Source organism: Vulpes lagopus, chromosome 8, assembly GCF_018345385.1.
Source record: "Vulpes lagopus strain Blue_001 chromosome 8, ASM1834538v1, whole genome shotgun sequence".
Taxonomy (NCBI): domain Eukaryota; kingdom Metazoa; phylum Chordata; class Mammalia; order Carnivora; family Canidae; genus Vulpes; species Vulpes lagopus.
The window spans coordinates 120,961,728-121,068,140 of NC_054831.1; the positions used below are offsets into that span (position 1 = coordinate 120,961,728).

Genomic DNA, 106,413 nt, shown 5'->3' on the forward strand with positions numbered 1-106,413 from the left:
TAGGACTGGGTCTTACATGCCTATCACCTGACATAGGGTTAAAAATAAAATTATCCCAAAGCGTTTGCTAGAAAAACCAAAACCATCAGTTCAGTGGTTACATACACGACAGAATCGGGCTTTACAGCGAGACTTCTGAGTTCAGGTTGAGACTGTACAGCTAGAACCTTAATCTCTCACGGGTTTTCTTTTTTTTTTTTTTTTCTCACGGGTTTTCTTTAAAAGATTAAATGATAGATACATCGGAAGAAGCCCTTCTTTTAGCAAAATTCCTGGATGACAGCAAACACTCCATTGATATTATGAGTCGCCAATCCACAGGTACAAACGGTGTCTCGTCTCTAGGTTGTTGCGTTGCCAATTCCCTTGTTAGGGTGCAACAGGATTACGTACGGGGTGATGCGGTCCCAGGTGGCATCTCTGTCCCGAAATCAAGATAAAGGCACCAACTAAAAATGGCGACCTCTCAACCCTCGGAAGGCGTCAATTACCGGTAGTGCTTGCGATAATACGACAGGCAGAGACGGAAAGAAGCAGCCAGAGCACGGTTCGTAACACCTGGCTAGAGGGCGAAGGGCTCGCCCACGCTGCCAGTCAACCACCAGCAGGAAAAAGCACCGCGGCCGGAGCGCAGTAACTGCCCAGGACCGCGACCACGTGTCAGAGGGCAGTCTGCGCCTGCGCAAGCCAGGCGCGCGCCCGCCGGCCGGAAGAGCCGCGCGTTTCCGGGTTGGAGGCGGGGAGCGGTGCCGGAAGTACTCGGGGAGGGCCGAGCAGTCGGACCGGCTGCTGAGACGAACGCTTCACTGGGGCAGTCTCCGCATATCATGGGGAGATAGACGCTGCTGCCTGTGAGTCTTGGGCCCTGGCAGTTGAGGAAGAAGAGCGGGAGGAGGGAGTCAGGACCCAGACCCACAGTGGGTCAGTGTTTGAAGAACCAGGTTGTGGAGGAGACCGGGTTGTGCGAGGAATCAGGCTGTTGGGACGGGACTAAGGGGCTCGGGGCTCGGAGAAGACGCGGCTGTGGGGACCCGGGCTGGAGACGGGACTTAGGGAACGGGGATGGATGTGAGTTCCCCGGCACCTGATGGAAAGCGGGGTGCGAGGGACAGGATTGTGAGGACCCGTGCTCCTCGAGAGGAGAGGGTCGGAACGGAAAGGGGCGTGAAGACACGGGCTTCCGAAGGGTAAGAGCGGAGCCGCGAGGACTTGGGCTTCTAAGAGACAGAAGCGGGACAGTGAAGATCCACGCTCCTAAGGATTCAGAAACAGGGCAGCGAGGACTCAGAGAACACTTGGGTTTGGAAGGAACCGCAGCGGGCAGTGAAGATGGGCTTCTCTGGGGACGGGATCAGGGCTTGGAGACTCCGAAGTACCTGAGGGAACCGGGCAGTGAGGACCCGAGCTCCCCCAAAGCGGGGAGTGTGAGGGGTCATGGCTGCGAGGAGATCAGCCTCCAAGGGAAAGGGAGAGAGTTTGGAAAAGATCTAGGGATACGTTTTTTTCTTTTTTCTTTTTTTTTCTTTCCCCATCACATTCTCTGAATCCTGAGTGGTAAAGGATGTATTCAGGGGAAGAAGACCCTTCCTTCGCGCTGCCTGCTCGGCGTTTGGCAGGCTTTTCTTGTGTCAGATACTTTATCTAGGAAAGCCCACATGCAAGCATCTCCGTTTTCTGCTTCATTCTTAACGAAGCTCTGATGTGAAGTCGAAGCCGTTTGAACTCAGTTCTATGCTCGATAAGTGCTTTAAATACCATTCCACTCGACCCTGATGGAGCACAGATCTCTGCATATCAAACCAAAGAATGTTAGACGGGAGGACAGGATGGCCCAGAAAGATAATCTTTTTTAAACTCCTGTTTTATATGTAAGGAGGCTAAGGTCCAAAGAAGGCACAGGATGGAGGTGAGGCAATGATTGATTAGATCATAATTTTGATAATAGTACCCTGCTGTGCCCAGGAAGTAGGAGAACCTTGGCTAATATCCTTGAAAACATGCTTCTGGAATCTTTGCTTTAACGTCAGACTCAAGAGGGAAATTTTTACAAATTGAGTACTTTATTTTGAGGCTTGTCACTGTATTGACCTCGATACAGTGAATCTCACTTAACCAGTTGAGAGAACCTTTAAACCCGTCCACCCAAAGAAATACAGTAAGCTCTTTGGAAAGTTGAAGTCAAGTAAGTTGTATCCTGTATTTTTAGTATAAGCATTTACTGGAGGTGGCTGCTTTTAGATAAGAATGTCAGGGATGCTTGGGCCAGTCACTTCCCTTCAATAATATCTCTTACTGAAACCTACTCAGACTAATTAGGCACCATCATAAGCACTTCCAAATGTTGTATCATTTAATTATCACAGCCCCACAGGTTAGATGTTGGGAGTCCCATCATATAGATATTGATTGATTCCGAGAGATTGATTCCGAGAGATTAAGTCACCCTGCCTGAAAACACATGGTACTAAGTGACCCAGCCCCAGTCAAACCCAGTTATGTGTTTTGACTAACTTTTTTCTACTTTTCTAAGTGAATTCTTCTCCATATATCAGTTTGCCCATCAACAAAATAGAAATAAGAGTTATACAGAACATATCATTGAATGAAAGCACTCTCCTCCTCTTTAAGATGTTTCTTAATGTCAAGTACTATAACTTGTTAGGGTCCTTATCTTGTGTAGTATTTGAGGAGAACTAAATTTCTGTGTTTTTAAATAAGCATAAGGCAGTCAAGATAGAAAAATGGGACCTGAATAGAGCTTTTCTTCACAATAGAGTAAGATATATTTAATTTTAAATTTAAGAGGCCAAGAAAGACCAAATTGATAGACAAGAACTTAAATTGGATTAACATTACAATTAATTGTAACATGAAGTAGATGATCAGGGAAATTGGGCTAACTTAGCTGAAACTACTGTTTTTTTTCCCAAAGGGTTAGACTATTTGCAAATGCCTCTACTGTATGCAAGTGATCAAAACTTACACCAAATTATGAAGTAAAGCATGCCCATGCCACCATTTCAAAGTACTTGATGGTTTAATTAATGGTAACTTATTCCTGAGTTAATATCCTCATTTACATTTGCAAAATGTACTTATTTCACTCATTTGTGGCTCTAGCATTGAGTTATTATAATAGTATTTCAAAGGACCTGATCAGAAAATCATTGTTAGAGCAGATATGAATATAGAACATATTACTTTTGACCTGCAGTCTTCATGGAAAGCCCCCAGATACTTTGGAGATGAGATTCCAGCAGCGTTTAGATTGTACTGTGCATGCAGTACAGGTGCGCTGGGTGCAGAAGATAAACTGAAATTGGTACATATGAACTTAATCTGAAAATCTTACATTAATTCTTAAAGCCAGAAGGGATTTTAAAATTTGTCTGATCCTACTCAATTATACATGTAGAAACTCTGGTCAAAGGAAGCTTACATAACTCAGTGGCAGAAGTAGGATGATACCTAACCCTCTTAACTTCAGTCTTCCCTATGCCATAGTACCCCTCATCAGCCTCTTGTTGACTATTTACCACTACCATTTTATTTTTTAGTCACTGTTGTTTTTTTTAATGTCTATCGTCAAAAAAGTGGTTATAGGAGGCCACATCACATACTACAATGGGAAAACCTTTTAGTTTTAATATGCTGATTTTTAGAACTAAGATCTAGAAAAGAAGAGCATATATATTTTATAATATTAGCAAACATTTATTTGTACTTTCCATGTGCCGGGCACTCTTCAAGGTGCTTTATATACAGAAACTCAATATATTGTCACAATAATCCCATGAGATATACTTTATGACTAAATTTTTCAAATGAGGAAATTATTTAGGCGTAAAGAGATTAGATAACTTGCTCAGGGACATAAAGCTAATTAATAAGTGGCAGAGTTGGTACTTGAACCCAGACACTGCCACCAGAGTCCATGCCCTTGATCACTCTACTGCCTTTCTGTTAAATCAAAACTACCTAAATGGGACCAAAGTAGTCAAAGAACTAGTGGGAAAAAAATTCCATGTTTCTGTTGCTCTCAAGTCTTACAGAATGCAATTAGTTGATTTTTTTTTTTTTTTTTTAGGCTGGGAATTAGGAGTTCATTTAGATACATCTAGAAGCAGTGAGGAGAGAAACAGGTAGAAAACCCAGTCATTAAGTTAAGTCATTCACCACAATGATAGGGCTTTTATGCTATCAGCCTGGTAGTCTCCTTCACTCCAGCATTTGTTTAAATAACTCCTAAACATTTCAGAAGTTAAAGGGTTTTAAAGACAATCTGGTCTTCTACTCCCTTACTCTCTTCACTTAAAAAATATATATATATTAGAGGGAGGGAATCTGTAGCGTGCTTGGCTGTCTCAGATGGAGGAGCATGCAATTTTTGATCTCAAGATTTTAAGTTCAAGCCCCCAACATTGGGTGTAAACTTAGAAATAAAATCTTAAAAAAAATCTGTTAATGGAACAGATGTCTCTAAAAGGCTATGGTCTTATAACTAATACAAGCCATCCCCACATCTCTTACCCTCTGAAAAATCAGATCCTCTTTATACAGTAATAGGGTTACAACTCGGTTTCTGTTTGAGGTACAAGCTGTTAGAAGGAAAAGCAGTTAGGGCTTGTTGTCCTGAGCCTGTCAACCATAGTTTAAATGCAGCTGGTAAGGGGGAGGGTGGATAGACCCAGTATTTAATTGAACTCCCAGCCACATAATCTTGTTTTGATAAAATTACTAAATAATTTTTACTCTAGATAACTGGGGCATGGACTTTCTGGACTTATTTTGTAAATCCCATAGCATGTGATTTCCACATAGTAAATGCTAGTTTACTATTATAATTGTTAACTGTCCCACAGTTAGTGTCTCTGTTTTTACATTGTACTACTTCCCTATTTCTTAGCATTCCAAGTAAGTGAGCATTAGAAATTTGAGTAGCCCAAAGGCAACCATGATATATTACATAATAGAATTCAGGTACAGTCACTTCATTCCATTGTGCTTGGTCAGCATCATCCATAATTTGACTTGATGAAAGTTGTCAGTAAACAGGTAATCTGGAAGTGGAGGCATTGACCATTTCAGAATGGTTGTGATGTTTTATTTTTAAATTTCTGTACCAAAAATCCACCCTTTTGAGGGTACAGTTCTATGAGTTGTGACAAATCCATACTGTCACATAAGCACCATAACACTCTTACCTAAAAGTTCCACCACCCCCAAAATTTCCTTTATGCTGCTCCTTTGTAGTCCAATCCTAGCCTACCCCAAGCCACTGGCAACCACTAATCTGTTCTCTCCATCCATATAGTTTTGCCTTTTCCAGAGTATCAAATAAATGGAATCATACAGTCAGTAGCCTTTTTTTTTTTTTTTTATGATAGTCACAGAGAGAGAGAGAGAGAGAGAGGCAGAGACACAGGCGGAGGAAGAAGCAGGCTCCATGCACCGGGAGCCCGATGTGGGATTCGATCCCGGGTCTCCAGGATCGCGCCCTGGGCCAAAGGCAGGCACCAAACCGCTGCGCCACCCAGGGATCCCAGTCAGTAGCCTTTTGAGTCTTGCCTCTTCCACTTAGCATATGCATTTGAGATTATCCATGTTGTTGCACATATCAGTAGTTCTTACTGTTGCTAAGTAGTATTCCATTGTATGGATATATAGTCATAGTTCACCCATTGAAGGATACTGGATTGTTTCCAGCTTTTGACAGTTATAAATAATGTTGCTATAAACATTCACATACCAATTTTTGTTGAATATAAGTTTTTATTTCTTTAGGGTAAATACCAAAGAGTGGGATTACTGGGTCATATAAGTATATATTTAACATTTTTTAAAAGATTTTATTTATTTGACAGAGCACAAGGAGGGGGAGCGGCAGGCAGAAGGGGAGGAAGAAGCAGGCTCCCCACTGAGCAAGGAGCCCGATGTGGGGCTTAATCCCCAAGGTTCTGGGATCATGACCTGAGCTGAAGGCAGGACGCTTAAGCCACCCAGGCAACCCTATATATTTATCTTTATAAGAAACTGCCGGATGCCTGGGTGGCTCAGTGTGGTTGAGCGTCTGCCTTCGGCCCAGGGCTTGGTCCTGGAGTCCCGGGATCGAGTCCCGCATTGGGCTCCCTGCGTGGAGCCTGCTTCTCCCTCTCCCTCTGCCTATGTCTCTGTCTGAATAAAATCTTAAAAAAAAAAGAAAAGAAAAAAGAAAAACTGCCAAACCGGGGTGCTTAGATGGCTCAGTTGGTCAGGCATCTGCCTTCCACTCAGGTCATGATCCCCGGGTCCTAAGATCCAGCCCTGAGTCAGGCTCTCTGCTTGTCAGGGAGTCAGCTTCTCCTTTTGCCCCTCTACCCCACTTGTGGTATGTCATTCTCTCTCCCTGTCTCTCAGATAAATACATAAGATCTTGGAAAAAAAAAAATGCCAAAGTTTTCCAAAGAGATTGTACCATTTTACATTCACACAGAAATGTATGATGTTTTCAGTTATTCAATTACCTCTCCAGAACTTGTCTATTTAAAAAAAATTTATTATTCTAATAGTATTTAGTGGTTACTCATTTGCCTAATTGCATTTCCCAGATGACTAATGATATTAAATATCTTTTCATGTGTTTATTTGCCATCTGTATATCTTCTTAGGTGAGGGATCTGTTCAGAATTTTTGCCCATTTTTTAATTGTGCTGTTTGTTTTCTTAATTTTGAGAGTTCTTTATATATCCTGGATACAAGTTGTTTGTCAGATATGTAATTTGTAAATATTTTCTTTTAGTCTATGACTAAAGTCATAAGTCATAAAGTCATTTGACATATGACTAAGTCAAAAGACTTAGTCTTTTGTCTTTTTAAAAGATTTTATTCATTTATTCATGAGAGAGAGAGAGTGAGAGAGAGAGAGACAGGCAGAGGGAGAAGCAGGCTCCATGCAAGGAACCTGATGTGGGACTCGATCCTGAGACTCTGGGACCACACCCTGAGCCAAAGGCAGACACTCAACCGCTGAGCCACCCAGGCATCCCTTCCCTGTGCTTTCTTGTAAAAGTTTTATAGTTTTCTATTTTTAAGTCTGTGATCACTTTTGAGTTTGTTTTTGTATAAGGTGTGAGATATAGATCAACGTTCATTTTGTTGTTACTGATATATTTTTTTGTTATTTTTAAGATTTTTTTTTAAAATCTTAGACATGTGCAACATAGGGGAAAGGCAGAGGGATGGGAGAGAGAATCTCAAACAGACTCCCTGCTGAGCACAGAGCCCAACAGAGTATGATCCCTTGACCCTGAAATCATAACCTGAGCTGAAATCAAGAGTCAATCACTCGACTAACTGAGCCATCCAGGCACCCCGATTTTTTGTTATATTTTTAAGAACAGTTGTCAGAATTACCTATTTTTTCAGAGGAAACATCCAGTAGTATGCTAATTCTTTTTTCATAGATAACATATGCAGAATTTGGGGTGTACAATGAAAAGTAAATATTCCTCTTTGGTCCCGTAGGCCACCCAGATACTACCGTTCCCCTCCCCACCAAGGTAATTGCTGTTATCAGTTTATGTATCTTTCCAGGAATAATTTATGCATTTACAATTATATGTCTTTTAATAAATGACAAATTATACTCTTCCATACCTTGCATTTTCAATGAACAGTGTATCTTAAAGGTCACTTCGTGAGCTTCCTTGTTTTTCCAAAGCAGTTTTATTGAGATGCTATTCACATATCATACAATTCACCATTATCAGATGTACGGTTCAGTGGCATTTTTGGATGTTCAGGGTTGTGCAGTTATCATAATCTAATTTCAGTTTATTTTTATCCCCCCTAAAAATAAATCCTCTATCATCAGCAGTCAATCCCTATCCCTCTCCTACCCCCCTCCGCCCTGGCAACCACTAATCTACTTTCTGTGTGTCTAGATTTGTCTATTCTGGACATTTCATATAAATGGAATCATACATGTGGTCTTTTTGACTGAATTCTTTCATTTATTATTTTTTAATTTTTAAAATTTTATTTAAGTAACTCTACACCCAACATGGGGCTTGAACTCACAACCGAGATCAAGAGTCGTGTGCTCTTCTGACTGAGCCAGCCAGGCAGTCCTGGATTCTTTCATTCAGCTTAATATTTCCATGAGTCTTACGCTTTTCAATATATTTCACTATGTGGTCATGCCCTAATTTATTTAACTATATCAGTTTTTTTTTAAGATTTTATTTATTTATTTGAGAGAGTGTGAATGAGTGAGCCTGAGAACACGAATGGGGAGAGGGGCAGAGGGAAAGGTAGAATCAGAGTTCCCTCTGAGCCCAGAACTCCAGGATCATGACCTAAGCCAAAGGCAGACGCTTAAGTGACTGAGCCACGCAGGCACCCCCATTTAGCTACATCACTTTTGATGGACATTTAGGTTGATATTCCTCACATGTATAGTATTCTGTTTACATAGAAGTCCAAGCTTTGCACAGTGGAAGTATCATAGCCAATGACATTTATCGGAGGCCGATTATTGCTAATTGAAACCTTTACATAGAAGCCCAACTATAGGACAGCCCCGGGTGGCTCAGCGGTTTAGCTGCCTTCAGTCCAAGTCGTGATCTTGGAGACCCAGGATCGAGTCCCACGTCAGGCTCCCTGCATGGAGCCTGCTTCTCCCTCTCTCTGCCTGTGTCTCTGCCGCTGTGTGTGTGTGTGTGTGTGTGTGTGTGTGTGTGTTATTCTCTCATGAATAAATAAAATATTTTTTAAAAAGTCCAACTATAATATAAATTGCTAAAGATGGAACTATGGGGGCAGCCCGGGTGGCTCAGTGGTTTAGCGCCTGCCTTCAGCCCAGGGTGTGATCCTGGAGACCCAAGATCGAGTCCCACATCAGGCTCTCTGCGTGGAGCCTGCTTCTCCCTCTGCCTGTGTCTCTGCCTCTCTCTCTGTGTGTGTGTGTGTGTGTGTGTGTGTCTCATGAATAAATAAATAAAATCTTTAAAAATAAAGATGGAACTATGGGATCAAAACGATGTTTTTCTTTTCTTTTCTTTTCTTTTTTAAGAGAGAACACATGTGTGAGCAGGGTGGGGGAATGCCAGAGGGAGAGAATCTTAAGCAGGCTCCATGCCCAGCATGGAGCCCAACTTGGGGCTTGATCTCATGACTTTGAATCATGACATGAGCCAAATCAAGAATCAGACACTCAACTGACTGAGCCACCTAGATACCGTAATACATCTTTTCTAATTATGGTAGTACTGCCAAGTAGCTGTTTGTAGAGACCAACAAATTTAATATCCTCTCCCTCCTGTCCAACAATGTGTGAAATGACTATTTCCTTATAAAACTTTCAAACAATATATATACAACTTTTTCATCATTACCAAAGGAAGATTTTTTTTTTAAAGATTTTATTTATTTATTCATGAGAGACACAGAAAGAGAGAGAGAAGCAGAGACACAGGCAGAGGGATAAGCAGGCTCTATGCAGGGAGCCCAATGCAGGACTCGATCCTGGGTCTCCAGTATCAGGCCCTGGGCTGAAGGCAGCGCTAAACCGCTGAGCCACCATGGCTGCCTGGAAGAATGGTTTTAATTTGTATTTTTATTATGAATGAGAATAAGGATTATTTCATACCTTTAAGAACTATTTTAATTTATTGTACTGTCGGGGGGGGGTTTGTTTTTTTGGTTTGTTTTTGCAATTTTTCTTTGGGTGTTTGGGTGCTTATTGAAGTATAGGTATTTTTTATATGTAACAGAAATTAGTCCTTTGTCTTTGATACATTCCATATATTTTTGCTAGTTTGTCTTTTGTCCTTTAACTTTATTATGTTTGTTGCCATGCAGACATTTTAATTTTTATTTAAAATTTGTTTTTCTTTCTTTTCATTTTTCTTTTTTTAAAAGATTTATTTATTTATTAAGGGAGGGGGGTGGCAAAGACATAGGCAGAGGGAGAAGCAGGCTCCATGCAGGGAGCCCGATGTGGCACTCAATCTGGGGACTCCGGGATCACGGCCCATGCCGAAGGGAGATGCACAACCACTGAGCCACCCAGGCATCCCTATTTATTTATTTTTCAAGCATTTTTTTAATATGATTGAACATGTCAGTCTTTTATGGTTCCTGGGCTTTGCATCATCTTTAGGAGGGCTTCTCTCTCTCTGTCTCTCTCTCTCTTTTTAAAGATTTGATTTATTTAGAGAGAGAAAGAGGCCAAGTGAGTGGGAACACGAGCAGGGGTCAGGGCCTGCAAGAAGGAGAAAGAGAATCCCAAACGGACTCCACGAGCCTGATGCAGGACATGATCCCACAACCCCGAGCTCATGACCTGGGCCAAACTCAAGAGTTGGCAGCTTAACTGACACACCCACGCGCCTGTGAGAAGTGCTTTTCATTTACTGCTGAGAATATTTTTTCCTGTTTTTAAAAGTTGAGATAATTGTAGATCTATGCACAGTCAATAAGAAATAATACAGAGAATTCCCTTGTGAACTTTGCTCAGTTTTCCCCAATGGTAACGTTTTGAAAGACTGTTGTCTACTGTGACAATCAGGATATCAACATTGATATAATCCACCAGTCTTACTCAGATTTACCTAGTTTTACTTGTATTCATTTGTGGGTGTATATGCATTAAGTCTATACAATTTAGTCATTTTTGTAGATTATTATTATTTTTTAGCAAAAGGTGAAAGATTTATTCGATCTGAAGAGAAACCAGAGTATTTTGTTTTTTTGTAGATTCTTTAATCCATTATCACAGATGATGATTCCATCACAAAGGTCCTCCTCTTGCCCTTTTATAACCACATCTGGTTCCCTGCCACCCAGTCCCTGACAGCCTCACTAATCTGTCCTCCATTCCTAACATTTTGTCATTTCAAAAATTTTATATAAATGTAACCCTTTTAAAAAAGATTTTATTTATTTAAAAGAAAGAGTGAGTGAGAGAGAGTGAGCACAAGCAGGGCGGAGGTAGAGGCAGAGGGACAAGCAGACTCCTCACTGAGCAGGGAGCCCGATGCAGGACTTGATCCCAGAACCCTGCGATCATGAGTTCAGGGCAGACACTTAACCGACTGAGCCACCTCAGTGCCCCAGATGTACTCTTTTTGTATTGACTTTTGTTCAGCATAATTCTCTGGAAGTTTGTCCAACTTATGTTTATGAAGGTTTTTTTTTTTTTTTTTTAAGATTTCTATTTATGAGAGTGAAAGCACGTGTGCAAACAGTGAAGGGGCAGAGGGAGAAGCAGACTCCCCACTGGGCAGGGAACCTGTTGTGGGCTGCATCCCAAGGCCCCAGACCTGAGCCGAAGGCAAACATTTAACTGAGTCACTCTGGTACCCCAAGTTTTTTTCTTTTTATTGATATGTAATTTTCCATGGTATGGTTTACCACATTCACTTCTTGAGAGACACCTGAACTGATTACAGTTGACTATTACAAATAAGGCTACTATGAATATTCATGTATAGGTTTTAGTGTGAATGTTAGTTTTCATTTCTCTAAGATAAATGCCTAGGACTTGAATTGTTGGGTCATATAATAGTTGCGTGTTGAGATTTTCTTTTTCTGAGTCAACTTTATTGAGGTATAATTTGCCTACAATAAAATGAGCACATTGTAAGTAATTTGATGAGTTTTGATAAATGTATGCAGTTGTGTAAACAACACCCCATTTAAGATGTAGAGTGTTTAATCCACCCTGCAAACTGCCCCCATGTCCCTGTGCAGTCTCTGCCCCATCTATTGCTAGAGATCAGTTTTTAAATCATTAGAGATTAGAATTTCATATAAATGGAATCATACAATATATGTTCTTTTGAGACTGGCTTTTTTTTTTTTCTTAAATATTTTAAGTTATCTCTGTTGTTTTGTGTTTTAGTGATTTGTTCTCCCCCGTCCCTTTTTTTTTAAGTAGGCTCCACTACTAACATGGGGCTTGAACTCACAGCCCTGAGATTAAGAGTTACATGCTCTTTGGGATACCTATGTGGCTCAGTTGGTTAAGCATCTTGATTAAGACTGCTTGATTTTGGCTTATATCATGATCTTGGGAGGTGGGATCGAGCCCTGGGTCCGGCTACACACACTAAGTGCAGAGTCTGCTTGTCCCTCTCCCTTTGCTCTTCTCCCCACTTTGCACACATGCATTTGTACTCACTCTCTCTAAAATAAATCTTTAAAAAAAAGAGTTGCATGTCCTACTGACTAAGCCAGCCAGATGCTCCTCCCTTTTTCATTTATTGATTGATTGATTGATTTATTTATTTATTTATTTATTTATTTATTTATTTTTAAGATTTTATTTATTTATTCATGAGAGACACAGGGAGAGAGAGGCAGAGACACAGGCAGAGGGAGAAGCGGGCTCCATGCAGGGAGCCCGAAATGGGACTCCATCCCAGGTCTCCAGGATCACACCCCAGGCTGAAGGCGGTGCTAAACCGCTGAGCCACTGGGGCTCCCCTCCCTTTTTCTTTTTAAAATGAACTATTTCTGGGATCCCTGGGTGGCGCAGCGGTTTGGCGCTGGTTTGGATCCTGGAGACCCGGGATCGAATCCCATGTTGGGCTCCCGGTGCATGGAGCCTGCTTCTCTCTCTGCCTTTGTCTCTGCCCCCCCCCCCTCTCTCTCTCTCTCTCTCTCTCTTTCTGTGACTATCATAAATAAAAAAAAAAAAAACAATTAAAAATAAATAAATAAAATGAACTATTTCTTAGAACAGTTTTAGCTTTATAGAAAAATTGGAAAGATAATACAGTTTCCGTACACTCTGCACCGAGTTTCTCCATAATAACATCTTACATTATTAGTATGGCACATTTGTTCCAACTAATGAACCAATATTGATGTATTGGTTCAGTATTATTGGTTCAGTATCATCGGTTCGGTATTATTAACTGAAGTCCATGATTTATTCAGATCTTAGTTTCTCCATTTGTCTTCATGTCTCTTTTGGCTCCTCTGTGATAGTAATACTTAAATTTTTTAAGAAACTGCAAACTATTTTTACAGAGTGGCTATACTGTTTCCATTCCCACTGGCAATGTATCAGTGATCCAGTTTCTCTTCATCCTTGTCAACATTGGTGCAATCACTATTTTTTATTTTAGTCATTCTGATAGATGTGTGGTTTTATCTCATTGCAGATCTTTTTTTTTTTAAGATTTTATTTATTCATTTATTAGAGAGAGAGAGAGCACAAGCAGAGGGAGGAGGAGAAGCAGGCAGGGAGCCCCATGTTGGGCCTGATCCCAGAACCCTGGGATCATGACCACAGCCTAATGCAGACACTTAGCCGGCTGAGCCACCCAGGTGTAACCTCATTGCGGGGTTAATTTGCCTTTCTTAAGTAACTGAAGATGTTGAACATCTTTTCATGTGCTTCATTTGCCATCTGTGTATCTTTGGTGAAATGTCTGGTAGTATCTTCTCTCCATTTTGTGACTGAATTACTTAAAAAAAAACTGTTGAGTTTTGAGAGTTCTTTACTCATTCTGGTTACGAGTCTTTTGTTTGATATGTAGTTTGTAAATATTTTCTCATAGTCTATAGCTTGTCTTTTTATCCTTTCCACATGGGGCTTTCACAGAAGAAACTTTTATTTTGATGAGGGCCAATTTTTCAGCATTTCCTTTTATTGATTGTGCATTTGGTGTCAAGTCCAAGAACTCTGCCTAGCTAGAGCCCAAAGATTTTTTCCTGTTTTTTTCTAAAAGTTTTATTAGTTGTACATTTTACTTTAAAGTTTATGATCCAGGGTGCCTTGATGGCTCAGTTGATTAAGTGTCTGCTTTTGGCTCAGGTTGTGGTCTCAGGGTCCTGGAATCGAGCCCCACATCAGGTTCCCGGCTCAGCAGGGAACTTGCTTCTCTCTCTCCCCCATGCTTGTGCTCTCTCTATCTCTCTTTCTCTCCCTCTCTCTCAAATAAACAGAATCTTAAAAAAATAATAATAATAAAGTCTATGATCCATTTTGAATTAGTTTTTGTACAAAATGAGAGGTTTAGATTTCAGAATTTTTAAAAATCTCCTATATTCTAGCATATTATTTTATATTTAAGGTTTAAGTATTTGATCCAACTGAAATAGAGAAGTGTATGAAGGGAGGAATATATAGTCCCCTCTCATTCCAGGTGGATCAAATATTTAAATTTTAAACATGAACCAGATGTTTTCCAGATGTACTCATATACCATAATTTATTCAATGATCTATATTTTCCCTCTGCTAAATGGAATGAACATTAGTATATAGGTTTGTGTGGGAGCACAAGTATTCATTTTTCTGGGATAATTACCTGAGAGTATAATCCTTTACTTATTTCGGTGAGGGACGGGAGATTTGATTTATCGTCCTTAATTGTAGTATGATTTATATACAGTAAAATGCACGGATCTTAAATATTCAGTGCGATGTATTTGACATAAGCCCATGTAATCATCACCCATCTGAATGTAGTATTTTAGGGGATCCCTGGGTGGCCCAGCGGTTTAGCGCCTGCCTTTGGCCCAGGGCGCGATCCTGGAGTCCTGGGGATCGAGTCCCACGTCGGGCTCCTGGCATGGAACCTGCTTCTCTCTCCTCCTGTGTCTCTGCCTCTCTCTCTGTCTCTCTCTCTCTATGTCTATCATGAATGAATAAATAAATCTTTAAAAAAAATGAATGTAGTATTTTAAATCCAACCCAATAAAGGAATAGTCTAGGAAACTAAGGGCAGTGTCAGTCTGATAATGAGTGTCTGGTTATTATCTGTTTCGTTTTGTTTTGTTTTAATGAAAGAAGCTCGCTTACACAGAATTACTGAAATGCAGAAGTATTGTTGTTTGCTCTTCAGCAAAAACAGTGTAGTAAAGTGCTAGTTTCTGAGGGAGAAACTCAGATTTTTCTTATATTGCACGGATTCCCTGTATTTCCTTAATAGCCAGCCATTGGAGCGATTCTTTAAGGTTAATTCCTAATTTTTTTATTTTTATTTTTTAAAAGATTTTATTTATTCATGAGAGAGTGAGAGAGAGGCAGAGACACAGGCAGAGGGAGAAGCAGGCTTCCCACAGGTAGCCTGATGTGGAACTCGATCCCAGGGTCTTAGGATCAGGCCCTGAGCCGAGGGTAGACACTCATACACTGAGACACCCAGGCATCTCAGGTTAATTCCTAGTTTAATAAATGATTATTCATATTTGGTGCTGAGAAGATAGGCTATTTTTTGTCTACAGGTCTTAGTATAGAAACTCTATTATATGGAAATCCCTGTTTAAAAAAAAAGTCTTATTTTGAGCAATACTCAGTTCTATTTAGGAAGCCCCTTAAAGGTTGTGGGACTGTTATTTGAAAGGTATAATAAGTTCAATATGGTAAACATACTGATAATCTTTTTTTTTTTAATTTTTATTTATTTATGATAGTCACAGAGAGAGAGAGAGAGAGGCAGAGACACAGGCAGAGGGAGAAGCGGGCTCCATGCACCGGGAGCCCGATGTGGGATTCGATCCCAGGTCTCCAGGATCGCGCCCTGGTCCAAAGGCAGGCGCCAAACTGCTGTGCCACCCAGGGATCCCCATACTGATAATCTTTAATAAAGCTCTTTCATAGCTTGCTGTGGGGAAATAGTTTGGCTTTATAGCATTACAGAATTATTACCATGTTAACAATATTTCCCTATCCTGATTCTTCCGTTAATAACATTTATGGGTAAGGAAAAAGAAAGCATATGGTTAAAAAACAAACAGGTGACCCAATGTTCTGCTGTCCCCCTCAGCTGACTCTTGGACAAGTTTCTCTTGATCACTTAACCAGTGCGTAGTTAGTTGCTTTTATTAAGGGCAAACCAGAAAAGGTGATTTCTCAGAAAGTTAGTTTGCTGGGGAGGAACTCAGCAATAGGGGGCAAGAGTTGACAGGTATAGATATTCGTTCAGGTTGCTAAGCTTCAACAAGTTCTGAAAACCACTGCCATGATTCCTGCAGGTTCGTTTCACCATTTTGGCAAGTTTTCATATGCTGCTAGCTTATTCCTAACAGTAGAACATTGTTTTATTGGAAGAGAATCTATATCACTATAATCATCATTAATTTCAAAAGTTGTGTGTGAAAGAGACGGAGATGTTTTCCTCACTGTCCAGTATGAATAGGAGACAAGAACAAGGACGTGTTTTGCCACATCCAGTTTGCTAGGATCCTGGTCAGTGAAGTTGTGCCAGGCCACGCAACTGAAATAGTCCTGTGGCAAGGGTGGTGGTTGATGCCAGTTGTTCATTTACAGGTAGCTTTTGAAAATGGCTGCCTCTCATTTCACCGGGCTCACAGCCGTTGCTGATGTAATTAAAGATCTAGACACTCAGATAGCTGTAAGTAAGCTCGTTGAGGCCACTGTTGGCAGAACTCAGTAAATGTGCTTCTGATCTTGATGACACCAAAGCTGCTGTCCACAGAGTCCACCTCATGGCTTTAAAATTTAGGAGTATTGGCTACTCCAGGCTAGGGACTCTGCATGTACTTAAAAGAGTGCTAACACTCAGAGAAAATTTGCTCTTGATGACAAAGAACAGCTTACTTTTAACGGTTGCTAAAAATTGTGTTTATTAGACATAGACCTGACATAGATTTAAGCATGTTTTGAAGTGCCAAAATGAACTAATCTGTTTTCTTAAGTTTTGTGACTGGGTTTTAAGTATGTTATTGTGCCATGATTTATTTGAATTTAACATTATTTGCTGTTCAAAAATAATGCATGTAGTACCTAACCAAGTATTCTATTTTTACAAAGTCTTCAAAAATGTCTTACTCATTCTAGTTTATTTTTGTACATAGATTTATCGTTTCATTTACTTTCTTCCTTATTTAATTTTGTGGACTATTTCATTTCACTTTTGGAGGAGAGATGGTTTCTAAATATGAGGTGAGAGCAATGAACATTCTTCATTCCCTCCATTTTTAATGTACAGGTACCAAATGGTGACTGTCCCAGCTATCCTGAAGACCCTTCAAGTCTGACAGACCTTCTATAATTTTACTTTCACACCTTATCCTTTATTAAAGGTGTTTCTGGAGCTAGTTCTCTTGTTTTCCTTCTACAGTTGATTGGCCTTGGTCCTCACAGCTCCAAAAAGAAACAGGATCTCGATAAGCTCTATGAGCTGAAGTCCAAAGCTCGGCAGATTATGAACCAGTTTGGCCCCTCAGCCCTAATCAACCTCTCCAATTTCTCATCCATAAAACCGGAACCAGCCAGCACCCCTCCACAAGGCTCCATGGCCAATAGCACTACAGTGGTAAAGATACCAGGCACTCCTGGGACAGGAGGGCGTCTCAGCCCTGAGAACAATCAGGTATCATCTCTTACTTTTTGCTCTCCTAGGCGTCTCTTATCTGTGATTTGAACCAGTAATGCTTTGAGAGTTGTTGAGCTCAGATGCTACCTCTTCCTCTCAGCTGGAAAAGAAAGCTTTTCTTTCCTTTGGACTTCTAAAGTTCTTTGTCAAATGATCATGTACAACATTGATCAGTGTTTACTCTGCAGTGTTTATGTGTGCGTATGTATATGTACATACAGTTACACACAAACAACGTATTGCCTATGACAGGTTTTTATATATGTATATAGAAAAAATATATATGCTTCTTATATGCTATATAATTCTTAAATAAAATAGTAAAATAACTAATGGATTCATTATTCATTATCCTTGTAATAAAAATACCATTGCCTCTAGTCTTTTCTCCTTCTAGTTCGTCCAGCTGCTGCCATTATTAACTTTCTACACTGGTTCTAAAATCAGCACCCCCCCACCCCTTTCTGCCCATGATTCTGATTCTGCCCTCCAGAGCCACAAGAGGCAAGAAATAAGTATAGTCTCTTGTCTTGGGCCTTGTAGGCGGGATAGAATAGGAGGGAGAGACATTTCAAGAGAATGGTGGGAGAGACTAGCAAAGATAAGTAGGGAAGGTTGGGCAGATAGGAAGCCAACGTGTGTTAAATGTGGAGTCTGTTGGAACAGGAGGGAGGTAAAATAGGAAGGTCATGGGAGAATATACTGGGCAGATACTAGTCAGTCTCCTTTGAAACTTTTGATCATTAGACAGTCTTTGCAAATATTTAATAGAGGAATAAGAGTAACAATAAAAAAAAGTCATGTCTTAGGAGGACTAACTTGGCAGTATGTGGACAAGAAATGTAGGAACCATGGCAGACTGAGAGAAGACAAATCTAAAACTTTCACAGTAAATCAAAACATAGAATGAAGACTTGCACTAAGGGGTAATACTAGAATGGATAAATCTGACACATATTAACAAATATTCATCTAAAAATATTGTTCTTTATTTCCAAGATAATACATGCTTATCACAGAAACTTATACAGAAGAATAAAGAGCCCATAATTCTACTGCCAAGCCAAAATAACTATGATTAGCATTTTGGTGTATATTGTTTAATGGCAAGTGTATGTGACATGACATTTCCTTTATGAAAGAGAGATCATAGTTGTACACACACAAATATTAGACAGAGATGAACACATGTTCCCTGCCCTCAGGGAGCTTTCAGCCTATTGAGTCAGAAACAGGCAAGCTTATAAATATAGGCAGTGACAGAAGGGTGCACTGGGTACAGTGGAGGCCAAAGAAGTGATTCCTTTTACCTGGGTGGGCTAGGAAAAGCAGAAAGAAGGCACCATGGACTGAGCAAATAGGAGGAAGGATGGAAGAGCATGTCCAAAGGCAACAGAGGCACAACGGTACAAGTTGTGGTCAGAATATTGCAAATAGAAGGTAAGGCACAGTGAGCAAAAGAGGCAGAAATAAACTGACAGTTGTTGGCCTCTCTTGCACACTGCTCTTTCAGCCTTTCCCTGGGCTACTTCTGTCATGAGAGTATAGTCTTGTAGCATTGTACTGGGTCAGCCACACTGTTCACTTCTGGAAAGTAGAAACTAAACCCAACACATAGACAGCATTTCTTCATTAGAGGGTAACACGGTGTTCTGTTTCCTTAATACTTGGCTGAACAATCTTCTCCCAATTAACTGTAGGTATTGACCAAGAAGAAATTACAAGACTTAGTAAGAGAAGTGGATCCTAATGAGCAATTGGATGAAGATGTGGAGGAGGTAAGGTGGGGTTGGGCACCCCATAGTCCATGTCCCTGAGAGCCAAAACAGGACAGTGGTTAAGAGCACAGACTTTACAGGCAGACAGATCTGAATTTGGATCTTGGATCTGCCACTTCCCAGCTTTGTAGCTGTGGACGAGTCATTTAAGCTTTCTGAGACTCTACTTCCTTTTGTGTTGGTGGAGTGTGGTACTATTTACCGATAGGGTTATCCTGAGAGTCCCGTGAAATCACTGTAAAGCAGTCATCTAGGAGAATGCCTAGCACTTGATACCTAGTAGCTGCCGCTACTTTTGCTTGGCAAAAAGGATTTAGTTTGCTGCTCATAGGCATTCACTTTCAACAATTTTGGTTGTTTCTATAATATTCCTCCATATTCCTAAGTAATATGCTGAAACAGATACTCTTTGATTTCTGTCTACTGACTTCTGGTAGATGAGAATTTTGTTAAGCCACTCGCACATGTCCATCCATGCTTTCCTTTCCCTCATTTTTCCAATATAGTTTGATCTCAGCTTTTGGATAACTCAGAAATCAGTATTTAAATTATTCTGACCAAGTACATATTGTTCACCACTGAACCAAGTCCTGCTTTGTACTACATATTAAAGTTGATAATTGACTTTTTAAAATGTAAAGATATTATTTTTTTATTTTTAAATTTTTTATTAAAGATTTTTATTTAGGGCAGCCCCAGTGGCACAGCAGTTTAGTGCCGCCTGCAGCCCGGGGTGTGATCCTGGAGACCTGGGATCAAGTCCCACATCGGGCTCCTTGCATGGAGCCTGCTTCTTCTCCCTCTGCCTGTGTCTCTGCCTTTCTCTCTCTCTGTATGTGTGTGTCTCATGAATAAATAAATAAAATATTTTTAAAAAATAAAGATTTTTATTTATTTGAGAGAGAGAGAAAAAAGAGTGAGAGAACGCATGAGGGAGAGGGAGAGAGAGAGAAGCAGACTCCTCGCCAAGCAAGAAGCCCGATGCAGGGCTCGAGCCCAGGACCCTGGGATCGTGACCTGAGCCAAAGGCAGACTCTTAACCAACTGAACCACCCAGGAGTCCCATATTTTATTTTTTTAAGTAATCTCTGTACCCAATATGGGGCTCAAACCCTGAGATCAAGAGTAGCACACTATACAGACTGAACTAGTCAGGCCACCCCCTTGACTGACTTATTTTTATTTAGTTTCTGCCATTTTTGTTCTCCTTTGCTATCAGCTCCAGTGTACACCTATCAACGTTGTTTTCCACATGGAAAAATAATCACAGATTTGGGTCCTCCCCTCCCTTAGATTTCACTCTCAGAAACCTCCAATGTTCTGGTCTGATTAATTTTAGGCCACTTGAACAAACCCCTCCTGCGTCTTCCTTTTGCTCTTTTTTTTTCTCTTTGGCTCTCTTATTTCCTAGATCCCACATCCTCTCCTTTACTCCCTTTTTTTGTTAGAGCACTTTTTTGTTGTTGCTGTCGTTACTGCCTACAAAAGGATGGATGAGAGGCAAATGTTTGAAAATATCTACATTTTTACCTCACACTTAATTTTTAGCTTGAATGGATTTAAAATTAGATTATGAAAATATTTTTTTCCTTTCAATCGTGAAGGCATAACTCCATTGTTTTCAAAAATCTATTAAGAAATCATGCAGAGTGCCTGGCTGACTCACTCCATAGAGCATGCGACTCTTGACCTTAGGGTCATGAGTTCAGCAAGGAGTAAATATTTTCAGAAATCTTTTTTTAACTTTAAAAAAAAATATTCTGTTTATTTATTCATGAGAGACACAGAGAGAGAAGTAGAGACAGAGAGGGAGAAGAGTAGGCTTCTCTCAGGGAGCCCAATGTGGGACTCGATTCTGGGACCCAGATCACGCTCTGAGCCAAAGGCAGATAGGTGCTTAACTGCTGAGCCACCCAGGCATCCCAAAAGAAAGAAATCTTATGTTATTCTTTTTTTTTTTTTAATTATTTATTTATTTATTCATGAAAGACACAGAGAGATAGAGGCAGAGACACAAGCAGAGGGAGATCCCGGGGCTACCCCAATACTCTTCCATTGTATGGACATATGTATTTTGTTTATCCCAGTCATCAGTTGATAGATTGTGCCCACTTTTTGGTTACTATGAATAATGTTGCATAAACATTCATGTGCAGATTTAATTTTTATTTTATTTTTTTTTAAGATTTTATTTATTTATTCATGAGAGGGCAGCCCCAGTGGCACAGCAGTTTAGCACTGCCTGCAGCCCAGGGCATGATCCTGGAGACCCTGGATTGAGTCCTACGTCAGGCTCCCTGCATGGAGCCTGCTTCTCCCTCTGCCTCTGCCTCTGCCTCTCTCTCTCTCTCTCTGTCTCTCTCTCTCTGAATAAATAAATAAAATCTTTAAAACAATTTTTTTTTATTTATTCATGAGAGACATATATAGAGAGAAGCAGAGACATAGGCAGAAGGAGAAGCAGGCTCCATGCAGGGAGCCCAGTGTGGGACTCAATCCTGGGACTCCGGGATCACACCCTGAGCCAAAGGCAGATGCTCAAGAGCTGAACTACCCTGGTGTCCCTCATGTGCAGATTTTAAACAAATTTTTGTTTTATCTTTTTTTTTTCTATATTAATATATAGGCTTTGTGTAGAAATATGTTTTCATTTTTCTTGGTAATATACTGCAGAGTGGAATCATGGAGTCATGTGATAATTATGTTTTTATAACCTGTTTCTCAAAAATGCTGCATCCTTTTAGATTCCCACCAGTAGTGTGTGAGATTTCTATTTTCTTACATTAGTTTTTTTTTTTAATTTTTTTATTTATTTATGATAGTCACAGAGAGATAGAGAGAGAGGCAGAGACACAGGCAGAGGGAGAAGCAGGTTCCATGCACCGGGAGCCCGACGTGGGATTCGATCCCGGGTCTCCAGGATCGCGCCCTGGGCCAAAGGCAGGCACCAAACCGCTGCGCCACCCAGGGATCCCTACATTAGTTTTTTGATAATTTCTTCTCTGCTTTTGCTTTTTCATTTTTTTTTTTTTTTAGATTTATTTACTTATTTGAGAGAGAGAGAGTGAGGGAGAGAATATCTAAGCAGACTCCCACTGAGCATGGAGCTTGAGGCAGAGCTTGATCTCCTGAGCCATGAAATCAAGACCTGAGCTGAATCCAAGAGTAGGATGCTTAACTGACTGAGCCACCCAGGCACCCCATCTCTTTCTTCCATAGTGACGGTTGTATATTGAATCTTCGGCATTAATTCTCAGGGATTTTTTGTCTTTGCTCTCTTATTTTTCATTTCTTTAAAATTCTGAGTTCTACTTGATAGGAAGATTTCCCTTAGTTTATCTTTTAAAACTTTTTAAGTTTTTTTGTTTTGGGGGGGGTTGTTTGTGGGGTTTTTTGGAAAGATTTTATTTATTCACGAGAGTCAGAGAGGCAGAGACAGACAGAGGGAGAAGTAGGCTCCTCTCAGGGAGCTCAGTGCAGGACTCTATCCCCGTGCCAGGATCACACCCTGAGCCGAAGGCAGATGCTCAACTGTTGAGCCACCCAGACGTCTGGGGTTTTTTTGACATAAAAATTTTAATTCCCATGAGGTATTCTTATTGACTAATTGGTCTTTTTTTTTTTTTTTTTTTAAGATTCTGTTTTATAAGTAATCTCTATACCCAAAATGGGGCTTGAACTCACAACCCCGAGATCAAGGGTTGCACGCTCTATTGACTGACCCAGCCAGGTGCACCTAATTGATCTTTTTTATCCCCAAGCCACTTTGTTCTTATTTTATGATTGTAATATCTTCTCTTACCCTTCTCTCTGAGGAATTAGATTTTTTGACATTTTCTTCTTTTCCCTGTATTATCTTAGTGTCCTCTGTGTCTGTTTTTTTGTCCTTTGGTTTATTTTCTTTTTAGTGTTGGACATTTTCTTCACATGTTTGGTATTCTTAACTATCTGTTTTTAATGACTAAGCCACTAAAAAACTGATTCTCTACATGTTGGTATCTGTAAGTCTTTTCTCTGGAGTCATTTAGCATCTCCAGAGAAAAGTCCTCTAGGCTCCTATCTGGAGGGTTTGTCTCTAGCTTCTGATATTCTGGGAGCAAGGCAAGAGAGAAAGGCTGTGTCTGTCCCCTACGTCTGCTGTGTCTGGTTGTTCTAATCCAGAGCCATGCCTATTCAGTTCTCTAGAGAATAAACCTACTGTGTTCTAGGTCAGATGTGTGTGAGGAGGAGTAACGTGTTTGTTTTTGGAGAATGGGGGCATGGGGTCCAGTCTGTATATAGACCTATAATTTCCCAGTTTTTAGTTCCATGCCTCAGCCCAATTTTCCTTGATAGATGGCATTTCCAGATCCTGGATCTTTTAGGGATGTCAGGGGGCAAATCAGTTCAATTCTCACTGGGGTCCCCTCTGTGGGCACTTATGTTGTACCTTCTGTGTGCTAAGTCAGATCCCAATTTTCCTGTTACCTCTTTGGCAAAAATTTACTTTGAAAGTTTATTGGGATCGGGTGTCTGGATGGCTCAGTGGTTGAGGTCTGCCTTTGGCTCAAGGTATGATCCCAGAGTCCTAGGATTGAGTCCCACATTGGGCTCCCTGCAGGGAGCCTGCTTCTCCCTCTGCCTATGTCTCTGCCTCTCTCTCTCTCTCTCTCTGTGTCTATCATAAATAAATAAAAAAAAAAAAAAAAAAAAAAAAAAAATTAAAAAAAAAAAAAAAGTTTATTGTGATCTCTTAAGTTTTTCTCTTCTGTTCTTATTATCTTTGTGGATTTATATGTCTTTTTTTTTCCTTTACTGTTATTTTAGTGCATTTAGGGAAAGAGAGGAGGTTATTTTTGAAATTGGTCTGCCATGTTTAATCATAAATCTCTCCGTGGGGGGTACTTGGATGACTAGGTCAGTATAGCATGTGACTCTTGGTCTTGGGGTGGTGAATTCAAGCCCCATGTTGGGCATAGAGCTAACTTGAAAAAAAAAAAAAAGCGAAAGGAAGGAAGGAAGGAATCTCTCCATTAGATGGCATCCATTTGGTTTCATAGGAAGATGACAATGTGATAGTGGCCTAGCAAAATAAGGAATGTCTTCTGTGGTTTTAATTTTATTTTTGGTCCGTAGAGGAAGCCATGGGGATTGTATTAACTGATGAAAATTCCAGTTTTTTCACATAGATTTTTAGCTTCGCAATTCTGACTTTACTCTTCACATAGTCCAGGATAATTGATAATAAAGTGGAAAGAACCCAAGTTTTGGATATGGAACCTCGAAGTCAAATCGTGATTCCACTCTTTAACAGTTGCATGTCCATGAGTTAGCACCCTACTGTATAGAAGGAAGATAAAAATCCATGCCCCATTTTTTCCCACAGGATTAGTATAAGGACTTTAGAAACTAAGAGTGAGGAAGTATAATGATTCACTTTTGTTTTCCCACATAATTCTGAAGAAAACATGAGAGTGAGGGTGAGGACTGGTTGAAGCCTCTAGGTAGAAAGTATGAGAGTCCTCAGAATGGTGTGAGTTGCAGTCAACCTGCTTAATGAGTTGATGTGTTTCTAGTGTTGTCCTCACTCCTCTTCATCCTCACCTTAGCCCAAATGCTGATTCCAGGCCTTCTAATATAAAGCCTAACAAAATTAGTGATTCAAGCAGACAGTTGTCTCAGCAACAGGAGCTTACTCTGCCAATGTCATGGTTACTCTCCCCCACTTTTGTCTTCCCCAGATGCTGCTGCAGATTGCTGATGATTTTATTGAGAGTGTGGTGACAGCAGCCTGCCAGCTTGCTCGGCATCGCAAGTCCAGCACCCTGGAGGTGAAAGATGTCCAGCTGCATCTAGGTATGGGGTCTTGTTTCTCCCTAAGGCATCCACACCCTTCCTCCTTCAGGACTACCAGGAAAGTGTAGTCAGAGGAACTTTCCTTTCAGGATTAGACTTTGGGGCTCTGGGGTAGATGTATTCATTCAGTAGTGGCATTACACAGAGAAGAGAAATCCATCGATGGTCTGGAGAATGAGCCTGTACGCATTGGGTTTGCCACTTTCTGTCTGTTATCACCTTGTCTTTCCTACTTACTTTCTCTTAGAGCCTCTTTCCTCATTTGTAAAGCAGAGATCATAATATCCTTATAGAGTGATAGTGAAAATTATGGGTTATGTTTTAGGTGACCAGCTTGGGGCCTGGCACAAAGTAAGAGTTTTGTAAATGTAGCTATTATGTCTCCACCATTTAAATAATGGTATTTCTTTTCTAGTTTTTAGCCTATTTATGCATTCCCCTTCCCCAAATTATAAGCATAATATACGTATAATTAATTCAAGCTTGGGTTTTTCTGATAGATGCTTGTCAAACATTGATAACCATAACCACTTGGGAAATGAATAAGCTCCTCTCTGCATTGATTACAATGTGCTCAAAAGAAAGTGAACAATCTTGTGAGTACAAAGATAATCAGGTCAAAAAACAAAACAAAACCAAACCAAAGGTAATCAGGTCAACTGAATGAGGCAGAAGATAATAAGAGATTCAGTATAGATCAGCTCATGAGTAATTACTGAAAGGCTTTCTTCCCAGTGTCAGGAAAATGTGGCTTGGGGAGGAGCTGGTACTCTTGGTAGAATAACACATTTCTGGTTAGCATTGCTGCAGGCATTAGTAACAGATGACAGACATTTCAATTATCTATTATTAGGTAACAATCTTAAAACGGTAACAGTGGCTTAATACAGTAGCAATTGTTTATTCTGTTCATATGTCTGAGGGTTGACTGGCTTAGCTAGGCAGTTTTGCTGAGGGTCTCTCATATAATTAAAGTCAAGTGGTAGCTGGGGCTGAGATTGTTTTGAAAGAAGATGTATTAGTCTCCTAGGGCTGCTGTAACAAAGTGCCACAAACTAGGTATCTTCAAACAACAAAATGTAGGGACGCCTGGGTGGCTGAGCCGTGGACATCTGCCTTTGGCTTAGGGTGTGATCCTGTAGTCCTGGGATCCAGTCCCACGTCGGGCTTCCTGCATGGAGCCTGCTTCTCCCTCTGCCTGTGCCTCTTCCTCTCTTTCTGTGAGTCTTTCATGAATAATTAAATAACATCTTAAAAAAAAGTATTCTCACATTTCTGGAGGCCAAAAATCTAAAATCGAGTTATCAGCAGAGCCATGATCTGTCCAACGCTTCTACAAAGAATCCTTCCTTGCCTTTTCCTAGCTGCTGGAGGTGGCTAGCAGTCCTTGGCATTCTCTGTGTATAGCTGCATCACTCCATCTATGGCCTTCTCCCCTGTGTGTGTCCCTCTCTCTGTCTCTTCTCCTCTTGTAGGATGCCAGCCATACTGGATTAAGGGCCCACCCTACACCCGTACAACTTTGTCTTAATTAATTGTATCTGCAATAACCTTATTTCCAGTATATTCTAAGGTACTGGGGATTAGGACTTAAACATGTTTTTTTGAAGGACACAGTTCAACCCATAACAGTTTCATCATGTCCAAGTCTGATACCGGCGCTAGAAACTCTCAAAAATCTGGGACACCGGGGGCAGCTGGGTGGTGCAGTATGTTAAGCATATGATTCTTTGTTCCTGCTAAGGTTATGATCTCATGGTTGTGAGATCAAGCCCCAAGTCAGGCTCAATGAGGAGACCACTTGGGATTCTCTCTCACTCTCCATTTCCTTCTGCCCCTCTCACTCATGCTCGCTCATTTTCTCTCTCTCTCTCTCTCTCTATAAAATAAGTAAATCCGTAAAACAACAACAAACCTGGGACTCCAAAGGTCTCCCTCTCTATGTAGTCTCTTGACTGTGCAGTCTGAGGAGACCTGGACTTCTTACCTAGTAACCAAAGGCTCCCAAAATGAGTGTCCCATAACCACCTTGACAGAAACTACACAGCCTTTACTAACCCAGTATCTGAAGTCACACAGCATTATTCCTACTGAATTCCATTCTTTTTTTACCCCTAAAGATTGATTGATTGATTGATTGATTGGGAGGGGGCACAGAACCAGGGGGAGGGGCAGAGGAAGAAGGAGAGAAGCAGACTCTCCAATGATTCAGGGCTCGATCTCACAACCCTGAGATCAGGTGACCCCTGAATTCTGTTCTTTGAGGCTATCAAAAAGATTTGTCCAGGTTCAAGGGGAGGGAACATAAGCTCCACTTCATGATGGGAGGCACGTAAAGGAATTTGCAGACATGTTTTAAAACCATCACAATGCAAATTGACAGAGACAGAAAGTAGAATGGTGGCAACAAGGGGTTGCAGGAGGGGAAATGGGGGCTTATTTAATGCGTACAGAGTTTCAGTTTAAGATGATGAAAGCACTTTGGAGGTGGATAGTGGTAATGGTTGCACAACAGTGTGAATATGCAGAATGCCACTAAACTGTATACTTGAAAATGGTTAAAATGGTAAATTTTATGTATATTTTGCCACAAAATCCCACATACAACAGATTATATTACTTTGAGAGTTTAGCATTCCTATTTTTAAAATTTTTGTATTTTAATTATTGAAAATAAAATTGGAATGTTGTTTGTTCTTTAAGGATGAGAAGTACTTACCACAGTGACAAGAATACTAACAAATCTGCATGGCCAGAGGAGCTTCTGTAGCAGGCCTAATAGAGACTGAATCATAATTAGAAGATTGCTTAGTGGGGCATGGGATTGTAGTGTGGGGAATTAGCGAACCACCTAGATCTGCTGAACACCCCCCCACACACACAACAAAGATAGGCTTGCCAGTGGGGCTGTAAATTCTGGACACCACCTCTCTCGTAACAGACTGGGATGGGTATAACCGGGTTTGCTTCTAACCTGATTTCCTATGCTTGTGTAACTAATATTCCCTTCTGATGTACAGTCTTAAGAAGTTTAGAAGTTCAATGACATAATGTACATAGAATGCTTTGTATAATGCTGCTATATGCCACACATTTTACTATACCTTTTAATCACTAAATGATTGTTATTGCTATTACATTAATATTACATAAAATATAAATACATACATATTTAAATATTTTGCCACACACACATAATGTGTGTACATTCTTGCCTGGTAGCTACTTTTTTATTTTTTTAAGATTTAAATGTTTTTGATTTATCTTTATTTTTTTAAAGATTTATATATATATATATATTTAAATTTTTTTAAAGATTTTATTTATTCATGAGAGACACAGAGAGAAAGAGAGGCAGAGACACAGGCAGAGGGAGGAGCAGGCTCCATGCAGGAAACCCAATGTGGGACTCAATCCCAGGACTCCAGGATCACACGCTGGGCCAAAGGCAGGCACTAAACCGCTGAGCCACCCAGGGATCCCCTTATTTTAATTTTTTAAAAAATATTTTATTTATTTTGGAGAGAGAATGAATGGGAAGAGGAAGAGGGAAAGAGAATCTCAAGCAGACTTGCACTGAGTGAGGAGCTGGATGCAGACTTGATTCCACAACCCTGAGATCATGACCTGAGCTGAAACCAGGAATTGGATGCCTAACCACCTGAGCCACCCAGGCACCTGGATTTATTTATGGGAGAGAACGTCTTAAGCATACTCCTCACTGAGTGTAGAATCCAAAGTGGGGCTCAGTCCCACGACCTCAAGATCATGACCTGAGCTAAAACCAAGAGTCAGTCACTCAACCGACTGTGACATTCAGGTTCCCCTAAGATTTTATATTTTTTATGGAATCTCTATACCCAATGTGGAGCTCAGACTCACAACCCTGAGATCGAGTCACATGCTCCACCAACTTAGCCAGCCAGGCACCCTTCTACTCTCTTCCTTTAAAGAGACTTTGCAGATCCATATCCTGATCCACTGAGTGTTGATTGTAGTTTAATTCCCAAAGAATATCTCAGTGTCACTGTCTTTTTTTTTTTCTTTATTAGAGAGAGAGCGCACGCACAAGCAGGGGAAGTGGCAGAGGGAAAGGGAGAAGCGTCCTCCTTGCCTAGCAGGGAACCCAATTGGGAGGTCAACCCTGTGATCATGACCTGAGTTGAAGGCAGACGATTAACTGACTGAACCACCCCGGCACCCCTTTCAGTGTCACTTTCAAGTACTGACAACAGATGACATTAGCAGAAAGCTTCAGACATTTTTATTTTCAAGAAATATTTGAGGAGAGCTGTATGTAAAATTATTCTAGAACCAAACATGAATCACTCATTCACCCAATAGTTACTGTACATTAGACACAAAGTATTACCATAAAACCACTAATATTCAATTCGATTTAAGTAAGTGCTGTGCCTGGGGCAAAACAGATTTGCAAAGCAAATGTTTTCAGTGCTTTTGGGGAGTATGATAAAGTAGACTTAATCCCTAAATAATCTTGTGTAAGTCTAATTTTTTATATTGGGTATACTTAAAGTGCAGTACACTTAGTAGCTATGCCAATTACTGACATAGTCAAGTAAATAAAAATCTCTGCCCTCTTGGGACTTCTGGTGACACTCTGACAAGGATGATCATATCCAGTGGCACCAGGACACAGGGCTGTGGCATGGACATACCTATGTCTATATCCATATCTCCGTGAATATATCCCAGGCTCTGAGATTGCCTTATGCCCTTGAATGCCCTCAACCCTCCTGTGAGGCTGTTATTACAGTTGTTACTACCATGTAAAAGATAAAGAAACTGAGAAACTGAGACCCGGCGCCATCCAGCTCCACAGTGAAACAGCAAAGTTGGGACTCAGCTCTTAACTCCCGAATGCTAGGAATGCCTTTCTGCTCCTCATCTTCCTTTGGGTTTGAGAGAATTGACTTTGAACATAGGAGTAAGGCAACTGAAGGGGCGTCTGGCTGATTCAGGTAGAGTATGCGACTCTTGATCTTGGTGTCCTGAGTTCAAGCCCCACGTTGGGCGTGGAGCCTACTTTAAAAAAAAAAAAAAAAGAAGAAGGAACAAAGGACTTTCCTCTTTTATGGAGCTGCATGGAAACCGTAGGGCCCAGCGCTTACAGCCTGGACTATTCCTTTGTCTTTGCAAGAAGGTCAAATGATGTCATTTAAAACCTTGGAGGCACCACATGTGATTCACCCATTTGTATTCCACAGAACCTGTCTGCAGGGCTACTGTTAATTACTGTAGTTGGTCACTCATATTAGTCCTCCCTGACCGTTGTCTGAGGGTCACACTGCACCTGGATACTGTCTTCCCTGGTCTCTCATCTCTGTGCTGGCCTCTTCCTTGCAGAACGCCAGTGGAACATGTGGATCCCAGGATTTGGCTCTGAAGAAATCCGACCCTACAAAAAGGCTTGCACCACAGAGGCCCACAAACAGGTGAGGAGTTGTCAGAACTGCAGGTCAGCCCCAGCTGATCCTTTGAGCTGTGTCTCTGAGAGAGTGCACATAGCTCCTGTCCCTGCAGTTGTCATATCCTCCACACAGTAAGCTCCGCTCCCTGGACCAAAGATCAGAGAGGGCAAGAGGCAGTAGGACTCATGGGAAGAGTAGTCAGTTATTTCTCTGGTACTCTGCTGTTCCTACATGAGGTCTCACTCAGGTTTTTTTTTCAACCCTGATGGATGTCACTTAAAGCTACTGATTGTAGGTTCTTCTAATATGGCCAGAACTTGCCCCTTCTACATCTTGTCCCTAATGAAATCTTCCTGCATTATGGCTGATTTGAATGTTGTAAGTGGCCCTCTGACAATAGGGCAGTTTAAAGGAAGGAGAGCTATGCCGTCCTTGTGCTGGAGGGTAGCAGCTAAACTGCTGTGCCAGGCGTTTTAGCCTCTGTCCCTCTGACTACAGACCCAACGGGTCAGTAAGAGAACCTAACTCCACTTCTGCTGTGGAACAGGTTGCCCCTGCCATTGGTCAGTCTGATGGCAATGATGACTTCCTTTTGATAAAGTCTTATTTTAACTGGCTGCTCTGATTTGAAAAATGAGCTATTTTTCCAAGTGTGATGGGCACATTTGGGTGGTTCTGGCTGAGTGTCTCTTGCTTGTCCATAGCCTGGGATCTCTGGGGTGTGTATGTTTACAAACCTCACAGAGGAAGCCCTACAGGAAAGCCACCAATAGCCTGAATCAAAGGGAACCACAGTATTCTTCAGAAGGGAGTACCTCCAGACAACGGATGGCTCTGTTTTCCAATTATCCACTTTGCAGCTCTATCTATATATCTATTTGTCTATCTCTCTATCTCTGTCTCAGCAAGTATCATAATATTAGGACAAGCTCTTGGTCAAAAGAGTATAAGCAGAGCAGTCAAAAGAGTATAGCAGAGCAAATTAGTAATTTGGCCAGTAGCTGGTATTAGTAAAATTTGAAACCCATGACCTGAATATTTCCCTGATGGGTCGTGGTGGAAATTGTCAGTGTACATTTCCTTCATTGTAGGTCACCAAGTGTGAAATATCAGCTCTCTTTATGTGTGGCAGCAGGTTTGAAACAGACCCCTTCCCTGTTTTCTTCATCCTCAGAGAGATTAGGGTGGGGGAGCCTAGAAAACATGTTTTGATGGCCTGTCCCTAAGTCCCCAAAAGGCAAGAACTGTCATCTTCTGTTTTTAACTTTTTTGCTATCCTGCTAACCTATGGCAATTTGGGTCTTTTGGTCAACAAAATGGATCTCCTGGCCTGTCTAAATATCCCTTGGGGCCCTGAAGACTGTTCTCAGGCTCAGAGGAGCCTGCCGGGCTTCTCTGTGCATGTAGGTTCCTGAGAGCTCCAGTCTGTGGTATAGACCGCACCCTACATGGGTGACTAGGTGCAAGTTCCTGATTCTAAGCTATGTAATTGGTTATTTTGCTCTCCTTTCAGAGAATGGCATTGATCCGGAAAACAACCAAGAAATAACACACGGAAAGGTCAGGGGATGGACAACAGTGTATTTGGAGATACTTGAGCTGAGACCTCAGCCATCTCATCCTTGGATTTTTTTTTTAATGCTTTACAGAGAAGCATATATTTTTTATTAACAGTGCAGCAATATCTATAATGACTGAGAGGATCTGCCAAAAGAATAAAGCCTCCTACCCCAACTTCCAGTCCCTTTTCCCTGACGTCTCAAAGAAGAGCAATGTATCTTCCAGAGAAGATTTTATTTGTGGTTTATTATATAAGTGATTGAATACTGGACGAAGCATTATGGTCTTGTTTGGTGAGACAGTATTAGCAGGATTTGTAGAGGTTTGTGTTTCCTTCTCCCTTCCTCTTTTCCCTGTACTTTGTAATGTCAGTGTTTATATGAATATGACTTTCATTTGCTTTTCCAGAATAAAGAAGTTATTAATCGAAAGACAGGGTACATGGTCCAGCCTTTGAAAGGCCAGAGGGAGTTGAGGACAAGCAAGGCTGGATGTAGCTGTCAGCAGGTGGCAGCACCATTACTCATTTCTGTGAGGCTGAAAACCCAGGAATTTTTCTGTTATTTTACTCCAAGGAAGGCCACACCATCAGTAGGAGTTTGAGTCCGGTCTCTCTGCCATAAGAATGGGGCAGAGTGACCTGTCCTCGTGAACGCCAAGCTGAAGAGGCATCCTGGTTTTGGCAAAGCCTTTTCTGACCCTCTCTTCTGGATCTCCTGGCATTCATCGTTGGCCCTAAGAAAGGACGGCAGTGACCTGGGGAAGAGCCAGTCTGCGCAGGTGCATTGTCTGTTCTAGTTGTTGATACCCCTGATCTCGGTATTTTCACCATCCTGCAGAGGAAGCCAGGCCCCTAAGGCCTCCTGACCTTCTGCAACACCCGGCATCATCCTGTCCTGAGCCCAGCATAGCCCTTGTGAATTGTCAGGGCTCCTTGGGCTTCAGAGGGCATGGCTGTTTTATCCAGGGGTTACCAGCACAGGCACATCCTCCTTGCCCTGCTTTTCACTCCCTCCCACTCAGAATTTGACCCCAGAACCCCTCTCTTCAAGCCCAGTAGATCTCTTGAGGCTGTGCTGATGGTCCTGTTGCTCTTGGTCATGGTCTCAACATAGCATGCAGAGAGGCAGCCAGCTTCTCCCCTTCCTCCAGCATCACCTGTTGCCCAGGCACCAGGTCTCTTTTGTGGCCTCCAACCGGGAAGTGGATGTTGAAGGGTTTCACTTTTTCCTGAACCTCCCAGTGCCACTGAGCGACACTCTCAAAGGATGTTCTGTTGGTGATCTCAAACAGCAAAAGGCCTCCTGCTGAGTTCCCAGATCAGGAGCAAGTCACTGATCTTGACAGCCAAGAAGGAATCAAGAGTTAGTTTTGAATCCTCCATTGAGGACAGAAAGGGACAAAGGAATTGGGGCAGTTTAATGAAGAAAGCTGAGGTAGAGTCCAAAGTTCTCAATTCTTGATCAGCTGTGTGACAGGTAAGTGGCTTCATCTATCATGAGTTGTCCTACTTGTATGTAGAGGGGTTTATGCATTCAGCAAATATTTATAAGCTGGGCCTGGGCTTAGGCCTGTGCTGGGCAATGGGCTACACTGATGAATAAAAGCACAGGGAGCAGTCCTGCGATAGGGTGAGTGTAAAACTGGACTTGCCTGGGGCGCTTGGGGAGCTCAGTCAGTTAAGTATCTGATTTGATTTTTGGCTCAGCTTGTGATCTCAGGCTCCTGAGATCGACCCTGCATGGGGCTTGGGCTCAGCATGAAGTCCGCTTGAGATTTCTCTTTTCCTCTGTCCCTGTGTGCTCTCTCTTTCTCTCTCTGGAATAAATGGATACATCTTAAAAACAAAAACAAAAATAAAGCAAAAAACCTGCCTCTGTGTGCCAGGGTGGCTCGTCAGTTAGGTGTCTGCCTGCATCTCAGGTCATGATCTCGAAGTTCCAGGATCAACCTCTGAATCAGGCTCCCTGCTCAGCGGGGAGTCAGCTTCTCCCTCTGTGCCTTCCTCCGTTCCTGCACTCTCTCTGTCTCTCTTGCTCACTCGCTCTCAAATAAATAAAATCTTTAAAAGCAAAAACAAAAGAACCTACCTCTGTGCCTAGGGCTACAAAGGAGAGGTCGACAGGGTGAGAGAGGGAGTCTGACCAGCTGAGTTGAGTGACTCAGGTGAAGGCTTGGAGATCTCTGAGGGAGAGAGACCTGCCTGGAAGCCATCTCAAGCAGTGCTGTGAGGTGGATCAGGTCGTGCAGGGCCTTGCAGGCCCCAGCAAGAGTGGGCTTTACCCAGAAGGTAGCAGGAGCAACTGTAGGCTCTTAATCAGATTTGTGTGTGGAGAAAAGGTCACTCTGGCCAGCCAGTGGAGAACAAATAGCTGGGAGGGGAAGAAGACAAGTGTGGAAGCGACAGATCCTTGAGAAGCCTGCTGCCTGATAGAGGTGGTGGTAGTGAAGTGGAGGGCAGGGGAAATCTGAAAGATGGTTGTGTGGTTCATGATCTTTGGTGGCTGTGTGTAGGGATACAGGACAGGGCATCACCATGTGATCTGTAAGGCCTCCTCTGACTTGGTGTGCCCATCCCTGCTGCAGCTCAGCCCCACCCTGGGCACGAGGCTAAGTAACCACACTCACTTGACTGAGTCCCAGAGCCCAGCATGATGTGGAAGATAGGGCATTAGGGCCAGTGGACTCCTGTGCTCCAGTGTCCTTGCAGAGGGTCCTTGTAGAATGCCTCCAGGTGCCATGTGCTCTGCTAAACACCTTCCATGGATAAGCACATTGTGTTTTTCCCACAAGTCTGAAATAAGAATGTGCTTGGTATATGTCACTCACTTTAATTGTAGTATCATGTAATCCCAGGTTTCTGGGTGGAGGGTGGGGGCAAGATTTAAGGAGTTTAAGGAACTTACTCAGGTCACACAGCTTGCTTTGGTGCCAAGGCTTTAGCCAAGTCCATCTGACTCCGGAGCCTGCACTCTTAACTCTCCCTTAACTCCCCCTTAGTCCTATGGAGACAAAATGGGGGTGACCAAGAACAGCATATGCAAAGAACCAGAGGCGTAAAGGTCAGTGCATCAAGATGGCTCAAGCACAAGGTCTAACACTGGGAGAGGACGGCCAGAGATGAACAGGAAGTAAGCTCAAGAGGCGAGCAGCTTGCAGGTATAGTGGCAAGGTCCAGCACTCGGGCTTCAGAGGCTTGCGTGTGCATGTGCATGTGTGTATGTGTGGTGTGTGTACAGTGTGTCTGTCTGTCTTGCAGGGGTGGGTGTAGTGTAGGCAGCCCAGCTGACTGGCTTTGGGCTTCCCATCCCTCTTCTGCCTGAGTAATACCTTTTATTTTTTTTTTTTTTTAAGATTTTATTTATTTATTCATGAGAGACACAGACATAGGCAGAGGGAGAAGCAGGCTCCCTGTGGAGAGTCTGATGCGGGACTCGATCCCAGGACTCTGAGGTCACGACCTGAGCCAAAGGTCCGGTCAGTGAGCCACCCAGGTCACAACCTGAGCCAAAGACTCAACCAGTGAGCCACCCAGGCGTCCCTTTTTTTTTTTCTTTTTTTCTTTTTTTTAAAGATTTATTTATTTCTTTATTTGAGAGAGAGGAGAGAGTGAGGGCAGGGAGCAGAAGGAGAGAGAGGAAACTCAGTACAGAGCCCAATGCGGGATTTGATCTCTGAAATCATGACCTGAGCCGAAATCAAGAGTCAGACACTCAACTGACTGACCCACCCAGGTGACCCTGAGCAATACCTTTCATAATTGTTGGACATTTTAGGCCGAATAGAAAGACTCCCATCTGATAAGAGGATTCTGATGCTAAAAACAGGCATATAAACAGGTTGAAAGCCATGCAGGTGCTAGGGACCGGTGGGGTTTTTGGTGGAGGACTAATGTCATTGTGTTGACATGTTAAAAGCCTTGCTCTGGCTGCCAGTGTACAGAATGGAGTAGGAAGCAGGTGGGAGAGGGACCAGCCAGGAAGTTGCTGGAGTTATTTGGGGCTAAGAGTAAAAGAATATGGCGTGCGAGGTTTTCCTGAGAAAGTATTAACCAAAAGATAGAGGTAGAGGCTGGTTGCAACAATACAGGTGAGTTTTGAGGACACAGAAGTTGCCATTGGGACCAGAAAGCTATCCTGGAAAGTCCCCTGTGCTTGCATGAGGTGAAGCGGGGAGGAGGCAGCTGAACTGGACTGAACCCTTACAATTGCCTGTAGTTAGGAAAGAAATTAGGCCCTGGTGTCACCCACTGCAGCCCCGCATTTTACAGGTAAAAACATGAAGGTCTGGAGAGGTCATTATGACCTGTCTGAGGTCCCTGAGCAGGCTCCAACCCAGACCTATGCTCTTGGTCCGTTGTCCATCCTTCTCATGGGAGCCCTGGCCTTGAAACACTACTGTCTAGTGGAGCAAAATAAGAGATAACAGAGCCTGAAATCTCCAGTTGTCCTGAAGACTCAGAGAAGGTATTGATACATTAGGCCAAGCCTTGAAGGATGAACCAGAGTTTTGACAGAGATGGAATAAGGACATTCCAGTGCAGGGACTGACACGAGAAAGACCCAAAGGGAGTTTATTAGCAGAAGGAACTTAACATTATTGGGCACTTCACATACGTTGTCCTATTTAGTCCTCCAATAAAGCTTCGAGGTTGGAATTGTTCTTGTTTTACCATGAAGACCAAGGCTCAGAGGTAGAGGACAGAGGCTGGGTTCCCACCCAGACATCTTCAGTTCCAGCCTATGTGTGGAGGGCAGAATGTGTCTTCACTCTCCACCCGCTAGGTTTCAGTGGCTCCCAGTATGGGTAGGGTCTTTGGAAAGGGTCCCATGGGTGGCCGACTGTCTCTTCAAAAGGGCAGAAGGCATGGACCCAGGCCTGAGAGCCTGACCTTGTCCAAGTCGCTGTGGCTGGAGGGTTTAGTCAGGGTGCAGCTTTGGAGACTGAGTTTTGCTTGCTCAGACTACTAGGGATAGACCCACAGGGAATGATTCTGGAACTTCATCCTTAGTATGGAAGCAGAGCCCAGTTCACATCTCCAGAGGGGGGTCACGATCTTTAAGAACTTCGTTAGAGCATGGAGCCCTTGTTATTTCCCCACAGTGTTTTTACTCTGTTCCGTTACAGTGATCAATAAAACCCTGAGGGGAAGAAGAGGACTTCCATTTTGTGGATTCCTACTGTGTGACCAGCACTACCTTTCATTTCTCACCTAAACCTTTCTAAAACCCTGTTAGTTAGGTATTGCCAGACTCATTTTCCAGAGAAGTCCACTGAGGCTTGCAGAGATGAAGTGAGTTCCCCAGGGTCCCACAGTTACACATAGTGGAGCTGGGAGTTAGACCAGGCTTGACTGCAAAGCCCACCCTAGTTCAGGCAGCTGGGATGCTGTGGTTAAGAAGTGATACTTATCTGAGGCTAATCCCATCACCCAGGTAGAGGGGAGAGGGCTGGGGGGCCATCCAGTGGAAGGGAACCGCGCAAAGCCCAGGGCTGCAGGTGGTTGGGAATTTGTCAGGGCAAAGTGGAGGGTTGAGGTGGTGTGGGGAGGCAGCACCCACCAGGTCTGGGAGGGCCAGGACTATGGGGAGAGGATTTGAGTATACTCTGCGGTGATACGGAGCCAGGGAAGGAAACTGGGAAGGGGAGCACCCATGTCAAATGTACTTTAAAAACTTCCCTCTGGGGCACTGTGGGTGCTGAATCAACAGGGACTACCCTACAGGCCGCGAGGGAGGTGGCCCAGCCTACACCAGAGACTGCAGGGCCTGACCTGTGACAGCAGTAGCACCCAGCGTGGAGGCTGCTTCTGAGCTGCACTGGGAGGAGAGGCAGGGCTACCAGGTGGGTCTGCCCCGCCACTGCTCTTCTCTGCTCTTCCTCTAGCCACTGGGCTGGGCAGGGCTGCTTCCTTCTGCTGCCAGAATTCTACCCATCGAAGCCACTTGCAGTCTCCAGAGGTTTTGCGACACTGAGAGGGGTTTGTAAGGTTGGGACCAGGGCCCTGAGACACAAGGTAGGACCTTCTGGGCCTGGCCTGAGGCAGTGGACAAGGCTGTTGGAACACTCAGTTGGCCTGGTTTTAGCAGCTGAGCCACATCAGTTTGCTATCATGGACTTTAAGGTCCCTGTCTATGAAATGGACAGCTCAGCCCCACCTCACAGGGGTTAATAAGCCATAGAAAGAGCCCACAATGCATGAGCTCATGTGTGTAGTAGGAATTCACATAATGCCTCATTTAATCTTCACAACACCCCTGTGTGATCGAAACTACTGTTCTCCCCATTTAACAGATGGGAAACTGAGGCTGAGGAGCCTTAGAGATGTGACTGCAGCCTGCTGAACAGTCTTCCAGGGGAGGCAGCTGGGGACAGTGGGCAACATCTTCTTGGAGAGGGACCCAGCCTTGGGTGGGCCTGGGCTTCAGGCTTGTCCTCCCGTGGCCAGATGGGATTTGGACAGGGGAAAAGTCAGTTTTTTCTTCCTCTCTTTAGGGATTTGGGTCGGTTCTGAACATCCGACAGCAAACTCCTGACCTCCATCCTCAGGACCAGCTGCTCATCTCCCAAACAAGCTCTGGTTTACACTGTACTCCTGTCAGGGAAGCTCGGAGATGAGAAACCACAGACCAAGCTGAAGGTCACTCCCTGCTTGTTCACTTAAAGTAGCTGCTCAGATCTCCAGTAAATTACTAGAAAGAGCCCAGCTCTTTACCTGTGCCTTGCCTTGGGACTTTTCCCTCTGCTTACTGGCTTCAGTTAACCTCTCTGGGCCTTAGTCTGCACATCAGTAAAATTGAATAGTAGTACCTACCTCACATGGACATAAGTCCTCAATGTTGGCCACTGCTCCTCATGCCCAGCCCTGCCTCTTAGCTTGGCCCCTCTCTTCCCTCTCCCAGCTCTCAGCTCCGGGAGGCCCTCCTGTCCCATCTCTCTCACACCTGTCTCCCAGATCTGTGGGCTTCTGGCACTTTTACAACTGGAATTTAGTTCACTTATTTACTCATTTTTTTTCTCTCTCCCACTAAAATGTCAACCCCAGGGGAGCTTTTCTTTTCTTTTTTCTTTTATATATATATATATTTTTTGAGATTTATTTATTTATTCAGAGAGAGAGAGAGAGGCAGAGACACAGGCAGAGGGAGAAGCAGGCTCCATGCAGGAAGCCAGACATGGGACTCAATGCCGGGTCTCCAGGATCACACCCTGGGCTGAAGGCAGGCACCAAACCACTGAGCCACCCAGGGATCCTCCAGGAGAGCTTTTCTGTCATGTTCGCTGCTGCATCCTCAGAGCCCAGAAAAGAGTAGATGCTTATTAAAACAAAACAAAACAAAACAAAACAAAAAAAACAAGCCATACCCCTCTCCCTCTCCAAGCTGTGAAATGAGGGTAACTGCCAACCTTGCAAGACTATCTTAAGGATGAGTGATGTTTTAAAAGAGGAGGCAGTGCATGGGGAGACCCACCCTGGCCCAGCCCCTTGGAGAGGAAGCTAAGAAACCCACCCTGACTGGAAATCTCCCAAGAACCCTTGAAGAAGGGATTATCAATCATATGATACTGAGGAGGAATCTGGGACCGATTAGCTCCCCAGGTCACAAAGTGAGTGTGCTTGTGCTCTTTATTGTGCCCACTGGCACAATGGCCTCTCCTCTACACTTGCTCATATTACCAACATAAACCCCATCTCCAGGAAGCCTTCCCTGATTGCCCTAGGACATTCTCTGCCTAGCGGCTCCTGTTCCCCTGGAGGCAATTTCTGAGATGAGGATTAGTGGGCTGACATTGATTAGAGGATTGTTGAGATCAACACCTGTTTTGGGGAGGAACTGTAGGAAGTGGGAGCAGAGGGAGCAGAGGGAGAATTTCGCTGTGACTAAGAACAATGGGCTCAATCAGCCCCCTGAAGAGTGATGATGCTGGGTTTGACCTTCAGAGCTGGGGCAAGAGAGCCAGGCCTCTATCCCTCAGTAGATCAACAGATCAACACTGGATGCAGTCAGCCCTGAGGGGTAGGCAGTTCCTGGAGGGTGCTGTGAGCACAGCATCATCACTGTCATCACCGTTAAGAGCAGCACTCCTAGCAGCTGGGGGAGGGGGGGTACTGGAAGTGGGAGGAGGAGGCTGTGGGTGTCCACTATTTCCTAGCGTCCTCTATTGTCTGACCTAGGATGCTCGCTTGCCTTCATCCCTGCCTCCCAGATCCAGATCCAGCGCCCGGCCTTGGAGACGGGGCACTGGGCAGCAACCCTGAGTTCCAAGGCACACTTTAAGACTCATCCAAGTCTGAGGACCTAAGGAGGCTCCCAGGTAGGCTTGCCCTGAAATTCCTCGCCCGTATGGCAGCGTCCAGACTCAGTGCGTCTCAGCGTCCAAGCTCAGGAGCACTGCCAGAAATGTCAGAGGAGAAAGGGTGGTGAGGACAGTTCTTGTCATTCAGTTCTTATGGTATGGCTGGCTCTGGCTGAGCATGTCCCCCCATCCATTGTCTCATTTTCACACACCCTCCCAACCCCCGCTGTAGCAAGAGCCCCACTGACAACTGAGGAAACATGCTGAAGGACGCTGAAGGACATGAAGCTGCACACCTGGCTTCTTAGAGCTTTCTAGCAGAAAGGAGCTGAGCTCTGAAACCCCAGAATCCAGGAGGTGTGACTGCAAGGATAGTTTATATTAACCCTTTGGATACATCCTGCCATTTGCTCTCAAGAAAGATATTGATACTCCCCATCCCAGGAGCACTTTTGAGGTTGGCACTGCTACAACCCTTTCCCTCCCACAGTCAACACTGGCAAGGACCTGGGGGCTGCTGTCTTGGGGGGGCCCTGGGGACTTGGGTCTTGTGGATGAGCCGGACACCCCCCCAATCCTCCTCCATCTTGATGTCCCCCTGCTCCAGGGCCTGCTGGATGGAGTCAGCAATGGTGTTGAAGGCCAGGTCCACATTGCAGTTATTTTTAGCAGAGGTCTCCATGAAGGCCATGCCAAGGGAGGCAGCCAGCTCCTCTGCCTCCTGAGCGGAGACACAGCGGGTGCTCCGCAGGTCACTCTTGTGGCCAATCAGTAAGAAGATCACTTTGTCGGGGCCCTGAGTGGCTATGACCTCCTGATGCCAGTCGAAGATATGTTCAAAAGACTTCCTGTTTGTCACATCGAAGACCAGTAGGACACCCACCACATTTCGGTAGAAGGACCTGGTGATGCACCTGAAGGAGAGGGAGTGAGCTGGGAGACGTCTATACCTTCAAGGCCCCCCCAAAAGGCAGGGCTTTCCCTGCGCCCAAGCTCCTCATAGTTCCCTACACATTGCCAGGTACTGCTCTGGTGTCTGTCTCTCACAATATAGTGCCTGTGTCTCAGCCATGGAACAAGCTCGAGTCACATCCTCTCTGGACCATTCCTTCATTTCTGGAGGAAAAGGGATGTTTTCCTGGAGCTTTTTTTTTTTTTTTCTTTGATAGTCACACAGAGAGAGAGAGGCAGAGACACAGGCTCCATGCACCGGGAGCCCGACGTGGAATTCGATCCCGGGTCTCCAGGATCGCGCCCTGGGCCAGAGGCAGGCGCCAAACCGCTGCACCACCCAGGGATCCCTTTCCTGGAGCTTTTTACAGCTTTTTGCTTCCAGTTCTCTGCCTGACCAACTCCTAAGGCATCCTTCCAGGCTACCCCAACCCTCTCCTCCTTTCCCGTGTTTCTGATCCTTCTCGCTCTGCTCTAGTGGGCTCTCTCAGCAGCCAGGTCACCCATCCCTCGGGTCTCCGTGGCAGGGCCCTTGCGCCCTCCCAGCGCCAGGGTGTCAGGCCTCTGGGTGAGGGGCTTAGCCCACCGGCTGCATCTGTGGGACGAACGACTCCACGTGGAGGGCCAGAGACCAGGGCAGGGGCCCCCAGGTCTGTACCTGGACCACTGAGGCCGAGCCCTCTGGGGGGACTGCCTCCCCACCAGGTCCCTCATCCCGCCCCGCCCGCACCTGAAGCGCTCGTGGCCCGCCGTGTCCCAGAGCTGCAGCTTGACGCGCGGCCCGGCCCGCAGCTGCAGCAGGCGGCTGTAGAACTCGACGCCCACCGTGGGCGCCGGCTCGGGCTCGGGCTCGGGCTCCGGGGTCCCGGGCGCGCCTGCCACGTAGCGCCGCAGCAGCGACGTCTTGCCCACCGCCGCGTCCCCCAGCAGCGCGATCCGGAACTGGTAGCGGCAGCCCCCCGCGGCCATGGCCTGGGTCCCGCCGCCCCGCCGCCCAGCAGCCCAGCCTTAGGTGGCCAGCTGCCCCGCCCCGCCCCGCCGTCGGAGGCCCGCAGCCAGACCCCGCCCCCTCGCCGCCCCGCCCCGCCGTCGGAGGCCAGCTCCTTGCCCCGCCCCTCAGCCCCGGGCGGCAAGACCCTGGGCCTGTTCCTGTCTTCTCTGGGGGCCCCAGTTTCGTCCTCTAGTAACCCCTACTACGCGGGATGGGAGATTAACGAAGGCAATGTGGGGAGGAGGACGAGCGAGGCCCGAGAACCAGACAGGCCCTGGCCCGAGCTTAAAACCCCGAGCGTCCAACTCCTTCAGTCGCCGGCTTCTCTCAGCCCCACTCTCCGGGCAGTTCCCTGGTTGGGCCCCTGCGGACGGAGCTGGAGACACTAGCCTAGAAAGTTGGTGCCTTACAGGTGCCCCTTCCCCACCCAGGTGATCCTTTCCCGGAGCCCCACTGGCCCTGGCGCAGGGCCTCCCAGGGCTTTCCGTTCAATGGTCAGGTTCAATGTTCAACAGCCCCCCCACTGCGTCCTCAGCACCTGCCCGGGCTGGGCCTCAGGGCTCAGGGAGAGATGCCAACAGGGCTGGTGAGCAGGCAGACATAGGCGAAAGCCATTCCAGAGGGAGTGCAACTGGCCTGTGGGGCGGACAACTTACATTTATGAAGCCAGAGGGTCAGTTCTGCACGCTCAGCGGGCAACAACTTTGAGAGGGCCATAGTGTGCCCATTTTAGAGCCAAGGAGACTGAGGCTTGTCTCAGGTCACAGAGCAGAGCTGAGACTCACATATGAGTTTGTCTCACTCTTCATTACCCCTTGAGCCCACAAAGGGGACTGCAAACCAAGTACCTAGAGGACGGAACACAGTGATCAGGTCCCACTTGGGTTAGTGGCAAGAATAAGCCATCTCCAAGAGCCAGTCTACCCTCTCCAGTCAGGGCCAAGGTTGGGTTTCTGGCTGGTCCCAAAACAGTTCCTCTGTTGGTTTACTTTATTTTTTTAAAGATTTTATTTATTCATGAGAGAGAGGCAGAGAGACCCAGGCAGAGGGAGAAGCAGGCTCCATGCAGGGAGCCTGATGTGGGACTCCAGGATCGCGCCCTGACCCGAAGGCAGACGCTCAACTGCTGAGCCACCCAGGGGTCCCTCCTCTGTTTAATCTCACTGTGCACTGTGGGTGGACTTTACCAGTTTCACTTGTTTTGGCAAATTTGTGGCGAGAGAAAATCCTCAGTATTGCAAACTATCAAATCATCATGTTTCCTTCTCACAGAACCTTGCAAGATGTTGCTATTCTGGTCATATTTACAGATGAAGAAATTGAGACTCAGAGAGTGACCCTGAGGCTCCATGGTCACTAAGGAAGACTAGCTGCCAACTTTTCTCAAGGTCAAAGCCTTTTTTGCTATTTCTGTGTCTGTCTGGACAGGTTGAGGATCTGGGAAGGCCCAGGTTTTCTTCTAGCTATTTTTTAAAATGTATGTATGTATGTAAATAAGTAAGTGATGTCTACACCCAAAGTGGGGCTTGAATTCATGACCCTTAGATCAAGAGTCACATGCTCTACCAACTGAGCCAGCCAGGTGCCCTTCTTCTGTTTAACTCCTAACAAATCAATAACAAGCCATTTTGACAGGTCTCCACGTAATCACCTGCACGGTAGAGCCGCCGAGAGCGCCCCCTATCTCTGCTCATCCCCCACCTCTAGGAGTAGTAAAGAGGAGCCTGAGAATCCAGGAACCCTGAGGAGCCTCAGGAAAAGTGTGTTCTGGGAAGAATCCTTCCTGCCAGCTTTGCCCAAATCAGCCTGCCCCACTGATTCCTCGATCGAGATATTTTCTCCGTCTCACTCTGTTTAGCTGGAAAAATATATTTCTTTAAGATTTTATTTATTTATTCATGAGAGACACACAGAAGCAGAGACACAGGCAGAGGGAGAAGCAGGCTCCATCCTGGGGATCTCAGGACGCCGGGATCACAACCTGAGCTGAAGGCAAGATGCTCAAACACTGAGCCACCCAGATGCTCCTGGAAAAATATTTTGTGTCAAGTCCCTAGGATGCCTCTGGCCCCTTCTTTACCCACCACTGGTACTCTGAGCTCCAGCCATGCTGAACATCTTTCCTCCTCTCAGCCCACTGCTCAGACTCTTCTCCTCTACAAAGGGCTAACTCCTACTTCAGACCTTAGGTTAGATCCCTGTCCCTCAGGAAGCCTCTCACTGGCCAATGAGGTCACATGCTCTTCTGTCCACTGCGATAGCTGTCTCCTTCCTAGGTTACTTGAGGGCAGACATGAATGGTTGTATCCTCAGTGTGTAGCACAAAGGAGGAACTCAGCAAATAGTTATGCTTGAAAGGATGAATGAAAGTGGGTAAGTGCTATTGAGTCATTAATTAATTCAGTCAAATCCCACAAAAGGGCTGGACTGAGGGAGCTACAGGGTCAGCATTGCCTCCTGCAGGATGCTGGGTCTCCCAGGAAAAGTAAGAGCTAGGGAGTTCCAGGAGGAAGTGCGCTCCAGGCAGGAGCAGCTGGAGCAGAGGCAGAGGGGCCTGAAACAGCTTGAAATGCAGTTTGAACCCAGCATTCCCAGAAGCCTTTGTGTTGTGATCTGCACGTGGGCAGCGCACTGTCAGCATTCAACTCTTTGAACTTCCTCTCTCAGACACTCCGGCTGTGGGCCAGGGTCAGGTGCCTGTCCCCTCCTCCCCCCCCAGCATCTAGCCCCAGAATCCAGATGTCAGCAGACCTTGCCAGAGACTCACTATGTGACTAGGGGTGGGGCGAGTGACGTTTCCTCCCTACCCTGCTTCCCCTTCTGCTAAGTAAGCAAGTCATAGAGCCCCCCTCACACAGTAGTTCTGGAGAACATGCAACACGGCAGGCGAGTTGCACACATTTGTATGAGATCTAGGTGGTCTTGGCCAAATTTTATTCAGTAATTAATTCATTTATTTGTTTTGTTTTAAAATATTTTATTTATTTAGTCAACAGAGAGAGAGAGCACAAGCAGGGGGAGTGGTGGGCAGAGGCAGAGGGAGAAGCAGGCTCTCCACCAAGTACACAGCCAAGTAGAGATGGATGCAGGGCTTGATCCCAGGACCCTGGGATCATGACCTGAGCGGAAGGCAGATGCCCAACCGACTGAGGCACCCAGGTGTCCCTAATTAACTAATTTACATAGTAATTGTTTGAGAAGTGCTAACTATCTTTTATATACCAGGCACTTACACAGCAATGAAAATTAAAAAAAAAAACCCACAATTCCTGTTTGGGGGAGCTCACATTGTAATGGGGAAGACAAAATAAATCCATATATAATATGATAGCAAAAAGCCACAAGTGCTATATAAATAACAACCAAGGGCAGCCCGGGTGGCTCAGCGGTTTAGCGCCACCTTCAGCCCAGGACGTGATCCTGACCACCCGGGATTGAGTCCCGCCTCAGGCTTCCCGCATGAAGCCTGTGTCTCCCTCAGCCTGTTTCTCCCTCTGCCTTATCTCTGCCTCTCTCTCTCATTAATAAATAAAAATTTTTTAAAAATCTTAAAAAAATAAATAACAAGCAAGCAGGACAATGGCTTGAAGGGTGACAGGGTGCTGTTTCAAAACAGGGTATTCTGAGGAGATGACTAGAACAGAAAACCAGGGGCTGTGAGGAAGCGAGTAGTGTGGTTGTCTGTGATATCCAGAGGATAGTTCCAGGCAGGAAGAACAGCAAGAGCAAAGGCCCTGAGCTGGGACCAGGCAAGCGCAGAGAATAAATGAGGAAGCAAGTGGTGAGTGATGAGGGTAGAGAGGAGGAGGAGTCAAATTATCTGTGGCTTCAGAGGCCATCATGGGACTTCACCTTTTATTCCAACTGTCTTGCAAAGTCAGTGGTGATTTCGGAGCAGGTGAATAATTTAGTGTAAATTTTTTATTGGTTATGTTTTCTATTTTTATATCTTAATGGAGGTATAAATGACACACAGTAAACTGTACATATTATAGAGTACAATGTAATCAGTTTTGATGCAACTGTGCATCCATGAAACCATTACCACCATCAAGATAATGAACATATATCACCTCATACCCTTTTTATTTTTATATATTTATGTATTTGTTTTAAGTAACCTCCATGCCCAGTGTGGAGCCCAACACAAGGCTGAACTCATGATCCTGAGATGAGGACCTGAGCTCACATCAAGAGTCAGACACTTGGGATGCCCGGGTGGCTCAGTGGTTGGGCATCTGCCTTCAGCCCAGGGCGTGATCCTGGAGTCCAGGGATCCAGTCCCACAGCGGGCTCCCTGCATGGAGCCTGTGTCTCCCTCTGCCTATGTCTCTGCCTCTCTCTGTGTATCTCATGAATAAATAAAATATGAAAAAAAATTAGAACACAAAAAGCACAAAGCATAAATAAATGGACATACTGGACTTCATGAAAATTAAAAACTTGGGACGCCTGGGTGGTTCAGTGTTGAGCATCTGCCTTTGGCTCTGGGCATGATTCTGGGATCCGGGATAGAGTCCTGGATGGGGCTCCCTGCGGGGAGCCTGCTTCTCCCTCTGCCTATGTCTCTGCGTCTCTCTCCCTCTCTCTGTTTCTCATGAATGAATGAATGAATGAATGAATGAATGAATAAATAAGAAAATTAAAAACTTTTGGTCTTTAAACACGGTAGCTGGTGTGTTGAGACCAGACTATGGGGGAGACCGGCAGGGAGACTAATTAGGAGGCCAATTAGGAGGTCAATTAGGAGTTGTGAGTCCACAATGGGAGCGTCAGTGGAGTGGTAAGGAACGGGCTTACCATTTTTTTTTTTTTTTTTTTTTAAATTATGATAGTCACAGAGAGAGAGAGAGAGAGGCAGAGACATAGGCAGAGGGAGAAGCAGGCTCCATGCAGGGAGCCTGATGGACTCGATCCTGGGTCTCCAGGATCACGCCCCGGGCTGCAGGCGGCACCAAACCACTGCACCACCAGGGCTGCCTTGTGTTTTGATGTCTCTCGAATTGCTGGATATTCCAGACCATTAGTGTCCATCTTTCCATAAAAATAGGTTGACCTCTCAGGACAATATGATCAATTCCATAACTGCCATCGTGTATAATTTCTCCTTTAATAGGCCTGAAAATTCAGGCAGAGCCTAAGACATGTCCCCTAAAACATCTGAAGACTACTTCTGACTTAAGCTATTTATCTTAAGTTGCCCTTGTTGTGGCCCCTCCCCAATATACAATTTCCTGTTGCACAGAAGTAGAGAAGTTCTGATTTTCCACATGGGTACTGGAGAAATAACTGGAGAAATTCATACCCATCAAATTAAGGTCAAGAAACCGGTAAGCCAGGTACACAGAGGTCAGTTTAAGACCCTCCACATGGGTTTGTCTGAGTTGCTCTGGGAGCACGCCCCCAAGTCTAAAGCCTTCTAATCTAGATTTAGCTGGTTCCATCCCATCCTACCACACATTAGGCCATGCAACTTCCTTTCCAGCTGGAAATCTAGCCTGCAAACTTGGTGGGGGGCCTCTGGGCTAAAAAAAAACAAACCCTGATCCACTTTCATTAATAACCCCAAACTCTTAACTCCAAGAGTATAGATAACTCAACCTGGGAAAGTTGTTTAAATACAATTAGAACCTTGGTCAACAGTGCACCCTGGTTTTCAAACTGGGAAGGCTGATGGGCAAATGAAGGCAGCGGTGTTGCAGGAATGTCAATCTCAGAAGAGTTGATTACTAAAATCTTACAAAACATTTCCAGAAAGGTAAAAGTTCTTCCAATATTACTGTTAAAAAGGAGTCTCTCATCTCCTTCACAGTCCATCCATTTCAGCTTGTCCTCTGTCCTGACTACATCATGGCAGGGATTTCTGAAGATACGCTGTCGAGGGGCTGCCAGTGACAGTCCATAAGGGCATCATATAGCTCCTCACTCTGCTCCATGAACTCCTTGTTGGCCTCTGTCACATCCAACTGTGGCATGGGATCTGCAAGAGAAGTCAGGGTAGGTTCAGGGCACCCGGAGAAGCACTCCAAGGCTTGGACTCCATTCCCTCCTCCCACGGCTTCCTGTTCCCCACACTCAATTTAAGGATCAAAGTAGAATCTACTTAGAGAATGCAACAGTAGTACTCAAATAATGGTGGCTGTAGTCCATCTTGTATCTCTGGACTTTACAGGAAAAGGCTCGTATCTCTGGACTTTACAGGAAAAAGCCCTGGCTTTCCTGGTGTGGGCCTTACTTCAATTTTGGGTTATGGAAATCTGATCAAAACTACTAAGTCCAGAGCACTATTCTTCAAAGGGAACATTATAGAGCAATGAAAATGAGCCTCGGCTGCATTCAACTTGGTGGATCTCACAAATGGTGTTAGTAATTTACCAGGATGCGCACCGAGTAATGTATAGAATTGTCAAATCACTATACTGTACACTTGGAGCTAATATACCTATATGTTAACTATAGCAGAATTTTACTGAAAAATGTTGAATGAAAAAAGGACAGTACATACAGTACAACTGCACTGTATGAAGTTAAAACAGGCAAAACTAAATCATGTTACTTAAGGATGCATGTCTAGGTAGATAAATGGTTATCACAAAAGTCAACAGTTTTCCCTAGCAGGGTTGTGACTGGGAAGGATAGCTTCTGGAGGCTGGCAATGTTCTCGATCCAAATAAAGGTTTCACAAGCAATTGCTTTATAATTACAGAACTGTATACTTGTTTTACATACTTTTCTGTATACATTATTTTTCACAAAGAAGTTTTAAAACTCAATCACTATGACATAAGTCTTTATAGACTTTTACTTGTAGTCTTGTGTTGGTTTAAAATGCACACACACACAGGGCAGGGCGCCTGGGTGGTTCAGTCAGCTAAGTGTCTGCCTTTGGCTCAGGTCATGATCTCGGGATCCTGGGATCAAGCCCTATGTGGGGTTTCCTGCTCACCAGGGAGTCTGCTGCTCCTTTTCCCTCTGCTGCTCCCTACTACTTGTGTTCTCTCAAATAAATACGTAAAGTCTTTTAAAAATAAAATGTACAAACATACCCATTCATTAAAACACTTATTTTACAATTAGAGATATTAAAGAGGCCTAACAAAATAGACATCCTGTGTACAATGGAATATGTTGCTTAAGATAGCAATACGCCCCAAATTGATCTACAGATTCAATGTAATCCCTTGTCACAGCTGCTTTGTTTAACAAATGGAGAAGCTAATTGTAAAACTTAGATGGAAATGCAAAGGATTCAGAATAGCAAAAACAATTTTGAAAAAGAACAAAGTGGGCAGCCTGGGTGGCTCAGCAGTTTAGTGCTGCCTTCAGCTCGGGGCATGATCCTGGAGACCCTGGATCGAGTCCCTTGTGAGGCTCCCTACCTGGAGCCTGTTTCTACCTCTGCCTGTGTCTCTGCCTTTCTCTCTGTCTCTCATGAATGAATGAATGAGTGAATAAATCTTAAAAAAAAAAATAAAAATAAAAATAAAACAAAGTTCAAGGACTCCTCCATTTCAAAAACTATTACAAAGCAACAGTAATAAAAACTGGCAGTGGCCTAAGGATAGACATGCAGATAAATGGACTAAGTTTTAAGAGTCCAAACCCACGGTATAGATTTATAGTAAGTTGGTTTTCAACAAGGATACCAGACAACTCAATGGTAAAGAACGGTTTTTCAACAAATGGTGCTGGAACAACTGGAAAAGCACAAAGAATAAAGCTAGACTCTCCATACTTTACACAAGAATGAACTAAAAATGATTTAAAGAACTAAATGTAATAGCTAAAACTCTAAACTTTGAGAAGGACACAGGCGTAAACAAGCAGTACCTTTTAGATATGACACCATTTAAGCACAAACAAAAGAAAAAATAGGATTTCACAGAAATGAATGTGCTTCAAAGGACATTATCTAGAAAAGGGAGAAATACCTCATGGAATGGGATAATTTGTAAAACATATGTCTGATAAGGAACTAGTATCCAGAACAGAATATAAGGAAATCTTATAATGCAACAAAAAGACAACCCAATTTAAAAATGGACAAAGGAAAAAATAAATAAATAAATAAAATAAATAAATAAAAATAAAAATGGACAAAGGGCTTGAATAGACATTTCTCCAAAGATCTACATAAGCATACGAAGATGTTCAATATCATTAGCTATTGGGCAGCCCAGGTGGCTCATCAGTTTAGTGCCGCCTTCATTCAGCCCAGGGCCGGATCCTGGAGACCCAGGATCGAGTCCCACACCAGACTCCCTGCATGGAGCCTGCTTCTTCCTTTGTGTCTCTGCCTCTCTTTCTGTCTCTCATGAATAAATAAATAAAATATTTTTAAAAAGTTTTTTTTTAGGGCACCTGGGTGGCTCAGTGGTTGAGCATTTGCCTTTGGCTCAGTTCATGATCCCGAGGTCCTGGGATTGAGTCCTGCATCAGGCTCCCTGTAGGGAACCTGCTTCTCCCTCTTCCTGCGTCTCTGCCTCTATCTCTCATGAATAAATAAAAGCCTAAAAAAATATATTAAAAAAAAAAAAAAAAAACTTGCCCAGAATAGGTACATCCAGAGACAGAAAGTAGCTGAGCAGTTGCCGGGGACAGGAGGGGCTGCATGTGGAGAGGGACTGCCACTGGTCTGGCCACTGGTCACAGGAATTAGTGGTAATGGGTACACAGCTTTGTGACCCTTCTAAAAACTACTGGAGGGCAGCCCCAGTGGCACAGCGGTTTAGTGCCACCTGCAGGCCAGGGTGTGATCCTGGAGACCTGGGATGGAGTCCCACGTCAGGCTCCTGGCATGGAGCCTGCTTCTCCCTCTGCCTATGTCTCTGCCTCTCTCTCTCTCTCTCTGAATAAATAAATCAATCTTAAAAAAAAAATAAAAATAAAAATAAAAACTACTGGACTGTATGTGTACTTTAAAAGGTGAAATCTGAAAATAAATAAAAAGGGTAAATAAAAAGGGTAAAGTCTGTTACTACATCTGTTTAAGAAATCCTCTATACATATTCATCTGGACCATTGATTATCATTTGGGGTAAGATCTTTCAAGGTAAGGGATACTTGGGTGGCTCAGCGGTTGGGTGCCTGCCTTTGGCTCAGGTCATGATCCTGGGATCCAGGATCGAGTCCTGCATCAGGCTCCCTGTGAGGAGCCTGCTTCTCCCTCTGCCTATGTCTCTGCCTCTCTCTCTCAGTCTGTGTCTCTCATGAATAAATAAATGAATCTTAAACAAACAAAAAGATCTTTTGAGTAAAATTACTGATGCAAAGGATATAAACATCATAAAAACTGTAATATAAAATAAAAAACTGGGGCAGCCCAGGTGGCTCAGTGGTTTAGTGCCACCTTCAGTCCAGGGCATGATCCTGGAGACCCATATCGGGCTCCCTGCATGGAGCCTACTTCTCCCTCTGCCTGCGTCTCTGCCTCTCTCTCTGTGTGTCTCTCATGAATAAATAAATAAAATATTAAAATAAATAAAATAAAATACTAACTTTTTAAGAAACACTGTGTATTTTATATATATATAAATTCTTAAAAAATATATATGTATTTTTTAAGATTTTAAAGCAATCTCTACACCCAAGTTGGGGCTCAAACTCACAACTCTGAGATCAAGAGCCAGCCAGGCACCCTAAGAAACAAAGTATATTTGAATTTAAAATTGCCTATTAATAGTGTGATGGTTAAATTTTTATGAGTCAACTTGGCTAGGTTCTAGTGCCCTGTTTGGTCAATACCAGTTTAGGTATTGTTGTGAAGGTATTTTATATATGTGATTCACATCTGCAATGAGCTGATTTTAAGATTATCCTTCCGGTGCCCAGATGGCTCCGTGGTGGGTATGGAGCCTGTTTAGGATTTTCTCCCTCTGCCCCACTTCCCCATGCAAGTGCTCTCTCAATAAATAATCCTCAATAATATGGGTGGGATGGGACGCCTGGGTGGCTCGGCAGTTGAGCATCTTCCTTTGGCTCAGGGCATGATCCTGGGGTCCAGGATCAAGTCATGTCGGGTTCCTGGCGGGGAGCCTGCTTCTCCCTCTGCCTGTGTGCATCTCTGCCTGTCTCTCACATGAATAAATAAAGTCCTTAAAAAAAAAGATATATATATATATATATATATATATATATATATATATATATATATATATAGGTGGGTCTCATTATCATTTGAAAAAAAAATTTTTTTCATTTGAAAATTTTAAGGCCTTAATTTTGGTGAGGTTTCCCAAAGAAGGAATTCTGCCTCAAGACCATAACATAGAAATCCTGCCTGTGTTTCTTTATTTTTTTTATTTTTTTTTTTTTTTCTGCCTGTGTTTCAAGCTTGCTGGCCTGCCTTACAGATTTACACATCCTATATCCTACTGGTGATATAGTACAGATCGCCTCTGATACAAACAGCATGTTTAAACTTTTTTTTTCTTGTGGTTTACAGGCATGTGTGTTTCTTTCGCAAATTATTTCCAGCTTTCTCAGTACTCTTAAGAATCTGTTTCCTCTTCCAAACCAGTGCCGAATCTTTTCATGTAAATCCTATGCCTATTTCTGCACCCAGAAGGATCTTTTCTCTTGGAATTTTAATCTAATTATACGAAGGTTTGAGCATTTACAGAAGCTCCCTAGGGAAACTGTAAGAGAGCCTGACCAGTCTGGTTTCTCCACTAAGCATAGGTAACAACTTACAGGAACAGTTTAGGAAAGAGCTCGATCAAGGGCAAGCATTCAGCACACACATACAATAGAGCATCCTTCCTCAGTCTGAAGACAGGGCCTGATGAACCATGGCTCACGGAAGCCAAGGAAGGGACAAAGAAGAGCAATGCTCCCTGCTGTGGCCCCGCTGGGTGGTTATTAGGTTGAACTGGGCGGGAGGCTGTAGGACTCAGTGGTAAAAGCACTCCAACTGAGGCAAGACAGCAGGGGTTCCAAGAGTGACTCCTATCAACCTTTAACAAGTAATTTGAATCCTTTACCTCATTTTTTTTTATTCAATAAAACCAGAATAAATTGTACTTATCTCAAAATAGTTGTGAAGTTTAAATGCATTAATAGATGTAAAACAGGAAAAAAAAAAATAGATGTAAAACAGGGCCTGCAAATAGTAAAACCTCCATGACTTAGCTATTATTAACTCCCCAAACCCCAGTTTTCTTTTCTGTAGATTGGGGATTATAATGGTACCAAGCCACCATCATAATATTGAAAGGTAGCAGGGCCTGGCACAAAATACGTTTGGTATTAATATATTATATTAATAGATGAGAAAGAAACTGGAAAATTCTAAGGAGTTGGGATCCCTGGGTGGCGCAGCGGTTTGGCACCTGCCTTTGGCCCAGGGCGCGATCCTGGGGACCCGGGATCGAATCCCACGTCAGGCTCCCGGTGCATGGAGCCTGCTTCTCCCTCTGCCTGTGTCTCTGCCTGTGTCTCTGGCTCTGTCTCTCCTTCTATCTCTCAAGAATAAAAAAAAAAAAAAAAAAAAAAAAAAAAAAAATTCTAAGGAGTTATACAAAAATATTATAATCAGGTTAAGATTAACCTGCTCCTGGAGGGAGCAGTCAGAGACTGAGCATAGAAAGTCAGGGACTAAAAAAAAAAAAAAAAAAAAAAAAAAGTCAGGGACTCCTGGCCTGATTCAGCATCTAACTCACAGGGTGCGCTTGAGCAGAGCACTTGGGTGGCCAGTTCTCCATGTGTCAACTAGAGCTCCTGTGTTTTGCTGGCCCACCTCCAAGGACACTGCTGTTAGAGACAGATGACAGCATGTGTATACAAGTGCTTTATTACTATTTTTTAACTTTTACTTTATATTTATTTTTTTTAAAGAGAGAGTATGCGTGTGAGAGCAGGGGAGGGGGTAGGAGGAGGAGTAGAGGGAGAATCTTAAGCAGGCTCCGTGCCCAGTGTGGAGCCCAACGGGACATGGGGCTCAATCTCATGACCTAAGCCGAAATCAAGAGTCAGATGCTTAGCTGACTCAGCCACCCAGGTGCCCTAAGATTTTATTTTATTTTTAGTAATCTCTGCACCCAACATGGGGCTTGAACTCACAACCCCAAGATCAAGAGTCACATGCTCCACTGTTGAGTCAGCCAGGTGTCCCTAAATTTTTACTTCTTTAAAATTTAACATCTATTCAGAAACATATTAAAATTATTTTTCATAGTTTTTTTTTTAAGATTTTATTTATTTATTCATGAGAGACACAGAGAGAGGCAGAGACATAGGCAGAGGGAGAAGCAGGCTCCATGCAGGGAGTCCGATGTGGGACTTGACCCCTGGACTCCAGGATCATGCCCTAAGCCGAAGGCAGACGCTCAACCAGTGAGCCACCTAGGCGTCCCAAACCTTAGAAATCCTTTAAGTATTAATTACCTCATTTGAAAAGTCATTTGTTTAAAGATTAGCAATTCCTTCAGTTTTACTTTCCTTTTTCTTCTGTTAAATTTAGTAAAAATGACAATAAATGCTTTTAATTAAAAAAAATATATGTCTATTATATGTAGCAGGATCGGGGTGATTTTCAGTTTCTTCTTAAGATGTTACCATATTTTCCAAATTTTCAATCATAACTATTACTTGAGAATGAGGGAAAAAAAGTAATATAAAATATATAGAAAAAAATTAAAAGGAGATAAAAAAATGAATTTTATAAACTATCAAACAAACATAAAGCAAGACACCTTACAAGTGGGGATTGAATGTCCCACATCTAGGAAGTGACCAGCTCGGTCCCCTGTCGAGCTGCTTCCTCGAGGCTCCCTGGGACTGCACACACATCTCTGGAGGACACACTCACTTCTTACTATAATTATGCACGTGCTAGTTCTCATTCCTCTGCATCTAGCTAAAGGCACAGTGGCAGCCACAGAGCAATCACCTGACAAAGGAAAGAGGAGTGAGAAAACAAACTTCCTTCTTACCTTCCAACGCATCATCCCCAACTTCTTCGTATGTCTGCCAAGAGACCAAAAAGAGGATAAGAAGCAGCATAAATTCCTGGCCCAAGACAAGGAGGCCTTATTTTTGACAAATAGGTCACTTCATCTTTCCTCATTTCTTCTGAAGCCCAAGCTCCCATCCTCACTAATCCCGAGCTGGAGGAAGACATGACCCAAGAGGACCAGATCTGCCAAACCGTGGTTACCTGCATGGTGCTCTGGGTGTAGCCATACTGGGGGTAGCTGTAGCTGTAGCTGCCTGTGTTCTGGTCATAACCCCACTGGGCATAGTAATTCTGGTACTGCTGGTAATACTGGTTGTAGCTGTAACTGTACATCTGACTATACTCCACTGGCTTCACACGGCTCCTGAAACAAAGAAAGAAGCAAAAAATAAATGAACACAGGCAAACATTGCCATCACATGGCACATCTACATGGCCAGTGGCTGTCCGGAGTGCTTCCTGCAGATTAATCCATTTAATCCCCACAACAACCCGATTCAATAAGAATATACTTATTCCTATTTTTACAGATGAGGAAACTAAGGTCCAAATAGGTCACAATTTGTCCAAAGTCACAGAGATCCAAACTTAGGCAGTTTGGCTCCAGAGCCTAGGTTTCAGAGTCAGGGGTTTTTAACTGTCTCTTATCAAATCTTGTCAGTACTAAAAAAATATATATATATAATCATCATCATCATCATCATCATCTCGTCAGTACTGACTTGTCTTCTTCTCAAGATCTGGGTTAGGGGATGGGGGAGATGACTGTTTTTCTGCCAGCCACAAAGGCTCAGGTGAACATGGCCTGAAAAATTTGGGTATAGGATGATCCAGGAAACATTTCAAACTACAAAATGTCTAATCACCTCTTTCCCCCAAAGATGAAGTATTCCAGTAGCCTTATCATCACCACTATAGTCACAGCTATTGTTTATGGATTAGGTAACCAGGATTTGGGTCCACTGTTTTTCATATACAGGCTCCTATTTTAAGTCCTGAACAACCCTATGACAGAGCTATTATTATTCCCGTTATACAGATGAGAATACTGAGCCTCTAAAAAGGTTAAGTGACTCACCCAAGGCCACCCAGGACTGGAGCCAAAACCCTAAGACTCATTTCTGAACACCACATCATTACATACAGCACCTGTCCTGACAGATACAAGACATCTTGCCAGGCTCCTATACACGTGCTGCTGAAGTGAGCACTTGCCAGGCTCCTATATCCTGAGCTGACCAATCAGGGCTGAGGCCCAGGTTCAGTGGATAGCTTTTTTCTTGCTAACCACTTGCTACCCCAACCACTGCCAACCAAAGACAGAATGTCAAGCTTGCAAAGGATGCATTGCTTTCAAAAATACACAAAACCATGTATGAGTAGGCTTATGAGACAGGCCTGGGGTCTGAGCAGAAGTCCTAGACGAGAGAATCAGAACATGGCAATGCGCTTCCAGTCATCATACTCCAAAAAGCCAGATTCGTAAGTGCAACCCAACGTGCAGGAGGCAGAAGCTCAGACCACCATGCCAGGTGGTTTATAAAGAGAATTGTAACTGTCACATGGTGTGGAATGCGCCTGCGTCGTCATGACTGGTGTATTCTATTTCCATGGTGAAGCCAGAGAGGAAACCAAGTCATAAGCAGGAGTTGAACCACCACAGCAAACCCTGTCACAGGAACCACAAATTCTCAATGTCTGAACGAGCTCTTCACAAGCTCCTTTTGAGTTCAATGTCTACATGGTGAGCAGGACTTGGCCAGAACAGTTAGATAATTCCACGTCTGACTGCCTTAGTACCACTTCCTGATGGGGAGGCTAGGCCCTCTCCCTGCCCAGTGCGAGGCTGGAAACTACTAATGTTCCCCTCTGTGACTACCCCCACCATGTTTCCAAGGAGTCTGCTACCCTCCTGATATGTTCACGTAACTGAAGGGGGTCTCCCTGGCCTGGGTTTGCACATTTCTATTCTTTCTCCACACTGAGCTCTCACAGATGAACTCTCAAAGGAACCTCTCACTGCCCTCAATTCCTAGTGCTTGATGGCACCTCCCTAGACACAGGCACCAAATTCTGACAATAATGATCAACCAAGAAATGGAACAGAAGTAACCTCCTTGCAGAAGGGACTTTGTTTCTCTTGTTTATAGCTACAAATCCAAAGTCTAGGTCAGAGCCTAAGAGTTGTAGGGAATCAGTCACTGTTGATCAAATAAATGGTAACACATCAGAAACCAACACCATCAATTATCAGAGGAACTGCGAGGCAGGATATACATTCAAAATACCCTGCAACTGTTAAAAAATGTATTATGAGGATTGTGCAGCTATGTGGGAAAGGGAAAGTATATATAAAGAAAACCAGGGGGAAAAAGAATGAGCACTAATATAATTAAAAATGAATAAATAAATCTACCACATGTAAATTGATCCACACGGAGTGTGTGTCTACATCTATATATTACAGATGTTTATGGAGAAGCCTGGAAGTCAGAAATCCTAACAGTCATTTTAGAGTAATGAGGAAATTTTTCTTTTAAATATTTTCTTTAATGGTTTTATAGAGTGGAGTTTATTGCTATTTTTTAAAATATTTTTTAAAATATTAATTTATTTGAGAGAGAGAGAGAAAGAGAGCACGAGCAGGGGGAGGGACAGGAGAGGGAGAAGCAGTCTTCCTCACTAAGCAGGGAGCCTGATGTGGGGCTTAATCCTAGGGCCCCGGGATCATGACCTGAGCCAAAGGCTCAGGCTTAAGCAAGTGAGCCACCCATGCTAGTGGTTTAGAACAAATAACTTATATAGTACTATGAGTTTAGAACAAATAACATTTTGAGGGGAAAATCACGCAGGCTGACCTCCATGTATTAAATCCAGCCAAGCAGCAAAGAACCTCCAAATCTTTCGCTGCTTTGAACAACCTAGCTATATGAAAGTTCTGTCCTAAGAATGTACTCTTCCAACCCTGGCATGGAATTTCTCAGCCTTGGCATTACTGACCTGGGGGCAGAACAAATAAGTCTGTTGTGGGAGCCATCCTGTACAGTCTAGGATGCTTAGTAGCATCACTGGTCTCCACTCATTAGATGCCTCTAGCACCTCCCCACCCAAGTTGTGACAACCAAAATTATCCCCAGGTGTTGCCAATATCTCCTGCGGGATAAAATTGTCCCCAGTTGAGAACCACTGCTTCAAGCCAAAGGACAGAAGATTCTACGCAGAGAATAGCTGTCTTCTACTGAGTGAGAAACTTGCTTGGAACTGTAAGAGAAGAAGGGCTTTCCACCTGGCAACACAGGTAGGATAGTGATGTATGTAATATTCTGTAATGTTTGGATCATTACCTCTTAGCCATTCTCATAGCTAAAATTGGATATAATTTTCTTTCCTTCTCAATTCTTATTAATTCTGTGGATAAATTTCTAACAGTGACACTGCTGGCAAAGAGCAGGAACATTAAGTATGCAGAGACCAAATGCCTGCTCAATACTGCTACCAGCAATGTCTGAACATGTTTGCCTTTGCTGGTCACAGCTCTGCCCCAACCATAAACTTCCAGAGGGGCAGGGTTATGCTCGCTCGTCTTTAACGAAAGCCTGGCAAATAACAGGCCTCCCTGCAGTCTCCCATCTGGGATGTGGAAGCTCCAACAATCAAGTGGATGAGGAGCGTCCAGGCGGGCATCAGTCCAGAGGCCCTCTACCTTCCCGCCAGCGCAGCACTCACGCTTTGGGGATTGCCACGCTCAGCCGCACTGGTTTAGACCCCAGGCCGACCGCTCCCTGGCATTCAGTCAGAGCTCGCTTCTGTTCCAGTTCATCTGTGAATTTCACAAAACCATAGCCCCTGCAGGAAACAAAAGCACACACCCTATTTAGATCACAAATGTGATGTAGGTGAAGTCTAAGAACGGAGGAGCGGGGGAGTCTATCAAACTCTGCAGGAAGGGATGAGAGTCCCATCAATAGAAATCCGCCGCCGAGCAATGCAAATACTCCAGCACTGCAGGATCCTGAGACTGGAGGAACCCCCACTTTAATTCACCATTCCCCTCCACACCTTCACTGATGGGATCCTTCCCGAACAGTGGCTTCCCTCCCAATCCACCGGAAATACTGTCACCATCATCATGGTAGCAGTGGTGGTAGTACCAGCTGTAGTTCACTGAGCAAAATTTTACCACATCCGCCCTGTAGAACAGGTATCACGTTAGGCAATGGGGCTCAGCAATCACAAGCAGACAAGCTTCTTGCTCTGCTGGACTCATATTCTCTAAGATTTTATTTATTAGACAGGGAGAGAACACCCATGCGCACGAGTGGGGGGAGGGGCAGAAGGGAAAGGACAGGAAGAGGGAAAGAATCCCAGCAAACTCCACGCTGAACCCAGATCCTCGCCTGGAGCTGGATCTCCCGACCCTGAGGTCATGACCTGAGTTGAAACCAAGAGTAGGTCGGAACCAAGAGTCAGACACTTAACCAACTGAGCCGGCCCAGTACCCCTGGACTCCTATGTTACTTGGGGGATCAACAAATGATTGCTAACATTTCATGCATACTTATTTCCTAGGGGCTCTGCTGAGCATTTCCCCAGGCTTATCTCTTCAAACTGCCCAAAGATTAGATAAAGAGTAGTCCGCATTTTACTGAGAAAAAAACCAAGTTCAGAGGGATTTAATCACCTGCCCAATATCATTGTAGAAGCAGGATTCAATCCAGGTTGTGAGTTTTTAACTCAAGCTTGTGCTTATAGCTATTACTCTGATCAAGAATAAGCCTTTCTTGCGGTTTCTCCACTTTTGAAGTAACAGTAATAAATAAAATGGCAAACACCTCTCAAGCATACCCTATCTGCTTTATTTACATCACATCATATAATCATTAGGTCAGCCCTGTGAGCAGGCACGATTAATCTGCATCTGTTGTACGGATGAGGAAATCGGGTCAGGGGTTGGGTAACTTGTTTACTGTAGTATCCCTAGCCAGTATTGGAGTCAGGATGCACGCCACAGTCTGGCTCCAGAGCCTGTGCTCTTAACCACCGTGCTACATGGCCTCACTCTAACACCTCCATCTATGACACAAATGCTGGAACAAGGTGGGCATCAGTAACAGGTAAGGCCTTACTTAGACACGCCTGTCTGGTCCAAAACCACCTTGCCTCCTCGACAGGAGGGGTAGACTTTGACGAAGAATTCATACAGCATGCCATCATCCACATCTGGGGTCAGGTCCCCCACAAAGAGGGAGTACTCAGGGCTGAGAGGAGAGAACAAGATTCAGAGACAGACACCAAAACCTCTGTTCTAACAAGCTCTTCTGGCTCACTTTAAGTAAACCTCTCCTGGGCCTTCTCAGGGAACAGCACATCTGATGGGTCCTTAATTTGTTGCATTTGGCAGTCCTGGCAGAAGTGTTATGGAAGCAGCCCCCGTCCCAAGTGCTTAACCCACTGAACAAAGCCTGTCTGGCTTTAAATATTATATGAGTGCAGGTGGGGGGCCCTGATCAGAGGTCCTCCAGAGAGAAAACTAGACACTCTGTATCTGCTGCAAATGTTTTAAGTAATCTCTATGCCCAATGCGGGGCTCGAACTCATGACCCTAAGATCAAGAGTTGTGTGCCCTACCAACTGAGCCAACCAGGAGCCCATCACTGCATGTTTTTAATTCAAACAGTAAAAGATAGAGAATGAGAACTGGACCTTATCTCCTAAGAATGAAAGCATAGCTAAAATGAAATATGTCAACTTTTAGAACATAGGTCAGCAAACTTTTTCTGCGAAAGGCCGGATAGTAAAAATTTTAGGCTTGGTGGGACACCTATGGTCTCTGTTTTTGTTTCCACATCCTTTAAAAGCATAAAAACTATTTTTAGCTCATGGGTGATACAAGTCAGGTCACATTTTGTCAACCTCTGTTCTAGAAAAATTATTAAAAAAAAAAACAAGTAAACTCATTATTCTTAGTTCAAGTATGATACACATCCCTTGTTTAAATCAGAATACACAAAAAGACAAAGAAAAATATAATTACCAATTACCCAACAACTCAAAAGTAATCACTACGAACACTCTGTTTTATATTTTTGTCTTTGGCTTCTTTTTTTCTTTTTTAAGGTAGACTCTACACCTCAGCATGCAGCCAAATGCAAGGGCCTGACCTCACAACCTTGAGATCATGACCTGAGCTGAGATCAAGAGCTGAACACTTAACCGACTGACCCATCCAGGCGCCCCGGCTTCTCTTTTAGAATTTACAAAACTCAGGTATGACTCACTTGTTTTGTTTTTAGCATTTTTTCATTTTCAACTTATCACTAACTTGTTAATGTGTCTTTATTTGCTACAAAATGATGTACTAATGGATATATAGTATTCCAATTAATGAACATACTGTCATTTAAGCCACTTCTCTATCATTAAATTATTTGGTTTCCCAATTTCTCCCATTATATGTAATATTTCAATGAATACTTGAGGCCAATCTTACACACATCTACATATAAATTCTGAAGTAGAATTAGGGGTCAGTGGGCACAAATCCTTTTAAAGCTCTTATACATTGTTTTAAAGCTTTTGAAGAGCACCCTGAAAGAATCGATTTATGTTGCTACAACAGGTCAATTCTTATTGAATGAAAAAACATCAATACTGTGGTAGTAACAGGCGGAAGGCAGGACCAAATATAGAGAAGACATGGAACCTGACAAGAAGTACACAGGGCAGGTCCACTAGATGAAGAGGATAGAGAGTCATCCTTCAGGAGGAAGGCAAAGCAGACTAACCTCGGCCCCCCAACCTCCTTTTTGGTAGTGACCAGCATAGTGATGCATCCTGTCTCTATCCAGACATTTCCTGGGGCTTGGAGCTACCTTGGGACTATCCCGTACTTACCTGTTATCTGGTTGTTTCCCATAAGTGGCATAGTTCAGCTTAAAACGTTTTGCCTAGAAATTTAAAAACAAACAAACTAAAACAGAGAAAGGTGTTTCAAAAGTCTAACAATATTTGAAAAAAACTGAAATAAATTACCTTGGCCAAAACATCTCCCCCTCTCTAAGCCTCAGCTTTTTCTCCTGTATAAAATGAGGGGGTGGCACGGATGACCGCTAAGGGCATTGCCAGCTCCATGGTTCTATGAGCCCAGGTGTGCCAGCGTGATGCAGCTGTAAGCTAAGTAACTGTGGGAAGAGCAGAATGTAACTCTCTTGAAATGTGTCCTCACTGCTGCCAGCCTGTTCTATATTCTCAATCAGGCAAGAGGTCTAGAGTTTCAAGTCTTCTGTTAAGGGAGGCAGCGGGGCAGGGTGCAAAAAGCACGGATTTTAGAGGCAACCAATCTTCAGTTTGTGTCCTGCCTCTGCCACTTACTATTTGTGCTGCCTCAGACATGTTACTCCACTTCCCTGACCTTCAGCTTCCTGGACTGTCAAAGATAACGATGCCTACTGTGCAGGGTTGTTACAGGATTAAATAAAGTGAGGATACAGCAGGGATTCAAAAAATGAGTTATCGATGACAATAAAAATGGGAACATCATCATTATCCAAGTGTCCTTACAGGTGTGGCTCCCGGAAGGGGTTTCCCATTAATTTTATGCAAACACTTCTCAGCTGTGGCCAAATCTGCAAATTCTACAAAACAGTAGCCAGCTGGGATTCTGGAAAGAAAGCAAACAAGAGGAAAAGAATGGTTAAAGATGGGATTCCCAGGTGAGACTCAGCCCTGGCCTGAGGAGAGGGAAAAATATTTTTCTAATCAGAGCCTATACTGTTTGTGTTCCCAGCCCTATTCCAGTTCAGAACTAACATACAAACCTAAATATAAGGATGTCCATCTGGGTCAGTCCCAGACTCAGCTTATTTATGTACTGTATCATCTATGAAGTACTTTTTTTTTTAAAGATTTTATTTATCAAAAAAAAAAAGATTTTATTTATTTATTCATGAGATACACAGAGAGGCAGAGACACAGGCAGAAGAAGAAGCAGGCTCCATGCAGGGAGACTGATGTGGGACTCGATCCCGGGACTCCAGAACCACGCCCTGGGCCGAAGGCAGGCGCTAAACTGCTGAGCCACCCAGGAATCCCATCTATGAAGTACTTTTGCCAAAAATATTTAAAACTTATTTGAGAAAGAGAGCACATGCATGCACAAGCAGGGGGAGGGGCACAGACTTGGAGAGCAGGAGACTCCTTGCTGAGCGCGGAGCCTCATGATGACCCTGAGATGATGACCTGAGCCAAAACCAAGAGTCAGATGCTTAACCTATTGAGCCACCCAGGCACCCCTAGAAATCAAACCCTTAGATCTAATGTCCTGTTTATAGGAAACATTAGGGACAGAACAAGTAAAACACCACCATAAGGAAGCAAATAAAGGCAGATCCCAGGGGCACCTGGGTGGTTCAGCGGTTGAGCATCTGTTTTTGGCTCAGGGTGTGATCCTGGGGTCCTAGAATGAGTCCCACGTCAGGCTCCCTATAGGGAGCCTGCTTCTCCCTCTGCCTATGTCTCTGCCTGTCTTTCATGAATAAATAAAATCTTTAAAAAACAAACAAAAACAGATTCCAGAATGTAGGCCCTTATGTAAGACAATTAGTCTTACCTCTCTAAAAATCCAGGGTTATGAGACAAGGGGTGTGAGCTTTCCTACACTTAGACAGGAAGTGATCCTTTTGTAGTTCATAAGTGTGATGACTCAGTGTTTATACTGCTGTGACATGTACCTCTCTCAAACTCTTACAACCATGGCACACGACCTGCCTGACATGAAAAAAAAAAAAAAAAAGATTAAAAACCACTATAAAACATATTCTGAGGCATCTGGGTGGCTCAGTCAATTAAGCCTCCGACTCTTGGTTTCAGCTCAGGTCATGATCTTAAGGTCCTGAAATCCAGCCCCGGGTAGGGCTCTCTGCTCAGCAGGGAGTCTGCTTCTCCCTCCCTCTCACTGTACTCCCACTCTCTCTATCAAATAAATAAAATCTTAAAAAAAAAAAGAACTGTATGGTAAACACCTATATATCCACAATCTACAATTGTTTTATTATACTTATTTTGTCACATAATTGTCCATCTATCCATCCCTCTACTTACTTATCCTTATTTACTGATATATTTCAAAGTTGTAGATATTGATATACTTCCCTCAATTACTTCAACAGGCATTTTATTCAATTATTGTTTACAATTCTTTCTCTCTTTTGGTTTACAAGCAATGAAATATACATGCAATGAACTACACAAATCTCCTAGACACTGAGTTATTTTTACTACACATAAATTTTGTACATTCTATAATTTTAAATAAATGGAATCATACAGTAAAAGGCTTCTTCATTTAGCATAATGCTTTTTTTAAAAAAGTAGGCTCCACACCCAACACAGGGTTTGAACTCTGGACCCTGAGATCCAGAGTCACGTGCTCCACCAACTGAGCCAGCCAGGTGCCCCTTCATTTAGCATAATGCTTGAGAGTCATTCATTTGTTGTTATATTACTAGTTTGTTCTTTTTATCGCTGAGTGGTATTCACCAATATTTATCTATTTATCTATCTGCGGATACCTGGGCTGCCTGCAATTTTTGGCCATTGTCATAAAGCTGCTATGAACACTCTTTTCAAGTCCTATTTTTAGTGGATAGAAGTTTTCATTTCTCTTAAGTAAATACCTAGGACTAGACTTGCTGACTCATAGGGCAGATGTATATAAGGAACTGCCAGACACTTGCCCCCAGCAGCTATACCATTTTTCAGTCTCATCAGTGATGAATGAAAGATGTGGGTGCTTCACATCTGACTGCCTTCTTTTTTTCTCTTTGAATTTAAAAAATTGTAGTTAAATATATGTAACTTTGGGGTGCCTGGCTGGCTCAGTTAGTAGAGCATATGACTCTTGATCTCCAGGTTGTGGGTTTAAGCCCCATGCTGGGTGTAGATATCACTTAGAAATAGAATCTTCAGGGCATGTGGGTGGCTCAGTGGTTGAGCATCTGCCTTTGGCTCAGGTTGTAATCTCAGCATCCGGGGATTGAGTCCTGCATTAAGTTCCTACAGGGAGCCTGCTTCTCCCTCTGCCTGTGTCTCTGCCTCTCTCTCTCTTTCTCTGTGTCTCTCATGAATAAATAAATAAAATCTTAAAAAAAAAAAAAAAGTTCTAAATTTTATTTCAATAAAGTAGAAAGTGTTACAGAATGTGTTTTCAGGGGCACCTGGGTGGCTCAGTGGTTGAACATCTGCCTTTGGCTTCAGTCGTGATCTGGGGTCCTGGGATTGAGTCCTGCATCAGGCTCCCAGCAGGGAGCCTGTTTCTCCCTCTGCCTATGTCTCTGCCTCTCATGAATAAATAGATAAAATCTTTTTATTTTTTTTAATTTTTATTTATTTATGATAGTCACACAGAGAGAGAGAGAGAGGCAGAGACACAGGCAGAGGGAGAAACAGGCTCCATGCACCGGGAGCCTGACGTGGGATTCGATCCCAGGTCTTCAGGATCGCGTCCTGGGCCAAAGGCAGGCGCCAAACCGCTGCGCCACCCAGGGATCCCATAGATAAAATCTTTAAAAAAGAAAAAGAGAATGTGTTTTCGTACAGTAGCTAATTATCTGGGTTTTCTGTCTACAAGAGCAAAAATAAGAAATATTTAGGCTAGCATGATCTACCAGTCAGAAAATCTGTTCCTAGAATGTGCAAATAAAAAGCCAGTGGAGACAGTATGTAGAGAACTAGGGGGATGGAGGTACCAACTCTAAAGAGGAGGGAGCAGCAGAGCCCTGGCTTCTCAGGGAAAGGATAGCACACTCTTGGCTCTCCCTGAGAGAAGCTCTTCATCCCTGCCCTGGGCTGCAGCCCCTCAAACCTCAGGATGAGGGATCCCTGGGTGGCGCAGCGGTTTAGAGCCTGTCTTTGGCCCAGGGCCCGATCCTGGAGACCCGGGATCGAATCCCATGTCGGGCTCCCGGTGCATGGAGCCTGCTTCTCCCTCTGCCTGTGTCTCTGCTTCTCTCTCTCTCTCTGTGTGACTGTAATAAATAAAAAAAAAAAAATTAAAAAAAAAAAAAAAACCTCAGGATGAAAACTGGGGGCCCGGTGGACTAGGGCAGCTCTACCTGAGACATTCCATGGATGGGCACAGGGTTCTGAGACTGCTGATCAGACCTGAAGGCTCAGAGTCAAGGTGTGTTAGTGGCCTCATGCAGCAGGGGGAAGCCATTCCATGGCTCACTCTCACCATATTTTCTTCCATACAGCATGGGTGCTTCTCCCTTTCCATCTGTCCTGTCACATCCTGGCATCCCACGATCCAGACAGGGACAGGTAATGAGTTCTCTATGCCTGTCTTGGAGTCACTGAAAACTTCCACTGCATTTCATACAGAAAAACTTACAGAGACAGGCCAGTGGAAATGTGTGTCTTTGACGATTTCAGAGAACAGGCATGGATCTATATAAATAGGCTCCTGTCTTGGGTGTTCTGCTGCTAGGAGCTTTGAGGAAGTTGGTTAGCAGTTACTACCTGGTGTGGTGCTGGTTTTTCCTCTGTCCCTCCACACTGTATATATGTATGTGAATGGCTTCATGGCTTCCCTGTTTTTTTCTCATTTCATAAAATGGTTGAAAGACGAAAGAAAGAAAAGAAAGAAAAAAGAAAAGAAAAGAAAAGAAAAAAAAGAAAAGAAAGGAAAGGAAAGGAAAGAAAAGAAAAAAAAAGAAAGAAAAAGAAAGAGAAAGGAAGGAAGGAGGGAGGGAGGAGAGAAGAGAAGAGAAGAGAAGAGAAGAGAAGAGAAGAGAAGAGAAATAAAGAAAAGAAAATCGTTTCTTAGGTAGGAAGCTGCTTTTGGCCCCTCTGACCAAGGTAATAGTCTTGAAGCATTCTTAGCCCACGTGACTGATTAACTAAACCTTTGACATTTAAAGATCATGCATTCTTTCCTAGAAAAAACAGAAAACTTCTACGTGTCACCATCCTCTCCTACATCACTCTGGGCATCAAGGACGCAAATCCTCTTGCACAACATCTCCCCATCCCTGAACCAAAGCCCAATGCAATACCTCCAAGCACCATGATAACATCTGTTGCTGGCACCACTGAGACTGCACGTAGTCAAGAGTTGTCATACACCACTGCATTCCCTTATTAACTACCTTAAATCACTTTAAAAATCTCTGGGCCAGGAAAAAATTTGGAATTAGCTTTTGGACAAGAATCTGCCTTCTTCCCAGGCCTCCTGAATAAAGCTCATCTTCTTTTTCAATCAAAACGGGTCTCTGGGCGGGGGTGGAGCAGAATCAGGAGGAAAAAAAAAAACAAAACTCATCTCTAGAATATTGGCCTTTCCAGCTACAGGCAGCCAAGCTTGAGTTTCAGTAATAAGTACTGCGATTCTGAATACACGAAGGTTTACCTGTCAACCAAACAGCCAGAACTGACCACACTTCATCTCTCTCATCTATATTTTTCAACCATTTGATGTTTTAGCAAGCTGCTTTAGTAGAGTTCCTGGCAGAGTAGCTGCTCAGTAAACACTGTCAAATTGATTTTAAAAATTCTTTTTTTTTTTAAGATTTTATTTATTTATTCATGATAGTCACACATACAGAGAGAGAGAGGCAGAGACATAGGCAGAGGGAGAAGCAGGCTCCATGCACCGGGAGCCCGACGTGGGATTCGATCCTGGGTCTCCAGGATCACGCCCTGGGCCAAAGGCAGGCACTAAACCGCTGCACCACCCAGGGATCCCTAAAAATTTTTTTTCTAACTAAAACCCTAAGGAAAACTAAAAACCCTTCAAGAGAATGAAGAATGTGGAGGCAATATAGCACCACTATCTCAAAATATTCTCTGCATTTTGTTTTGCTTACATATTTACTGTGTCCTCATTAGAATGTAATATATATAAACTCCATGAGAAGAGGGACTGTGTGTGTCTGGTTTGTTTCAGCCATGTATCCAGGGAACCTAGAACAATAGCACATAGTACTGTTTCTAAAAATAACGTTTTAAGTGAATGACATAAGAGTTAAGGGCACTCATGATTTTAAGTCTTGGCTTGTCATTTATAGCTCTGTAAACTTGAAGACAGTTAAGAAGCTTCTCTAATAATAGTATTTAGCTCAGATGTTTTTGTCATTAAAAAATACAATTTACAGGGATCCCTGGGTGGCGCAGTGGTTTAGCGCCTGCCTTTGGCCCAGGGCGCGATCCTGGAGACCCAGGATCGAATCTCACGTCGGGCTCCCGGTGCATTGGCCTGCTTCTCCCTCTGCCTATGTCTCTGCCTCTCTCTCTCTCTCTCTCTGTGTGTGACTATCATAAAAGAAAAAAAAAAAATACAATTTACAAATTAAAAAATGGGGATCCCTGGGTGGCTCAGTGGTTTAGTGCCTGTCTTTGGCCCAGGCCATGATCCTAGACTCCCAGGATCAAGTCCCACATCAGGCTCCCTGCATGGAGCCTGCTTCTCCCTCTGACTGTGTCTCTGCCTCTCTCTCTCTCTCTGTGTCTCTGATGAATAAATAAATTAAAAATGTTTAAAAAATAAATTAAAATTAAAAAATGATTTTAGGGGCACCTGGCTGGCTCAGTTCATGAAGCAGGTGACTCCTGATCTTGGGGTTGTGAGTTTGAGCCCACATTGGGTGTAGAGATTGCTTAAAAGTAATTTTTTTTTCTTAAGATTTATTTATTGGAAAAAAAAAAAGATTTATTTATTGGGGCACCGGGGTAGCGTCTGACTTAATTTCGGTTCAGGTCATGATCTCAGGACTGTATGATTGAGTTCTGCATAGGGCTCCACACTCAGCAGAGAGTTTGAGACTCTCTCCCTCTGTCTGCTGTCCCTCCTCAGTTCGTGCTCTCTCTCTCTCTAAAATAAGTAAACCAATATATCTATAAATAAATAAATAAATAAATAAATAAATAAATAATTAAGTAAATCAATAAATCTACAAAAAACCAGTATCTTAAAAAACTTATTTTTTTGAGAGAGCACATGCAAGGTGGTTGGACAGGGGAGACAGAGACAATCTTTTTTTTTTTTTTTTTTTTAAGATTTTATCTATTTGGGATCGCTGGATGGCTCAGCTGTTTAGCGCAGCCTTCCGCCCAGGGCATGGTCCTGGAGTCCTGAGATTGAGTCCCACATCGGGCTCCCTGCATGGAGCCTGCTTCTCCCTCTGCCTGTGTCTCTGCCTCTCTCTCCCTGTGTCTCTCATGAATAAATAAATACTATCTTTAAAAACAATTTTAAAAAAAAAATCTATTTGACAGAGCACGAGCAAAGGGAGGGGAGGAGGGAGAAGCTGACTCCCACTGACCAGGGAGCAAAGCACAGGGTTCAATCCCAAGACCCTGAGATCATGACCTGAGCAGAAGGCAGACATTTAACTAAGTCACCCATTTGCCCCAGAAAAAGATAATCTTTTTTTCTTATTTTTTAGGAAAAGATAATCTTAAGCAGGATCCACAGCCAGCCAATAGCCCCACTGCAGGCTTGACCTCAGGGCCCTGAAATCATGACGCTAGCCAAAAATCAAGAGTCCAGGCTTAACGAAAGCCACCCAGGCACCCCCACCAAAACATGATTTTAAAGTGCCTACTGCCTAGCAGATCACGATCTGTTTATATTTATAGAGAATTTGCCATATGCCAGACACTGCTTTAAATGCTGAATGCGGGGACGCCTGGGTGGCTCAGTGGTTGAGCATCTGCTTTTGGCTCAGGTCGTGATCCTGGGGTTCTGGGATAGAGTCCCGCATCAGGCTCCCCGCACGGAGCCTGCTTCTCCCTCAGCCTGTATTTTGCCTCTGCCTCTCTCTCTCTCTCTCTCTGTCTCTCATGAATAAATAAATAAAATCTTAAAAAAAAAAATAAATGCTGAATGCGAATTAACTCATTTAATCCTCACCATAACTCCATGAGGTCTATAGATGGTGTTATGATTTCCATTTTCATAGTCACAGTGAAATGGAAATGGAGAGATTTAGTAATTTGCCCAAGGTAGCACAGTAGACATAACTTTCACTCTGGCTCTAGGGTCCAGTCCTTAAGCAATGGGCAGCCTGGGTGGCCCAGCGGTTTAGCGCCACCTTCAGCCCAGGGCGTGATCCTGGAGACCCGGGATCGAGTCCCGCGTCTGGCTCCCTGCTTGGAGCTTGCTTCTCCCTCTGCCTGTGTCTCTGCCTTTCTCTCTCTCTCTCTCTCATGAATTAAAAAAAAAAAAAAAAGTGAGCATCTCTAACAGTTTATTAACTATTATGAGGGGTTGGAAGCCCCGAGTGGTCCACGTTTACATTCTCGAGAATGACCGCAGCACGGTCTATAAAGGGACAACCGAGAAGATCGAAGGAGAAAAATGTACCCAGTAAGGCGGTTTCGGATAATTTTGACGCTCATCACCGTCTCCCCCATGGTGGCAAAGGCTCTGGAGATGAAATTCTCATCCATGTAGGGCTCCAGCTGCGTAAACACAAGAGCAAAGCAGTCAGGGTAGCGTCCCGGCGCCGCGCGGCGGTCCCGGCCGGGCTGCGCGCGGCTGGGGGGGCGGGGTGAGGGGAGCGGGGCTCTTCATCCACTCAGCGGCCCGAGTCCCACCTCCCACGTTCCAATCCTTTGCCTCCCTTCCCGTCACACTTGCTCCCTGTGGGGATCTAGGACCCCTAACCCTCCAGTCCACGAGCCACAGCAGCCTTCGGCCCGTGGGATTCTTGCCGTTCCATCCCCCCGGGGCGCCTCCCGTTCGCTTCCATGAACGCAGGCGAGAGGCCAGAAGGCGCCCTCCTCAGACTCCGTCCCTTCGCCTAGATTTTGGGACGCGCCTGTGTCACCCAAAGGACCGTCCTCCCCGTGCACTTCCACCCTTCTGGGATTCGAGGACCCTGCCCCTTCACTCTTCCTCCCCCGGGACACCAAGACCCGCCCTCCTCGGGCCCGGGCACACCGCCCTCACTCACGTCGCCCATCCACAGGCTTGCCGCCATGCCCGCAGGCCGGCCGGGACTCCGCGGCCCGACGAGGCCAGCGCCGGCGCCAGACCGCGGGGCCGGGGCCGCCAGGGAGCATGCGCCTCCGCCGCCCTCTGCGCACGCTCCGAACCTCGGCGCCCAGGACCGCGCCGGCTCCGGCCGCGCCGGGTTTTGCCGACGACCCGGCTGGTGGGGCGCGGAGCTCCCGGCTCCCTGGGGGCGGAGCCAGCGGGAGTCCGCGGAGCGGGCGGGAGCGGGCGGGAGCGGGCGGGAGCGGGCGGGAGCGGGCGGGAGCGGGCGGGAGCGGGCGGGAGCGGGCGGGGCACACGCTGCGCCGGCCTGGGGTTGCTCGGGTAATTGGTTTTCTCGGGTTTCTTTCTGATCATGTTTTCAAACACACACACTTACATTTAAAATTGCAAAACTAATGTGTGCTCATGGTAAAAACAAAAACTGAAAAACCCTGCAAATATATGTACACTAAAAAAAGTCCCCAGGACGGTCCAGTTCCACTGTGTGACCTTGGGCAAACCCGAACAGGTCTGCCTCAGCCACCCCCTCCCCCGCATCCCATTTCCCAGTTTGCGAAACGTGAAATTTTTTGTTGAAGTTGGATGGAATTCTTCCTCCCATCGTTCCTGTACATTGCCCTGGGGTGAGAAGAGGGGGGGTTACGGGGCGTGTAAATTGGAGCAACCTGTCACTGTTTTCCAGAGTCCCATATCCACTCTCTAAATGCAAACCTCCAGCTCTAATTTGCCAATTTTTAACAATGCCCTGTCCCTAGAAAGTCCTCAGCAAACAGGATTTCAATGCCTAGGTAATGCCGGCAGGTTAACCCCCAAGTCAGGGACTGTCCCAGGCCAAAGCCTCACTTTGACGCCCATTTCTCAGAATGGGGAGCTTCTGTGAGTGATTTTCAACTTTAACAGGGACGCTCACGCCGACAGCTTGAAGATGCCTTTCTGGGGCTCTCTCTTGGCTGGTGAGCCACTGGGGCCCTTCCTTACCAGTTTTTACCTCCTAAATTTAGGGCGTTGGGCCCGGAAGTCAAGTGCTTACTGATTCAAAAACTTGAGATCCAACCAACAACTGCCACATTTCCAGTTCATCCTACTTATCACAGCAGTGTAGTTGCCAGGGCGCTTTGGCTATCAATTGCAACAAACAGCACCAATCCCAGCCCCGCTCTAATTATTTTGGCAAGTTACTTAACCTGAGACTAATACGGATAATAGTAGTGCTCACCACACAGGGTGCTGTGAGGAGAAAATGAGAAGTTGGGAAAAGAACTTGGCCCAATGCCTAGTGTCCGGTAAATTCTCCAATATGGCATTTGGAGGCCTTCAAATTATAACTGAGGGCGGCTTATTCAGTAGTTTGCCAGCCCCTTTGCGGTGCTCTTTGCTTACTGCAAGTGGAAGATTTTTAAACATTTGCTTTTAATTTGGATTGTAAGCTTCATGAGACAGGGATTTGTGTGTTTTGTTTCTAATCAAATTTCTACAACAATGTTGGGGATAATGGTAGACACTGAGAAAATGTTTGCTAATTTTATGAAGTAAACAATAAACAGGGATCCCTGGGTGGCTCAGCGGTTGAGCTCCTTGCCTTCTGCCCCAGTGTGATCCTGGAGTCCTGGGACTGGGTCCCACATCTGGCTCCCTGCATGGGGCCTGCTTCTCCCTCTGCCTGTGTCTCTACCTCTCTCTCATAAATAAACAAAATCTTTTTTTAAAAAAGTAAACAGCAGTCCCTTACCCTATCACTATCCTCAATTCCCACACCCTTCAGAAAATGTTTCCACGTCTTCCTAGAATCTGCGCATTTTTTTTTAAGATTTTATTTATTCATGAGAGGCAGAGAGAGAGAGGCAGAGGGAGAAGCAGGCTGGCTCCACTCAGGGAGCCGGACATGGGACTCCATCCTGGGTCTCCAGGATCACAGCGTGGGCTGAAGGCGGCGCTAACCTCCTGAGCCACTGGGGCTGCCCTATCTGCACATTTCTACATGGTATACTTTCTTAATGGTAGTTTCAGATATTTTAGCAACTGTCCTTCATTCATACATATACACTTTTTCATTTTCTGATTATAATTTCTGGCAAAGCAGGACCACCTGGCTGGTTCCGTCAGTGGAGCATGCCACTCTAAATCTCGGCGTTGAGTTTAAGCCCCACATTGGGCAAAAAAAATAATTTCTGTCAAAGCAATATGAACATTTACAACTTTGTAAATATTTATAGCAGAGCCACATATTATACAATGATTACATTTGTTTTGGGATAAACAATCCAGGTTGGAGGAGGATGGAGGAAAAGATAAGAGTACTTGATGTGTTTCAACAAAAGGAAATTGATACTTAGGGACACCTGAGTGGCTCAGCAGTTGAGCGCCTCCCTTCAGCCCAGGGCGTGATCCTTTAAGTCCAAGGATGGAGTCCCACACTGGGCTCCCTGCATGGAGCCTGCTTCTCTCTCTGCCTGTGTCTCTGCTTCTGTCTCTCATGAATAAATAGAATCTTAAAAAAAAAAAAACCTGACACTTAAGTCGGGCGCTAAATACTCAACACCAAAAAAACATGCATGTGAAAAACAAGGCAATTATTAACTATAGGGAACCAAAAAAATGTACAATTGTCATAAAGGCATAGGGAGTATTATAGAGTACCATGTGCCTGACACTGTTCTAATATATGCAAAGCACCTACAGAGAGCTTTAAAATGCTCACGTGCAATACAAGGAAAAGGAAGTTCTAGGCTCAGGTAGAGGCTGATGTAGATTCCAGCCTAGTTTGTGCATTTGGTAGGTAGCTTCTTGAACTCAAGTAAGTCACAAATCTCAGGGACTGTTTCCTGAAGGACAAGTCTGACTTTAGAGGGCTGATACAGGATTAAAAGAGCTATTATTGCATGTAAAGTGTTCAGCACAATGCCTAGCCCATTTTACATTCCAATACAGAAAAGCTGTTAAGAACAAGGAATTTTCAACATGCTATACTATCAAAAGGAAAAACTTTAGTAAATCTAATCAAAATGGGCTTTTTTGGGGGGAATGAGGAGGAGCAGACACACAAGTGTTTCTTTACAAAGAAGGTATTATAATCAAGAGACTAAAAAAAAAAAAAAAAGAGAGAGACTTTTAAGAAGTTAATTTCCCATCAGTATAGTGCCTGTATCAAAACTAAAACCTCAACGGGGAAAAAAAATCACAGAATACATTTGAAGTTCTTTTACATCATGTTCATTTTTCCTTCCAAGTCACTGACATCCATGAAGAATCCTTCTGGTGATAATAAAAACTTCCTGTTATGTATGTAACAGACCTTCACTGTTACAGCATTGTCCCCTGTTACTTTCTGCAATTACAAAAATGCTCTATGTTTGCATAGCCCAATACCAGAGGCACTAGCCATACAGGACTACTGAGGACTTGAAATGTGGCTAGTGCAACCAAGGAAATTAATTTTAAATTTTTACAAATTTTAAGGGATTCAAATGTAAATAAACACATGTAATTACTGACCACCATTATTGACACGTCAGCTGTATGATTTGGTTGATCAAATGGCTGGGAAAATCTACATTAATACACGTTGTATGGGGCGCCTGGGTGGCTCCATTGGTTAGACATCTGACTTGACTTCAGCTCAAGTCATGATCTCAAGGTTGTGGGATTAAGCCCTGTGTTAGGCTCTGTGCTCAGTGGGGAGTCTGCTTCAGATTCTCTCACTCTCTCTGCCCTTCCCCCACCCCCCTCTTTCTCTTTAAAATAAGTAAATCAATCCTAAAAAAATGGATCTTGGGATCCCTGGGTGGCGCAGCGGTTTAGTGCCTGCCTTTGGCCCAGGGCGCGATCCTGGAGACCCGGGATTGAATCCCACGTCGGGCTCCCGGTGCATGGAGCCTGCTTCTCCCTCTGCCTATGTCTCTGCCTCTCTCTCTCTCTGTGTGACTATCATAAATAAAAATTTTTAAAAAATGGATCTTTAAAAAGGGCAGCCCAGGTGGTTCAGCAGTTTAGCACTGCCTTTAGCCCAGGGTCTGATCCTAGAGACCTGGAATCGAGTCCCATTTCAGGCTCCCTGCATGGAGCCTGCTCTCCCTCTGCCTGGGTCTCTGCCTCCCTCATGAATAAATAAATAATTAAAAAATACACATTGTAAGCAGTTTTAAGAGTTATTATGAGGGACGCCTGGGTGGCTCAGCAGTTGAGTGTCTGCCTTTGGCTCAGGGCATGATCCTGCAGTCTCAGGATCGAGTCCCACATCAGGGTCCCTGCATGGAGCCTGCTGCTCCCTCTGCCTCTGTCTCTGTGTTTGTGAATAAATAAAATCTTAAAAAAAGAAGTTATTATGCAGTTAATCTTGTTTAATCAATTACATCAGCTGTTGAAAATGATGTAACAGCAAGCTTAGTATAAGTATTTATAGATATGTACTGTATTCAAATCTTGGTTTGGGATTAGGATATGAAAAGATCCATTCCATGTCTCTTACATTATGCAGCATAATTTTTTTAAAAAAATCCAGTGATTCCTGAAACATAAATACCTAAGCAAAAATCAACTTTTTCTTTTTTGATTTGTATGAAACAGCCACATCAATAGCTGACTGGCACATACCATGACATTGCAACATCACTTAAGTCCTAGCTTTGACCAGGTGCATAGGTATGGTTTTATTCTGCTCTTCCCAACACAGCAGGTGCTCCCTTAAAAAAGCAGGGAGTATGTAAAAAACAAGTGGCCTGTTTTATAAAACTCTAAATTTATTCAAAGTGTTAAAAGATTTCACTCTCCCCTCCAAAATACTTTACATTTTTAAAAAACCAAAACAGTTTTCTATTTTCTCAGCCACTGTACAAGCTGCTGCTTCCCTTCCTGGGCACCAGCCTCTGGCCCTCTGACGCCCTTCCCCTCCCTCCCTTCACTTTCAATATTGCTATAAGTTTGTTTATAAAACTTTCCTTCCCCTTCCCTCCATGTCCTGCCCTGCAGATGTAGCTTCCTTTCCAGACTTCAGGCCCTTGGCTGCAGGTAAGGCAGGTTGGATGGGCAGGATACTCAGGCAATACCTGAAGGGCAGAATGCTTTGTGCTTCTGGGATAAAGGCTGATTGGCTTTTTTCTTGATCAAGTGGAGGATCATTTTTTCATCCCCATGAACATCTGTTGAGGGCCACATATTTGGCTTGGGGTTGCCCATGGCTGGGCAGCCCTGCCCCATCTCAGGTTTCCCCCAGGCATAGGTCCATGACAGCTGGGTCTGACCACCATACCATTTATATGCCTGTGGATTGTGAAGGACAGAGTGGCACATGGCTACAGTAGGGCCTGAAGATCCCCAACTTTTCAGAACGTGGGCACCAAATCCCGAGGGGAGAAATTTTTGGTTTTTGGCAGGCAAAACCAGGGTCAGCCAGGACCATGGGAGGTAGGGATGAGGGAGAAAGGTCTAACCACAGAGCTCTGGGGTGAGCAATGTTCCGGCTGCCGAAACCCCCTCCCCTCTTCCATTCCCTCCCACCTCCCCTTCATCCTGTAGGTTGCAGGATGATTCAGGAAAGGAGGATGGAAAAGAGGAAAAGGATTCTGTTCTGCTGATAGGAAAAAGGCAGGAGATGACAGAGCACTCGGGGCTGGGGGAGGCTTGCTGGAATCTGTAGTTTTCATAGCTTCTCAGTTCCAGGAGAGAGGGTGGGGGGCCGGGAGCCAGGCCCGCAGAGGCTTCATCAGCTCTGTTCCTTGTCCTTGACTAGTAAGACTGTGTGCTGGCCACCACTGGACACAGATAAGACCACACGGTTCTCCAGCTGTTTGCCTGTCATCTCCACTGGGCTCCAGGCATCGTCTTCCTGCCCTGTGCCCAGCTGATAGTTGGTGCCCATGCCCCAGGCATACACACGACCTGCAAGGGAGAGAAATGGGGGCAGCTGTCTCTAGGATCCCTAGCCCCACCTTCCTATATCGTGAGAAGCCTGGAACATGAGGGTAAATTCTGGCTTTGGCCTGTAGTAGCCAAACAATGTCCCTGCCTCTGGTAGTTCAGGGGAGCTGGGAGCCAAGGAGAGGATGGATTAAAAAAACAGCTTTGTCAACCAGAGACCACAGTCCTTACATATTGCCAAAGACTTCTCCCTTCCCCTATGCATGGCATTCAAGGCCCTACATGACTGGCCACTCCCCAAACCCTTACACTAACCTTCTATTCCAAGGACCTCTGAGACCTTTGAGACTGCTCTAGACATTTCTGTACCTGGGATGAGCTTATCATAAAGGATTGAGCCTTTAAGGTGTAGAACAAGCTCTACTTCCTCAGGAACTATTCCCACATAATCCCAGGTCAAGCGCTACCATCAGCTCCAGGCTTCTCAAGGTGCCCATGGCTATCCCACTCACCCACTCAGGCTTTGGTGACCACCTAGTTCACACCCTCCTCTCCTGTACCTGCCAGAACCCTGGTATCTAAGCCTTCTTTCTCCTAATAAAAGTCTAGGTACAACTCCCTTGGAAGATGGCAATACTAGGCTATAAATCAAGGGGTCACCTTGGTGGAAAATGTAAAGAGAAGCCTGAGTTAGGAGTCTGGAGATCTGGATTTAAGGCCTATTGGCTGTCTGGGCCAGAGTGATATGTCTCTCTTTATTATTTTTCTATGCTACAAAACAAATCACCCTCATTAAAATAATCTGTTCACTCATTTTATGTTCATCAAAGCCAGAGCTTCTGACAGTCGAGAGAAAAGCAACGTGCTCTCTGTACCTCAGCTCTATTTGATGATGGACCTCAGAGCCTGATGAGTTCTGGGGGTAAGAACCATGATCCCCAACACCAAGCCACACCAAGTGCCGGTAGCCTCACTCACCATCCTTGGTCACAGCATACCCCACGGAGGCCCCACAAGCCACTGAGGAGACAGCAGGGAGCCTGGAGATGAGGGTGGGTATGCTCTTCTCCTCAGCACCCTCCCCAAGGCCCAGCCGCCCATACTCAGCCCGGCCCAGGCTGTACGCTTTTCCTGTGGGGGGGGGGGGAGAGATGAAAAGTAGCAGAAGGTACACTCCAGGTAGGCCAGGTTAAGGTTAAGTTCCCGTATCCAAGGGAGCTGGTCCCCACAACCAGGGCGGTGGGAAGCAGGTCTGCAGCATCTCTCCCGGTTTTGGGGGAGGCCTGGGAGAACCTCCCTAGGACCCCACTGAACTCATGCTTGGAAAAGTGCCAGGACTCTGGGGGATGGGGTGGCCCTCAAGGACCCACATCTGGCCCAACCAATGGAGCAGATCCAGGTTCCAAGGACCATGGTCTCAGGAGTCTGGCCAGGAATACTCCACCCCTGACCCAGAGGTCCCACCTTCTGAATCCATGCAGATTGTATGATGCTGGCCACCAGAGAAGCCCACCCAGGACTTGGTAGAGTTCTTGAAGGATGTCAAGTTTTGGGGTACAAAGCAAGATTCTGTCCCTGGGGTTCCTGGGAGGAAAAGACCAGGAAAGAGCGGTCAGGGGTGAAGCTGTCCAAGGAGGGGTCCTTCTTCATCCCCTCACACAGTGAGGCTGCTTCCCTCACACAAACACCAAGGTACAGATAGTCTCAATTTACGGATGACAAAACTACAGCTCTGAGGGGTTAGCTCACCCCATCAAGGATGCATGACGAATGAGTGGAGAAGCCAGGACTGGAACCCAAGTCACTCTGGGCTATGCCAGGTGTAGGGCTTGGGACTCACCAAGCTGATGATAGTTGGAGAGGCCAAAACCATATACATGGCCCTCACAGGAGATGGCAAAGGTGAAGTAGGCACCACAGAAGGCATCTTGGAATCTGACATGACCCCGGCTTCCTCTGGATTTCAGCATCACACACTTGGGGACCAGGAGTCGTTCTATAGGCAGAAAGGAGGCGAGAGTCAGTGGCAGACACATACAGCTTCTCTCTCTGCCCTGCGTGTTTTTTCCCAAAACTATAGCCCTTGCAGGGAAGCTACGCAGGGATTCTTTTCCCTCTTCCCTATTAAAAAGAGGAAACTGAAGCCAAGAGAGTACAACTGCCTCGCTCAGAATCCCAAAGCCGTAAGAGGTAACATTTACACAGAACTTACCATGTGCCAAACATTCTACGTTAACTTATTTCAGTTCACCACAACCCAATGAAGTAGGTTTAGAGATGAGGAAATATGTCCAGGGTCCCAAAGCCAATAGGTAGTAGAACCAGGATTCAAATCCAGGGTGGTCTGGCTTAGAGTCAGAGTTCTCACCTATCTCCATAGGCCTATCTGATGCAAGCCTAAACACAAATAGAGAATCCCTCCTGCATCTGACCTTCACCAAGGGGTGGCTTGCCAAGTTGCCTGGCCAAAGGGACGTGAGCCACCTACCAAGGCCCTGACGGCCACCACGGTTGGCAAATAATTCAGGCACACGGCCCAGCTGGCCCTGCTCCCCGCAGCCCAAAGTGTAGAGGTCACCATCAACTGTCAGCATCACCAAGTGGTCATTTCCTAAGGGGGAGAGGAAGGCAGAGGATATAAGGCTTGTCTGTAAGGCTCAAGACAAGCCCAGCCCCAAAACAAGTTTCTCCAACTCCTGCCTAGAGTGAGTACCCCCAGACTCACCTGAGGCCACCTTCACTACAGGCACAGTCAGCTGCACTTGCACAGGCACCATGCTCTTCTTCATGGGCTCCAAGAGTCCAATCACACCATTATTGTCCTAGAAAGCAGGACACAGCACTTACAAGCCAGTCCTGGCTGCCCCAAACCAGCCAGATCCAGGCTTGCAGGCAACCACAGAGCTGTCTGGTGAAGGGCATTGGTGCCAGATGGGGATAAAGAGGTGGGCAGGAGCCAGGACAAACAGTGAAATACTTAATGAATGAAATCATATGTGGCTTGTCATTTGCATTAAAATAACAAAGGAATAGGGTAGTGGATGGGAGTAGAGAGGAAACAAGCTTGGCAAAGTTGATGACTGTGAGGTGAGGAGATGGATGTTCAATGTATTTTTCTGATTACTTTTATGTGTTTGAAATTCTCCATAAAAAACTTTAAAAATAGCCCTGATGATGAGGAAACACCTTTGTTTTTGACATTTCAAAATAAACTAAATACCGAAGTACCACAACAATTTTAATGTTGACTCTACTGTTTTTATTTTTACTTTTTCTACTGTTTAAATTACACTGCCTTCCCTCAGAAATTCTGAGATGTGATAATCCTTCCCATGGACCCCCAAACCCCTGACAGATGTAGAAGAGGGCCTGGGAGGGGAGAGGTTGAAGGCAGGGAGATGGGTGAGAAAACAGGCTGGCTTCCTGGGTAAGCCTCAGCCCAAAGGCATCCTTGACCCACCCCTTTTCAAGATACACACTTCCTGATACAGATTCAAGAAAACAGCCAATGGTGTGGATGGCTGAAGAGAAAAGAGACCCGGGTCTGAGCCCAAGCTCTGCCTCTGGGCCGTGATTTCTCTACCATTAAGTACAATAAGGAAGTGGAAATGGATTATCACTGGGGTCTCACTAGTCACTGCACTCCATACAGTCTTCCAGACTTGGTCTTACCCGGAAGGAGCCCCAGAGGAAAACTCGACCATCCTCAGTGAGAGCTGCTGTGTGACTGTCTCCTGCTGACACCTGTACCACTTTCTCTTGCAGTTCCACTTTCCCGGGGACCATCTCTGAGCCCTCCACTGATGTGTCCCGTCCCAGGGCTCCTTCATCGTTGCAGCCGAAGGAGTAGACCTGTGCCCAAGATGCCCCCATTAGTGGAAGGTCTGGCTTCAGTCCATTCTTGTTTAGGCAACTCCCTGCACAGCTAACCAGCTCCATCTCCACAGAGTAATGTGTGTAGCCCAAAGCTCCTTCCCCAAGCCCCCTAATCCTGGGCCCGGTCCAATCCTGTGCCACCCACCCCAACATACCTGGCCACTTTTGCTTAGACACACAGTATGCATGCCCCCAGCCTCAGCTTGCACGATGTCCTCCGGAATGGGCACCAGGGCTGGTTTCTTCCTCTCCATCACATTCTCGCCCAGCCCCAGCTGGCCCACGTCGCCCTGGCCCAGTGTCAGCACGATGCCTGGTTCTGTGCTATGGGACCTATGGGAGACTGAGGGATGAAGAAGATGGCTCCTGAGTGTGCACGATGACAGGAGGGAGGAGAGGGTCACTGCATGGGCTCTGGAACCACACAGACCTGGGTTCAAGCCCCTGCTCTGCCACAGACCAGTCATAGGATCTTTCTAAGAAGCCTGTCTCCTCATCTATAAAATATGAATAACAAAAATAACTCTGTCACAAAGTTTTTGTGAAAACTAAAAGCTGAGCATGTTATTAATGTGAGGGAAAAGATGGAAACATGAAGACACTCAATATTGTGATATAAATCTTGGTGGGGACGGAAGAGAATAGTGAGGATGCATATAGCTTTCCTGAATGGCTCTAAGTTCTCAGGAGTCACGGTGCCAACAGTGAGGACTCAGGTAACGTCTACCCTTTACTGACTGCCAACTCTATGAATGTTAAATTGCTTCGTAGTCCCCTAAATTATGCTACAAACCTTCCATATTTAGGCTCCTGTTTTACAGGAAAGCAAACAGATTCAGAGGTTAAGTAACCTTCCTAAGGTCACGGAAATTTGCACTGAAGCCAAAGGGAACCTACGTGGGTCAGAGCACTGTCCCTAGCCTCCATCCTCCGGCTGAGACTTAACGCCTAGACATATTCCCACAACCCTTCCGCTCCTATCTGGGAGCAGCCAAGCAGCTGAACAGGGAGGGGCAGGAGCAGGGCAGAAAACCAGCAGATGCGGAAATGTACAAGCCAACCAGGGGACTGCACCGGGCCATCTGCTGGCCAACGGCGGTCGCCGCGGGCCCGGACAGCCAATGGCGTCCAGCTCCTCCCCCGGGGGGCGTGGCCACGGCTGCCAGGGCCGCGACGGCTGCGCAGAGGGTGCCCTGGGCAGGGAGCCACGTGGTCGGGTTTTCTGGTCAGGAGGGCTCAGCCTCTGGGCACCTGGAACACGACGGGAGGCAACGGCCCTCACTGCCTGGTTACGACGGTCTGCAAAAGACAGACACTGTCTGAGTGTGGGTTCACACTCCCCCTCCCAGATTGGGGGTGGATCTCTCTCCTCCCCGTCTCCCTCCACAGTCCCAGGAAGGGGGGAAACACAGCTACCTCCCTCAAATGTTAGCAAGATATTATCTCTTTCCTCTTAACAGCCCAGTGAGGTTGGTGCTGTTCTTGCCTCTACTTTATGAATGGGGAAATTCAAGCTCATTGAAATCAAGTCACTTGCCCAAAGCTACACGGCTAGAAAGTGGCAGAGCCTGGACTTGAACCCATTTCTGGAAGTCAATGGTCCTAGCCCTAGAGCATTACTGCCTAGAGCAAAGTCCTAGCTAGGGTCTTGTTTTGGGGGTTGGTTGGTTGTTGTTGTTTTTGCCAGTACTGCTGTGTAGATAAGTCTCTGCTCCTTCATGATTTCCAGAGGGTGGGATTCAGTAAGCTACAAGAGACCCTCCATCTGGGTGGAGTCTCTGGGCTTCCAGGCCCCTCAGCCTCAGATGTCGAGGAGGAAGGAGCCCAATCCTAGATTCTGGGGGCTCCAAGAGGCCCCCTCCATTCGGAAATAAAGGCCAATACCAACTTACCCTTCACCTTCTTGCTTTTGGGGAGAGCATCTTCTGGGGGTGACCTTCTCTTAGCTATACGTTTTGGTGGCATCTTCCTTTCCTGAAAAACCGAGGCAAATATTCCATTTCAGAAATGGCAATCATTTTTCCTGCCCTAACTAGGCAACATTTACCAAAACCCCAAAAAAGATAAGAGGAATTCCAGCAATTCTACTTGGAATTTATCTGAGAAAGCAGCCACTTAACTGACTGAGCCACCAGGTGCCCCAGACATATTTTTTTCTTTGTACCTTTCTATATTATCTAAAGTATCTGACAAATATACATATATTTCTAAGTTATTTATTATTTACTTTAGGTTTATTTATATATTTTTGTAATCTCTACACTCATGGGACTGAGATCATGAGTTGCATGTTCTTCTGACTGAGCCAGCCAGGCACTCTATTTTTTATTTTATTATAAAAAATAAAAATCTTAAAAAATAATAATAATAAAATAAAAATAAAAATAAAAATCTTGAAGAACAGTATTAAGTAAAGTACCTTTCATAGTCCCCCCACCCTCCAACCCTGAAATAACCACTAGTAATTTTGGTAAAGACTACTGTTATCAGACCAAAAAAAAAAAGTTATTTTCATTACATAAAACCAATCCAGACCATTTATGCCTTCTGATCCAAAAGTGCCACTCCTGGGAGGAACCTGGCTTTCCTAAACAATCTAGTAAGAAAGAAACACTGTATATACTCACCAGGTGTTAAATAAGGAAGGGGGGAATGACTTATGGGTGAAAGAAAGGTTCTTGGACCTAGCACCACCCAGGATAGCTGAGAGCTTCAGCCTCAAACCCTTCTCTTATTTGGCGGCTGCTGCCCCACAATGGTCTCCCTGTCTTCCTCAAGGCTGTTGAGAACAGAGACATTCTCCCCAGCTCTCTCAGTTCCAATCCAGCCCAAATTGTGTCCAAAGCCTTCTTCCTCCACATACCCAGCCCTGGAAATAAATCTTTATAGAGCCCTAGTCTTTAAGGGTATAAAAAGCAGTCATATTGTCTAAGCCTAGTGTTCCCAAAATCTGGACGGTAAACCCTCTGGAATGGACAGCAGGGGCACTTTAGAGCTGTCCTGATAATAGAAGGGGTATAGCCTATGCCAGTGAAGAGTCTCAGGACCAGAATCAGTGCTCAGCTACTTTGTAGATGCTTGACCTTGGGCAAAATTACTTAATCTCTTCATGGTTCAGTTTCTTCCTCAGTAAAACAGGGATAGTAATTTTACCTACATCTTTGTTATGTGGGATTAAATGAGCTAATACTATAAACGTAATAAATTAATATTGGCATTATAACATGTAGAGCCTGCCCCACATAATGCTTGAACAGTTCTAATCTAATGCAACCCACCTCTCTTCCATTTTGTAGCTAAGAGATGAGACTCTACCCAAGATAATAAGTGGAATAGGAACTCCAAGAGCCCTTCTCAGGCTCACCTGTGGGCCTAACCATCTTTCTTCCACCAGGTCCTAGAGCATCAGCCTCTCCAGCTCCCCTCTGCATGATAACGAACATGAGGCCAATGGCCTCTGCATTTCTGAGCACATTTCTGCTAACTATCCTTAGGGAGAATAAAGGATTGAAGATAAGAAAGTAGCTAGAGGTTTAGAATCCTCCTAGCCTTTGTAGCCTAAGTTTCTACAGGTTGTGACTGCCCAGTTCTGACTCTGATAAAGTGGCATTTCTGAATGTCAGCCAACTGTTTATTCTCTAGGGGTGACTCCTCCTTTCCAACCCGCCTCTTTGAGACCCCCTCTGACCATGCTAAAATGCACATCCTCTGGCATTAGAGGGAACCGGATTTACCTGCCAGAGCTATGGCTTGTTCACCCTGGCTTTTGTGACCATGGATGGCCAGCAGCCTTGACCTCTCTGAGCTCTATCCTATTTATTTATTTATTTATTTATTTATTTATTTATTTATTTATAAGAGTATTTATTTATTTGAGAGAGAGTGAGAGCCAGAGAACAGGGGGAGTGGGAGAGGGATTTATTCCACAAATATTTGAGTGGCTATTACTGGTGCTTTGGCTTTGGGCCAGGTATAGCAAGGAAAAAGGAGATTAATCCTCTCCCTGTTCTCATGGAGTTTACATTGTAGCAGGAAAGAAACATTAGGGGTGTGCTGAGTGAAAAATAAGCAAGGTTACATAAGAGATAACCTGGAGGTGAACAACAATGTGAGTGTACTTCACAACACTGAGCTATATGCTTAAAGATGGTTAAAATGGGAAAAAATGGTTAAAATGGTAAATTTTATGCATACTTTACGAAAGAAGAGAAAGAAAGAAAGAAAGAAAAAGAAAGAAAAGAGAAAAGAACTTGGGTTAGGGGAAGAGAGTGGTCAGAAGGTGACATTTAAGCTAAGACCTGAAATATGAAAAAACCAGCAGGGCAAGAGCAGGACAAAAGTGGCCTAGTAAATGGTGTGATAAGTTTGGAAACCTGGAGAGGCCAGTGTGGCTGCAGCTGGAGAAGAAAAGGTCAGCTGGCACAAGGTGAGCAGGGGCTGGGTCATGCAAGGCCTTCTAGGGAAAACAGAACAACTTTAAGAAAGTCTTTATCGGATTTACATTCTTAAATGGTTGTTCTGGCTACTGTAAAGAAACCGGAATGGACTGGCAGAGGAGGCTATTGCAGGCATCCAAGTGAGAAATGATGTTGACTTGATCTGGTCGGTCTGTCTGAGGTAACAGAGAAAAAGGAGACAAAACAGATCAACTTAGAAGACAGATTTGATTCACGAATTAGATGTGTAGAGTGAGGGAGAGGGAGGGATCCAGAATGACTTTCTTCATCCTAAAAAAATCCAAGGGATCCCAGGGAGGCCTGCCCAGGTTCCCCCTAAGCGCTTGGCCAAACACAAGGACTCTGAGGCGTTGGCTTAAATGACTTGGAGAATGGAATGGGGTGCCTGGCTGGCTCAGCTGGTGGAGTATGTGACTCTTGATCTTAGGGCTGTGAGTTCGAGCCCTACACTGGGTAGAGAAATTACTTAAAAATAAAATCTTTTTAAAAAAATGACTAAAACGATGGCAGAGTTCTATATAGTGAGCTGGGACAAGTGGGAGAGGAGAGACTGGAGAGCCCCATTTTACCAGGTGTTTTCATTAAGTCTGAAGTTGCTGGGAGCCAACAAAAAGGGATGTTAAGCATGCAGAGTTGAGTGGGTTAAGGGGTGTAGGATAGAACAGGTACCCCTTATTTCAGGTAGACAGCTTGTATTTTTGGCCAAGCTGGCAGCCGGTACACCATGTCCAAAGCCCTGTCCTACCAAAGGCAAATCTCCCGTCGGCTCATTAGAATGACCTGTAGAGGTCAGCTGTGCCAGGGAGGGAGCACATATAGTAGCACGGAAAAGCACTCACAACAAAAAGTTAAGTGAACATAGGGAAGAGGGGCACCTGGGTGGCTCTGTGGTTGAGCACCTGCCTTTGGCTCAGGGTGTGATTCTGGGGTCCTGGGATCGAGTCCCACATCAGGCTCCCCAGAGGGAGCCTGCTTCTCTCTCTGCCTACGTCTCTGCCCCTCTCTGTGTGTCTCTCATGAAAAAATAAATAAAATCTTAAAACACACAAACACACACACACACACACACACACACACAAGGAAAAGAATTATACCGCATACTGGTGCTGATGCTAGGCTGACCTGTAGGCAAGGCCTGGAGGGGAGACAGAAAAATAAATACGAAGTGGTTGGTATCACAGGGCACTAACAAAAACGTGTTACTGTGGGTTGGAACCCAGTGAACATCTCCTTAGTCACCTGTTTTTTGGTTAATTTCGTGGAGCATCTCACTACAAGCTAGGCACATTTATCCTACTTTACAGATGAGGAAGCTGAGGCCCAGAAAGGTAAAGTATCTCATTCAGGACTAGAAAAGGAAGTGAAGGTCTCCACCAAGTTGGTCACACTCCAAAGCTAGTGCCCTTGCCAAATTCTTCCCCGAGCTCCCCATTCTCTCACTTGCCTGGGACCTGTCTCCTATACCCTCTCCCCAGGAAAAGGCAGCCACTTGGCTCTGGTCTTTCTGATCCCCACCCCATGTCATTCCATAAGTCATTCAAGATCTTTCTAAAAGTTGAACCTAAAACAAGCAGCTTCCTTGCTCAGATTCCCCAGTGGCTCCCTTTGCCTGGAAGATAAAGCCCACATCTCTTAGCCTGGTGCAAAAGGCCTCCAGAGTCTGGTAATGATATAACTTTTGGCCTCATCCCTTCTCTGTCAAATCCTCCTGTCCCTTCCCACAGAATTTTAGACTGCTTACTGTTCTCTCCATACCGTTTGCATCTCTATCTCTTCCCATCCCTTATCCTACTGAAGAATGTCTACTCAGTCCCAAAGTCACCTCCACTGGTAAATCTTGATCCCTCCTCTCATCCTAAACTAACCATTCTTTCCCAGAGAAACTGGGACAGAGTTTTGGATCTTGACTACTCTAATTTACATGTTTGTCCACCATACCAATCTAATCCTTAAAATATGAGCCATTCTGGTGGCACTGGCCATGCCTAATTCTCTATGCCAACAACCTTTTACTTCTCACAAGTTGAAGGACTATAACTCTTAATCCAATTGATGGGCCTGAGGCTCACGAAGTAAATTTATCTGCCCAAGTTCATACAGCCATAAGAGTCAGGAACAGAACCCAGGTATATCTGATTGACCTAAAAACCGGCCAAAGGCAGGCTATGATCCAGACAGAGGTGAAGGCAGCCCAGGCAGGGCCTTCCCAATCCTCCATGAGCTTGGCCAAACATGATAACTGAGGGAAGAGGCCAACGAAGTGGATGAGGATAGTGAGACCAGAGAGGAGACACTGGGTCTGAGCGGGTGGGTCAGGTGGGTGTGGGAGCCACTGAAAGATGTGAGGAAGGCCAGACCTGAGTTCTCTATGAGCCTCAGAATATTTGCCTCTCAGATGAAGGCCTCTGGATACTGCAGAATGCTGTTGTGGGCAATCCTGGAGGTATGGCAGGAGATGAGGGCACCTTCTAAAAGGTGGAGCCCCAGGGGGCACCTGGCTGGCTCACTCAAAAGAGCATGCAACTCCTGATCTCAGGGTGGTGAGTTTGAGCCCCATCGTGGATGTAGAGATTATTATTTTTTAAAGATTTTTAAAATTTATTTATTCATTCATGAGAGACATAGAGAGAGAGAGAGAGGCAAAGACACAGGGAGAGGGAAAAGCAGGCTCCATGCAGGGAGCCCAATGTGGGACTCAATCCCGGGACTCTAGGACCATGCCCTGGGCCAAAGGCAGGTGCTAAACTGCTGAGCCACCCAGGGACCCCCAAGATGTAGAGATTATTAAAGAAGTGAATAAATAAGCTTAAAATAAATAAGTAAAAAATATAAAAGGTGGAGCCCTGCACCTATTACCCACCTGCAAATCCTCTATTGCACAAATCAGTCCTTTGTACAGTCTTTAAAAAAAAAAAAAGATTTATTTATTTATTTATTTATTTATTCATGATAGAGAGAGAGAGAGAGGCAGAGACACAGGTAGAGGGAGAAGCAGGCCCCATGCAGGGAGCCTGACGTGGGACTCGATCCCAGGACTCCAGGATCGCGCCCTGGGCCAAAGGCAGGTGCTAAACCACTGAGCCACCCAGGGATCCCCCAGTATTCTTCTCTAACTGCTCTGGGTGTGTTTTCTTAACCACACACTAAGTGTCTGGGCTAGGAATAAGTAGCAATCTTTGGCCCACCCCTTACCCCTAACAGACAAACACTGCTTCCATCCTCAACAGCATACAGTCTGGGAGAAGAGACACAGTCACAAATAAGTAAAAGATATAGAGCGAACTTCCATGAATATCCAACTATAATGCCCTCTGAGTAAGTGTGTTCACCCTAGTTTTACAGATAAGAAAGTCGAGAGGCTCAGGAAAGGTGCCCCAGGCCACAAAGGTGGGATGAGATCCCAGGTCTCCTGACCACTCCTGACCAGGGTCTTAGCATCTATCTCCCTTCCTTCCCTCCCCTCTTCTGGGGAGAGTGAATGAAGGCACACCAGACTAGACAGTCTACCAGGGCCTGGTGCTCCTGTTGTGACCTCCTATGACCTCTCCACAGCCTCTTTTCTGCAAAAAAAGACAGCCCTCTCTCTCTGACCACAGCAGCTGTCCTGGCCACCACCCCACCGCGCCTACATGAGGAGGGCAGACACTTGCCCGACAGTCTCAGAGGCTTAAGAATCTCTTTGTGAGAAGGGTCCCCAGGAGGAAAGGGAGGAGACGGTCTCATGTGTCAACAAACACTTGCTGAGGGCAGCCCTGGTGGCTCAGCGGTTTAGTGCTGCCTTTGGCCCAAGGCCTGATCCTGGGGACCCGGGATCAAGTCCCACATCGGGCTCCCTGCATGGGGCCTGCTTCTCCCTCTGACTGTGTCTCTGCCTCTCTCTCTCTCTCTCTCACTGCATCTCTCATGAATAAATAAAATCTTAAAAAAAAAAAAAAAAAAACAACACTTGCTGAGCTCCAATGTGCCAGGCACAGAGCTGGTATCCTTCACCCCTGGAGTTCCTCACCAGAGGAGCCCCCTAGTACACAGCTATGCCTGGGGGAAAGGGGCCTGAGCTTCCACCAGATGTTAGAACCACTGCTTTATGAAAAATACAGGATATTAATAATTCTCATCACATGCATCTTAGCTTCATTTTACAGATAAGGAAACTAACACCCAGGGAGATTGGGTGGGTGGCCCCGGAGCACCCAACTAGTAAGCTGCAAAGCCCAAGAGTATTCCTGCTCTTGGGATGTCTTTGTAACAAGAGCAAATGAACTGAATTCATCTTTCTAGACTCCATTCTGATGCCCTGCTTGGGTGACACCTGCTCCCCTGCAGTGTTCCTTGGTCTTGCACTCCAGACCTTTCAAGACCCAGCCCTTGCCATACTGTCCCGTTACTCTTTGTGCGCCAGACTTAAATATCTGTGGAATTCGGGATCCCAACAACTCACCTACACCTTCATGCCTTTGCATGCTCCTGCCTGGACTGCACTAACCCCTTCCCCGCAGTCAGCTGCATAACCCTACTACTGTCCTTTCACCTGGAAAGCCACCCTGACCCTCCTGGGCAGGCCTGGGAGACCCCCCCCCCCCAAGAGCCCCCGTACCACTCCGTACACTCAACTTCCGCTAGGGCACCGAAGTCCCACTTGGTCGGAGCACCTCAATTACTAGCAGGTGAACGAATGACTTGCCGGCGGCAGCGCCCGTGGCTCCAGGGGCATACTCGGTGACACACGGGACCGTAACGGAGGCCCCCGGATGGGTGTCCCCGTGGGGGCCGGGGGCTGTGTAAGGGCCACGCGGGGCCCTTCTCACCATTGTTCCCCGGCCCTGACCACTCAGCACGGAGCAGCCAGCCAGTAAATAATCGGCTGACAGACGAGGGGATGCGAGCCTCCCAGCACACCTCTCCAAGGGCCAGCAGTCCTCGTCCCGGCGCCTGGCGACCCCCGCAGAAGCCCTGCGCCCCCAGGGCACACGCTCTCTCCGGGCAGGACCGCTCCCCTGCTCTGCCAAACGCATCCTACAGACGAACGCCGGACCAAAGCCCTTTCCCGCTCCGGAAGAGCAGCCCCTGCCGGGGCGGCGGGTCCCGGGCCGCGAGGCGCGCGGGTCTGCGCCCCAGGGTCACCGCGGCCGCGCGCTCCCGGCCCGCCGCGCTCGGGCCGTTTGAATCTCCCGCCCGCGCGGCCGCCGCGGGCCGGGCGAGAGGCGCGGCGGCTGGGGGACCGCGCGGGCCTCGCTGGAGCCGGGCGGGGCCGGGCGGGCGCCAGGGCGCCCCGAGGGGCCGGGGACCCGCGCGCCCGCCCCCGCGCCTTCCTGCCGCCCGGCTTCACGTGGGGCCGGCGCCGCCGACACGAGCGCGCGGGCAGCAGCCCCGGCCCGCCTGGGCTCCGGCTGCGGCCGCCCCGCGCGCCGCCCCCCGCCCCGACCCCCTGCCCGCGACGGGCGCGACCCACCTCGCTGCAGGTCCGCCACAAGCAACTCCGCCGCTCGCCGGCCCCGCCGCCAACTGCCCCAGAGCATGCGCTCTGCGGGCCTCCGGCCCCGACCCCGGGCCAGAAAGGAAAACAAAGAGCCCGGCGGCCCCTGGCGGCCGCCCCGGGAAGTGCAAGTGGCGCGCTCGGGCTGGAGCGCTCTGGACCCGGCTCGCTCCGCCCCCGCCCCGGGACTGTGCGTGTGTATTTCCGAGGCTCCAAGTCCCGACCCGGGGACTGACGACCCGAGACAACTTGAAGCCAGGGTCTGCTTGGGAAGATCTGGTGGGGCAGGGACCGCACGGAGGAGAAAGGTCTTCCCTGCTCTCCAAAGGGTCCCCGTCAGAGAAGATGAGAAATCAGACTGTCAACCACCACGGAGGGGCATCTGGCTCAGCGTGGGGCTTAAAGGAAGGCTTTTCAAGGTAAGTCTAAGCGGGCAGGGCAGCTGGACACGTATCCTTTGCAATGACAGGGAACCGATGAAAACCTGGGGTGGTTGCAGGAAACTGCCAAGGTATGCCCTGGGCAGGGGGTGCCCGGGGAGTGAGCGCAGAACGATGGAGGAGGAGGAGAGTCATCACGATGCAGGGCCTCGTGTGTCTAAGGAACCCCTCTGTTCCGAGGCAGTGGGGAACTAGGGAAGGGACCCGAGCAAAGGAGTGACCTGAGCAGAGTTTTGTTTTAGAGCAAAATGGAGAATGGAGCGGGGGAGGGGGGGCGGGGAAGGGGAGACCAAGAGTGAGGGGAGCAAGAGAAGTGTGGGAGATTAGCTAAGAAAGAAGATGGAGGGTGTGGATTGGGGTTGGGTGCTCTCTTGTTAACAGTCTTTCTCCAGGATGGATACAAACAGTTCAGGATGTCAGGTGTTCCCTGAGGTGACCTCCTCTGGCCTTTTGACTGTGTCTGGGGATTTCTGAGGTCAGGGCAGGGACCCCTGCAGAAGGGTATTTTCTCCATTTCATGTTGATTCTGACTCTGAAAGTCATTCAATCATACCTGAACTTTTGATGAATATTTACCAACTGAATTTCTTCTACTATGCAGAGCCCACCCCAAAGTACTCCCCCATCTTCAGGGTCTCTTACCTCTCCAAGTTTACTTCTGCCTCCATCATGGACTCCTCTTTTGGATGATATGCTGTGAAACTACTCCAAGTTTTAAGCCTGGATCTTTGATCCCTCTGCTGTCTTCTTCCAAGATCTTACTCATTCACATGGCTTAATGTAATTATAAGAATGATTATCACCAATTTTGTAGAATCTTTTACTTTGTTAACTACAGAAACACATCCACTCATGTCCATGAGCTCATTTGTTCCTTACGAAACCTCATGATTGTTGGAAAATGAGAAAAATGAGGTTCATAGAGCTGAGGGAAGTTCTGTAGGGTCAACCAGAACTCTTGTTCTTTTAAATGAGAGGACAGTCCAAATGGCCTGATTCTGACCTCCACCCTAAGTTTCAGCCCCATATCTCTTCCCAGAAGACCCAACACCCAAAATAAATCATGTTTTTATTTTCTCCCCTCCCAGCTTCGTCCTTACAGCCAAGATTAAGGTTCTCTGAGAAGTAAAGATTTAATCCTTAACTTTTTTTCTGGTTCTTCCTCCTTCTCTCCTCTTCATGTTTCTGTTTCTGCCCCTCTGGTCTAAAGCACCACCCTCCTGGCTTCTGCTTCTGGCTCTCATCCCTTCCCCTCCATTTTGTTCCACCTAGATCTCCCCACATTAGTCTCCCTAACTCATGGCTGTGAGAACATGCCCTGCTTAGAAATCTTTAAAGACTAATCTCTAAAGACGGTATTTCTTCACTGCTCTGCTTGGAGCACCAAGTGGCAAATGTCCTATTCTCCCCTTAGCCTCTGCAGTGTACTCTGAAGGTGCCCATATTCATCCTACCTTCTTGCCTTATGTGGGCTGTTTTCCCTAACAAATGCCTTTCTTCCTGCCTTGCTGAGGTCTTGATGAATCTTTTTTTTTTTTTTTTTTTTAAGATTTTATCTATTTATTATGAGAGACACACACACAGAGAGGCAGAGGCAGAGGTAGAGGTAAAAGCAGGCTCCATGCAGGGAGCCCGATGCAGCACTCCGGGACCGTGGGATCATAGCCCAAGCCGAAGGCAGACACTCCACCGCTCAGGCATCCGAAGTTCTTGATAAATCTTAAGGCTCAATTCAGTTCCCATTTCCATGAAGCCTTCCTTGGCTTCACTTTATCTTTTCCTGTTCTGAACCCAAATACTAATTTTAATTTTTTCACATTCTGTCATTATTTTATTTATTGAGCACAAACCATAATAGGAATAATTAATTGAATCTGGCCCAGGAGTGTCTCAAATGATAGAAGTGAAAGACATTGAAAGTTATTATAGCTGTATTCCATACGCATAGAAGTTAAGAAGAAACATAGAAGTTAAACGATTCTTTTTTTTTTAATTAATTAATTTATTTATTTTAATTTATGATAGTCACACAGAGAGAGAGAGAGGCAGAGACATAGGCAGAGGGAGAAGCAGGCTCCAAGCACCGGGAGCCCGACCTGGGATTCGATCCTGGGTCTCCAGGATCGCACCCTGGGCCAAAGGCAGGCGCAAAACCGCTGCGCCACCCAGGGATCCCAGAAACATAGAAGTTAAAAAGACCCAAAGTGAATTTCTTGGCAGTATCTAAGATTGCAAATATACTGGATGCTATTAACAATAGATTCGATATTGTAAAAGCAATGATTAGTAAACTTGAGGGCATAGCAATAGAATCTATCCAAAATGAAACACAGAGAAAGAATTTTTAAAAATTGAAAATACTATCAGTGAGCTATTGAATAACTTTAAGTGGCCAAATATACAGGAAAGCAAGGAGGAGCTGGGGACAGAGAATATATGAAGAAATAACAGCTTAAAAATCTGCAAACTACAAACCTAGAGATCTGTGATAGGTAATTTTATATGTCTACTTGGCTAGGCTGTGGTGGCCAGCTGTTTGGTCAAATGCCAGTCTAGAAGTTGCTGTGATGGTATTTTTCAGATATGATAACCTTTAAATCAGTAGACTTTGAGGAAACAGATTACCTCCTGTAATGTGAGTGGGCTTCATCCAATCAGTTGAAGGCCTTAAGGGAAGGCATTCTACCAAGACTGCAGTAGGCTCAAGACTGCACCACCAACTCTTGTGGGAATTTCTAGCCTGCCAAATGCCCTACAGATTTCAGACTTGCCAGCCCCCACAAATACATGTGCCAGTTCTTTAAAATAAATCTATATCTATCTACACACATACCTCCTGTTGGTTCTGTTTCTCTAGAGAACCTTGACCCACACAAAATCCAAGAAGCTCAAGTAACTCCAAGCACAAGAAACAATATACATCAAAATCAAATTGCTTAAGACCAATGATAGAAAATCTTAAAAGGAGTCAGAAAAAAGACATGTTATATACAGAGAAACCAAGGATACAGTGCAACTTATTAGGTACAGAGGAACAAAGACAAGGATACAATGCAAACAAGATGACAATGGAGCAACATCTTTAAAGTACTCCAGCAAAATTATATCTAATAAGGTAAACCCAGCAAAAACATCCTCAAAAATGAAGGTGAAAAGAAGTTATTTTAATATGTACAAAAGCTGAAAGAAGTCATCATCAGGGGATCCGTGGGTGGCTCAGAAGTTGAGCACCTACCTTCGGTGCAGGGTGTGATCCTGGAGTCCCGGGATCGAGTCCCACATTGAGCTCCCTGCATGGAGCCTTCTTCTCCCTCTACCTATGTCTCTGCCTCTCTCTCTGTGTCTCTCATGAATAAATAAATAAAATCTTAAAAAAAAAAAGAATTAATCACCAGTAGAATCATTGTAAAAGAAATGTTAAGGGAAGACCTTTGGGCAGAAGGAAAATGATACCAGACGAGAATCTAGATCTACACAGAGGAATGAAGAGCACTAGAAAGTACCTTATTTCACCTTCATTTTTTACTTTTTTCTTTCTTAAAACTGTAAGAAGGATAATTACCTCTTTTTTTTTGAGAATTACCTCTTTAAACAAAAAAAATGTGGGTTTTATAATATATGTAAAAGTGATACATGTGACAACAATACTAAGACTATGAAGTGATAAACATATGGTTTTTATACTATCCTAAGTGAAGTGATATAGTATCAATTAACATGGACTCTGATAAGTTGAAGATGTATACCATAAACCCTAAAGCAACCACAATAGGGGGATCCCTGGGTGGCTCAGCGGTTTAGCGCCTGCCTTTGGCCCAGGGCGCGATCCTGGAGTCCCGGGATCGAGTCCCACATCAGGCTCCAGGCATGGAGCCTGCTTCTCCCTCCTCCTGTGTCTCTGCTTCTCTCTCTCTCTCTCTCTCTCTCTCTCTCTCTCTACGTCTATCATAAATAAATAAATAAAATAAAGCAACCACAATAATAACAAAGTTATAGCTAGTAAGCTAACAAAGAAGGTAATATAGAATCAGAAAAAGATACTAATATTTTTGGGGGCAGCAGTGGGAGAGGGAGAGAAAATCTTAAGCAGGCTCCACACCTGATGCAGGGCTCAATGCAGGGTTCAATCTTGCAACCCTGAGATCTTGACCTGAGCTCAAATCAAGAGTCGGACACTTAACCAACTGAGCCACCCACATGCCCAATACGCATTTTTTAAAAAATATATTTATTTGTTTATTTATTTATTTATTTGAAAGAGAGTGCACAGAACTATGGTGGGGTAGGGGCAAAGGGAAAGGAAGGGAGAGAGAGAATCCCAGGCAAGACTCCCTGCTAAGCAAGGAGCCCAATGCAGGGCTCAATCCCACAAACCTGAGATCACGACTTGAGCTAAAATCAAGAGCCAGACACTGACTGAGCCATTCAGGTGCCCCTGATATTAATTTTTTAAAAGGTAGAATAAGAAGACAAAAGAAACAAAGAACAGATGAGACAAATAGAAAACATAGATCAAGATGATAAGACTCAAACCTAAGTACATTAATCATATAAAATAAGGATCTAAACACTCCAGTTAAAAGGCAGAGTTTATCATAATAAATTTTAAAAGACCCAGTTATACACGACTTACAAGAAATATAGTTTAAATATAAATACACAAATAAGTTAAGAGCAAAAGGATAGAAAAGACATTCTGATAACACTAGTGAAGAGAAAAAAGGCTGGCGCAGCTATATTAGTAACAAAGTAGATTTCAGGGCGAAGAATATTATTGAAATAAAGGAAGGAATTTCATAAATGATAAAGGAGTCAACTAATCAAAATATACAAACCTGAACTGGTATGCAACTACTAACAGAGTTTCACAATACGTGAACCAAAAACTGGAAGAACTTCTTGAAGAAATAGACAAATCCACAAATATGGCTGGAGATTTTGATAACCCACTCTTGATAATTGATGGAGTAAGCAGGCAGAAAACCAGCAAAGATATAGTAGGCTTAAAGAACACTCTCAACCAACCAGCTTGACTGATTACATTTATAGAATGTTTCACCTGTCTTCACAGCAAAATACATATTCTTCTCAAGTGCCCATGATACATTTACCAGGAAAGTCCATGTTGTAGGTCACAGAACAAGTCTTGGTAAATTTAAAAGGATTCAAGTCGTATGAAGTATGTTCTTAGACACTGACATTAAAGTAGAAACCAAAAAGAAAAAAAAAAAAAAAGAAAGTAGAAACCAATAACAAAGATCTTTGGAAAACTCCCAAGTATTTAAAAACAAATGCACTTTTAAATAGCCCATAGATAAAAGAAATCAAAAGGGAATTTGAAAGTATTTTGAGCTGAATTAAAATGAAAACACAACATATCAGAAGTTGTGGGATACTGTTAAAGCAATTATTAGGGAAAACTGATAGCACTAAATGCCTATTAAAAAAAAAAGAAAGCTCTCATATCAATGATCTCAACTTCTACCTTAAGAAATGGGGGGTGGGAAACATTATATGGTCTCATTCATTTGGGGAATATAAATAATAGTGAAAGGGAATAGAGGGGAAGGGAGAAGAAATGGGTAGGAAATACCAGAAAGGGAAACAGAACATGGAAGACTCCTAACTCTGGGAAACGAACTAGGGGTGGTGGAAGGGGAGGAGGGTGGGGGGTGGGGGTGACTGGGTGGGGTGGGGGTGACTGGGTGGCGGCCACTGAGGGGGCACTTGACAGGATGAGCACTGGGTGTTATTCTGTATGTTGGAAAATTGAACACCAATAAAAAATAAAATTTATTATTAAAAAAAAAAGAAATGGGGGTGGGGAGAGGAAAAAAAGAAATGACGGGAACAGGGGTGTCTGGGTGGCTCAGTCGGTTAAGGTCCAACTCTTGATTTCAGCTCAGGTTGTGATCTCAGGGTTATGAGATTGAGCCCGGAGTGTTGCTCTGTGCTGAGTAGGGAGTCTGCTTGAGAGTCCCTCCCTCTGCCCTACCCCTCCCCACTCATGTGCTCTCTCTCAAATAAATAAATGTTAAGAAAATAAAGAAATAAGGCAGAGTAAACTCCACTTAATCAGAAGAAAACGAGATAGAAGCAGAATCAATGAAATAGAACATAGAAAAAAAGTTTGCCATGTGCCAGGCACATACAGGTACTGAGCTTATATATATGGTCCCATTTCTTGAGGCCAAGGAAGGGCTCTCAGTCTTTCAGGAAACTATGCATTTCTACTTTATTTTCCAGTGTCTAATAAAACTGAGTGCATGGGTTTGTAATTCATTACAACTGAAACTGAGATTTTATGGTGGTTATTATATTAGCTTAATAAAAAAAAAAAAAGTGGTTTAAACCAGGTAGAAATAGTATTTTTTGAGGCATATGACATAGGTTGAAAATAGGTTCTGTAAGTGCCTGCCACTTACTGGCTGTAGGACTTGGGCAAGTTCCTCATATCCTCCAACTGGTTTTCCTCATCTGTAAAATGGGCATAGAGAGTACCTACTTTACAGAGGTACATGGAGTATCAGGTTAAATAATGTACATACGTCACCATGCTGTCTTGTTCAAAGCTAGTAATTTAGTTTTGGGAGTTAGGTCCGAATCCTGGTTCTGCTCCTTACTAGTTAGGTGGTCTTGGGGAAGTTACTAATCCCTTAACTTCTCCTGGAATGATAGGGTTCGTCCTGAGATAAACCTGGTTCAGGAATAGATATGTGATGGTAGACTTTATTCATTCAACAGAATTTATTGGACACTGTATCCCAGGTTGTTTGCTTCAAAAGCAATATTTAACAAACTCATTGTGCCTTTATACATTTTAAACTTTTACAATTAACTCATTTAATGCTCATTAAAACCCCGAGGTAGGTACTTTTGCCATCCACATTCTATGGATGAAAAAAAGCAAAGCAGAAGTCACGTGACCTGCGAAGGTCACGTGGACAGCAAGTGGTGGTATTAGAATTCAAACGCAGGCAGTCTTCAGACTCCTAGGTTTGGCAACTGATAGGGCTGCCTACATGCAGAAAAAGGCCTGAAGAGGGACACCTGGGTGGCTCAGCCTTTGGTTCAGAACTGGGATTGGGTCCCACACTGGGCTCCTTTTGGGGAGCCTGCTTCTCCCTCTGCCTTTGTCTCTGCCTCTCATAATCTTAAAAAAAAAAAAAAAAAAAAAAAGAGCCTGTTTGGAAAGAGCCTAGACAGGTAGGTTGCAAACAGGTCTGGCACAAAGGGTGGGGCCTAGAATACCTGCTGACAGGGTTGCTTCAGCTACACTTTGGACATGGAAAGAAAAATGCACTTATGTCCTGCCCAGCAAGTTACTCAGCCTTACTTTGTTAATTTGTACCAAAAACTAAAACCCCTGCCTGGTTAGAAGGGGGGGGGGACCTCTTCAGACATTTGACTGAGCACTTCCCCTCCATAGGCTGCATATGTGGTAGAGGAAAAGATGAGAATTGGACACAGGGTCAGCCTGGGGTATAGAGGATCCCTCCCAGCAAACCTGCACGAGTTGATTTGCTCAGAGGCTTTACTTCTTAGCTGTGGGCTTGGGCAATCAGCCAGACTAGTACCTACATTCATTGTATGTGCCAAACTTAGAATGGTGCCTGACACAGGTTAAGTACTGCATGTGTACTTGTTTTGACAGATCACCTTAGTCATACTCTTTAAAAAAATAAACCCAACAAGCTCTCCCGGGTTTTTCATACTACCTTGTTCTATCCAGAGTGAAATTGGCTGGCCAGGCATTCCAGCAGTCTGGGCTAGGGTCCATCACTCAATCTACTTGGAACGGTTGGGTGGCTCAGTTGAGCCCCTGCCTTTGGCCCAACAAATGATCCCAGAGTCCTGGGATCAAGTCCCACATCAGGCCCTGCGTGGAGCCTACTTCTCTGCCGGTCTCTCCCAAAACAAAACCCAATAGCCCATTTGCCTTTTTCCTGACCCTGAAGGCTTGAACTGGTCACATGGCTGTTAGATTTTTTTTTTTAATTTTTATTTATTTATGATAGTCACAGAGAGAGAGGCAGACACAGGCAGAGGGAGAAGCAGGCTCCATGCACCGGGAGCCCGATGTGGGATTCGATCCTGGGTCTCCAGGATCGCGCCCTGGGCTAAAGGCAGGCGCCAAACCGCTGCGCCACCCAGGGATCCCTCACATGGCTGTTAGAAGCCCCCTCCCCACCATATGTTCTTTTAGCCCACTCTGGATCTAGACTCTACCTTCTAGATGGTTCCCTGCTAGACTCCATCCTTCAGTACCTCCACTGCCCTGTAACACTGGCAGCCAGCACAAGCCTCACAAGATTTCCATTGTGACTCAGCTTCACATCACAGGCAGGATGACAATTTTCTCAAGCTTAAATTCCACTGGAAACACTAAGCAGTAGATTTTAACTAGCTTAGGGATTTCAGCACTCTTACCCAATTTTTTATTTGCTTAGGGCAACTTGCCTGCACTCTACAAGAAACTGCTAAGGCTTGGTCTAACTCAGATCTCACTCATGTTCAGTGGTCAACTGCAGGTTAATCTTTCAAGAAAGGTCCTGTCCTCTAGGGATCCCTGGGTAGCTCAGCAGTTCAGTGCCTGCTTTTGGCCCAGGGCATGATCTGGAGTCCTGGGATCGAGTCCCACATCCAGCTCCCTGCACGGAGCCTGCTTCTCCCTCTGCACTGCCCCCCCCCCCCCCGCCTCATGAATAATAAAATCTTAAAAAGAGGTCCTCTAAATGCAACCAGGAGGCTCTTACATACACACTAAGTAACTGGTAAGAATCAACATGCTCTCTCCAGTGTAAGAGTAACCAAGTATCAGGAGACCAAAAACACACAAGCTTAAGGCCTTTAATCAATGCAGAACCAACCAACCGTTTACACACACAAAAAAAAGCCACACAAATATGCAGTCATCTTTATTATAATTCATAAGTACATCATAAACAGACCTGGATCTTTAATAGAAAACCCACTTGAGAATATTGGAAAAAGACATACTTAGTTTTTTTAAAGACAAGTTTTCTCCTCATAGGCATTCTGGAATCTTCTGGTTTCATAGGTGAAAGGACCATACTGTTTTAATAGACTTGCCCATACTCAGTACTGCTCACATTCCTCAATTTTAGCAGGCATCAGTCCCGATTCTTGAAAGTATGGTTCGTGGCTCTGTGGTTGAGTGTCTGTCTGCATTCGGCTCAGGATGGAATCCCACATGGGGCTCCTTGTGTGGAGTCTGCTTTGCTTCTCCCTCTGCCTCTTTGTCTCTCATGAATAAAAAAAATCCTTATAAAAAGTATGGTTCTAGAGCCATACCTAAGAACTTCCTTTTCTAACCTGCTCCCCACCACCCCGATTTACTGTAAAGGGAAGTTTCAAAAGGAGGTCCAAATATGCCCAAGCTTCCAAACCTCCACGCTTATCTTATAAATAAATAGCACTTATCATTTTACCAACCCTCCCCTGTCAAATAAAGGACACAAAAGATCAACTGCCAGTTAGGTGAAGCTCCTCTTCTTTCCTGAATGGAAAAAAAAAAGAGGATCAGACTCCTAGTAACGACCACTAAAAATTGTCATTTTAGTTTTCATTAGATGTTTCCTGCATGGTTTGTCTCCTCAGTCATGGTCCACAGGACTCTGAGAAGCTGTAGGAATATGCAGGCGCAGACTCAAGCCCGGCTTCATCTCCAACGTTGTGGAAGGGGACTGTACGTCACGGGGCAGAGCCCTGAGCTCCCATATGCCACCTGGACAGAGCCCGGGGAGAGTGACCTCCCGGGAGTATCCACGTTGGAATGCCTGATTAAACAGCCTCACTCTCAAAACATTTTCAAGAGATTTCATTTTCCGCATTCCATTCTGCCCAAGTGAATCTGAGGAAAGCTTGTTTAAAACCCAGTTATTGGGATCCCTGGGTGGCGCAGCGGTTTGGCGCCTGCCTTTGGCCGAGGGCGCGATCCTGGAGACCCGGGATTGAGTCCCACGTCGGGCTCCCGGGTGCATGGAGCCCGCTTCTCCCTCTGCCTGTGTCTCTGCCTCTCTCTGTGACTATCATAAATTAAAATAAATAAATAAATAAAATAAAACCCAGTTATTACTACTGTTTCATGGTTTCTCTACTTTCCTAGGAATATGCGGGTACATATGCTCACTTTCATTTCTGTATCACAAACAGGGCTTGGAGACTAAATCCTTGGCTCCCATGCACAGACTTTGACGGAGTATGCATGCTTTATTTATATATTTGTATACACGAAGTTTTGCTAATCTTGGTTTTGGTTAATTCATCCAAAATCAGCAGAAAAGAAATTTCTACCGTATCACATGACAATTAAAGATGCGAAAATATTAACCTTTACTCAATAAAAAGCTATCTTCCCAGACATGAGCATACATCTACAAAACTGTCAATATGCCAACAATACAGTGAAGTTTTTATCTGGATATATTAAATGCAAGGAGCACATTCATGAAAAGAACTGGGCTGGAATGATTAAATGTCAACAGGAAAACACCGACAAGCCAAAACCAATTCTTACCCCCAATTTTTGGATTTACTTACCTCAGATCAAATTATTTGGAATCCTTAGCCATTGCTGCAAAAACAAAGTAAGGTAAGAGCTTAATCCAGTTGTACAGCAGGTGTTAAAAACAGATTTCTTTCCAATCAACCTATATCCAGATAGGAGATGCTCTAGAGAGCTGTTTCCTGCATGGTTTGTCTCCTCAGTCATGGTCCACAGGACTCTGAGAAGCTGTAGGAATATGCAGGCGCAGACTCAAGGCCCGGCTTCATCTCCAACGTTGTGGAAGGGGACTGTACGTCACGGGGCAGAGCCCTGAGCTCCCGCACGCCACCTGGACAGAGCCCGGGGAGAGTGACCTCCCGGGAGTATCCACGTTGGTCACCGTAATTTCACTTGCTAACTAAAGAGCTAGAAATAAATTTCAACCAGTAGAGGGTGACTTCCCCAGGATATCCATTCTGGGGTAGATACTAAATTCCCAAGTGTCAACGAAGTTCGAGTTCAATACCGACTAGGAGTCTCAGGTCCGTAGTCTAAATTCTAAATGCACTTTCAGCCAGGTGCCCAAAACAGAGCTAAAAATCCCAATAGGCGATTAGCACTACTGTTTAAGAAATGGCACATCCAGCGGGTCCCTGGGTGGCTCAGCGGTTTAGCGCCTGCCTTCGGCCCAGGGCGTGATCCTGGAGACCCGGGATCGAGTCCCGCATCGGGCTCCCTGCATGGAGCCGGTTTCTCCCTCTGCCTCTCTCTTTCATGAATAAAATGTTTAAAAAGAAAAGAAATGGCACATCCAGAGCGCTGACACAGCATTACGGGTCCTATCTACAACTCGGCCATCAGGAGTGAGTCCTGAGATCACCCTACGTCATAAGACAAGCGGCAGAATTAAGAACGCTCGCTTTCGAAATCGATTCTTAATCTCCGATGGGCCGTCGGGAATAGAATGATCGGCATGCAATCCCACCGCTTCCTAGGAGACCAGGTCAAACAACAGGGGCGTGGTGGGCAGAGCATCTGGCATCCTGGTGCGTGAAGCGGCAGCCCCGTAGGTCTCAGCTCGAGCGCCCGGACTATGCGCCAAGGCCCGCGGCTCGCGAGGCCTCCGCGGCCCACATCCGGCCCAGCCCCGCTGCGCGAGCAAGCGTAGTCAGCATGGACGCCGCGGAAGGGGCTCCAGAGAGCACGATGCCCACAGGAACAGCTTGCTGGCAGGCCCCGGGATACTAAAGCTAGAAGTAACCAACCGAAGGGGTAAAACTCTTACCTACTAGAGACCATGCGGCGCCGCAATCTTTCTCCAAAAGACCGTACAACCCCCAAGGCATCCATATTTATACCTTCTGAAGCGGGCGGAAGTCAAGGTATCTCTATTGCGCCTGCGCAGCGCCCTGCGCAGTTAGGGAATCGGAAATTCGCAAAGGATGGTGGGAATTTAAGCCCCACCCCTACCCGGCTCAGAGGCTTCTCGCGACAATAGAGCCCCGCGCGTGGGAACCTGCTGGAGAATGTGAATTACGGAAACGGAGTTTTGGAGTATGTAGCCTGGTGCTGAGCAGCAAGGGTGCTCCTCAGCAATCCGCTCGCCCAGTCTGGACGATATGGACTGAGATAAACCCGCTAGCCTCCATCCCCCAACGCTTTGGAGTAATTCTATGCAAAATGAAAAGAGCCGCCTAGGGACGCTTGGGTGGCTCAGCGGTAGAGCGCCTGCCCTCGGCCCAGGCCGTGGTCCTGGGATCGTGGGAACGAGTCCCGCATCGGGCTTCCCGCATGGAGCCTGCTTCTCTCTGTGTGTCTCATGAATAAATAAACGAAATCATTTTTAAAAAAAGAGAGAGAGGAAAAAGCCATCTAGAGAAATGTAGGATCTCAACAGTGATTGAATCTGCCCTGTCACGTGTGAAATGAACTTTTGATAAATGATAGGTCAATAGGACAGAAAGGCTTCCACATAAATTGGCTAAAATTAAAAGCCTCCTGTACACGATAATGGATGTAATTCGATACTTCCGAACTGTACGCCTAAAAAGGTTGAAAAGATAAATTTTACATCAAGTATATTTTAATACACAGTCGTGTAATATAAAGTAGGCATGTAAAGAATCCTGGAGATACATACTACATGTGAAATTTTGCAAATGTGATAGGATTTTGAATATGGTGTTAAGCGTATAGAGTTAATGTAAAAATAACACAGAGCCATCATAGCTGGGCTATAATGAGTGGAAACACTTATAGTGTTCCTCACATTAGATTTTGTGCCGGATTCTTTACATAGGTTATTTACTAGCACAGCAATTCTAAGACAGTGGTATCATTACCGAGATTTTTTTTAAATTAATTAATTAATTAATTTTATTTTATTTTATTTTTAAGATTTTATTTATTTATTCATGAGAGACACACACACACACACAGAGGCAGAGACACAGGCAGAGGGAGAAGCAGGCTCCATGCAGGGAGCCCGATGTGGGACTCGATCCGCGGTCTCCAGGATCAGGCCCTGGGCTGAAGGCCGCGCTAAACCGCTGAGCGTCGGGCTGCCCTTTTTAATTTATTTTTAAGATTTTATTTATTTACTCATGAGAAACAGGGGCAGATGGAGAAGCAGGGTCCATGTAAGGAGCCTGATGTGGGACTCATCCTAGGACCCCGGGACCAAGCCCTGACCCTGAGGGCAGCCACTCAACCACTGAGCCACCCAGGTGTCCCATTACCTAGATTTTATTTTATTTTTATTTATTTTTTAAAAGATTTTATTTATTCATGAGAGACACACAGAGAGAGAGAGGGGCAGAGACACAGGCAGAGGGAGAAGCAGGCTCCATGCAGGGAGCCCGATGAGGGACTCAATGCAGGACTCCCATTTGGGGACTCCAGGATCACGTCCTGGGCGGAAGGCAGGCACTAAACCGCTGAGCCACCCAGGGATCCCCCATTACCTAGATTTTAAAACGTGAAACACACCTGGAGCAATGGTTCTTAAAGCAAAGTTGTCAGACCTTAGGGTCTCTGAGACTCTTGGGGATCCATGAGGTCAAAATTATTTCATAATACTTAGACTTCCTTTGCCTTTTCACTGTGTTGAATCTCTGCACTGATGCTATAAAGTGAAGTGGTGGGTGGTTTGAGGCTCTGTCACCAAACTGTATTGCTATCATTATTCTTTATCATCATAAATTTACAGTTAAAAAAAATCATTTTCTCAAACTTTTTAGAAGTGAAAACAAGAAAAGTGGTTGCCAGGGACTAGGGGGAGGGTATGTGGAAAGGGGGAGGTGTTATTCAATAGGTAGAGAGTTTCAGTTTAGCAAGATGAAAAAGTACTAGAAATCTGTTATACTGCAGTGTGCATATAGTGACTACTGAACTGTACACTTAAACATGGCTAAAAAAGGGTCCATTTTATGTTTTTTTAAGTATATATATATATATACTTTAAAAATATATATATTTTATTTTTTTATATTTTAAAGTATATACTATATATACTATATATTAAATATAGTATATATATATATATATATAATATATATATATTTTTTAAGTAATCACTACGCCCAATGTGGGCCTTGAACTCACCCTGAGATCAAGGGTCCATGCTCTTCCAACTGAGCCAGTTAGGTGCCACCTCCCTCTGACAAAAGCACATTTTATGTTATGTGTTTTTTACCATGGTAAAAAAGAATATCCATAGCAAATTAAAATTAGAGTCAGCTTGCCCTAAGAATGCCCTTGGTGGAGAAATAAAAGTCATTAATTTCAAAAAAAAAAAAAAAGTCATTAATTTCATTCTCAACTTTTGAGTATCCATCTTCCTAGAATTTTGTGTGACAAAGTGAGAAGTACATATAAAGTACTTTTGCAGATGCAAAAGACAGCATTTGTCTCCAGGAAAAGCACTTGTATAATCATTTTGAGTTGTGAGCTGGAATAGCCACATTTTTTCATGAAATACTCTTCAACTTGAAAAAATGGCTGTCATCTTTATGAACGGTGTGGGATTGGATTTTCTTATTTACTTAAATCAAAACAACAGATAGCAACAGATCCAATACAGGAGCAAATTGAGAAATGGACTGTCATCTATTAAATCAGACATTAAAGGGATTTGAAAAAATGTAGAACAATGCCATTCTTCTCCTTAATTATTTTGGAAAATAGTTATTTTTCACAAAAACACATTGTTAACATGTATTGGGGTTATTTTGAAATGTATTATTTCTTTATAAGATTATAATTAATGATATAAATTATAAAAAGATTTAAATTTTCCTCCAGTTTTAATTTTAGTACAATAGATATCATAAATAGATATAAAAGTTCTTTGCGGGGGCAGCCCAGGTGGCTCAGCGGTTTAGCGCCGCCTTCGGCCCAGGGCCTGATCCTGGAGACCGGGGATCGAGTCCCACATCGAGCTCCCTGCATGGAGCTTGCTTCTCCCTCTGCCTGTGTCTCTGCCTCTCTCTCTCTCTCGAATAAATAAAATCTTAAAAAAAAAGTTCTTTGGGGTTCTGAATAATTTTTAAAATTGTAAAGGAGTTACAAAACCAAAATATTTGAGAACCAGGAGGCTTTTTGGTTTTATTTTGTTTTTTAAAGATTTTATTTATTCATGAGAGACACACAGAGAGAGGCAGAGAAATAGGCA

The 106,413-nt window shown here is 44.7% G+C and overlaps 4 protein-coding genes, 1 long non-coding RNA gene and 3 other non-coding genes across 17 annotated transcripts; 2 read left to right on the forward strand and 6 right to left on the reverse strand.

Moving 5' to 3' along the window:
* The first annotated feature begins 737 nt into the window (after positions 1-737).
* TAF12 (TATA-box binding protein associated factor 12) lies at positions 738-32,209 on the forward strand. Of its 2 annotated transcripts, XM_041764838.1 has the most exons (7): positions 749-851; positions 16,267-16,351; positions 17,081-17,332; positions 19,036-19,113; positions 24,834-24,948; positions 30,316-30,404; positions 31,894-32,209. In XM_041764838.1, the coding sequence occupies exons 2-7, from the start codon at positions 16,280-16,282 to the stop codon at positions 31,927-31,929; spliced, it is 642 nt and encodes a 213-aa protein (XP_041620772.1). In that variant the 5' UTR covers positions 749-851; positions 16,267-16,279; the 3' UTR covers positions 31,930-32,209. The 2 variants fall into 2 exon arrangements, with proteins under 2 accessions (XP_041620773.1, XP_041620772.1); XM_041764839.1 differs by lacking the exon at positions 16,267-16,351 and having other exon boundaries at positions 738-851.
* Positions 32,210-39,077: 6,868 nt separating this feature from the next.
* RAB42 (RAB42, member RAS oncogene family) lies at positions 39,078-42,203 on the reverse strand. The gene is made up of 2 exons (XM_041766971.1): positions 41,920-42,203; positions 39,078-41,152 (listed from the first exon to the last, which is right to left on the reverse strand). Exons 1-2 carry the CDS (start codon positions 42,156-42,158, stop codon positions 40,729-40,731), a joined length of 663 nt encoding a protein of 220 aa, XP_041622905.1. The 5' UTR covers positions 42,159-42,203; the 3' UTR covers positions 39,078-40,728.
* A 5,068-nt stretch (positions 42,204-47,271) lies between these two features.
* LOC121498011 (tRNA selenocysteine 1 associated protein 1) lies at positions 47,272-71,231 on the reverse strand. Of its 3 annotated transcripts, XM_041767931.1 has the most exons (9): positions 71,089-71,231; positions 70,497-70,594; positions 62,696-62,795; positions 62,030-62,082; positions 60,262-60,393; positions 58,862-58,981; positions 55,337-55,499; positions 55,113-55,146; positions 47,272-48,160 (listed from the first exon to the last, which is right to left on the reverse strand). In XM_041767931.1, exons 1-9 carry the CDS (start codon positions 71,113-71,115, stop codon positions 48,024-48,026), a joined length of 864 nt encoding a protein of 287 aa, XP_041623865.1. In that variant the 5' UTR covers positions 71,116-71,231; the 3' UTR covers positions 47,272-48,023. The 3 variants fall into 3 exon arrangements, with proteins under 3 accessions (XP_041623865.1, XP_041623867.1, XP_041623866.1); XM_041767933.1 differs by lacking the exon at positions 60,262-60,393; XM_041767932.1 differs by lacking the exon at positions 58,862-58,981.
* Positions 63,808-63,907, forward strand: LOC121498385. The gene has a single exon (XR_005989764.1). It is a non-coding gene; the product is annotated as a small nucleolar RNA U13 (small nucleolar RNA).
* A 4,619-nt stretch (positions 71,232-75,850) lies between the features above and the next one.
* Positions 75,851-91,892, reverse strand: RCC1 (regulator of chromosome condensation 1). 7 transcript variants are annotated; one of them, XM_041767772.1, is made up of 12 exons: positions 90,768-90,795; positions 85,363-85,473; positions 82,754-82,835; positions 82,113-82,160; positions 81,017-81,204; positions 80,658-80,837; positions 79,711-79,807; positions 79,474-79,596; positions 78,826-78,981; positions 78,450-78,569; positions 77,964-78,116; positions 75,851-77,006 (listed from the first exon to the last, which is right to left on the reverse strand). In XM_041767772.1, exons 3-12 carry the CDS (start codon positions 82,824-82,826, stop codon positions 76,831-76,833), a joined length of 1,314 nt encoding a protein of 437 aa, XP_041623706.1. In that variant the 5' UTR covers positions 82,827-82,835; positions 85,363-85,473; positions 90,768-90,795; the 3' UTR covers positions 75,851-76,830. The 7 variants fall into 7 exon arrangements, with proteins under 7 accessions (XP_041623706.1, XP_041623707.1, XP_041623708.1 ...); XM_041767773.1 differs by lacking the exon at positions 85,363-85,473 and adding an exon at positions 88,179-88,218 and having other exon boundaries at positions 90,768-90,791; XM_041767774.1 differs by lacking the exons at positions 85,363-85,473; positions 90,768-90,795 and adding an exon at positions 91,874-91,892.
* Positions 91,893-100,136: 8,244 nt separating this feature from the next.
* On the reverse strand, positions 100,137-103,141 carry LOC121497944. Its single transcript, XR_005989568.1, has 3 exons — positions 103,027-103,141; positions 101,795-101,828; positions 100,137-100,751 (listed from the first exon to the last, which is right to left on the reverse strand). It is a non-coding gene; the product is annotated as an uncharacterized LOC121497944 (long non-coding RNA).
* On the reverse strand, positions 100,823-101,026 carry LOC121498344. Its single transcript, XR_005989726.1, has one exon. It is a non-coding gene; the product is annotated as a small nucleolar RNA SNORA73 family (small nucleolar RNA).
* On the reverse strand, positions 101,933-102,137 carry LOC121498345. The gene has a single exon (XR_005989727.1). It is a non-coding gene; the product is annotated as a small nucleolar RNA SNORA73 family (small nucleolar RNA).
* Positions 103,142-106,413: the final 3,272 nt, after the last annotated feature.

Bases quoted from the DNA above. Each gene is read 5' to 3' on its own strand.
- LOC121498011 (XM_041767931.1), bottom strand. From the start codon at position 71,115: ATGGCGGCAAGCCTGTGGATGGGCGAC. The intron at 60,394-62,029 runs GTAAGTACGGGA...CTCTCCTCTCAG, and splicing joins GGGAAACAACCAGATAACAG to CCCTGAGTACTCCCTCTTTG. The intron at 58,982-60,261 runs GTAAGGCCTTAC...TGTTTCCTGCAG, and splicing joins GACCAGACAGGCGTGTCTAA to GGGCTATGGTTTTGTGAAAT.
- TAF12 (XM_041764838.1), top strand. From the start codon at position 16,280: ATGGCTGCCTCTCATTTCACCGGGCTCACAGCCGTTGCTGATGTAATT. The intron at 19,114-24,833 runs GTAAGGTGGGGT...TGTCTTCCCCAG, and splicing joins TGGATGAAGATGTGGAGGAG to ATGCTGCTGCAGATTGCTGA. The intron at 24,949-30,315 runs GTATGGGGTCTT...TCTTCCTTGCAG, and splicing joins AGATGTCCAGCTGCATCTAG to AACGCCAGTGGAACATGTGG.
- RAB42 (XM_041766971.1), bottom strand. From the start codon at position 42,158: ATGGCCGCGGGGGGCTGCCGCTACCAGTTCCGGATCGCGCTGCTGGGG. The intron at 41,153-41,919 runs GTGCGGGCGGGG...CCTCTCCTTCAG, and splicing joins GCGGGCCACGAGCGCTTCAG to GTGCATCACCAGGTCCTTCT.
- RCC1 (XM_041767774.1), bottom strand. From the start codon at position 82,826: ATGCCACCAAAACGTATAGCTAAGAGAAGGTCACCCCCAGAAGATGCT. The intron at 81,205-82,112 runs GTGCCCAGAGGC...TTCATCCCTCAG, and splicing joins TGCCTCCCGTCGTGTTCCAG to TCTCCCATAGGTCCCATAGC. The intron at 80,838-81,016 runs GTATGTTGGGGT...TCTTGGGCACAG, and splicing joins GTCTAAGCAAAAGTGGCCAG to GTCTACTCCTTCGGCTGCAA.